Below are 128,355 nucleotides of genomic sequence, written 5' to 3' on the forward strand. Positions count from 1 at the left end.
TTAAAAGTAATCATAAATACAAAATATATAGAAATGCTAAGAAACAGCTAAGGGACCATTTAAATATTATGCCAGCATATTTTTTACCCCCCCCCCCCCCCCACATCAGCAAAATTTTGTAAGCTCTTTGCATCCTACTACATGTTGAGATTAGAGGTGTATTTAGGATGGCGAGGGGCAGAGAGTGCTCGTGTCCTTTCCAAAATTTATTTTCTATACAATTTTTTCAAAAATAAAAGTATTGAAAGAAAACACCTTTACATGTTATTATAATTAATTTCTGCTAATTTCAATGCTATTTGAAGTCTATCTTGAGTACGCCCCTGATTGGATTACCCTCCGAGAATATGCATAGTACAGGGGGCCACAAATAGGGGGAGCAGGCAAGTCAGGCACTGGACCAGAGGGGGGGGGGTGCCAATTTCATCCTTTAACCTCTTCTTCAACTTTACAAAGGGGAGTCAAAATGTGTGCTTGCCTTGGCCACCAAGCATCTATTTGCTATAGATTGCTGTTGCTGCAAAATACCAAGCATTGAGCTTGTCTTCCTCATCATGGTTTCTGAAATTTCCTGCGATGTTAATGAGATGGCAAGACAGTTGTAAAGTTTTTTTTCACAGTTCGTTTTGCGTGAAGTGAAGCCATTGCATCTTCTGTATACAAGTTACTGTGCTTTTGAGGAAATGCTCAAGAGAATCTAGAGTGATGAAGTCTTACTGATGCATCTTCACCACCATGGTGAATAGTGATCGGGAGGTGTCTCTTCCAGAACATTGGGAAACTCTTGCAGCCAAGGCCAATAAGAAGTTCCTGATGGAAGGACGAATCAATCTTTCACCACTCTAGATTCTCCTAACTCTAGATTTGACTTATCTATAGGAATGTCAGTTCAGATACATGCCCACACACTAGGGAAAGATTTTTCACATTCACTCATTCTGACATTCCTAATAAAGATGTCATTAGGAATATTTTATATTTTCATAAAGCGTAGTTGATGACAATAATCATTCAAACCCCTTCCCAATGCTGACGTAATACTTGAATGTCCCCCATAGAAAAACATTCTAAACAAAAAATTAAATTTTCAATGATTTCATTGTGCTGTTAGAATTGAGGCCCAGTAGAGCTATCCATTAACTTTTTAAACAGCAATTAGGAAATCACTTAATTCCCTCCATCAAAATGCCACATCTTTTTTAAAGAAGCAGGCTTTGTTTCGATTTTGAGCAGGTGCAAACTAAGGGGTAAAGGGGAAACGTTTTCCACTGAGAAATCAACATTACAAAACATCTGGGCTTGTCAATGCTGAAATAAGAGGCTTTTATGGAGGAGAGATACCTCATTATTGTTGCTGAAAGGGTCAAGAGACACAACTGCTTAAACAATGTGTCAAGACTGTATCATCAAGAATAAATTAAGATATTCTCACACAAGTCCTGAATGGAATGATGGTGTTCGAACATTGCTTGTGTTTTTTATTATGTGATTCGCCCGAGTGATGGCTGATGATCAGACATGGTGCAGTAATGCGTTCTCCACCTATAGCAAGTTCAGACATAGTTACAAATAAATCAGATAAAATACCCACATACGTTATATACATACACCACCACTTACTCCATATTACTCAAAGAACCACAGAATTTGTGGAGTTTCAATGTAGCATCAATATAAGCTTCGTAGTACATAATACTTTTGACAGAGGGTTCAGGAATGATAACGTTCCTCTTGACCGGTGAAAACAGAGACGATTTCCTATCACATTTCAGGTGGTATCCAAAAATGCAAGATATGTTTTTAAGTATTTCCAGTATCTCAAGAGTCTGAGCCGACTTTAACGGCAATGAGAACCGCTCACATATTTTATCTTCGCACACACCAGGATTGTTCATAATGTAACACATCACGATGTTCATGAACTTCACGAGTATGGTGGTGTTGAAAGCACCATCTGGTTTTCTCCAGGACTTCGGCACAAACCAAAAGTTCTTTGCAGGAGAATTTGGGACATTCTTAGACTTGACGACCACTTCTGGATCAGGATCTATTATTTGCACTTCCATGCAATCTGCATCCTGAACTTTGTGTTCTTTCTCTTCCTTGATCTGTAGGCTGACAAGACTGGATTCATTTGAACTCTTGTTTTCAGGAGGGTTACACGAAGCAGTTTCTTGTCTTCTCTGCACCGGAAAACAGGGAAGAATCCATGGCTTGCAATTGGTCACTGCAACATAACGAAATGACGAAACACCCACGTGCAAGATTAACTTTGAATTCAAGAGAATGTCCAGATGTTTCGAAATAGTCATTTTTGAATTCTGATTTTCAAACCTAAGCCACAATTCCTGGTGACTAATTCCCACCTCGCCTGTGGAACATATAGCCTCAAAAACTAATCTCCCTTCTTTGTACACATCATTACATAATTTCTTATATGATTCCACGAGATGACTTTCCAATGCTTCATGATCAAACAGCAGAAACTTTTCTGGAATATATGACGAAAATGTTTCAAATACTTTGCAAGCTTTCAAGTCTAACTCATCTTGGACACTTATAAAATCTTTTTTTGTATTCACTTCCAAGGCAGTCAAATCCTTGTTTGATTCTCCAAGGGTAAGTTCAGGAAACAGAACTATTTCCGCATCTGTTGCCTGTGAATCTCCATATCGCAATTTACACACAATGTTGCATGGATTGACTGCAATGTAGTCCTGCGAGAGAGTATTATCCTCATTCTTCAGTTCTGATGACTGTTGGCGAAGCATATGGAGTGCCAACCGCGAAACCGTTTTTACGAGTTCCATATCCTCAACTGGCTTAGTATTCAACTTATCAAGACCAGCACCGCTCAGTTCTGGATTGAGATCCCTAGTAGTATATGTCTCACCGGAAACTTTGAGCTTCTTCAGTCTTGGTGTATCATCGCCCTCTGTATATGCACCATCATCAGTTGGGTTCATGCAAGAGTCTAGCAGTTTTGTCAGTTCCTGAGTTTCTTGATCAGTTAAGGACGGTATCATAGTCTCCAGAATCGTAGATCGCTGCTTCTCAGTTAAGGATGTGCTGAACACCAGTACTTGCTCTGGGATGTCCACACGTATTTCCATCCTCCGTGTAGATGTCAAGGCGAGCAGCGTTGAAATATAACCCGGTGTTACACAGGCTTCAAACTGAGAGACCATCAGTCCTTCCATTTGGGAATCCTGCAATTTACTTGAAAGTTCCCCTGCTTCGGAAAACAATGTAGGAGGGTACCTCGAGATGAAAGCATTGTTGTACGTCACTGAAAGCCTATAAGGTAAAGAAGTGAAGCTCTTCAATCCTGCCCTTTCATTCACTTTTACTTTTGTGATGATTTTGTCTCGGTTCAATTTATCTACCACATTCTTCAACAAGTCATGAGGGAATCTGTCATATATTTTATACAATGTATAATTCCACTGCTGTCCATCTTCCCTTGCATTGATAGACGATAATATGATCTGGGAAACGGTGTGGCAATATATTTCTGTGTTCGTACTTGGGTCGACATGCTTGATCCCGGAATGGAGTACTCTAACGGGATGATTAACTTTATAGAGTGCATGTAACATACTCAAGTTATCTGGAAAAACGAATTCTTTCAGGAGGTCAGATCGTGAAGCAAACTTGTTCAGTAGCTTTTCCACTAGAGATGTGAAGAGCTGTCTCCACCTGTCTTCATTCGTTCGAGGGAATTTTACCCCACCAAACTCTTTCACCAATTCAGGATCCTCAAGCGCTTCGCCAAGGAATAAAGAAACATTATTTTGTGTTTCTTCCGATTTAACCAACATATGCCTTAGACGTCTCTGGCATGCTCTGGAAGTTTTATTCAGAGACAGGTGGGGAAATTTCTCATGCAACATGTCACGAACAACAAAAAAAGACACGACCAAAGTCCTGGATCTTGGGCTAAAGAACAGAGATGCTACTTCACACAGCAGAAGGAAGCTGTCTTCTTCGGGTGCCCAATCTGCGCGCAACTTGTCGAGTCTATGAAGTGCTTCAGCGTCTTTTTCATCTACGTTTGTCCGGCGCAGAGGCTTCACGTTCTGCGCTCTGATGGTTCTTATCTTGATTTTCTTCCTTTTTTCCGTCTTCAGTTTCTTTGCTGGAGGCTCCAGTGGTCCGCTGGGCAGTGGAATCGCTCTCCCTCGCTTGAGTGGAGGAGGCATCAGCACACGCTTATTCAGTCGTTGTAAACGCTCCCTGCTCTCAGGATGAAAATCTTTCTTCCTGCCCTTCAGCAGCAACTGCAGTAGGTTGTTATTTTTCTTGGTGCCATTCTCCATGCTTTGAGTACCCGGCATTTTGCTACCAAATCGTAGATGGACCCAGTTCCTTCTCAAGTGGGCGAACATAGACGAATCCATTCCACCCGCTCCTAATCCATCTCCAGGCATTACACCTTTCTCGTCAACATCATCAAATTCTTTATTCACTAGGGACACTTTCATGGAGGGTTTTTCCCTTGGGTCGTCAACGATAATCGTCTGGCCAGCAGCAATGCTATAAAGGTTCAGACTGGTAGACAGGCACATGTTCTCTAAATCAATCCAGTAGTTTTCAACATCTGTCAGGTTTCTAAACTCATACTCTTTCATCTCGTAATCAATGTTCTCGTTTATACGAAAATATGAAGGTGGAGAAATGGCTGTGTTCTTTATGGCTGCCTTTTTATGTAAGTAAATATACACCTGCTCTTTCTCAAAGTGTAAGCGTGGTCCAAAAGATACCAATCCCATGTGGCACAGCCTTACGATAATGTCGTAGATAGAAAAAGCGTATCTCCGTTTCTGGAACAAGGTGTTTCTTAGATCCAATGGTAAGTGTCTCAACAAGTAATTCTGCTTAACTGGGTCCTCAAAGATTTCGTTCAACTGAGGTATTTCATACTTCAACGTCACAATCCTGACAAAAATGGAAAGTGGCATGCAAGTGATCGCATCACTGAGAATGCACCACCCTTTTTTTTTCTTGTAGTCTGGCAATGGTGGTAGAAATCTCTTCCATGAGTCGGTATCATTGTAAACGAAAGGCTCGTCACCTTTCTCTTCTCCTCTGCCCTCATACTCATGTACTAAATAAAACAAATACAAGTGTAATGCCTTCGCTCGGATGAATTTAGGAATCAACGAGTATCTACTCTTGCTGAACAATGGATCATCAACTTTCAAGGAAGTAGCTTTAGTTTTGCTGGCTGCAAAAATACTCTTCCTCGGCTTCGGAGGTTTTTCGGTTTTGACAGTCTTGCTGAGACCTGATTTTTTAGATTTCTGTGTTTGCTCACCATTTTTATTGGTGGTAGCGCTCACATTCACAAACTTGAACTTTGCCTTTTCCACAACCGATCTAACAATTTCGTCGTTTGGATCAAGATTGAAATCGCAAGTGAAAATCAGTTCCTTCACCTGCTCATCAGATCTTAGAATGGTCCTAATCAACTTCACCTTCTGATCCTGGCACAGCCTATCAATGAGTCTCTTCACTGACTTCCGATCGATCTTGAAATTGTAACCTTCTTTCTTCTCCTCTTCTTCAATCATCTTTGTCAAGTCGAATATAGAGCTGATTCGTACTCTCTTCAAGAAATCCACTATCATGTTTGCCCTCTTCAATAACCGACTACTGATTTGACCTTGGCCTGCTGGTTTCTTCGTTTGGTCTTGCATGTCTGAGAATAACACAGGTAATATACCATGCTGATTCTGATTGTTTTTAGTTTTCAACAGCTTCTCATTCTCGCTGAATTCGACAGTTTCAGATCCAACTTTTGAAACATTGTTGTTTTCAAGATTATCGTTTGAGGGCTTTTTATCTGTCGCATGAGTTTCAGCCACCTCTCCAACCTGGTTATCAACATCCATTTGATGATTCGCCAATGGGATGGATGAATTTAATTCCTGTTTGCTATTCTCATTGGTACACTCTTTATTGCTGTTATCTCCGAAAAGCTTTTCAGCTTCATGTCTAACATTTTGATATGTTTTGTTATCATTGATAAATATCGAAGCAATATATTTTTCAGTTCTCTGTCTGCCACGATCATCAAGCACTGTGACTACATCTTTGTTTTTGACAAGATGACGACAAAGTGTACGTATGTCTAGTCTAGGCAATGTCAATATTCTCTGCGTATTAAGCAGTGTGATTCCATCCGGCCCGGCAGCCTCTATTATTTTGTAGACTTGCAGTGCAAGGTTTCTATCAAATGATACCTTAGAAAAATCTGTATGCATCACAAATCCACTCTCATCTTCATCCAATGATGCTTCTTCATCTGAACATTGCCCCATTTCCAAGACCCGAACGCTTACTTCTTGTCCATTCTTATGTTTCTTTATTTCCTGTCCTGGATAAAATTCACTGTAAGGTAATTCGTATGTTTTAAAGGATTTTGCACCATGTCTTCTCAGGAGCTTCTTGAACATTACGGCATTAAGACCCAATTCCTCTCTGAGCATTTCATATGGAGCTCTGTGCCCAGGTTTTTCCTGCAGTATGTTTCCCAGGCACTCTGTGAGAGTGTCATACTTAGTTTGTCTCTTAACGTAGAAGCGAGTAAGGTGAAGCAAACTGCCAGTCACTATTCGACCGGCTCTGTTTCTTACGTAATACCTCTGCTTGGTTATGAAGTTTTTAGCAAGTAGTTTTTTCACATGATAGTGAAGGTGATCTTTAAATCCCCCCTGCACTGTACCCAAACCTCTTTCGCCAACAGTCACTTCTCCGAAAAAACGTGATCGCCCGATTCGTTCCAAGAGACTGTACTGGTCTTTAGTGATGCCCATGAGTGGGTTTGCCTCGGTACCCACAAGAGCGAGGCGCCTTAGTTTAGGCGATGCTACAAGAACAAGTCTGTCACCCCATTTTTCCATAGCCTGATTTAAAGACATCAATAACACAGAACCATGACGTATCAATGTAGTCACATTAACCCTGGTGCTATAGGTTTCACACGATCCATAGATGTCTCCATCCTCAATGATCTTCACCGGGTATAAGTCTGCCTGTAACTCGTGAGTTGTCTCTGTGGGAATACCCATTTCTGGATCGACGAAATCATATCTGTCGTACAGCTGCACAACTGGTCGCGGATTTGGCAGTTCAAATCCTTCTATATCTTTACACACAGCAACACACTCCCAAAGAAACGCTTTTGAATCTTCATCGAGAGCTAATGGAAAATGGGGGCGATTCTGAAGCCTCGCCCACAAAGTAGGCAATGTTGTGCCGTCCAAGCCTTCTAGGCACACTTCATCCAAAAGGCTAGAGAGGAAATCTAATGATGTTTCCATGGTAATATCTTGGTGCCTGATGTGCTCCAAACTATATTTAGGACCTGCGAACAGAAGAAAAAAAAATTGAGTAAAACTGAAAGTAGGCAATCATAGAAGTTGATTCAGTTACAAAATCTCAATGAGTAATAGTATCAAATAACTTTTAATGTGGCGTAACCCCATGAATGCAAAACATAAAGGACTAACAAAATGATTTTGCATTAACCAAATTCAAGCAATCCAGAAAATCTTTTTTCTCATTTTTCTTATTCTGACGGCCTAAATATATGCCAAGAAATTTTTCTAACAACTTTTTTTTTAGGTATGTCAAACCTCATTGTAGGCATTTTGTCAAAGTAAAATTCTTTCTTTTTTTCACAAATCACAAAATTCCAAAATGTTGGTACCATACAATACTAAATTAGCATGTACAGTAAAGCCTATAAGGAACAAAAGTCACTTAGTTCCACTTGCAATAGGTTATTGATTCAAGGGCCTTTGTGCCTGTCTCGCCTAACCAGTTAGTACCGGCAGAATTAGCAGCATCCAGTTTACTAATTTTCTTGTATAATAAACCAAACTTTCGGTAATGTTGGCGAGAAAAAGATCAGAAAGCGTGACAAGAAGTCGCCAAGAGTGAAACAGGGTTGTGCTTTTGGATGTTTTCAGAAAAAAGAAAAATGTCACCAACACATCGCCAAAAAGAGATAGGATTATAGCTATGAACAATGACAAAAACAATAAACAAAAACCACATTCTTACACTAAATAAGGACACAGAATATGCCAAAATCTGCTACCTATGTCGTAGAACAATCAGTGTTACTGCAGAACAATCTGGGAGAATTTTAGGAAAAAACGTGTGTGGAAAATACTGTTATGGGAATTTGTACTACAGAAAATTTCCAGTCAGCCGAGGGCTCGTTGCAAAGCAAAGCATTCTGCTTTAGGGAATAAGGGATCAAGATTAAAAGTAAAACATTCTAGACCAAATAAGTGATCAAGATTTAAAATATAATTTTTAACCTAGATCCCTTATTTAGGATGTTATAAGGATGATGTAAAATATCCTTAGACTAGATACAAGATTGAAATAGTAAAAAATCAAGACTAGCTCATAAATAATAGAACGGTCACAGCAGAAAAAAAAAACACTCTAGGTTTGGTCCAAAATAGTCTCTGGGTTCAATAAAAAGATTAAAATTACCAGGTGTACAAGTATAAAATGTGGATTTTTTTTCAAAAAAAAAACACGTTAAATTCGGAAGAATGATAAAAAGTGCTTTATTCAAAGTATGCTCTATTGCTTGTTATACATTTCCCCCATCTTTCCTGAAATTTGTGAATACCATGCGAGTAAAAATGTTCCCCTTTTGCTGCGAACCATTCATCGAGCTATTTTTTCACATCTTCGTACGAACCAAAGCGTTGCTCAGAAAGTGTGTCACCCATCAATGCAAACAAGTGGTAATCGGAAGGAGCCAAGTCTGGTGAGTAAGCCGCATAGGGTAGAACTTCTAGCTGAGTGTTTCCAACGTGCTGCGAACCGCTTTTGCTGTATGTGATGGAGCACTGACCATTGAACATTGTCAAGGAGCATTTCACGTTGTCATGGGGCATTGTGATTGGAAACAGCTTGTTGACTAACGTCCAATTGCTCTGCGAGTTGTTTTTGTATCTGTGTAGTATCATCTTCGTCCAACAATGCTTCCAATTCCACATCATCTTTTTTTTTTGGCGGTTTTCCATGTTCCTTGTCTGCAACATCAAAGTCGCCACTTTTGAAAAACCGAAACCATCATTCACACGTATCTTGCGATGGAGCATGATACCATAAGCTTCTCGAAGTAATCGGTATGATTCAGCAGCAGTTTTCTTCAAATGAAAACAAAAAAAATTAATGATGTCCGCGAATGCTCTTTGTTCAGTATAACTTTCGACATATTGAACACAACAATACAACACTATGCACACACGTTTCCAATTTATCACTCGTGCGCATATGACACTTGTTGATGACACAACAAAATGGCGCAGTGTCAAATCTTTATAGCACAAACTGCATTGGTGCACCATCTGTTTTCTGAAATCCGCATTTCATACTTGTACACCTGGTATATTGGTTAGTGTGTAAAAAATTAATTAAAATGTACAATCTGAGAGAATCTAAATGTAATCCTGAGAACAAATTCCAAATAAAATATTCCAACAATAAAAAGTGAATGCAACATACTGGAAAAACAGCATGTATGATATAACGTCACTGTATAAGAAACAAAAAAAAGTCCAAGAAATGCTAACAGACTGGATGAATTAAATTATTACTAGCGACCTCTAGGGTAGTGATTGCTAACCTTCCTGATGTTGCAGTTATATAGGTGGATACGGGGGTAGAGCAGAGGGACAACACCCCCCCCCCCACCCCGCCTTTATTTTCAATCAATTTCTATTGATTGAAATTATTTTATTTACTCTATAGGCTTATTTTATTTTCAGTCTTCATCCCTCATTTAGTCTAAGAATGTTGTTTCGCTATTGTTTTTACCTTTCATTTTCTTAGTTTTAACCCCTTGCCTATTTTGCCTGTGTGCTGTATGGGCATTGTTTTCGAGCCTTTACCGATTTGCCCTCTATTGCTCTTATTGTTTTGTCCGTATCTCTCTATTTTTAATATCAAACTACAGGCGAGCCTCCACTTTCGCACAATTCACTATTTCACACATTATAAAAATTAAATTTTTCAAAGATTTTTGTACATAATGTTGTTTGCTTCCATGCAGTTGCTCCCGCGGAGTGTGGAAACTTGCGCTCACCCACACATTGCCTCCTAGAGTAGCAGGCATCTTGGAATCATAGTGACGTCACTAGGGTTCCGAGCCGCAGCGGCGGGACCAAATGTTTAACAGGTTTCAGTCTTGCGTTAGAGCGTGTCGATGCTTTGTGTGCTTTGCCAATATATTTGCTAATGTTTAAATATTTTGTCCATGTAAATTCATAAACATGAGTGAGAAATGGAGAAACTGCAGTGCTAACAGTACCCATAACAAAAGGAAATTAAGGGCTCATAAACTTCATGCGATCGAGACAAAGATAAGTTTTTCTTCAATCACCCATTCGCACGAAATAAACAGGTCTACGATATGTTAAAATTTAAAAACAATACAATTAAAGAATATGTTTGAAATTGGCGCATATGCTAAATAACTGATTCACTAAGTTAATTGAATGGTGCAATAAATATTTAAAAAAATACATGTACACAATTTTTTATTGTTTTTCACATCCTTCTATTTTTGAGCATTCAACATTCCCACACATTTTCAGGAACCCCCAGCTCCGACGACACTGCTCTTGGCACGATCTCATCCCGCTTTTCAATATTTTTCTCATCAAAGAAAAAAAATTTATAAAACAAAGGGATTATACTCTTGCTGCTCCAAAAGCATGACTGTTTTTCACTAGTGGTGACTTCTCGCAATGATTCTAGGTGTTTTGCTCACCAAAGAAAAAAAAAAATCGCCAGAAAAGGGATTACACTTTCGAAACAGGAGCAGTATAATCCAGACCACCGAATCAATATAATCCAGATCAACAAGGGCGCTATAAGTCACCAACGCGGCGCTCTCAGTTGTTCTGCCAGGTTGTCGTTGCTCCAGAATGTTCCTCGGTAGCTTCTTTCTAGAAGCTTCCATTACCCATCCATTATAGATGGCGCTTAAAGCGCGGGCGATTCAAACGGATAAAGGAGTTTTTCCCCTTTGTGCAGTGGAGTCATTTCGTTTCCACTTTCCAACGTGTTGTTGTCTTGGATTATTCTTCCCGATTACCTTTCACTAGTTGTTTTTATAGCGTCTTTTCAAACGTTTGAACAGCCATTTAGTCTTTTTCGTTCCAGCATTAGGATTACATATTCATCGACTGGTAAGGGTGTATCCTTTTTATTTATTTGGAACAGCTTTGGTATAAGGGACACGCCAAATTGGCAACTTTTTTTCCGGCGATAAGTTGGCGCGCTCTGGTTTGTTGTTGTTCTGCTGGGTTGTCGTTGTTCCAGAATGTTCGTAGAATTCTGCCAGTCGGTGGCGCTGACTGTTGTTTTTCCCGTGTTCTTAGTGTCCTAGCGCGTCTTTCAAACGGGTTTTACTGCCATTTTCAAACTGGTTTTCTCTTTTTCTCATTCTATCCTCTCTCTTTTTTTCTTCCAAATGACGTCACTTAATAGCCGCGGCGTTTTGAAAAACCGTTGGGATAGTTCATATTTTCTCTTCCTTCCATATATATGATGTAGTGTGTGTGTCGGATTAATTGGAATTATTTTGGACATCTTTTCCCTCAGGTTGTACCTTTAATATTTTCCAATATTTATTCTTTTCTACATGCAGGATGCCCCTGCATCCTTTTTATTTTATTTATTTATTTTATACTGTTGATTATTTATAAGAACCCGGATTCTCGGAAAGAGAGTCCGGGTTTTAATTTATAATAAATAGAATATTTTTATTTATACAACATGCAGGACCGTTGATTATTTATAAGAACCCGGATTCTCGGAAAGAGAGTCCGGGTTTTAATTTATAATACATAGAATATTTTTATTTATACAGCAGGACCGTTATTTATTCACAACGGTCCGGGTTTTATTTAAACCCTGATTTCATTTCTTTTTATCCAGTTTTATTTTTTAAATACTCCACAGCTTATTTTTGTTTATGCCATTTGTTTTTACTGTTTTCTATGCTGGCGACTTTTTTTTTCTGGCGCACGTAGTGTCTGGCGGCTTTTTCTCGGGCCGTCTGACATATTTGGCGCCGGGAAAAAAAAGTCGCCGAAAATCGCCAACCTGTCCCTTATACCAAAGCTGTTCCTAAAAAAGTGGATACCTTTTGTTTTGATAGCGATATTTTTATTATAATTATGCTTATTGGTTTTAGCATTCTTATGTTTGCTTGGGCGTCAATAGCGTCCTACAGCCTCATATTGTAGTAACCAAAATCATATTTATAATCTAGATCTTATGTCTATACTATTATATTTCTCATGTTTCATGATATTTTTCATATTTAAATGGGTTTTTATTTTGTTTCCTATGCTGGCGATTTTTTTTTTCTGCATCCGTAGTGTCTAACGGTCTCTGCGTACTTTCATTGTTTGGGAAACATGACTGTATTTCACTATCTGCGACTTCTCGTCATGCTTTTGGGCATTTGAAATACTGTTTCACTATTGGCGGCCTCTCGCCATGCTTCCAGGTGTTTCTCTAACCAAAGAAAAAAAAATCACCAAAAAGAGATTATACTTTCCCTTTTACTACGAAAGCACTATTGGCAACCTCTCGCCATGTTTCCGGGCGTCTTTCTTGCCAAAAGAAATAAACAATCGCCAAAAAAAAAGGGAATTGTACTTTGATTGGAAAGCAAGACTGTCTTTCACTATTTGCGACTTTTCATCATGCTCTTAGGTGTTTTTCTCCAAAAATTCGCCAAAAAGGGATTATGCTAAGCTTTTCCTCTCTAATTATTTGAAAATTATCAAGCGAATAGAAATTATCAAAGCAAATTATGTTCACAACACTGTACAATTAATTTCAATTACTATATAATTGTGAAATAAATACTTACACTTAAAAGTTACGGAACTCTCCGAATAAATATATTTTAGGCGATCATTAATGAATGAAAGTCTTTTTACGTTAGCCAAATGCCTCTACATAATGCTAATGAAATAAATGTTCTTGACAGAGGTTTTTGGGGGAAAAAAATGTAAACAATAGAATCCAGCGGTCACGGTTTCGCAAAGCGTATCGCAATACGCTCTTTAATACGCTTTGCGGTTTCGAGAATGCTGAAAAGTGCAGACGAGATCGGACAACACTGGGATGACTATACGTCCCGTATTTCCTGGGACAGTCCGTGACCTACGTGAGTGACACGCATTACTTTCGAAGGTCACGGACAGTCCCGGTATTTTCTGTTTTTTTGTCTGTCCCGACTTTTTGGCAAAAGTGTCCCGGGTTTTTCCATATTTTGCACGAAGCCTACTTGAATTTTTATTCTTTATTGAAGTCAAAGATTGAAATTATTTTCCAACTTATAAATTATATTATGATAATCACAACTATAAATGAGAATATTAATCTCCCACATTTGTCTTAGTGAACTTTTTTGTTTTTCGTGGAATTCATTTTAATCCACTGAAATTTGTAGTAATGTTTCATTTCCCAACTTTGTGATTTTTCCGTAATTTCAACAATATTTGGCAACTTTGTTCGGATTTGGCGTCATTTTTGGCAATGGTTAGCTAAAGTGCCGTATTTGGAATCCCAATTTACCGTATTTCTATCGAGGAAATATGGTCATTATATGAATAACTCATTCATAACTCACTGAGAAGGTGGCTCAGAGCCCCTCACAGGAACGAACCGTTTCGACACGACACTGCCGCTAGATGACGCTGCGGAGACACTCTCAAACCTGATGTTTTGTTTATATTGATTATAGATGTGAGAGGTTCGTGTTGCCAATGCTGTAGTAATTTGATATCGTTCGTTAAATTTAGAGTATCATTTGTTATAATTGTGTTGTTATAGATTGACTGTAAACAATGGAAGTGATATTGAAGAGCGTGAAGACGCATCCGCACTGCCCTCATGGACCAACCCTGATGTTCGAGAGGTACACGTCGGATGGACAGAAGTCCGGAAGGAGATTCTTCGCTTGTTCGGCTTGCCGTGACCGCAACGACTGCAGCTTCTTCCGGTGGGTAGATGACAACGTCGCGGCGCACAGGCGCGATTACTGGCGTTACCAGAACAGCAAGTCCAAGCCCCCGGTCACCCACGACGAGTACATCGAGCGTTTCAACGAGTTCAAAAAGATTCCACCCGAGGACAGGAAATTCTGTAAAAGCTGCTCGCTGCTGGTGCTGTCCACCGAAGAGAACTGCCACATCGGACACGAGCTGGTATCCAGCATCGACACCGAGCTCGAAACCCCTAGTGTGTTGTTAACGCCTCTCACGAACAACAAGTCCGAAGCGCAGTACTTCTTCAACAACACCACCATACATTTCCTAACTGACCTCATACAGAAACTGAAATATATGAGGGTGGTATGTATTGGGACGCCGAAGATTCATGAATATCTCTGTGGCGGGGATTCAGGCATTAGAAGTTTCTTGATGGACATTGACTATAGGTACATGCAGTTCTACAAGAAAGACCAGTTCTGTCATTACAACGTGTTCAACAACTGCTTCTTCGGCGGGCGTCCGGCTAAAGAAACGTTGAAGTCTTTCCTCTGTGAGGACGAAGGCAACAACGTGCTGATCATTTTGGATCCACCATTCGGGGGTTTAGTTGATGCAATAGCTTACACGCTTCGAAAGATAATGTTATGGTGGAGAAAGGGAAGCAAGAAACCCGAGGAAGAAATTGTTCCTCTCATGTGGTTCTTCCCGTATTTCAATGAACCGAGAATAACAGAGACCATGCCTTGTCTGAAGATGATGGATTACAAGGTTGGATATGCTAATCAAAAGAAATTTATGACTGGCAAACGCGGTTCTCCTGTCCGTATATTCACTAATATAAAAGCTTCGCTTTTTACTCTTCCTGAAGAAGAAGGGTACAAATATTGTAACATTTGTGAGAGGTATGTCTCGAAAGAGAACGAACATTGTGCGATATGCAAAGCTTGTACTACGAAGGATGGGAAAACTTATAAACACTGTAATAAGTGCAAGAAATGTGTGAAAAGCACTTACGAGCATTGTGAAGTTTGTAAAAGGTGTGCCCTTACTCAGCATGATTGCCAAGAAGCTTCGAAAGTTGTTACATGTAATACATGCTTAGGAGTTGGCCATAAACGTAGACATTGCCCAGAACGAAATAATGGAGTGAAGAAACGTAAATGAGATGCTCCATTTTGTGAAATTATATATGCATATATGTTATGGCAGATGTGTTCAAAGTCTGGCCGCTTCAAGAATGATCCGGTCAAGGCCTGTTGTGTAATGTAGCTTCTTGCATACTTTTGGGCTTTGGCCAATATGCAAGCTCGTCAGACTTTGGGTGTCAGCTGCAAAATATATATAGGCTAAAGGAGTATTTATATTATTTGGTTTCTCAAATTTATCTCGAATTCTGTAATGCGTTTCTTTAGTTCAGTGAAACTCCTTTATAGCGATACTCGGGGACTGGAGAAAAGTAGTTATAAAATTCTTATCATTAGAGATGAATCAAAATAGGCAGAGGATATATATATATGGAGCTCGATGTTTATTCTGTGTAGGGCAGATTTGATTAAGTCACATCATCAGCTTGTCGTATCTTTTGAAAATAATATAAAAAGAATTATCACATCTATATTATAATTAGTGCAATGTAATTTAGCTTTTATTTTGTCATGGTGGCTCATGGAAAAGCGTTGGGATGCTTCGCTCACTGATCCACCAGCAAGCACATCACGACCCTTCACCTCCGATTATAAGTAACTAAAACTAAATCAATTGCCATGGAAAATTGTGCCAAGACAACCTCCGAGGATGATTGGAAGTTTAATATTAGCCTTTGACAACTGGGCTAAGAGCCATCCTAACATTAGGATGCTAGCCAGAGTCCTAATTTAATTTATCAATTCTTGAACATCCACTTGTCATTAACCAGTCAAGTGGTTACGACGGCGTTTGCCCTCGCTGCCATACGTAATGTTGGTGGCTATGACAGCATTTGCCAACGCGCTGACTTTTTTCGATCTTTTTCACCAGTCCAGTGGTTAAGACGCCATTTGCCATCACTGATATACGTAGTGGTGTTGCCTACGACAGCTTTTGCCGACACGCTGGTTTTTCGGTCTTTTTCACATAGATATGACGAAATAATTTGTCATACATGTGCTGCCGTCTCTGTACAGCCATCCTTCTACTGTATATCTCATCACTAGATGGTGTTGACAATTATATTTCAAGGCCTGAGATTATTATTACTATTATCTTTGTCATGTTTGCAAAGCTGCATCCCCATCGCTTTTGTTTCAATTTCCAACTCCCTTGCGAAGATGTATCTGTTTTATTACTCATATATCTTTTAGCAAAGGTTCAACTACTATGGTTCCACATAAATCCATCAACACCATTTCTTTTAGTCACAGGACATTATGACTGCCTCTCCCGACTTTTGGGGTGTCATATTATGTCTCGACACATTCGAGCTTTAAAAAAACTTGCTATGAAAAAAGAATTTAATATTTCAAACTTCCAAGAAAAGGGAAAAAGTGAGCGCGCATCTTAAAAAAAAAGTGGGCACTGCGGGTAACGCTCGGGGAAATTAATTGGACAGTTGACTGGTTAATGCTCGTGTGCTCACATATGTCACTTCTTGTTCTGCCATACACAGAATAAACATCTGGCTCTGTAGACATAAGCACAAAAAAATTAACACTATGAAAAATGCTTTGGGACCAACTAGTAATATCGTCATAAAGGACTCGCTACACACTTACATACATTTTTTCAAATTTTTCATTAGAGCTGTTTCTCAAATTGGCATTGTACAGGGCTTCACAAATACCAAATTGTCATGGCAACTAAAATATTGGCACCTATAGTAGTTTCTAATGGGGGAAATAGAATTCTAGTCTAAGAACAACGTAAAATTTTCTAAATTTATTCTAGCATGTCTACTAATATGGAGAGACAGGCTTGTTAAGTCCCACGAAAAGTAAAACAAATGTTATTTTCAACTGTTTTTCTGGAAACCTAACATTTTACTCTGTTTCTAAAGAAAATTTGGACGGTACTTGGAAATTTTCTCACTGATTTGTTATGTATGCCCTGGCATTGTGTATTTGAATTTTATAAAAGAATAGGATTTTTTTGCACTTATTGAAAAAAAATTTCTCCCCTGCTGTAGGGGGATTTTGTTCACAATATTTTATCAGTGCCATAAAACTACACTCAGGGTGTTAAATAGGGACATGCGTTCACAATTTTCAATAGTCTTTTGATTCGATGCTCAGATCACTTAGAGAGCAGGGGTGCTGTGCATGCATGATGGATAGATTCACATGAAAAATATTCCCCAATTTAATATAAGCCAAATGTAACATGACCACCAGAACTCTGCCACGGGAGAGTTATTAGATCAGCAAAGACGCATTAACGAGTTGAGTAAGAGGTTTATTTTCACACACAACATCACATGTATTTTATTGTCCCATTTCTGATCTCAAATTCTTTTGACCTTTTACTTGCCGGGATTTTGAAGTTTTGAATGACTCTTATTTTGACTAATTCTGTTGTACGGCAATAATTTTTTATACTATTTGATGACAGTTTTCTTGACTGCAAGAGTCGAAGGACCTTTGTGAAACTTTTTGGTTCTGAAACATCCAAGTGTGCCCAATGACTTATGTTGAAACTCATGGGCAACAATTTAATGTAAATTCTGCAAATCGTTTAGCTGTTACATATCTATTTTTGTGAACATAAATATAACCTGTCATTGATTTTCATGCATAGCGCTCAACATGTTGAAATAGTTAATGATTGAGATTGATTGCAATTAATCTTCTTTTGTTATTGATGTTATAGATTGATAAATTCTTGAGAAGAGTTGATATAAAAAATAAAATAAAGATACATTGAATTTGTGATGTTGCTCATTGCATGCATTTTTTTTTTATTTTCAAAGGCAAATACAATAGCTATTATTAGCTTATCTTTGAATACGGAGACGTTCTCACTTTTCTTGTATCATTTTGAGTGTTCAAAATGTTCCTCATTCACTTTTTTCCTCATTTTCCAGGTTTTTGAAATTATTACTTTTTTACTTCATGGGGGAAAAAATCGCCCTGCAAAACAGATATCTCTTCATCAGATTACCTTGGTGCTATCACTTCTATTCAGAAACAAACAGAATGGTTGAAGCAACAATGTCAATACACAATACTTTGGGGCCGTTCAAGTATTACGTAAGCAAATTTTTAGCCATTTTTGACCCCCTTCCCCCTTGTCAGCAAAACGCTGACACCCCCCCCCCCCTCTTGTCAGCAAAATTTCGTCATCAGCTCTGCCCGTCTGAATCCTAACTAAAATTTTCATATAGTGTGGTTGCTGACGTAAACATTATCCAAACACCCCCCTCTTCCCTTGTCATCAAAAGTCAGCAAATCGGAAACCCCCCTCCCCCATCGATGATGACGTAATACTTGAACGTTTTGAACTCTTTGATAAATACCTTCTGTATAATGTGGATTGTTTTTTTAAATGGCTGTTTTGGTTATAGCCACTAGTTTCGGTTGGAAAACAATTGGTGTAATGGCGGCATCTGTTGTGTAACAGCATGTGAGGTTATCAAGAATGTGCGCATGCGACTTCGTTTTTGAGTTTCGAAATCTCGTAACATCCATGGAGGAAAGAATAACAGGAGGTGACATCAGGAACGAAAATTGAAGCCGTCGTGGCAACCCTATGGGCTGACGAGTAAGCCCAAACAAACCGCTCTTTTCCCTATACTTAACATGTGTTTTGCCGGATCGAATTCTTTTAAAATATTAATAACTAAATAAATTTAAGCACCATGACCATTTAATGCGTCTTCAGGTAATCTACATGATCCAATAAAGGGGGAAGATAAAACTTTATCCTTGTATAAGGGGTTTTTATATTTTTAATTTATTTTTGAAAGGGGAAGATCATTTTTCACTCTCAACTCGTCATAAGTTTTTAGTTCAGTGCTTCAATTTGTTTTAAAAATTCGATGTATCATATTAATGTCTATGGAAATATGATTAATTAAAATAATATGAAGCTGCAATAAAATGCAATTTCATAATTTTTTCTTTTAACTGTTTATCTTGCCTTTTTGTTTCGTTCATCATTATCATAGATCCGGGACATTTCGAAAGTGTTTGCGGCCCGTGGGCGCTCGTCTTAAGCTTTACATGAGAAATTTTGATTTCTGAATCAATCCTGAGGTGCTCGAGCACCTTCTGACAGGGCCGTAGCTAGGATTTTTGGCACCCGAGGCAAACAGCATTTTTCCGCCCCCGTGCCTCAAACATGGGCGCAGATGCGGGGGGGGGGGAAAGGTGGAGTCAACTGATCTAATGTATATATGAGCTGACATCATCATCATCATCGTGCCCCTCCAGCAATAATGACCTTGCCCCCCCAGACTTCGAATTCAATCTCCGCCTATGGCCTCAAAGTACTGGAAGTGCTCGAGCGTCCTCCGCCACTGTGTATTTATGGTTTTGCTGCCTGTAGGCTGTACAAATTTCGCCAACCTTCTTCCGTTCCCACTCTCATATTCTTGAATACGTATTACTGGAAATATATGCCGCCCATCCGAACTTTCCGCTATGTAGATGCATTGAGAAAAAAATATTAAAAAATAAAAAACTTTTTTTACGAGCCGCGATAAGTCATCTCTCTGGCCTATAGTATTTAGAAAAATAATCTGGGCTGTTTTTTTTCCTCTTCATTTTGTACCAATTACTTTGCTTTTAAAGTGGTATGTGCACGAAAATTTGACAAAAAAGTTTCGAATTGAATTCTAAATTGAAATCTAAAATTGTGTCTGTGTTCGTCGAGTTTTTGCCTGGAATGGAGAAATATTTTTACAATATTTTAATATAAACAGCTGAAAAGCGTTGCATATGCTAATGTTTTGCATATATAATGTTTTTCGCAAAAAAAGGCAGATTTTTTTTTCAAACACCGCTTGTTCAAGCGTCTTTAAACATTGTATTTCTCTCAGCACTGAGGTATTACATGTTTTGGCATAATATTTTTAAAATTAAAATGCCGAGAAGAAATTTTGTGGCACAAGATATGGGTAAATTTTGGTTATTTTTGCAAAAGGTTCCATGTTGTTGAAGTTAATATTCGAAAACAAATAACAACTAAAATTGTAAAAGCTCTCGTTCAATTGTATAAATATACCCAAACAATTTGAGAAAAAAAAATCGAGTTCCTGAAGTGAATAGTAAATTTTTAAATGATTTTTAAAAACGGGGATGTTTCTCATAGGAAAGCATGGGAAGCCACGGTTTGTTTGGGCTTACTTGGTCCCTTTAATAGAGCGATCACTGGCTTCATCTGGCAACCCAGATTCCCCATACTTTCTCAACGGAGGCGCTGGTCGCGTCACCTCCTGTTATTCTTTCCTCCATGCGTAACATCAGCGTTAACCCATTAGCTGCCACGATCCCTATTTGGGGATTTTGGAATTTTACGTGCTTTACGTTTACAACTTTTTGTGCATATATATAATATATCAGGCCAAAATTTTCAAAAAATAAAATTTGTCAGTTAATGGGTTAACTCAAGATTGATTAGGTAAAATTGATGCGAAATTTAGAGGCCGAGGGTGCTCGAGCACCCAAGGTATTTTTTGGCATGGGTCCCAGCGAGATTCAGAACTCAAAATTTCATACACAAAACTAAAGAAGAGCACCCACACGCTCGAAACACTTCCGACGACCCTGCCTTAAGGAGGCACCGATTAGCGATTCTCAGTGATTTTGAGTGCAAGAATTTGCAACTTGCTTTGAAATCCTCTTTGGCAATCAATGATTGTCAATTTTTCCCGTGTTTGGAAACTCGTTTTTCTGAGAGAATATGGTCAGTATGGTTCAAATACACTTTTCCAAGTGATATTCGCTTTTTTTTTTTAAATGTATAAAAAATCACAAAATTAATAACACAGAACTTTTTAAGATTTCTAATGTAATCATGTGCGAGAGTTTATTAAGATTTTCAATTTTCTTTTTTGAACTCTACTGCTCCTGCGAGAATATCCACGTGTAAGAAAACCAATCGAAAGTCACTTAAGATCGTTTTCTACAGATAAGAAATTAAAAACTGATTGATGATTGGCTGTCGTGTTCGATTTTGCTGTTTGGAGCAGGAGTTCGAAGTAAACTGATGTAACTGATTTGTCACCTGGAATATATTCATCCTGCTGTTAGGGTAAACATCTGCACAAGCATTAAAAAAAAAACAAAAAAACCCTCGCTAATCCGCGATTTTGAGTAACTGAAGTAAAAAAAAAAAACACTTCAATTCAGGTAAAGTTATTTTCGCAACATCTGAGTTATTTACCCTTTCAATTATCATTGTTAAAAGTTATTTTTGAAGATTTTTAAAATCTGTGAATCCGGTTTACCACATCAATTTTTTACTTTCCTTGGAGTAATTCAGCATTTACTATGTAACGTGTGTACCCTGGGCCAGTGTTTCTCAACCGCCGGGCCATGAATAGTTAACCGATTAATTTTTACCCATTTATGCCCCATTAGGTACGCGTATGACCGGGCCTTTCACTCACTAAAGAAATCAACCGGGCAGCGGGCTTCCAAAGGTTGAGAACCACTGCCCTGGGCCAGGGAAATGTCCTCCCCCCCCCCATATCATAGAGCAGGGGCCCTGGGCTGGGATCTTCCACACTTTTTCCCAGTCTTTGAATGCTGACATTTTGTATTTTGAGCGGGCAAAGCGATACAGACGAATACAGCTATAGCGGAAATCTAATTTTAATGAAAACTTCTACAATTTCCCCTGGATAAGTTTACGTAGGAACAATGCAGACATACCTGGAATTGCTTTATAACGATATTTCGTTACAATGAAGTAATTTCTCGGGTCTCTTGGAGTTTTTATAATAGGATCCGATTGTATAACAATAGGCTTGAACATGTTATTCTGCTTATATGTAATTTTCCTATGCTGTCTGGGCAACGGTCGGAGACATAATGTTCCCGCTATGGTGTTTGGATAGTTCTTACATAAACGAGGCTGACTAATATGTCGCATAGTGCCCCATAATTTATCTCGTTTTTTACAACCGTGAAAAATCTTGGTCCGATGACAAATGCATTGCACTATTTAATTATTCAATTCTTCACTAAATATTCCCAAGCATGCATTTTGCATTCTTGTGTAATACAGAAACAGTTTAGGGGTGAATTTAGCACCTCCTCTATTCCAGTGTAGGAACACCCTACTCGCTCATCCCCCTCCCGTCACAGCCCTGGATTCCTCGGAAATTATTGTTTGGCCGTAAAAGAGGGGTGACCATTAAAAGATAAAAAGAGTTTTACTGTATTTGTATTGCCAATCAATAAGATCTTCGATAAACCATGGTTGATATAAAAAAATAGGCAAATTTCTTTGGATGCAAGCATAGTTCCCCCCTAAACAAACTATTACAAATAATGTTTTTTAGACTTTTTCGAGACTTGATGACCCTTTTCATGTTAGAAATGTTTATCATAAAATCAATTTTTTATGCCGTTCTTGAAGTATAATTTAACAATCACGTGTAGAAAATGTTACTCATCAATAACGATTTTATAGTCGCCAAAACATGTCTGGAATTTGTCAAGCTGTGTTCTAATCAGGTAAGGGTCTCAAAAAAATCAATCTGCAGTCTGTGGAGATCAGAAAATCTTGATGTATGGCGGAAAGTTCATCGAGAGCTCTGTAATTCCAGGACCAGAGTTTCTCTATTCCGTTGTGCATTACATAGAGAAGTGGCATAGAATTCATTAATGAAACGTCAGTGAGAGAGCTATGCTATAGCTCTGAGAGGCTGACTCTCCGGGTAGAGCTAGAACATGACGAAGATGCAAGATGAAGTGAAGCGATTGAAACCATCAATTACTTGCAGACAACCAGACACTAATGATGTTTTCCTATTCTGTAATCATTGGATAGCAATGAAAACATCGACACCAGTTTGTTTCTAGCAGAGACAAATAACTAGGTGGGTGTCTCTTGATGATGATGCAACATTGCGTCTGATTTTGGGACAAGAATAGATGAATAAACAAGGTGTGAAATGAATTAATAAATATATATTTAATGAAACAACTCCTTAATGCACCATCCCTCATTATGAATGGATCGGCTCATCTTCACCCGTTTCATGTCCAATACAAACTATTATGCTATATGCGTCAACAAGCCATTTGAAGCTGTTTTCCTGTGTAGGGAAACTGTACAAGGACTGGTATACTACTGAAGATAATGAAGTTACCCCAACTGGCCGCATGAAACAGGCCAATGCTTCACAGTTTGCTATGTAAGTGTGAGTTGTGTGGAAGAGTATACCCCTACAATGCTGATATCAAAGTCATTCAAAGAATGCTTCATTTCAGCTGCAATGAAATGATTCGATGGCATGTAGCAAAGCTTTGGAAAAAGATATGGGCAGAGATAGACTTGGAAGTCTACGGGACACGGTCATTATTGCTGGGGGGGGGCACAATAATGATGACAATTCATATACACAGTAGATCAGTTGACTCCACCTTTGACACCCCCCCCCCCCATATCTCCGTCCATGAAGGAAGATGGTAGCATTAAAGAAACATGGTTATTCACTTTAATATGCGCATTTTATGTTATCTATAAATAAAGGAAATAAGGAGTTGTTAATGAAGCTAGTTTTCCTCATTTTGGTCTTTAAAATTCCATACCTCGTCGTATATGTGACTAAATACAGTATTTAAATTTGCTGTCTTGGTCACTCGTAGCTCTTCTGTAAATAAGCCTTTGCTTATATCTATCTCTTGAGAAAAGATCCGACCGTAAGAATGGACATTATTCAAACAGCCCTATCGTATACATATTTGTTTCTGGTGAGTGTATATAATGGACAATGTTACAACACTGGTGTGTTTCAAAGTCCTCAGCTTTGCTTGTTTACTGATAGGAAACAGGAGGGTGTAAAATATTCGACGGCACAGTGGTGTGCAAGACACATTATAAATGGAGTTGAATGAATGTTGATTTAGTATGGGTTTTCTGCTATGTTAATTGCGTCAATTAATCATTGGTGATCCTCATGTATGAATTCACATGTAAATTCTAATATATGAAAGAAATACAGTAGACTCAATAATCTGGCTGTGGAGTAGTCCAGCCCCAACATGTCAATGCAGATGTTTATATTATTTAAATGGGCTTGTTCAATTAATTTCCAGTAATCCGGCAATATCAGTAATCCAGCACACTCTGGTCTGATATGTGCCAGATTATCGAGGGTCTGCTGTATAATGCAATGCATGTAGATAAAAAAATAAATTGCTTTCTGTTTTTAGTTCACATCTCAATTTTATTTTTAGTTATTGAGTGTGTTTTCGTGAGAAATTACTTGTTTCAAAACTTTATACTATTATTTTAGTGCATATGTATGCATTGGGTATACATTAGAACCCCACTAATCTGAACCCTGCTAATCCAAAAACCCTTTGAAGACCCAAACACACCTTGCTTCCCATCTCGGAGAAATATCAAAGCATTAATCCAAAAACCAACTTAACGTAACATAATTTATACTTAATCCAAACATCTCTTAAGAAAAGACTGTGCAGAAGAAATTTAAAGAATCAACAATGCCAATAAGAAAAAAAAACCAACTAATAAATTCTGTATTGTAGCACATTTTATTGCGCAGACAGTGAATACATGATCATATTTCATAACGATGAAATATATAGTTGCCTGAAAAAAAAAATCTTTTGACACAGACCTAACCAGCTGACAATGCAGTTCATAGCAGAACATCTCAGAAACTTGGTATCTGCAAAAGTTGCATTATCATGCTGCTCTATCTATTGAAGGGCAGTTTCAAAAGTAACCACAGCTTCTCAATGAGTCTTTGATGGGGGAGGGCATCATAATGTAACCAGACGTGTTTCCGAAAGTGGGGGAGATAGTTTCCTGGAGGGTAATGAAATTTTCCACAGTGGGAGCAGCAGAAGCTTTGGGTTTAGCATAGGGTCAGCTTCAGTTGAAAGGGGGGGGGGGGGGTAATAAGAAGAAAAAAAGTTTTTAAGAATGGGGCAATGTGTGTGTGTGTGTGGTTCCCAAAGGTTTGGGAAACTGCCTCAGCCCAGGATTTCTCAAACTTTTTTACCCTCTACACCACTTTTGTTGATCAGTTTATCTGTTGCTCCCTAGTCCCTAGCATCTAACAAAGAATTGCTTCGAAGAACTTTTGTCATTTGCCCCCATTCTAAAGTGCACAGTTTAACCCCTGATCTAACTCATTGCTTGATAATCAGTCATTTTTTATCTTTCACAGAAATTTTCTTATGGATACTCACTATTGTTAGTTTTAAAAGGGCCATTTTTAAAAGAATCCCGGTAATCTGAACACGTCCTGTCCCAGTTAGTTCAGATTTATTCTAGTGTACTATTTTTAAATGCATTAATTTTATAACTTTTTTTTGATTTTGAATGAGATAATATGTGAAGTTTTTAATTTTTCCTTTTTTAGAGAAACAAAGGAATTATGGGGGTTCCGGCATTCTTCAGATGGCTTAGTAAAAAATATCCTTCAATCGTAGTGCACTGCTATGAAGAAAAGGCGAGCATTTTTCAATTTATTTTTTTTAGCCGCTTTTGAGCAGCCTCTTTCAAATGTGTTGCTACACTTTTTTTTTTTCAAGTCAAGCACAACTCAGGTCTATCGCCATGGGCAATTTACTACCTAGTGAGTTGTGCCGGAAGTGTAAGTGCGTGTACCTAACAGTCTGAGTGCATATCTAGTGCTGTGTATGATTTTTCAGTGCTGCCATCTATACCTCAGAAGTGAAGTGAGTGAAGTGTAATGACTGAATATTTGTATTGTTTGTAGGACTGTTGCTCTCTGTGGCGAGACTTTTTAACGGGGAGATCTGCTCGCATTTGCGCCTTGAAGTTGGGAACCACAGAAAACCAACTTCAGCCGACCACCACTGTGGTGACGGTGGGGCTTGAACCCGGGTCCCCGCGATGCGAGTCTGTCACTATGACCACTCGACCACCACAGCGGCTGTGTTGCAACACTATAAAACGGATTCGAAATTGCACTTCCAGTATCCCATAAAAAATTTACATGTGACTTGCATCTTAATGAATTTTACAAGAAATTTGGCTTTTATGCAACCGTCTAAGAAGTTATTCAGCTTTTATATGCTCTCATTTAAATCTCAGGTGCCAGGTCGCCATTTCAACTGGAAAATCATATTGATGCTAAAAAGTTTTTATGTATGCTTACTGAATTACAGTCTGAAAGCAACAGAAAATGCCAAAATCGATTAACAACATAACTCACAACACGAAAGGGAGTCGCTGTGTCCAGCAAAAGATGAAAGAAGTGTAATGATTGAATAATTGTAATGTTGTAGGTCTGTTGCTCTCTGTGGCGAGACTTTTTAATAGAGAAATTGGCCCGCATTTGTGCCTCAAAGTTGGGAACCACAGAAAATCAACTTCAGCCGAGAACATTGATGCCGCTAGATATTTTAGAATTGAATTACAGTGAAGTCTCAGTGCAATGATACTCTGTGGATCAAGAAAAATTATTGTATTGGGGGGGGGGCAGCAATTAATGTATAGGCATTTCCAAACAAGACTTGAAAAAATATTGTTGTAAAGGCATTTATCATTATATCGAGTATCATTAGTAGTTATATTGTAATAAGGTTTCACTGTATAATAAAATCTGATCAATGAGTATGGCTTATGAACAACAATCTTTATAATACAATCATTTTCAGTGTCTTATCAATGAGTTGAATTGAAGGTAGGTCTATTTATATATAATAAGTACGTAAAAACAACAGTCTTTCAACCTAAGTTCTAATTATAATAGGCTTTTAGCCTATGATGTGGCATGACTTGTAGTGTGTGTGAAGTTTTAATCCCTCCTTGCCGCTTAAATCCCAAGCATAAATAAAAAAAATGTCTTTCTTTACCATCCAAAACAGTTGTCCTGCTTTTCTGGCAAAATGTCCTACTTTGTGTCTACTTTACTTTATTTAGGTTTTGTCTTATTTTTCCAAATCCCATAGGGTCTCTAACGAGCGTCATTTTTAAAAACACTTGCATGTCTTCATAATTTGCTGTGCATTGTCAAAAAGAATTGACAAACTGGACTGTGGAAGACAAAAAAGAATGCAATATGTGTTGAGGAGAGACATGTATATGACATATTGCATAAGACATAGGAGGCTATATACACTATCTACCAATAAGTATTTGGACACCTGTGATAGAAAAGAAAAACTAATTTTATTCAAAATCAATAGTTGGTAGAGCCTCCACGAGAGGCAATTACAGCATGAACCCTCTGGGGCATACTTTCCACAAGTCCTTGTGTGACGGCTAGTGGTATTTTCTTCCACTCGGCTTGGAGAAGACATGTCAGTTCCTTCACTGATTTTGGACGGGTAGGGCACCCCTTAATTCGGCGATCCAACGCCGCCCAGAGGTTCTCGATAGGGTTCAGGTCTGGACTCTGGGCAGTCCATTCGATGAACCCCATTGGCACCATACCAAGCCTTAGTTAATCTCGCAGTATGACAGCTACTACTTCACCAAACACCAACTCTGGCCATATCGCTATAAGTATGACAGCTGGCATTGTCGTCCTGGAAGTAACAGGGGTCCACCCCGTAAAACTGCCACAACGTAGGAAGCACATTGTCATCCAAAATAGTGCAGTAGGCATCGGCGTTGAGCTTACCACGAATGGGGACCAAGGGTCCCAGGCCATACCAGGAGAAACACCCCCAGACCATAATTCCACCTCAGCCGAACTTGACTGTTGGCACAGTGCATTCTGGCAGGAGACGTTCTCCAGGCAGGCGCCAGACCCAGACCCTGCCATCCGAACGGTAGAGGGTGAACCTTGATTCGTCGCTCCAAAGAACCCGTTTCCACTGATCTACGGTCCAATTTCAATGTGCTTTGCACCACATTAACCGAGCAACGCGGTTGGACTTTGTGATCAAAGGCTTATGGGCAGCAGCGCGACCATGAAAACCAATCAGATGTGCTTCCTTACGGATGGTATTCATTGAAACAATACTCCCGGATGTCTGTTGAAACTCCTCGCGGATGAGGGCCATTGGTTGGGTGCGGTTCTTCCGAATTTCTCTGTACAGCACCTGTCGGTCTCTATCTCCCAGTTTCGTTGGTCTGCCGACTCGGGGCAAATTCCGACAATCACAGCTCACCTTCCACGTCTTAATCACATAGGCCACTGTCGATTTTGGGTACTTCAGCTCGCTAGATATGTCCCTTAAGGATGGGTCATTTTTGTGATACCCGATAATTATACCTTTCTCGAAATCGGAGAGCGCCGAACTGCGCGGCATCTTGCATGCGACTAATGCCGATGTTGTTTCCTACACGATATATACCAGCGGAGGGCGTGACGTATCTCAGGACTGCAGATATCGTCATTTGCATAGGTGTCCAAATACTTATTTATTGGTAGATAGTGTATTTGAGGAGAGACAGAAAAGAATTATTCGTGGTTGCTAGTATAATTGTTTTTGTTACCAAGTCATTTCTGTCATTTTGCTTTGGCTTGAGTCAATGTTATAGGATACTGAAATAGTGCTATGAATTTTTGTTTTTATAAAAAAAAAATTATTTTTCATTATGCTATGATTACTTTTTTAGTGGAAGCCTTGAAAACATTAAATCATTTCAGTTTGGAGAAGCTTGTCATTGATCATTCCTACTATCAACCAGTTCCCATGATTTTCATAAATGAACAATTAGGCTGTATCTTTCTTCCCATGAATACTTGAGTATTTTTCGTTTAAAATAGTGTGAATGAGTTATAACTTTGTTTTTCCCCTATTTTATAATGTATGCGACCATTTTCTAGATTTATATAGTTCATTCTGACAATTGATTACAGCAAGCTGTTAAATGTTTGATTGGTTTTATGTCAAGAGCTGTGATTTGAAGTTTTTGGCTGATTGTTTTTTCATATTTATTTAGCCGAAAGAAATTGATCAGGTTAAGATTCCTGTCGACACTTCAAAGCCAAATCCAAATAATGTCGAATTTGACAACTTGTATTTGGATATGAACGGAATCATTCATCCTTGTTGCCATCCAGAAAACAAGTTAGTGTTGGTTTTGGCTTTTAATTTGGTAATAGTTTATGTACTAAGAAATATATTATATTTTGCAGAAGTGGGAAGAGCATGCTGAAATTGTAGCACTATATTGTTGATTCATATTCATACATTCTTGATGATTTTTACTGCTTCAACTTGTAGCACATGCATATTCACTTTTGAAAAAGAAATCATTTGAACTTTTCCCTTAAATTTATCTTTAAATAATCTCAAAATTTCTGCTTTATCAGGGTTCACAGTCCTTGAAAAAAATAACCATTTTCAAGTGCTTGAAAAAAATTTTTCTTGTGTGAATTTCCATCAATTTTTTTCTTCCTCAACTAACCCCCTCAAACTTTGTTCCACTGAGGCAAAAAGTGCACGGATCAACAACGATGAGTTGCTAGACAATGTTCAAAATAGGACATATGGTCATGCATACCCGAGGTATTTCTGTGCTTTTTTACATAAAATCTGACTACTACTACTACTAAACCACACATGTACCTCGTCCATATTCCTTTGCGGAACTTCTAACGAATTGGTATATGTTGGAATGTGTGTGTCTGTGTTGTGAACCGAACATGAAGCTTGTTTCTGTGTAATGCTTGTAATAGTGCTGCCATGTACCACATATTTTTCTATCTATGAGTGAAGTGTAATGTTTGAAGATTTTACTGTTGTAGGCCTGTTGCTCTCTGCTGCGAGACTTTTTAATGGGATAAAATCTGGCTGCAAAACACTGCACTTAAGATATTGCTTCAAAATATTTTAAACTATTGAATTAATATATTAATGAATATCTGATGAATAAATATAGGCTAACCATATTTCATCAATAAAAATGCAGCAGTATCGCCAATGGTCACCAAAAATGATGCCAAAGGTAAGCAAAGTAACTAAAATTGTCAAAAAATCACCAAAGGCGGAAAATGAAACACCATTGGGTTGAAGCAGTATAAGGTTTAAATGAATTCTGTGGAAGGAAAAAAAGGCAAATATACGAAATGAAAATACATACTTAATGTCATTGTCATAATTTAATTTATAGAGATGGAAAAATTATTTTAATACTTAATTTCAGTAAAGAATAAAAATTTGAATGGTGCTGTTTAAGATTTGAGAAATGATACACATTTTTATGAAAAAGGCAGGATGGCCAAAATCTCTACATGAAAATACAGTAATGCCCTAGGAAATACGGGTCATTTGGTCACTCCTACATATATCACTACATGGGCTTTCTGATATTTTTATCAATTTTTTTTTAAAGCAAGGACTTTAGAAATTGATATTGTCGACAAGCTGAAATTAAGTAATTTTTAAAACAGTTTTATCTTTAATAAATTAGAATTTCAAACTTTAAATTAAAATGATTAAATGTGGAATATAAATAAATATACCAATTTCGTTTTTTGAAGAAAAAAAAATATCAATAATCTGAATGTCCTTGAATTTTTAAATTTTGCCCGAAAAGTGCTTGAATAGAAAGTGGTTTTTTTCACTTTCAAAGAGTATGAACCCATTCAGTTGGTCTGTTCAGTTTGTACTTTGCAATTGTAGACCACAGTAATCCATACTCTTGAGTCATTTCAAAATGTTATTAAGAACATGGTTTTCTAGGTACTATTTCATTTCTATCTTTATTGGAAGTCCCAAGAACATATGAAAAGCATAATTTATCAGAATACTGCTTGCATATTTGCCAATTTTTTCTATTCTTAGCCTCATTAAAATCTTACAGTGTGAAACCAGATTATTCTGAATTATTGGTATCTTTATAGAAAAATACCTTGAAAAACCACAATTTGTGCTTTGCACAAATGAAAAGTCCTTGAAAAAATTCCTGGAGTCCTTACAATCTGAAGCTGGCCCATGTTTCTTCATGACAGAGAAGCTGACTGGCAATTAGGATTCCAAATATGAGAAATCATAAATTTACGCTAAATTTGATTCTAAAAAGGGAGAAGTTGCCAACTATTTTGCTAGAATTGTAAATAACAGGAAATAAAGCTTTACTGCAAATCACATTGAGTTTAACCCTCTATGGTTTACCTCCATAGAAACAAATTTAAAATTTTTTTTTCAGAAAATAGGTACAGATGTAAATGGGTGCCATTAACATATTTTAAATTGAAACAATACATCACAAGAATTTAATTAGAGTGGATTTCTTAATTAGCTAAAATGGCTAATTATGAATGGTAAAATATACTTGTACATATATATATATGCCTTGATTTTAATCTTATTTATAAACATGAAATTTTGCTTAGCAAAGCTGAATAGTTTTTATTTTGAATTTTATTCAGAATCCTCTCAATTTTTTGTGAAATTTTATAAATCTTGTAATACATAAAATTTCAGCAGCTCTCAAAAAATGACACAAAATGACTGTATAGGATATACTTTCTAAAATACCAAAAAATAAGAAAAATAGTAAAATTTGTTTTTTGACCATGTAATTGCCATGTATATTCAAATATACACAGGACCATAGATAGTTAATAAATTCTATGAAAATAATAACATGACGAATATGTGAGATAAATATTCATAGTCAAGTTATAATCATACAAAATTTATAAGTTCGAAAAATAATTTTAATCCTTGATTTCTTGAATAAATGGGTCATGGTCATCCAATAGTCTCACTAAAAAATTTAGAAATTCCAGATTTCTCAAGTCGGAATTGGCAAATATGTGCTTGCCAATACATTAAATCGCCAAAATGATAGAAACATATAAAGCAACATAAGAAAACATTCCCATTTTTTGGTGTTTTAGAATCGGAATATAAATTAAAAACACTTCAAATCTAGCTAATACCGGGTAGTAAGTTACAAATGTTGAGGATGGGAAAATATCCCTGCTGGGGCAAGTAGGGACTGTACTGACCAATCAAAATTTCTATTTAAAAATGAAACCCCATAGAACTTTTACATTATGAAGTTGACAAAAATTACTGGGTACTATATTTTTCATTATGCTGTAAGTAAAATTGCTATTATCAGAAAGATGATTCAACTCGCCTTAGTTAAATAATAACAATATGATGTGCGGTAAAAAAATATTGTGATGAGATATCTGATCAAAAGATATATTATTTGATCTATATATAGAGAGGTATCTGAATTTTTATTTCAGGGTAGCGCCAAAAAATGAGGATGAGATGATGGTAGCTATATTTGAATACATTGACAGAATATTCAGCATCGTTCGACCACGTCGTCTCCTGTATATGGCCATTGATGGTGTTGTATGTATTTTTTTTTTCCACTGATATTATCCAGACTATTTTTTCTACATGGTTTTTCACTATTTATATTCTATCTGCATAAATATGCTTTGTAATGAAGCAATATATAGGCCTATATATAGTCATGAAATTATATTGTTATTTAAAACTAAGGTATGAGGAAAAATTAGTTTTCAACTAAGGAAATGTAAATAATATATAATATGTAAGTAATGTGTATAATTCATCTGAATAATTACTTAAATATGATTATATACATAGTTGTTATGATGCTTAGCAAACCTAAGCTGCTCATTGATGAGAATTCCCAAATTTGTAAGCCTAGCTCCATCCGCAACAGTTTTTTGGATTGTTTTTACCATTCAACTTTATGTAAAAGTCTTTTTAATGTAATTTACATTAACTTAAATTTTAATGTAAAACAGTCAATGCTCATTATAACAACCCCCATCTTTTTACTAAAAATGATAATTATACCAAAAGGAAAACATACAGGATAGTTATAATATGAAAACATTTGGGACTTATCATACCTGCTATTATGCATGGCCATTATTATGATCACTGACTGTATTCTTTTTAATTAAAATTGCTACATTATAATAGTTGGCTAAAGGATTTTTTTTATTCAGGGAAAATTAAATTTCAAAATTAAAAAAAAATTATAATGGAAAATTTTGGTGATCGCAGAGAACGACTGTTAAAGTTTTATATTCTACTGGTTTGCCACTTTATTGTTTATCTTATATTATTTATTTCCATATGACACAACTGTCAGTCGTGCCTCTGCAGCCATGCTGTAAGGATGTAGCAGCGTATCTCTCAATACAAACTTATATTAAGGGATTCCCTGCACCAGTCAATGTGTAGACTCTGAATTATTTTTATAATTCTCATCATGACTGGAAAACCTTCGATACTTGGGTGTCACTTCTGCATTCAATTCAATTCAATTTTATTCATCGCATCATAAAACTTACATTGGCAAACGAAGAAAAAATCCATCCAAGGGATCGTTGTTGATCCATACTGGTGGACACGATTATTATTAAGTTAATTTTCAAACAAGAATAGTAAATATTAATAATAAACTAATAATTTAAAAAAAACAATGAAAAAACGCAAGACAGAGAAATCATCTAATGAATATGACATACATACACACACATATACGCAGACACAAAATATTACATTGATTTGAATTAAGATTATTGATTTGTTTTATTAATATAAATAAAATAAATTATAAATGAAGCAAATAATTAGTATTAAGATAAATAATGGCAACAACGGAAGGTGCGATTCAGAAATTTTTTGAGTGATGGGGTAATGTTTTTTCCTTTTTTGCGAGAGCTCAATAGGGAAAAAATATATTGCATATTAAAAATAACTTTCAATATCATTTATAGAGAGCAAATATTGTTTGAGACGTTTTTTTAATACAAATATTGAAGTGCAGTCAAGAATGTCAGCTTGGCAGATTGTTGTAAAATTTCGGAACAAGAAACGTAAAGTGATTTCTCTTTACTGTTTTATGAATAAGTGGTATAGATAATGTATTGCTAAATCTACTCGATGTTCTTGAAGTATTGAAGGGTAAATCGAGTTGATTTTTATGTAGAAGAATTATCGATCTGTGAAAATATAGATAACGGAGGGGTAATATATTTAGGTTTAGAAAAAGTTTGTGTGAAGGAGTGGAATAATCGTTAGTAAGTGCTCTTATTATTTTTTTTTGCATTTGAATAATGGGATGTAAAGTGCTTATGTAATCGCTTCCCCATACAGTCAGGCCATATAATATATGTGAATGAATAACGGCATAATAAAATGACAGTAGAAAAGGTCGATTTACATATTGCTTAAGGTAATAGAATTTGTATAGGGTGTATCAAAGTTTTGATTGCATGTGTTTTATATGTGTTTTCCATTTTAGGTTGTTATCTATATGTACACCAAGATACTTTAATGAAGATACTTGTTCTAAAGATGAACATGCGCACGAAAAGTTACATGGGCAGTTTTGGCTATGAAAAATAATATTGTATCTAATTTCTGTATTGTTATGCAAAGAAAAGCTCATAAATTTTGTTTTCGATACATTAATTTCAAGATTATTTGCAGAAAATTAATTGCTAACTTTGTCATGATTTATGGTGTTCGTTAAAGATTGATGATCTATTGCTGATTAAAGTAATGCAGTATCATCAGCGAATGTTATAATTTTAGCAACTAAATCAAGGTTACAGAAATCGTTGATAAATATAGTAAAAAGTAGTGGCCCTAAAGTAGATCCTTGAGGAATTCCTTTCTTCATGGACATCGGAGTACCAATATATTTGCCACATTTAACTCTTTGGATCCTATTCTGAAAGTATGATTTAAATAGGCTATGTGCATTACCTCTAATTCCATACAGTTTAAGTTTATTAAGTAAAATGTTATGGTCAATGCTGTTGAAACATTTTTGTATATCCAGGAAGATAGCTATTGTTTTCTTTGATTTGTCTATATTATCAACAATATAGTTACTAAATTCAAGAAGTGCAGTTTCTGTATTTCTATTTGGAAGAAAACCATGTTGGTTGTTTGAAAAGAAATTATGCACATTTAAATATGAAAAAAGTCTGTCTCTCATAATTGTTTCGATAATTTTTGATGCTGTACAAAGAACTGAAACGGGTCTATAATTGTTCAAGTCATTTTTGTCACCTGTTTTGTAGATTGGGGTTGTGACGGCATGTTTTAATGAATACGGAAAAATTCCATTTTCCAAACACTCATAACATCATTACTATCATAACATCACATTCTGTGTGTCTGTTTATTCAAATACAATGAAGCTCTTATAAAATTACGCTAATTTCTATTATAGGCTCCAAGGGCTAAAATGAATCAGCAAAGGTCACGTCGGTTCAGAGCCGCTAAAGAAGGAATCGAAAAAGTGGTAGAACTGGCACGTTTACGAGATGAACTAACTACGAAAGGATGTGAATTGCCGCCAGAGAAAAAGAAAGAAGAACATTTTGACAGTAACTGCATCACTCCTGTAAGTAATATCTTGATTCTAGAATGATGCAAATAAAAGCTGAATATGCTGTCTGGCGTCTTGATATCTCTGAGACATGAAGCGAAATGCATCATGCCCCTCAATGTTCAGTGTCTTACAGCTGAGTAATTAGTACACTGATTGGAATCTTATTTACACAAATAGGACTTGTATCCTCTCATAGAATTTGTCAAAGAAAGGTGTGATTTTTGTCTTTTTTTTTTTTTTTTTAATTGAGAAATATTATTAGGCTACAAAATTTTGAAATAATCCCTTGAATTGGAATTGTAGTAGAGTTTTTGTTTACAAACTTTTGTAAGACCAAGTTTTTGATGAAACACTCAAGCTTTTGTTAATTTAAATGAAAAAAATATTTCTCATTTTTTATATTTGTAGTATTTGTACAATTTTTTGATGGAATGAGGCAATTGGTTATATGGAATCCAATTGTATTAAAAAAAATATCAGTTAATTCAAAACATAGGTTCTGTTTTCTACTCAGTTGCCAATTCTTCTAAAACTTTTCACTTTTTTTCCCCCCTAATGTCATACAAATATTTTTCGAAACAGTCAATTCATTCACATCTGCAGCAAAATTAACCATATTTGAGACTGCATTGTGAGGCTTTATCTTTTAATGAGAGCTTCACTGACAGCAGTACTTTTTTGCTACCCATATAATGCTGAGAATCTTTACAGCTTTGGTGCCGATTTTTCACAATCATTAAAATACCCAACTGTTCAGTAAACACTTTGTGAGCTAGAAACTATTTCCCATATTTTTAAAAAATCTTTTATTTTTGTAAATTTTTTTTAGGGCACACCTTTCATGGACCGCTTGGCAAAATGTCTTCACTACTACATTCACGATAGACTCAATAATGATCCAGGTTGGAAGGGTATTGAAGTGATACTTTCAGATGCCAATGTCCCTGGAGAAGGGGAGCATAAAATAATGGATTTCATTAGGCGTCAGAGATGTATGTATAGTATATATACAACTTTTATCAAAACAAAAATATTCTTCAGATTTAACATTTCTCTGTGTGCAATATCAAAATTTATTATATAATAAGGAACAAGATTTCCATTATAAGCTGTAAAGAGATCTTAAAAACTTAATTTAAGTCTTTGAGTGCATTATTTTTATTTGAAAGCTATTGATTTTCTTTAAAGAAAAATGAAATGTTTATAAAAATTGCAAAGCGTATGATGTTAAAAATGCCAATCAATTGCAGTTCTCATTTGTAAGAAACTAGAATTGTGAATTGAACAGTGTGTGTGAGAAAAAACTAACAAAAGATTTATTTAAACAGGCTAAAATTCCAGTGGAAAATCTTAACTATCATGATGAAACATTTTCACCATTACTTGTTTTTCTAAAAATCACTAATTTGGTAGAACAACTACTTTCTTTTTGAAATATCTGAAATTTTTAAATTTGAGGTGTTGTGTAGTATAGTTAACGTGTAATAAATATGTATTTATAACGAAAATGTTAAAATTACTTATAAAACAGCATATAAACATAAAATTTCAAATAATTGTTCATTTAAAGCATATATTTAACTAAAAGCTGAATGCTTTATGTATGGCATGTGTTTTTTCTTAAAGCCAATCCTGATCATGATGCTAATACAAGGCATTGTCTATGTGGAGCTGATGGTAAATATTGAAGATATATTTGTCATTTTTCTTTTTAAATAACTCAAACTTGAAACTTATTAGTGTAGGTTGGCATGGTCTTACTGAAATAGATTCTATACATAGCAGAGAGTCTCTCTATATAAACTGAAGAGCCAAAAAAACTGGTACAGGCATGCGTAGGCAAATAAAGAGATATGGAACCAATCAGAGTACGGCGCTGCGGTCAGCAACGCCTATATAACACAACAAGTGTCTGGCATAGTTGTTAGATCGGTTACTGCTGCTACAATGGCAGGTTATCGAGATTTAAGTGAGTTTGAACATGGTGTTATAGTAGGCGCACGAGAGATGGGACATAGCATCTCCGAGGTAGCGATGAAATTTGGATTTTCACGTACGACCATTTCACGAGTGTACCGTGAATATCGGGAATCTGGTAAAAAATTAAATCTACGACATCGCTACAGCCGGAGAAAGATCATGCAATAACGGGACCAACGACGACTGACGAGAATCATTAAACGTGACAGACGTGCAAACCTTCCGCAAATTGCTGCAGATTTCAATGCTGGGCCATCAACAAGTGTCAGCGTGCAAACCATTCAACGAAACATCATCGATATGGGGTTTCGGAGCCGAAGGCCCACTCGTGTACCCTTGATGACTGCACGACACAAAGCTTTACGCCTCGCCTGGGCCCGAAAACACCGACATTGGGCTGTTGAGGACTGGAAACACGTTGCCTGGTCTGACGAGTCTCGGTTCCAATTGCTTCGAGCTGATGTACGGGTATGGAGACAACCTCATGAATCCATGGACCCTACATGTCAACAGAGGACTGTTCAAGCTGGTGGAGGCTCTGTGATGGTATGGGGCGTGTGCAGTTGGCATGATATGGGACCCCTGATACGTCTAGATACGACTCTGACGGGTGACAGGTACGTAAACATCCTGTCTGATCACCTGCACGACGGACTTGGACAATTTCAGCAGGACAATGCGACACCCCACACGTCCAGAATTGCTACAAAGTGGCTCCAGGAACACTCTTCTGACTTTAGACACTTCCGCTGGCCACCTAAATCGCCAGACATGAACATTATTGAACGTATCTGGGATGCCGTGCAATGTGCTGTTCAGAAGAGATCTCCACCCCCTCTTACTCCTACGGATTTATGGACAGCCCTGCAGGATTCATGGTGTCAATTACCTCCAGCACTACTTCAGACATTAGTCGAGTCCACGCCACGTCGTGTTGCGGCACTCCTGCCGCACACGATCCCTCCTCCTACACGATATTAGGCAGGTGACCAGTTTTTTTGGCTCTTCAGTGTATATACAAGGTGCATAAGTGACAGGGCTTATGATATTTCACTGGCAAACTGTTGATCCTAAAGGTATACTTCCAATTAGAAAAAGTATCCAAATAATATGTAGTACTCAGATATACCATTCATATTGCAAGGGTTGTATAGTTATTAACATAAAAATGTTAACTTTTTATATAGACACCCTGTGCTCAAGAACCTAATTACAAAGTTGTTGCCCTGTCTCTCCCAATGCAAAAAAAATTCCACGTTTCTTTGTGCAATGTTTGCTGAAATATTCAAATTCAAAATAGGCAGTTGGAAAAAAACAGTGTTAAATGCCGGTAAAATGGTAAATACAAAGACCAAAACAGACGAAATGCCCAAGGTTGGTTGCTTGAAAAATGGTGGTGCCGAGTGCATATCTAAACTATATCAAAAATACACAACAAAATACAGCAACCCATATGTATTTAACACTTTTTTCCATCTTTTCAATTTCAATATCTAAGTGAATATTGCACTTAGATATTGGAATTGGAAACGTGGAATTTTTTGTTGTTGTTATCAGAAGAGATGGGGCAACAACTTTGTGTAGTTCTTGAATACGAAGTGTCCGTATAAGAAGTTAACATGTTTATTTTAATAACTATGCAACCCCTTGCGACATAAATGACATATAGTGTAGAATGTACATAAACAGAGGCCATGGCTCGTTTTCACGAAGTGTGCTACAAGATTTTTGCTGAATTTCACTTCGTGAAATAATTGTTAAAAACTGTCTTGGGTTTTTTTCCCTAATTTATTGATCTTATCCATTATAGAGAACTGCAGTGGCAAAGTCTCTGTTAAACTGAAATTACTCATTTAAGTCATATTCTGGAAGTAGGAGAAGGGCGAGGATATTGAAAATAAGAGGGCTTTGAGAAAGGAAAGCAATTAAAAAAATTTCAGTATCTCTCAAATTATCCTAACCTTGATGTTTTGAGATTACCTGTACATTGCATTTGTGATTCATAAATTTTTATTTTTTGAATATTCAATATACTTATATTCAATATACATAATTTTTGAATTTCTTTTTTCTTTCAGCTGACTTAATTATGTTGGGTATGTGTTTTTCCCATTTACTGAAAAATATTAAAATTTTATGTTCAGTAAAACCTCTTTAGCAAACGTCGACAGGACAAAAAGATTCTTCCATATAAAAAAGTGGGTTACTGTTAATCAGGGGTTTGAAATGCATTATTTTATTGTTCACGGGCAAATTATTGTTTGACAGTACGGGAGGAGATGACCGCATCTCAAAGTGTGTTCGCTAAGAGGGGTTTTACTATATTTTTACGATTCTTTATAAATAGTTTGTTCAATCTGTGATTCAAGTCAATGAAAATAAAATTAAATATTTTTGTATGTACACACATTTTGTAGATTATTTATATGACAAGCTTTTTTTTTCCAATTTATGTTTATACCAGGTCTAGCAACACATGAACCCAATTTCACCATAATTAGGGAAGAGTTCAAGCCAAATCAGCCAAAACCTTGTGAACTGTGTGGACAATATGGTAATGGAAATATTTTTTTTGTTAATCATGCTGTTATGAAAATGTTTTAAATTTCATATTGATCATTTCTGCTGTAGTAACATTCAATCTGTTATGATGGCGAACTCCATTAAAATCTTAATTTAATAATAAATTTCCAAATTAAATCTACAAAAATATTGAGTTTATTCCAAGGAATTCAATCATGCACTGTGGGAGTATTTTTTTATGGCATTGATTGAGAAAAAAATGTGTTGCTATGAAAAAAATGCAGCGCACATTGCTTAACCTCTTCGCTTACAAGCGAATTGGCAAGAAATTTGGATGCTCTATATTTGACGAATCAGCAATAAATATAGTAACCTTGTCCTAACTTAACCCCACGTTAGAAAAAGGGAAGAAAAAGAACACAAATAAAAGAGTAAGACAGTATAAAAAGATAGGTGATAAGAATGTAGGTACAAAGTTAGATTTCTTCTCATCTTCACCCTACCTGTTCTCTTTCAATCTTATAAGATACATCATATGTGGGAAGAAGAAATTGTCATCAGGGTATACAAAAGGAAAAATATTGTAAGGTTGCAACAAAGCTTCGGAATGATCAGGAGAGAGAGGAAGGAAAACAGTGGACTTGTTTGAATTCATTCTACTGGCATTTGAAAGCAATATTACGTCCTTTAATCGTATATTGGTTAATTATGATCACATCAGGACTCTGGGTTTCTGATAGCAATACCCAATTGATAACTATATCTGAAAAAAAAATCCTGTTAGTAAGCATGATGACCATATGTACCATTTTGTCGAACAGAATGAACTCTGTTTTTCTTTCCTACCTAACTAGTTTGAAAATATTTAATCTCCCTTTTTCTTCATACTGTTCTAAAACTTGATTTTTTTTGTTTACGATTTTTTTTTAAATTCAGATGTTATGAGTTAGCATTGAACTATCTGATGTGTATCACAGATTATGATAACTTTTATAATGTACAGTACGTTCAATAGATCCCTTGTGAAAGTCTTCCAGCTGAAGAACTGTGATCATGTACATATAAAAAGTTTATTTTTTTTCAAGTCCCTGTGTGTAAATTGTGCTTAAACTAGAAATTTAATGAATTTTAGTTTTGTGTGAGCAATTTAATGTTTTTCACCGGAAAAACATGTAGCAGTTTATTGTCATTTTACCATATTGGTGGTTTTATATATATCTTTTGATATTGCTATTAACAAAGAATTTTCTATTGTAGTTCTGCACTTCAAAAGTATTGAATCTCAAGCTGAATTTGGAGTATTTTCATGATATAAGCAAATTTCAGGGATGAATTGAACTTATTTGATTTACACTAGTGTATCCCCTATTGTTTAGTCTTTACATAAAATACAAATATCAGACAATACAACCTGATTTTGATGCATATTTTTATTTCAACACTTTAAAATGTGTTTCAATTTTGGGGGTTTTTATGTATGGTTTTTTTTTTGCTTTTTTTTCGCAGAATAATTTTTTCATAATTTTGTGGTGTTAAATTTCTAGTGTCATGTTTTCCCTATAGGCCATGAGCAAAAAGACTGTTGTGGTCTTCCAAAAGAAAAACAGGGAGAGGTAAATGCTTCATTTCTATTGATTGAAATATTTTTACTTGACAAGCACAAACGTAAAAAAATAATTCTTTACTCTGAAATTTTTTTCCTATTGGGGCTTTAAATTCAGGTATGGTCAAACGTCTTATGTGTGGAACAATAAAAATAATTTTTTAATCATTCATATTCGAGGGTACCTGACCTGCAGACTGAGAGAAGATTTATGCGAAGTGAATGACAATGCAATTATCTAGTTGTAACATGATGACCTGGGATCTCTTACAATCTCATGTTACGTAGTCTCTTGTCTCTCCTCTGACATTTCTCGAAAAAATAATTTGTGTGTTAATATTCTTAAATTTATGTATGATTGAATAGGTAAAACAAACAAATTTCTAGGATGTTTTTCCTTTCTGTGGTTTTTAGTCATGTTTCAAGATAGTGTAACCAAAGCTCTTTTTTTTGCTCAACATTGACACAGTTCCTCTCCCTCCTTGGGGACAGTGACAGAAATCGCCAATCCGCATAAGAGTCTGAAAAATGTTTTCTATTTATTTTGGGGATTAACATGTTGGGAGTTATTCATTCATGATTGGCTCAAAAAGTATTACCTTTACAGCTAGGACAGTGTTTTCGTGTAAGCTTTAAGATCAAGGATAGGTTTTTTGTCTACAACTATCAGTCACACATAGGAGCTTATAATTGGTCAATCACCTAAATAATAGCTGTAACTTTTACTAAAGATACAGCTTTTACTGTTTTTGTTTTATTTTTTTGTAAAAATATTTGGGTAAACGCAATCTCAAACCTATCTTTGCCTCTTATCACATTTTTATGTTGAAAATTCTGAATATATTTGAATTCAGTGTAATGTCATAATTTCAACCATGCAAAATAATAAAACAATACAGAATGAATTGGCGGCTATATCATATGAAGTGTGTGCAAAAGCATTTCATAAATAATTTGTGGAAAATGTTTATTTTTCAGCAACTTGTGAATGCATTGTACTAATTTAGAAAAATATGCATGAAAAATTATTAATACAGTTTGACAGTAAGAAACCTGATAACCTTCTGAGCTAAGGATTGCCAGAATTTCAAAAATTTCATCTGGGTGGTTGTATATGTTGTACATATTTAACAGAAAATTACTACCTGTACAATCTTTTTAGAAAGAAAATTAAGCAGTACATGAAAAGAAAAAATTTATAATTTTTGCCAACTAAACAAAATCCTATAGAATTTTAATTCAACTGAATAAAGAAAATTATTGCTTTCCAACATGGAAAATTTGAAAATGTGCTCTGAAATTTGTGCTGGAAATCTAAAGGAACCAGATTATCAATAGTCAGATTTTTTTTAAGATCAACCTGTACCTCATGAAGTAATAAATATTTTCGGTCTGAACAATTTATGATTAATTTATGCTTTCTCAATGTCTTTGATAGGCATGCAGCATAAAAAAGGATACATTTTTGATGTACATACTAGTAATTTTTACTACTAATGTATAAAATATATGGAATTACGAAATGAAAATTTTTATTTCTGGAGCAAATTAAAAAATAAATTTTTTTTTTAGTTTTTTGTTAATTAATATAAATACAGTTAACACTCATTATAATGACCCCAGGTTATAGCGATCATTCCATTACCAAATAGGATAAGTCCCAAACGTTGGAACTACTATCACATATGCTTCACTTTTGATATAACGACCCTCCCAATATAATGATAATTTTTGACGGGACAAAGGGGGGTCATTATATCAAGCGTCGACTGTATATTGCTTGTTTAAATGAATGTTTTTTCTATGCAGTTTGATGAATTACAAAAGCCTATAGAATCAGATGTGGAGTTTATCTTCATTAGACTTAATGTACTTCGAGAATATCTAGCCAAAGAGTTGGTTATGCCTTCCCTGCCATTCCCATATGACTTGGAGGTAATTTTTTTCAATTATTTCCTTAAAGATAAATAATGTATGTTCCTGAGATTGAAGAGATGAGGTGAAGCTGATGATATTAATAAAAATACAGATTACTAAATACTTAGATTATGCCATCCTAAAATTATCTGAAACTTTTGGGGAGAAAACAATTGAATCTCTCTCTCAACCGTGTAGTGTTTGCTCAGATGTGATGATGGATTTTATTATAGTTCTACATTAATATTTACTCATTTACATCTGTCAGTATAGGCAATGCATTCGCAATGCAAACTTCAAATGAATGCTCCAATACACTACAGGAAAGTTTTCAGATAATATATGATTTATAGGAACATACATTTTTGAAAATTTTTTGGAAAAAGTCATATGATATAATGTATCACAGATGTTTTGCCAAGGGGGTTTCCCATGGTTAAAACCCCCAAAGCAGAATGTGCAGAAAACTGTGATGTGTGATGCAATCAGTGCTGCTGCAGAACAATCTCGGGAAGAATTTTAAGAAAAGCACTCTTCTATGTAGAACACACTATTATGGGGAAATTTACCATAGAACATTTTCAGTCAGCTAATCGTTGGTTGCAGAACAGTGCAAAACATTCTGCTTTGAGGGAGTTAAAACAGTGAGGAGTAAATTAACTAAAAAACCAAATGGGAATTTAAAAAAATCTGAACTGCCAAAGAATATAAATAAACCTTGTTCAACTGTACTTCAATAATTTTTTTCTTATGAAATGTTTAATATCAGTTTTCTCTTTACAGAGAGCTATTGATGATTGGGTTTTCATGTGTTTTTTTGTTGGCAATGATTTCCTGCCTCATCTTCCTTCGCTCGAGATTAGGTTAGCTTGTCATTTTTATATAATATTTAAAAGAACTTGATTTTTATTGACTCTGCCAGAGAATCAAATATCACTCAATGATCTATATCAGCGGTCCCAATTGGGAATTCTTGGTATCCATGGGTCCATAACCTTTTTAGTGGGGGGGGGGGGGGGATTTGTAGAACAATAAGAAAAAATATATGTTAAATGGAAAAAGAAAAAATATATGTTAAATGGAAAAAGAAATAATACGAATAAATGACTTAAAAAGAAAAGCTTTAATTAAATTAATGTGCAAAAGTATTGCTACAATATTGGTAGAGTGCAGAAGTAATGCTGTTATGATTTGACAAAAATTCACCCTTAAGGATTTGTTTTTTGCTGATGTTTTAATTAACACCAATGCTGAATAAACTTTGGCAAAATTTGAATATATTTTTCCACATAAACAAGATTGACTGGGCAAAATGTGTAGCAGTTGGCAAAGATGTGTGGAACAACAAGTTTAAGGGCAAGAATCAGGGAAGTAGCACTTTCTGCCAAGTGGCGCCACAGTGCCATCCATCTGGAAGCATTGGTGACAAAGGCAAAAAGGATTCCAGTGGAATTGAAACAAACATTGAAGGACTGCGTCAAAATCATAAATTTTATCAAAAGTAGAGCTGAACTCATGACTCTTCCACCAACTAACTATGCAAAGAAATATAAAGTGACCACTGCGCACTCAAGTAAGGTGGCTCTCGAAAAGCAGTGACTCGATTTTGGAAGCTATGCAAGGAAGTGAGATTGTTCTTAATGAAAGAGCGCGCACAATCACACATACTGCTCTGAAAAATTATTTCCAGAAAATCGAGAGAACAATTTAAGGTTTCTTACAAAATTAATACCTATCCAACATCTTCAACCACCTCAATGATATGAATACAAAATTGCAAGGTGCTGATATAAATTGTTTCCATGTTGGGGACAAAATTGAAAGCAACTATTTCAAAATTAGAATTTTGGAAAAAATTACTCGCAAGTGAAAATGCAGAATCATTCCGAATCTCATCAAGGTTTTTAGAGATTTTGCACGAGAGACTACTAAAGGAAGAAGCTTGACTAATCATGCTTCATTTGCAAAATCTGAGGAAGACTCTCTTTCCAGATAAAATTAAATTATGGATTCTGTATCAATTCTCTGTAAAAGAAGGCAATCTTTGAAGGCAAGGAAAAAGGTTTAATTGACTTAACTACCAATGGAGGGGGCTTTGGATTGCATGCAAGGAAAGGATCCAGGCTGATTTCTGGACTTTGTTGCAAATGAACTGCTGAGGATCAAGAACAAGGCCTTGCAGACTTTTCCTATTCCAACTACCTACCTCTATGAGCAATAGTTTTCAACACTGTTCAGGTAAAAAATGAATCGAGAAAAAGACTGATTAATTTGGATAGCAAGCTACGTGTAAAATTGTCAAAAAATATAGAACCAAATTTGTTTGGGAGCTGATCTCCCCATCGAAAAGTCTCGCCACTGAGAGCAACAGGCCTACAATGTTACAAATATTTAATCATTACCCTTCACTCACAATTTGAAGTATAGATGGCACCACTGAAAAATCAGACACACTACTAGTTACACACTCGTTAGGCTAGTTACACTGTTAGATGCACACACTTCATTCCAGACTCTGCCATGAAGCTGGGCTGGAAGAGATCTCGACAACAGGATAAGTCCGGTGGCCGAGCCCCTGGTGTTCATTCATTCATTCAGAACCAAATTTTTAAAAACTTGTAACAGAAATACTAGTTCACCGTTCACACTTAATTCCTATAATATGTTTAATACTAGCTAATACTTGTATATTCTTTATTATAACACTCCTGCCTCTTTATTTAGTTGTCAAAATTTACAGGTGTTGCTTGGCTGAGACATAAAGGTCCAGTCCATGGCAGGCACCATGATTTCCAGGGGTCTACAACTAAAAGTATTTGGGAATCGCTGATCTATATTATTACTGGCAGAGAGTTTGACAAATTCCAGGTGTCAGGTTTCTGAAACACTGGCACTTGAAATTTTCTGTATGTGATGATGAAATTTAGGATATGATGACGATTAACATGATGAGTTTAGGATAGGAAATTTTAGAATTTATGTCATCTTATGTAAAAAAATTTAGATTTGGAAAGTAATAAAAGAATAAAGAGGTCAAAGTGAGTGTATGTCCCTAAAGAGTAAAAAAAAAAAAAATTTACTTTTTGTCTAGATTTAAAATTCTTGGCAGCTAAATTTATTTTCAATTTGTCAAATTCTGATTACTGGTCCTAATCAGTTAGGTATTACAAATTTCACCCACATTATAATTGGTACGCTTCTGCACTTCCAAAAAAAAACATTGAACGTCACTCACCGATTTTGGACATTTATCAGGAAATCTTCTATAGTGGCTGCTCTTATATCGTCCTCCTCATGCCAGAATCATGAATATGTAATGTGATTAGAAAGAAAAGAACATGGGAAATGACGTTTGAATGTTTACTCTATCCATGTTATTCTATGGAAGTTATTTTCCTGAAATGTTTCAATAGGGATGTACATTCATGTTTCAGGCAAAACTTAGATAGCAAAATAAGGTATCCAACCAGCTGATAAAAAAAAAAGGGGAAAATTTACACATGCTTGCTTTTGGTATGTAGGGGACAATATGTGATGCAGCATTTCTGATAAAATTCAGATATTATTGAGTAATTTTTTGAAAGTATGCTGCTCACAATAGTGCAGTATTTATTTCAGAAATTACAGTAATCAATAAAAACAAGTTCAGGCGAATACTCGCATATGCTCACATTTTACGCTCTAGTTTTATCTTCAATTACACTTATGCAAATTATTTGAATTTTAATCAGGGAGAACGCCATTGACAGATTGATTATGCTTTATAAAGATGCTGTCTATAGGACTGGGGTATGTATAAATAGTTTTTTTGTGAATTAAACATTTTTATGAAGATTTCTGGGGTGGGGGGGGGGGTGAGCTTTTTGATGAGTATGCAATTAACACATTTTTAATTTTTATACTTAACTGTTTTATAATACTCTGTGGCCTTCATGTTATTGTCAAAAAAATATGATATAAAAAATTACCACCCATTCTAATTATATTTTAACCACTTCATTTATAAGCCATTGGCAAGAAATTCACATGATATCTATTTGATGAAAGCAGCGATAAATATGATAACCTTGTTCTAATGTAATGGCCTGTGTTAGAAAAATGAAGGAAAAAAAAGGAAAGAAAAACAGTATTACTTTAATCTTTCTTATCTGTAATACTTACAGATAAGGGAGTAGGTATTTAGTGTTTCTCTTTTCATCCTCGCCTACTTGTTCTCTTTCCCTTTTTATGTTCCTGTATATATAGTAGAACCTATTTAACCTTAGAATATAGAAGCTATAGTAGAGGCTTTCTACCTCCTCATCACAGAGGTAAAAAAAGAACCTTTTCTCGTAGGGTTGCAACAAAGTTTCATGGTGATGAGGAGAGACGAAAGAAAACAAAGACTTGTTTGAATTTATTCCACTGGCGTTTGGATGCAATATTATGTCCTTGATCGTAAAGTGGTTAAATAAACTAATAGTTAAATATTTTTTGTGCACATAAAGATTTGAGGAGTTTGATATTCTTTTTCACTATCATGTAAGAAAAATTATTTGCAAGAAGCAGAAAAATACTAATAAGTAATTTGTTTTGGGGATATATTTTTAATTATCAAATATTTATATTTTTTTATTAAATAAAATATTTATATTTTTTTATTAAATAAAATATTTATATTTTTTTATTAAATAAAATATTTATATTTTTTTATTAAATAAAATATTTATATTTTTTTATTAAATAAAATATTTATATTTTTTTATTAAATAAAATATTTATATTTTTTTATTAAATAAAATATTTATATTTTTTTATTAAATAAAATATTTATATTTTTTTATTAAATAAAATATTTATATTTTTTTATTAAATAAAATATTTATATTTTTGTATTATATTCAAATATTAATATTTTCAATTATCAAAATAAAATTTCAATATTTTCATTATTTATGCGTCGAAAGGTGCAAAATGAAAATCACAAAATAATGCTTAAAGATGATGATTCTGAGAAGAGGAAGATGTGTGATTAATCATTCAATTTTACACATCATTAATCTCAATATATTTGAAACTTTTTGAAGTTATGTTTTAATTTTAATGTATTTTTCAGAGTTTTAATTTGGAAAAGTGAAAAATTCAAAAATCAATTGCAAAATGTATGATCAGTCATATAAATATTTATTTGGGATTGGTCCATTACTTTAATTTCAGCTGCTGATGAACGAAATTTATTTCAACAAATTAAAATTTTCCTTTCTCAACTTCAAAAACCATAATTCTCAATGTCACTATTTCATGCTCCGTTTTTAGGGTTTTGTTACAGACAGTGGAAAAGTGAATTTAGAAAGAGTTCAAGTCATATTATCAGGTTAGCCAATCTTATTTAATATTCAATTTAGACTTGCTTGTTTTTTTCATGAAGATTGAACTGCTAGCAGTATTTGATATTTTTTTAAATGTTGATTTTTATTATTCTATTAGCAAAATGTCATGTTAAAAAATGTAATTTTGAAATAATTGCATTACTTTTCATCCTTAGAGCTTGGTAATGTAGAAGATGACATATTCAAAAGAAGGCAAGACAATGAAGTAAGAATTGTGGTGTTAAATAATTTTTAAAAAATAAAGTAAAAATATATTTTACCTCCTATATATTTCTTCCAATAAAGTAGTTATTTTGTTGTTGTATAGTGATAATCCGATTTAAATATTATCACAAAATAAGATTTTATATGCAATACAGTTGAACCTGCATGAAATGAAACATCAGGAAATTAAAATAGTATTCCATTTTGAACTGATTTTCATTTTACAAAGTTGCTCATCAAAACACAAATCATCAATTTGACTATCTTTTGATTTCATTCAAGACAAGTTTCTATCTCATACAGAGTGTGTCTTAGGTTTCACTGTATATACTATTATCATGTTTTCATATATCTCTGAGGTGATTGATAGTATATCATCAACACAATATAAAGAAATAAATTTAGCATTGAAATTATAATATAAAATTTCAGAATTTGTTTTACTCGGGATATAAAAAATTCTCAAGTAATAGTTCTCAAAAATGAGAGAGCAAAACTGCATTATTTGCCTGAGAGTTTTTCCTGTTTTATATTAGGTGGCATGAAATTATAATCATTAACATTTCTAGTTGTAAAACTATATTTCTTTGAAATACATTTTATCTTATATGTTTTATGCATGTATACGCCTTATCAAAAAATAAAAGAGTATTTTCATTTTACAAAATTTAGTTAGCATTCAAGCGGAGGCAAAAGCAAAGAAGGAAGAGAATGAGAAGGGTAAGTAAACGCTTCTCATTTATTTTTCTAATGATCATAATTTTAAGATGCATTATTGCCATGAATAAGTTTTAATTCACAATTTATTATGCTTTTAAATTATTTTTATATAGTTCTACTCTAACCAGAATGTTGATGTTCTGGAAATTCTGAAAATTTTCTTTTTTCTTAGGAAATGTTTGATATATGTTTTGATATATGTTATTTAAGCTATATATTTATTTCTTATTGTAAAGGAAATGCAGAATGATAGACCTGCTTTTACGCCTGGTGGACAATTTAGTCCTCAAGTATGTTTTTTTTAATTTTTTCAAAATACACTAGTTAAAATGTTTTCTTTCCTGTTGGAAATCCATGTAATCATAAGGCTTGCATTCTACTAGGTAATTTCCAGTAATCCATCGCCTGTTCAAAATGCACGGCATGAAGCTTATCAGATGAGAATGAGCACTTCACCAAAAGATGCACTAGCTGCTATGATGACACCTGCAGTAAGTAACACTTTTTTAAACGATTTTTTTTTTCTGTAATCAGTTTAAAAATTAATACAATGGAACCTGTTTCAAAAGTCTTATTTTCCAGTCTTTATTTCTAGTATAGAAACACTTCTTATTTAAGAAATTTACTTGTCAACAGGCTATTTTTTATATGGTCCTGGCAATGGGGTCTTAAGCAATTTTTTTTGAGCTGATAATTTTTTTTTCACAGTTAATGTCATGAATTTTGAAAATCCAGAAAAACCGTATAAAAAATCTTTTTCAAATTTTAATGATTATACAGGACCTTAGAGGATGTGCAGAGCCTCAAAAATTGCACGCAAAATAAATGTATTGAAGTAATATTACTTTACAGATATTTAACTACTTTTTTTGTGATTTCGATTTCGGACTTCACAAGATAAAAAAAAATTCAAATAAAACATTTCATCAAATTACCCAAATTGTATCCGCACTTACTCTTCAAACAAATAGTTTTTACCATTAATTGGAACATGTACCAACAAATTGTAAATATTAAATGGAATGAATATGACCTCATTTTATATGCTAAGGCGATTCTGAATTCAAACTGGCTGCAGTGATGAAAGTTTAAAGAACCTTTCACATATATGCAAAGCTGCATGTTTAAGGGTTAAAGAAGGTGTAAAAATTGTTCTAAATTTTCATGCAGATTTTCTCGAAAGAAAATAAATAAATTGAATATTGAATTACTAATGTATGTTTCATTGAAAAATGAAATTAATGCTTAGTAGAATATTTCTTAACTCGCTGTTGAGTACATCTATGAGATGATGTGCAAACAATTTTTTTCTGTGATAGTTGTTCAGTTACGCTTTTTCCAGAAATTGGGCTTTGTTCCATTTATCATTTTCTATTAAGGTTATTAACCTTAACATGAAGTGGTCCCCCGAGAGAAGCCCCGGTCGAGTCACAGGACTTTTGCTTATATAGTGTTTGTTTTATATGGCGATATTTTCTCTGCATTGATATACAGGGTGATTATAAAGAAACTATCCCGACATGTGAGCCCCTAACTATCATACCATTCACAGAAACAATGAAATTTTGGCATAAGGTATTTTGAGGTATGCGCTCAAGAATGATATGGAAAACAGTTACCGTTACAGTGAGAAAATTTCGAAAATATCAAATGGCAACAACAAGTTTTTTGTATTGGAATGCGATCTCCATACTGAAAAACACTAAATAGCGTTGGAATGGCACCCGTAGCACGAAAATCCCCGGAGCTAGGCAAGGAAAAAGTAAAAAGGACTTTGCCGTGCACCAGAGCATTAATGTTCGTTTCATTCGTCACACCGTTTCTTCGGTTGAGATCCCAGCCTGATTAGTCTTCCACAAGGTCATGTGGAAAATTTGTGAAACACAATAAAATGTCAGTAATGTCAATAATAAATAAACAATAAATGTCACAATAAATGCCATGTAAACAGTAGGAGAAGCCTGATCAACTTCCTCCATCTTGTTGAGCCTGTTGCCACCCATGAAAAATAATAGTGTTTAATAATTGCAAGCCACGTCTCCATATGCAAATTCATTGAGTGGCGTCATCGAATTCTCATTGCGCCGAAGGCCAACAGTATGCTGATTGGTCTGATGAAAAGCCTGTTCTCCACCGCTATAAATACTCCTGGCTGAAGCTTCAGCATTGTAATCATTCTGCATTCATTCTTCTGTTCATCCAGCTTCGCTAGCGAGCAGTTCTGAGTGTAGAGCAGGAAGCTCTCACCTTAATCTACTAACATCATATGATGATGTGAGCGTTCTCTAACCATGTTCAACTAATATTTTTGAATGTAGTGTTTCATACTACTCTGGCTGGTCCGGGTAGTTGGTGATGAATTCTCACGTATAGTTAATAGATATCTACATTAAGTTCTCAAGGTGATAATGTGGTTGATGTTAGCGTGATACGTCTGGTCGTTATGTGATTACGGCTCCTTGCAACGAAAAGTGATGGCCAACTTCTTCACGTCATGAGATCACACTAGTTGTCTCTGGTGTGTCATCTTCCTGTCAACTAACGTCTGAGCAGCATTTGCAAGGTGGGCTTTCTCCAAAATTGAACAGGATTCCACCTGGGTCTGTAACATCTTGTGGACAGAGGAAGCTCATTTTTCTCTTCATGGTGACGTTAATACCCATAACTGTCGCATCTGGACTATGTCTAATCCACGTGAGTACATGCAGAAACCATTGCATTCCCCCAAAAGTGAGTGTGGTGTGGGTTCACAGGTTTGTTCATCATAGGACCCTTTGAAATACAGTGCCCAGTAAATTGGTGGAAAACAGCTACTGAGAATGCTCTCAGCATTATTTAACGCTTCTGTAACGTGTTGTCATGTTTGTGTGAAAGAGATGCGCTTAGTACCGTCATGCTTATGTAAGATGGAGCAACTAGTCACACTGCTACTCTGGTCAAGGCATTCCTGATACAGGTGTTCGGGGAAGACAAAATCATTAGCAGGCATTGCAGGTTCCCATCAGGGTTGTTTGGTTTAAACCACGTTGGTTTAAACCAACTGGTTTTTTTAAAAAAACCACTTTGGTTTTTTTCAAAAAATCAGATAAAAGTGGCCTAAATATAATTTTTTTCCCTGAAAAATATCATATTTGTTCATTATTAGCCAAAATGCTTCATTTTTACCTTATTTTATATCCTTGGGGTACATTCTGACGGTATATCTTTAAATGACATAAGATTTTATAAGTGGTTTTTTTCAAAAAGTCTAATAAAAGTGGCCAGAATATATATATATTTTTCATATGAAGTATCTTAGTCATTTAAAGTTATATATAAAAGCCAAAATTTCTCATTCTTACAACATTTTCTAACCTTTGGCTACATTCTGATGCTCTATCTTTAGCAAATTCATGAATAAGGATTGCATCACACATCTAAATGTAGTGGTGTATTATCTCACAGGGTTTCTTTTTCCGTTCACAAAGAAGCAGCTACAGTAGTGACACCATCATGCTAGGGGCAAGTGGTCCTATAATCCAATAAAGACACCAGCTGTCCTTGAAGGACAAAGACTAGTGTACTAGTTGTTACATTACCTCACATACATTTTCATTCCCATAAGAAGTAGCACATCTCCTACTGTATATCTCCCAGTCTTAATATATTCAATAGTTGTTTTTTTTATAATTTCACACACACACTGTTAAGCCCAGTTAATCAAGGTTCTACTGTATAGTAGTAACAGATTTATAAAAAATAATCAGCTATATACAGGGTGATTATAATTTAAGTTTTGATTCCAAAACTATACAATAAGTACTGATCGGAATGACCTGAAAATTTGCATGGATACTCCTGAAGCAATGGACGCTTCTTTCGCAAAAGAAAAAAGTGCAAAATGTGCAAGTAGACGATGCTGTACTTAGCCAGCAGTATAATCTATTTTGTGCAACCACATCATTTCGGCACTTCCACAGCATCAGTGTGTGGATAGAACTTCTATCAAGATGCACATTGCAATACCAGCAAAGCAGCTGCTGAAGACCCATTTTGACAGGATGCACCTTAACCCTTGCAACTTCTGGCTGTGGGGGTACCTCAAAATGTTATAAACAGTGGTCAGATTGCAAACTTTGGTGAATTGTAATCTCCAGCACATTCCCTATATGTTAGAAGTTCCTCATTCCTCAGGAATATGAACGGGGGAAAGGGGACGCGTTTGGTTTAATAAAGCTGAATTGCAAGCACATCCACATTATGACCATGGCATATTCCGATTCTGCTGTTGAACAAGAATATTTGTGCTTTCAGCCTCATAGCCAGAACACGCGGTGGACAACATATTTAAAATTTTTTGAGTAAGTTGTAGTTATTTGTTCAATTACTCCATTTTTTTTTGTGATGTTTCCGTGAATTATGGACTCGTGCAATGCTATAATTAAGTTATAATTTTCCCATGACTGGCTATCGTTTCCATTCTGCAAGCAAATTTCCCACGTGTTGGATGATGTCATTAATTTTACATTTTTAAGTATTTTTTCCCCTTTATCAAATAAAATTGAATTTTTTCAGGAATATTCATGTCAATTTTCAAGTCATTCTGACAATCACTCTTTTTTTACAGTATTTTGAAATCAGAACCTTAGTTATAATCACCCTGTATATCGTAAATCATCGTTAATTAATCTGCATTATTTATGCTTCATTAAATGCATTATATTCACCTAATTTATATTACTTTTTGCAAAATACCTTTGTAATTAAGTATACTGAAAGTAACTGGAGAAAAACCTTTATATATTATATGATTAATAATAACATTAAAAGAATTTTCAAACACACAGTAATCCATTGAGTTAAGCAAAAAATAATTAAATGGCAAAATGGTTTTTGTTAAAATGTAATAAATATTTATTGATTAATTAGCATGGGAATAGTGTTAATTGCATTAATAAACATTTTATTTTAGTTAATTATTACAAGTTTGAATGATTTTTCAGAAATTTCATTGTTTTTAATGTTAATACTATTTAAAACAAAAAAACCGGTTTAAACCAAAAAAACCCGGTTTTTTGGTTTTTTTAAAAAAAAAACGGTTTTTTTACCAACCCTGGTTCCCATGATCATCTTGGTCTCCAGATTTGACACTGGCAGACTTCTGGTTAAGGAGATATTTGAAATCCTGGGTGTATCGATCTGGTCCATCCAATCTGTCAGAACTGAAAGATGAAATCTGCTGAGAGGTGTCATGTACACATCCAGACCTTCTGCACTCTGCTGTCGCTGGATTTGTGACTCGCCTGCAATGTGTTATCCCCTGTGGTAGTGGTCATGTGGTACACATACTGCTGTAATAAATTCTTTCTGTTCGTTATCTTTTCTTTGACTTGTGTGCATCGGTGCCACCTATTGGGTGGTTTTTTTTTGTCTTGAATAATTCCAGTAACTTAGTGATACTAACCTTGCAAACCGTTTTTAATTTTGGTTATTTTCCCGGTTTTTATGAATTTTTAAAGTTTCTACTGACTTTTGCCCACCCTGTATATATATATATATATATATATATATATCACTTTCTAAAGAAAGGTTTTGCTGCAGTTATTAATTAACATTTGCATGAAATAATCATTTAATATTATGTCCATAAAAAAGTTATCATTTATATTCATCACTTTTAGCATCCTATTTAGTATTTGATTTGAATTTGTTCTCAAATTTTGTATCTTCAGGATGCGAATGGAGCCCCAAGAGGTGAAAAAAGAAAGCTTGACGATGACTCTGAAGAAGAACCGGAACCGGTTGATGATGTCAGGTATGTATAGACTAAGAAATTTTAAAATGGTTTTAGTGTCCTCTACCTTCACGCATTTCATTTAGATAAAAGAATTACATTATCATTTTTGTGATCACCAGTTATAGCATTTTCACATGTAATTAAAAAAGGATTTTAAATGTCAATATCACCTTCATTGATTTTTGTCAATGAGGAGTTTCCATCATGTCCCCCATATTCTGTAGTGGGGCCCTTTCTATAGTGAATTTATTGCTTGAAAAAAGCAAAAAATGAGGAATCATCTCGGGCCCCGTCAGCCCCTCTCTTGTGGGGCCATGTGCCCCCATAATCTTACCATCCATGAGGGTAGGGTAGTTTGGAATACGTTATGAGTATTATTATAACTTTCATTTCAATGTTGCATTGCACTTGCCTGCAACAATTGGTGAAAAATTTCTTTTTGAAATCTTAAATTTGCCAGAGAGAGTTTGGTGGAAAATGTTTTTTGATAGGGTATGAAAGTCTCTTGGCTTTTTTTATTTTACTTTAGAGTTACATTCAAACAGCAGAAGAAAAATTTTTTAACTAGTTAAAGTCATTTCGTATAACTTTTATTTCAAAAAAAAAATTGCGATGAAACTTGTGAGAAACCAAATGCCTATAAACTCTGCTTCTGCAGATGTGTGCAGGACATGTAAGCATCACAGCACTTTTTCAAAAACTATGGTGATTGAAATGAACTTTGATTTATGTTAGTAATTAAAACCAGATGCATTTATTTAACCGCTAGGTATTGGCTTGTATCTTTTGGCAGGAAAAGAATCTTGAAAATTTATTTCTGGTCGTTTATTTTACACATGAGTTGACTGTTATATTTATATTAGTTTGAATGTGAAGCAATTTCACTATTCATTTTAAAAATTATAATTGCCATGCAATAATCTTCATTAGAATTTTACAGAATAAGAGAATTGATTTAACTATGATTTAAAGTAGGTGTAGAATAGCTACAAGCATAAAAAAGTGTGATGAAGATTTTGGAATATAAAATACAAAAGTTGACTCTCATTTTTATGAACGTGTGCAGACTTGATAATTAGTTTGTAAATGGGAAAGACGTTTAAAGGAATGGTATATTGTGCTTGGGGCTATAAGACTGCTTCGTAAAAATGTGCAGTTCATAAATTGTAGGTTTGTGTTAAATCAAGTTTCAACTGTACATGGCTTTTTAATGAATTACAGACGAATGAAAATAGTAAAAGTTAATAATTATTTCAAATTTTTTAAAAATAATTATTAAATTATTTTATTTAACTATTAAAAATTAAATGCCACAAAAATCTCATTTGGTTATTGAGTTAATAAATAAATAAAGGAGTTTTTTATTGCATTTCATTTGTATTTTGTACTGTATTATTGCTATGTACTAAAAGAAACACTTTCATTAAAATTTTTCTCAGGTTATGGGAAGATGGATGGAAAGAACGCTATTATGAGGTCAAGTTCGATGTTTCGAGACATAATATTGCCTTTAGACACAAAGTGGTGAGAATAATTTCAGATTATTTTGATGAACCTTCTTTCCCCTATTCCTTTTGATTCTATGAATTGTCATGTAATTTACTGATGGAAAATCGCTATAATTTTTATTTCTTGCCTTTAAAACTTAAGTGAATTAATCTTTTTGATAGTCAGTTTTACTTTTTCAAAGAAGATGTCACTCTCTGCTATCCATACGAAGTTGTTTTGCAGCTGGCTGATGCGAAAATATATTTTGGAAAGAAAAAATTCAACTGCCCCTGCAGGGAATCAAACTTTACTTTTGTTGTACTTTTTCCATACTAATATAGTTCAGTCTTGTTAATATAAAGATGGGTCACACAACAAAACTGTGTTGTGTTAATAAAATTTCATGTTTTCAAAAATCGCTTCTGTGACTTTCAAATAGGATATATATACAGGGTGAATGTGTGACCTAATTTGCCAAACAAAAGCAGGGTGATAGATGAGCCCAAGTGGAACATATAACACCCTATCAACCCTGCCCTATATCTCAAACCATGTTCAAATTATGGTGGATAATGGATTATGGAAGAAGAGTTTGAAGTGAAAAACCCAAATCTGTGAAGTTTCTGAAAGACCTACACTCAAATTATGCACATATTTGGAAAGAGCAGAAAAAATCCTGTAAAGTGACAGCATTTCCATCAAAATATCTGAATTCATTCATTAAAGCGTTAAAATATGCCCTTCTCTTTATTTTGCAGGCTGCAGCTTATGTTGAAGGTTTATGTTGGGTCCTCCGATATTATTACCAGGTTAGTGATTTCTTATGTTTAACATTTTATTTAAAAACTTTTTTATGAATATTACAGAATTTAGATATAATGGAACCCTTATTATATGACTTTAATGAAAAACTGTGATTAAATTTTGAATTAATGTATAACTGAAATGTAGTTTAAAATAAGAAGCAACTTACATGTACAGTATACAGGATGACAATATTTATTAATGGTCGATAGCCAATTCTTGAACCAATTAGTCACTGCCGTAACTTCAATTTGCAAAGAAAAAAAAAATTCAGATGTTGTTGCACATCATCTTGAATATTCCTTGTGTTAGATATTACTTGTTCAAGCCAAAAAAATATGCATATTTTTCTAAAAAAGGTATGAAATCTAATTTTTTGTGCTATTCATAAGTATTATAAGTTATATATAAAAACAGCTTCATGTATTGACATGTTAAACATAAAACAATCCATACTATTTTAATCTAAACTGACTTATTTATTAATGTACTTATTTCAAATTAAATTTGAAAAGCTTTTTGTTTTGCTGGAAAATTTCAGTCATACGAAAACAAATATATTTCAGAATTGAGACTAATATTTATTCTAAAGCCCAGCACTTTATCTCCTTTTAAATTTGTACCATTTAATGATATCCACAGAAAATCATATTGGTAGTTATGTATAGCTTTTTTTATGGCATCAGAGCATGAAGATTTTTTTACAAAAGAAAAACCGCACTCATGAACTTATAAAATTTTTACTTTTGGAATAGAATTTTTTTTTTCAGAAATATTTTTGAAATGTACGTGTGCTGTTTGAAACATTTTTTTAATTGTAAGTTACCTCTAAGACTAACTTTTTAGAAAGTGACTAATAGACAATGATAAAAATGGATATTATGTATAATATAAATCTCGTGCCATTATTACAAAAATTCAATTTTTTTCATTGCAGTTCATTTAAGAAAATAATTATGAATAACTTTATACAAAATATTAATATTACTGGTAAAAAAAAAATTGAATTCTCTATGCAATTTACATGATTGAATTGCCTAAAATCTTTCATGAGTAAAAGCATTTTATTTTTCAATTTTCATGAGAGTTTGATTTTGCCCCCCTTTTCATGAGTATTTGATTTGATGTGCTTTGTCACAAAATCTATGTAATTACCTGGGTAAAAATATATCATCTTATAAATTTATTTCCTTTTTTTCCCTTTAACATAGCTATATTTACGAGTATGCACCACATTGGAAAAAAACAGTAAATTATTTCCAATGAATTCGTTTTAGACTCTTCTTTCAGAATAATTCATTTAACCCTTTATAAGTGGTTTTTAAAATTTGCCTCATCTGCACTGCCACAGAGGAAATCACTATAACTTCTAGAAATTGCCACCCATTTTAAAGAACTTTTTTTTTTCAATTTTGTGGGATATTGCTTTCCCCTTGAAACTGGGAATAATAAAAAAACAAGAAGATACTCTTATCTTTTTCTATTACTTATTCTGTATGCATATTCCTATATTACTATGAAAAGAAAGAAAACTGTCTCTATTTTGCTATCAAACGTTGAATAAAATTTCTGCATCCATTAGTAGTTGATCAACAAGTTGAGGGGGGAATGGAAAATATGTTTGTAAAACAACTTCAACACAGTAGCTGGACCGAAATTAGAGAGTTTTAAGGATCCAAGATATTTTGTGATTGTCAAAAAAAAGTGCATGAAGTTAGACGTAATATTTTGTCATTACTGCTGTAAGTGTGTATTTTTTTATCCCATCTATGCCAGAATTTAACAGTAATTTATTGGCTTTATTCTTTTTTTAACTTAGAGGGAGCTTTTAAGGGTTTAAGTATATTTAAAATTGGTGCTAATTAGTTATTACCCCTTTTAAAATCACAAAATAGTTTTATTGCATGGATTATGTAAATGATAATTTTTTGTTGTTTAGATAAATTTCATTTTACTGATTGTTTTTCTATTTTTACAGGGTTGTGCGACTTGGAAATGGTTCTTCCCTTATCATTACGCTCCTTTTGCTTCAGATTTTGTAAATGTTGGAGATATACAAATAAATTTTGAGCGAGCCACAGAACCGGTAAAGAGATTGTGCTTTATTATTTGTAATAACATGTTGTGCAATCTTATGAATGTGGTTTTTATGTTTTTTTTTTTAGATTTGTTGTATGAGTATTTAAAATTTTTATACTTGAATATGGTGCTCAATTGAAGGAAAAAATCAGTAGTTGCAAATAATTTTCAGCATCTGTTCTTAAATTTAATTGATTATTAAACTTTATCAGTCTTCCAGAAGTTATGTTCAAATGTTGAATCTAAATCTATTTCAAAGCATATGGTTCATTCTTTTATTCTTCAAGTTCAAACCATTGGAACAACTGATGGGCGTGTTTCCTGCAGCCAGCAGAGATCATGTCCCAGAACCATGGGGAAAACTCATGACAGATCCAGTAAGTGTTCTCAAACTGAAATAATATGAAGTCTGACAAATAAATGAAACAATGTTTTTCATTTCTTTCTGCAAATTCTAATTGTAAAATATTTGTTCAAAATTCATTTTTAAGCATGTTATATCCATAGCTGTTTCACTTTTTTGTTGTATAGCCAATTTGTTTTTTTCAGACTTTACTCTTTTATCAATCATTTTAATCAGATTTATTAACAAGGACATATTTTTCAACTCTACATTTCCTCGAAATCATATTTCTAGTTTCCCAATTATCTAACTTCTCACCTCTGTTTAGGAAAGCCCAATCATAGACTTCTATCCTACAGATTTCAAAGTGGATCTCAATGGAAAAAAATATGCTTGGCAAGGTTAGTGATTGATTTGTCTCAATTTCATATTGATTTTTTATAAACATTTATTCAGGGATTATAACTACAGAAAATCAGCTTCACGTCAATATACTGCCACTATTTAACTGTACATGCACCTCATAAAGATTTCTCTTAGGAACTTCTAATGAATCAGTGCATGCTGGAAAGTGCTGTTTATATATTATGTATCGATCACTAACACTATCACGATCTTTAACACTATTTTTTTTTTTTTGAGATGCACGTGTTCAAGAAAGAATTTTATATATCTTCCACATTTGAAGAATTTAAATAGACTGAAGATTGTCTGCAATATAAATATTAATCGTTAAGACTGTATGATAAACAGTGTTGGTTTTTTCTGTGATAACATTTTTTTCCCAGTTAGTTTAATGCCCTTAATAATTTTAACCCTTTCATGCACACAGGTTTCGTATGAGCACATATATACGGTATTCTCCATTGTAATAATTTTTCAGTCATAACTTACCATAATTTTTACTTCATTTGGGTATGGGGAAATAGATTTCAATAAATAATTTTGAGCAGTTTCAACAAGGTTGGAACTGTTTATCATGCTATAATATTTTTCTTTACATGAGAGGTTTGAGGTTGAAAATTTGAAAATTATTGTTCGATAGTTCTTGTTACAATGTGCGAATGAATAATTTAAATAAATTTATTTTTAGGAGTAGCTTTATTGCCATTTGTTGATGAAAAAAGGCTACTGAAGGCTCTTGGAAAAGTTTATCCTCTTTTGACAGAAGATGAGAGTGAGTATATTGTACTTACATAGGTAATGGGTTTTGGATGCATGTTGCATAATTTTGTATCGCTTTGTTTAGGTGCAAATGAAATCCAATTTTTTTCTTTTTAGTGTTTCTGCTAGGAATGCCACTGACTGCCAAGTGGCATTGGTATTTTGAAATTTCATTTAAAATACCAATTTGGGGTAAAAATATGAAAATATTCTTTCTTGTGAGGGTTTATTATCTTCCCCCCTACTTTTTTGTGGGGGGAGACTTGATAATCAAATATTACTGTATATTTTGGGATGTATAGTGTTTTTCACGAAAAATACTGAATGGATTGTCATTATGTAGGGCCACATATATGCACAATATTTTTTTCATCAATCCCTAATAATTCTGAGATATTATTTTTATTTTTCATTTTTCCTGGCTGGATTTTTTTTAATTGTACATGATTAAAAACGACAGATGAGTGGTGGCTGCTAAACATGGGGGGTGAACAAGTCTTAGGAGTGATGTACCGTTGATGATGATGATAAAAAAATAATACTAATAAGGAAAGGGTCCCAAGATGTCATCCTCAAAAAATTATAAAAAAATTCAATAGCATTCATCTCACTCAGAAAACACGAAAACAAAATTAGCAGCAGAGTACAATTATTAAAGCCGCAAAGAATTACTGATAATGACAACAGTCAGCTACTTATTACTTCCCTCAGTTCTTGGCGATATCTAGTAAAACTTCTTTTCCTTTTCTTTCCTTCCAGCTCCTCTTCTAAAAACTAATTATTTCTTCCTTTTTTTTTCTCTCCCTGTCTGGGCTGTACCTGATCTAAGGCACCTTAATGTACATTATTAAAGGGGCTCTAACTTAATCAACATTTATGAGCCTAATACTTCATTATTCCTGACATATTCAATATGCAATATATATGTAATTAATTTTGTACTGATTTCAATTTCTATAGTCTTACCAGATTTTTTTGAAACTAACTGGGCCTCTGTTCTAGTAAGGCCAGTAATGAAAACCTCTGTGTTGTTATTCATTTTTTAAATATTGCGCAAGGCAAAACGGTATTGAATATGTTCACAATCACAGAGTATTTTGCATTATTTACAGGAAGGCGAAATGTACGTGGCAGTGATAGGCTATATGTTCGAAAAGGTCACAATGGTTATGATTACCTTCTGGGGTTATATGAAAATACATGCAATGAATTGCTGGTGAGTGATTTTTTTATAATTTTAATTTATTTACTAGATGTCTATAATGTGCATTATATATGCTTGGGACACAGTATTCTTCCTCACTAACATATCAGTGCATATTTAAATATAGAAATGTTAGTGAATATTTAGCTGTTCCCCCCCCCCCCCCTCTATTTTTGATATTCTTAAATTTAGTGAGTAACAGCCTGGTCATGTTTGGTGAGTAAATGTAATGATACATAGCCATTAGTCGTATGATGATTGGAGGGTTTGAAGCTTGAAGGGGATTAGCTTCATTTTTTGAGTTTTAAGTTATGTCCACTTTCTTGTTAGAAGAAATCTTTCATTCATTTGATGAAGGTAACTCCAGAAGTTAGTTTCGTTTTTATAATCATTGTAGCATTCAAGAAAGAAAGGGGCCACTCCTCATAGGTTGTTTTAGTTTTCTAAAAGTTTCAAAAATAAAGTTAACCCCTTGCTTCAAGCCCTTAAATTATAGCATATATAGTAAAACCTGTACGAAACAGAACATCAAGAGACAAATAATATTCCAGTTTTAGACAGATTTCTGTTTTATAAAGGCACCCATCAAAGCACTAGTCATTGAAAAAACTCTCTTTTGAAACCGTACATTAATAACCATTTCCTTATAACATTCTATTATTCAATGTTTCATTCATATTTAATGTATTTTCTCTCAGTTTGGGGGTGGAGATTATCTAACTAATATTAAGCCTATTATTTCTCTCCAAAATAAAGCTATCAGATGCATCACTAATGATTATGTTACCCCTCTAATTGATCAATTTCATCGATTAAGAATTCTCCCAGTGCGTTACCTCTACTTTTATAAATCCTTATTAATAATAAAAAAACACCAATACTCCTTACCTCTTAACGTATCCCGTACTTCTGCTCATCTAAATGCCATCTACTCACTGCCATTAGTTCATAAAAATATTCTTAAACACTTTTGCTTTCTTATTCCAAAATTCTATAATAATTTACCCAGAGAAATCACTGACACTACTGCATTTACTTCCTTTAAAAAACGCCTCAAACTTTACCTACTCGAACTCATTAACATTGAGTCCCATTTCTGATTACATCCTCTAACATTATGCTTAATTAAATCATATCTTTAAATCACCTCCCATAATCCTGTACAAATTCATGTGTTGGCTCCATATTTATTATGTATATCGTTAACATGTTATTCAATTTTTTTTTCTTTTATGTATTTTGGGTAAATATTAAGTCTATATTAAGAACTCATGTTGATGTTATTCATATGTAATTTTTATAGCAACTCCGCCGTTGCATGAGAATATTCTTTATTGTTTATATTGCAATTTTTAACATATTCATTTTTTGTTAATTATACTATTTTTATCTGTAACTACTATCTTTTTAATATTTTTTTCCCATCATATATCTGAAAATAATATCACTGTACTATATTTTTTAAACCTATTCATTGTAACAACCAGTATGGGACATCTGTCTCCTTGGTTGCCAATAATATCATATAACATGTATTCACACAAATTTTAAAATAAATTTGAAATTGATTCCTTTCAAGACACGTTCCCATCTCATCAGTGTCTGTCTTGGTTTCACGGTATATGCATGTGATTATAAGCAATGCATCACAACTGCTACAGTTTACCCCATCCCTGTGTTGTATTTCTTTAAAATATATTTGGTTTACTTCATCAATTTGTATTTCTATTTGATAAATTAACAAAATTTTTATTTCTATAAGGAACCAAAATATGGTTTCTATTATTTAATTTTTGTTATTGCAATATTCACTCATGCTTCAGGGTCCTTTTTTAATTATAGGAAGTGGATTTGAACACACAGCTCTTCTTTGGAATGGCTGGCAAGGTAAAACTTGCTAGTGATGTGATCAAACCTGATGGGTGAGTGTGATTTTATGTTTATTTTCAACTTTGGGGGTTTAAATTGAAAGAATTTGGAAATTTGACAATTGAATGTGGGGATTTTTTAGGATGCTTCCTTCATAGTTTTAAATCAGGGCTCAGAATTGTATTCATATATTAACATCTGTTATCTGCGTTAAAAAGAAAGAAATGTATCTGAAATCTTTTCATATCAAACCTTGATTTAGAATTTTAACGCTCTAGCCATAGGCAATCTGAATATTGATTTTCACATATTTGGTAAAATTTTGCAGATAAAAATATCCTATGATTTTGTATAGAAAAATTCAAAAATCACCTTCGGCTGAAGGTTTAAACATGAAACTTGCTAAATAAAGTTACTGTTATCACACACAACTATATTCATTATTTAAAAAAAATTTCTAATATGTATGGTGTCTGTGGCACTTATCAGAATCACAGATAATTTTATCATTTAGAAATGGATTTACTTTTGTACTGGATAGGCGTATACTGCCACATGGAAAAAAAAATGCCTACAGTACTCATGATTTTGATTTGCTTTCTTTTGTTCATGGCATCCTAATTTGTGAGGACTGTTTTGTTAATTTTAAAGTTTAAGTTGTATCAAACTTATTTCTTGTGTAAATTATCCTTATCAGCTTCTGAAGTGTTGTCCTTCTCCTCACCATCTTATTAAAAATAATGTCTTTGGCCAGCTTTTTGTTTAAGGCTTACTCACTGTACCATAGCATTTGCTATGATACGTGTATGTCTTTTGAAAGGGCTAAAAGTTTGTGAAACACTTTCTTTTCTGAGTGAAAATCTTTTGTTTAGAGTGCCCAAATGATATTTTATTTCACTTTTTCCTGTATAAAATAGTAGCAAATAATTAGTGGAATACAAATATTTTCATCTTATTAGATAGAGTTAAAAGTAGTAAGATGGTCATCAAGAGTGGTAAGATGGCCTGTAGAAACAGGCTTCCTCTTCTTAATAGTGAATTTTTTCCCTCGCAGGATAAAAAAAAGTACAAAAATTTTACTCTCTGTTGATGGATTTGTGGAAGTTCATACCACCTATCACAAGCCCTTTCGCACGTTGAATGGGAAAAAAACTAGTACTGTGTATATGATTAAAAAAAACAATTTTTATATCACTTTTTGAATAATTTATTGTAGTGTTATATAAAAGAAATGTACTTTTTATAAGAGTCATTTTAATTTTTAATTTATTGGGTGTTTGTGGACAAATAAAAGTTTTTTCAATTATTTTCATTTCAGGACAATTTTTAGTCCGGTGATTGCACTTCCAGACATACCAAAGAACAATGCAATCTGGTAAGTGCAGAATCAAACTAGGACTTGCTTTTATGTTTTAATCTGCTTTTATAACCTGAATTTTTTTGAATGAATGCATGGAAGATTTATTTTAAAGTTAAATTTGCGGTACTGAGAGAAAAGTTTTTGCTTAAGGTGATAGAATTGCAATGGAATTCACATTTTCAATGATATATATATTTATTTATTCCTGTTGCTAATTCATACTTGTTGAATGTGTGCTCATTGTAAACTTGTACTGCATGCAGTTTGATATAGAATTGCAATAATATTGACTTAATTGTCTTCTGAATCCCTGTGAGCTATGTAAAAGTTAAGTGGAGCAATAACAAGCAGGACTCTTAATTCATGGTCATATCTGACATGGTCCAGGGCTATTTTTGACAGCCCTTAGAATTATTTTTAAAGCTTTTTTTGTCCTTTCTTTGTACACGTGACCTCCACTCTTCATATTTCTAACATATTGCTCATTAGCTGCAATTGCGACATAACTTAAAAATTGCTATTTTGAGTTATTGCACATTTCAATATATCCAAATAATCTTTGTAGAAACAGTGGCACATCAAAGAGTTCAGTATTTTACGGTCAGATGAAAGAAGTGTCACAGTTCCATTTCCTGATTTGTCATTTAATTAAAGGGAAACTTTAAACTCATATTTATCTCAATACTTGCTTTTTTTAGTTTTTCCATTATTGCAGCCCAAGAGAGTTATCATGTACAAAAAAAATAAAAAGTTATGACTTATAGGATCCAGTTTTATATTAATATATATGTACACGTGAGAAGACACCTTTTTTATAACTTTATAGTGTTCCTTCCAGCTATCATTGATAAAAGTGACTGGTGTTTCATATTTTCAGTAATTCTGCTTTTCATTTGTAAATTATGAAATTTCAAACCCAACTTTTTTTGGGGGGGGGGAAATATAGTTATGATTTATGATCCAATCCTTGTGTGTGCATATTAAGTTTTTTTCCTTGGGAGGAGTCATCATCTGTACAATTTTTTCCCTTAACATTTCCTCAACCCTAGTAGTTGGCATAATCAGGAGGTGTCTGATGCCCTGACAAACTCATTCAATTGACGATGACCTCAAAAAATTATCATTTACTTTTGTGTATATTTATCAAATTTCTTGAGCAATGCTATTTTTAATGTTTAATTTTTTAATGAATATATGAGTCCTATTGCATCATTGACTTTTTTTTACCTCTTCATAGTATAAATTTCATTGATCCTCAATACCCAGAGGACTTCATTTTTCCTGCCATCAGACTTCAAAAAGCAGTGTAAGTAACTTGAAAATATATTTTTCACTTGCAAAAATTTTGTGTATAATAGATATCAAAATTTCAGTAGATTGAGATTCAGTGGAACTTCAGTTTACAAGTGACTCAGTTAACGAGTGTTTCGATGTACGAGCAAAAATTTTCAGCAAATTTCAACTCGATAAACAAGCGATGATTCACATTATGAGTAAAAATTTTGCATTTTGTTTTACATAATCACAACTGAACCAATAGTTCTTTTTTTTCCGCCCACACATATATTGTGGGATTATTCAAAATCTTCAGCAAAAAGAACAAAGTTTACCCTCTGAGAGTTTTAGAAAAATTCCTTATGGAACCATTTTCCTCTTTGTGCACTGCCTCAATATCATTGTTAATGCCTGGGCTGGGGTCACCAGGGTAACCCCCAATTCTGTTCAGAGAAAACTGTGGGCTGATTGTATTAGTGAATGTGGCTTTGAGTGGTTAGCTCATGAACAAAAGCCACCATTTGTCAAAAAGATTGTGTCCTTAGGGAAGACCATGAGACTGGTTGGTGAAGGAGGATGACATTCAAGAAGTAATGGAGGAACATGCAGGGGTGCAAGAGCTGCGCCAAAACGGTTCTCTTGCTACATGGTGCGCCGAATCCTTGCGCATTTGTGCCAATTCTTGTTTCTGGTTCGCGGGGGTACCGCTAATGCACTGTAGTGCATCAAATACCGGGAATTTAGGAAAAAGAAGCATGGAAATTTTGTTCATGGGACGCGTTCTTTCCGAGACACGGAAAAAAATACGGAGGGAGAAACTTTAATTTTTTTTCACTTCCCACCATCTACCACAATCGCGTTATGTCGTGACCTTGAAAAGTAGTTCTACTACCTTGAAGTATAAAGTCCTATACTGTTATTGGTTAACCGGCGGGCTATCAAAGTCCCTGAATGAATATGCCGAATTTTCTGATTTCGGAGACCGTTTTTCACCTGCGGGTTAAATACTGAAAATTACGGTAGTTTCGCGGCTGCCAACCTGCGTTCAAAGACCGCATACATCGAAAAGAGGATTGGTTTACTCGTTTAAATTACCGGCATTTTTCGAAGATCATTGGAAAAAAATGGGATCTGTTAAAATTCCAGCTAAAATATTCATAGTTTTGTCATCTAGTCACTATGCGGTCGTGTGATTATCGTCGGCAGTTGCCGATCGTGGCAATTTCACATTGCGAAAATCCGGATTTGGTGAACACAGGGCGGCTCGAGGAAAACAATTTCTACCCATGCGGAATCTGTTTTTGGCACTACTGACGGCGTTTTTTTTTGGTAAACAAAGCTTTTTTCACCCTTTCAATTCCATTTGGCACCCCTCCTAGAGCGGCGCCCAATATGGCCGCACGGTCTGCCACTGCATTGGTGGGGGAGGGGCATGCTCTTAACAATAGTCAAAGGAAGGAGTTTGTACTAGGAGCATGTGCTCATTTTACATAACTTCTGTGAGATACCTTTTTTATATTAATGTCCTACCTTTCCAAAACATGTTGTTGGAGAGAATGAAATGTTTGCACTCCCTCTCGTGCATTGCTGGGATGGTACATTACTTCCTCACGTATTGCTGGGATGTTGCTCAACATTGTATCAACAACAGAACTATTAATTATGCGTGATGAATGGGTTGCACTACAATGCAAATAATTACAAGAAGTGAAATCAGTTCAGAGAATAGATAGATATTGGGCAGACATATTCAAACTTTATAACCTTGAAAGCAGCCCAAAGTTCAAAATTTTGCCAGTTTCGGTGAAGGCTTTTTTATCTTTAGCACATGGTAACGCAGACAGTGAGAGAGAGTTCATTGTTAACAAATAAATAAAAGTCTGTTCGAGCATTGAAAAATCTGTCCATCCAATGCTTTAATGGAATAAGACATATAAAATCTTATATTCAAGGGCATCAAATATTTGAAAAAAATTGTCATTGATATGCTGAACTTCTGAAAGTGACTCGTGATTCGTAATCTATTAACATGCTATTAGGTTGAGAAATTGTTTAAGTAAATAAGGTATTTATATTTTTCTCGTTTTTTGCATTTTGCTTTTAAATTTAATAATTCCTTTAAATTCTGTGAGAAGCTAATTTTTTTCACGGAAACCCTTATTATATTCTGCACATACTTTTTTTGCTATATCAGGATGAATAAGGTTTTGGTGTTCAAGCAGCAGAAATTCTTGTTGCCTAGGTTTTCAGTATACATGATGTTTAATTTGAAAAGAGTCTAATAATTTTTATTCGTCATTTCAGTAATGCATGTTTTAGTAGTGACAGAGATAAGATTTAAATGGATTTTAATTTGTGAAGGAAATTTATTTAGAATTATTTTTTTCAACCATTTTTGGCAAAACTTTCACAGAAAAATTACTCCTTATATTGCAGATATAGTTCGTTTTTAGTTCTGCTCCATTTTCAAAATTTCTGCTCCAAAAAATGAAATTTGCTGCTCCGAAATAGATGAGGGGCGCTTGCACCCCTGAACATGGCTAGAAGTTGACCATAGACAAACTGATGATCTCCATTTCATATGAGAACTTATGGAATGGGATCTCGTCTGAGAAGGAGGAAGATAGAAATGATTCCATCAATTTAAATGAGATTAGAGAGATGATTAAAATATGTTAATTGCTAAATGTAAAAAGGGCTCGTGTCATATTTTAAAAATTTTTATGTTTTGATGGCTTCGTGTAATAGAGACGCCAACGCATTGTTTTATGGTAAAATGGGCCAAGTCTCGCCTCTAGATGCTGAGAAAAAAAAGATGTTAAAAGCAAAAGGGTGTCAAGTCCAGGACATGAGTCCTTTTCACATTGAGTTCTCAAGACCGCTAACAGGTGGCAGCAGGGTTTTCCCATTGAGTTACCTTCATAAGAAGGTTTTCTTCGTTTACATTGTTTTTGTTTTGTTATTTGTTATTTTTCGTTTAAATTGTAGTAGTTATTATGTAATTATGTTTCAATTATTAGTACAGATAAGGAGCAAAAAATTTTATGATGCAATCATAGAAGCTAAAGAGCTTTGCCAAGAAAACAGCAATATTTTCTGTCTGTGTATTGACTATATGGCTACTGTATCTTTACCTCGAATTCCAGTGCAAGATATCTACTATTTTAGGCAGCTGAGTGTTAATACCTTCGGTATTTATAACCTAAGAGATGGTAAAATGAAATGTTTCGTTTATGACATGTGGAGGCAAAGGGCCTAATAAAGTTATGTTCTTTTTGAAAAAAATATATTGATGGAGCTGAAGATGGAAAGATCTTGTAACTTTTTATGGACAACTGTGAAGGGCAGAATAATAACATATTGATGAGGTTTTTGATGTTAGTAGAGTCTGAACGTTTTGAGGAAATTAAATTTCATTTCCCCATTGGAGGTCTTTCTTTTTTACCGCGATAGGGATTTCGCCCGGATAAAAACCGCGATAGGGATTTCGCCCGGATAAAAATACTTATCAAGAAGAATGTGAGATTGTACACAGTGGACCAATATGTGGATTTGATCAACCAAAATGCATCAAAGTTTACTGTACGCAATACATCAATGGTTTGGCTCATGAATCTTTCCACTAAGAAAACTTGGTGTACCACTAATAATACTCCAAAGCAAAGCATATTCATCGATGAAACTTCCAATAACCAAAATAAAAGGGACGACTTGAATAAAACAAAAAATACATCCCAATGGAGTATAACAATTTTTGGGACCAGATTTTTAGTGCACCAACCATTAACTCATTAGAGGCAACTGGGAAGAGGAGTACTTTTGATTCCCCGTCTAATAGAAAGTTTGCGCTTTTTTATCAATCATTTTTATGTGAATGAATAATTGTGAAAGAATCCTTCAAGTTTACATTATGTCCTATTGGGAAATTTGACTTCATTTATGGACACATTCACAGAATGAATTATGCTTGTTCCACTGTAAAATAAAAATGTATTTTCTTGAAATTGAAAAATCAATTCTGATTTGATTGAAGAAAGTTTTTTTTAATTGATTTAAAAAAATTAGATTTTCAGTTTTTCATTTTTATTTGAATGCATACCAAATACAGTAAATAAGGATTTTAAGTTAAATTTATGCATGTTGAATTTACTGTTTGGTATATATGCAAAATTTGGCCTATGCTAGTTGAAGTGTTCTTGAAAAATTTGAATGTTGTATGAAGGTTTATAAGAATGTGACATATTTAAGCTAATATTTCTGCATATATCAAGTGGGTACACTGTATTCATTAGTGTAAATTCTATATAGGGATCCTCTAAAAGTTTTGAAGCCCACGGATAATCCTGTTGTAGATTGGAGAGCTCAAGCAGGTATGGCTCCAGCTCGGCAAAGGGCATATCTTGACAATTCTGGTCATCGCATGCTCAAGTAAGTTTTATATTAAAATACTTTTTAATGACTTGTACTTTATTTTCTTTTGTTTATATCAAAATAGTGTTAATAATAGTATTTAATTATAGAAAAATAATGTTGCATTAATGAGATTTTTCAGTGAAATGTTGGTCGAAAAATGCTTCCATAGTATTTTTGAAAGAAATGAGAAAAATATTGTATCTTTATATTGATGCCATCATTATGATTATTCGCAAAGTAGCCCTTGTCTAATGGGGGTAAAGGTTCTTATACAGCTGGTGATCTTTAATCGAGTAAAGGAGACATTAAAAGATATTCAATAATTTTTACACTTCTGCCATGAATAAGCTGCTGGGAAGCATGCAACCATATATTCAGTTGTGTGCTCTTGACACAAGACCTGACTATTGCAGAAACCACCTTAACAAAAAACTTGATTTTTAATTATCAATTGTGTGTTACCATTATTTTTGATGCAGGAGTGGAAGATCTGCTACAAACTGCTACAATTTCTGATGCCTGCTACATTCTGTTACAATTTTGACAATTCCCCTCCTTTTCCCCTGCTACATTCTGCTACAAAAACACAAATTCTTCAATTCTGCATCATCTTACGCCAAAAACAAAATTTTCCTTTAAGAAACTTTGAAGTTGCATCACAATAGAAGTTTACTTTTCGATGACCTCATTTGTCCTCGCAATTTTATTTTTTGGGGGCCGCAAATGGAATTAGCTTGAGGCCCCCCTCCCTAGGATTCTGCGCTAGGCTTCTGACAATGTACAAAAGGGGGTCAAACTACGTGAATTGCTGCTCATTCATAGAAAAACAACAACAAAAAAAAAAACAACAAAAACCCTTCTATTGCTGTTACCAGCTTTTTTTCCCAAAAAAAGTCTACTCCTTTGATTTATTTTTACAAAAAATTCTATCCAAGTAACATCTGTTTTCACTCCCTATTTTTAACTGATTTGTGATTGCTCCATGTATTTTATTTTGCAGCTGTCATTCAGCAGCATGTGCCCCCCTAAATGACAGGCCTGCTATAGGATCCTATGTTATACCCGAAGCTTCTACTGCCCCTCTGGAACATTCTATCGCCCCCAGGGGGTGTTAACACCCACGTTGTGAATCACTGGTCTAGACCATGGTTGCGGGTGGTTTGAAAGGTATTTGATGTAAGATTCCAGCAAAGTTTATTTAGGCAGATAAGCAGAAAGAAGTCAATAAAAATTCACAAATCTTTTCTTTGGGTATGTGGCAGCCACTATGATAATGAAAATAATATGATAAAAAGCTGGCATCCCTCACATCTACGGTGACCATTTTTGTCATGTCATCATATTCTAGGCATACCAAGGCTAATTGTATTGGTATCTAAGTTTATAGCCGATTCCAAAACAGACACAGTTCCATAGGATAGTGATTGCCCCTTCCAAGATCTGAATACTATAAGAAATATTGGTCTGTATCATAAAATACGAGATGATCTAACAAAACCTATGAAATAAATCACCTTGGACCTGTCCTTTTTTTTAACGGTCATCCCACGCAGGCTACAGTGCTTTGAGATAGAGCAGTTATACCGACAGCTAACGGGCTTCCACATCTGGGAATGTGGTTTGCCCTGGTCAATATTTTATACGGACACCCGTGTTACAATTTTTTATGGGTCCCTTTATTAAAAAAAATATAATAGCCCTTGTGCACTCATGTGAAGGAGCAGGAAGGCTTGAGACAAAATTCTCACCTGTGCAAGACATAATTTTGGTGCCTGTCTGGCATATAAGCCACATGAGTAAAATTATCTGGGAGAAACTCGCAGATTTGTAGATGCCATGAGTAATATGGTGAGTGATAACATAAGCAGTTTAGTCATTAAAGCTCTTATCCTGAGCTTTATATTCTCTTACTGCATAAACTTACACATATTTATTATCTGAGTTCCAGCTAGATGAAATGAATCAGAAATTACAATGGTTTCTGTAAATTATTCCATCCAATAGTCATAGTTGGAAATTTGCAGAAAAACTTTTCATTCTTATTTTTGATTTGGAAGATAGATAGCAACACTTGAACACATTACAAGCGCAACACTTACACAAATGATCTTTTGGTCCCTTTGATACCAACTACTACCATGGTCTAGACCAGTGTTTCCCGAAGTGGGCAATATCCTAGCTGGCTTGGACCATCCTATTGCCCACCAGGTGGGGGGGAGGGGTGATAGGATGGTCCAACGGGGCGATAGAATCCTATGGATTTACTTGAGTTGGGGCCGATGAGAGAGGAGAAAATTTTCTGAAAAAGGGGGGCAATGGAACAGAAAGTTTGGGAAACTATGGTCTAGACAAAGTAATTTTAATTAATGCTCATCTGGAAACCATTTTCCATTGAACACTGAACATGCTGGGGAATGACGGAAAGGAATTGGCATATCAAGAGAATGAATAATGGAAAACTTAGAAATAAAACGAGACACTGAATCTGTTAAAGTTGTTGGAAAATAAAACACATGGATCAATCACAAATCAGTTAAAAATAGGAAGTGAAAACAGATGTACTCTAATTGAATTTTTTTGTGAAAATAGAATCATTCTATTTAAAATTCTAGCCACCTCATGCAAAATCCTTTCATCCTCCCAATCAGAAACTTTTGGCATTTTCTTCTTTTGTTCATCGAGCACTAAAACTTAGCAGTGATTCAGCCTCCCTCCAGAATGAACTCAATATCCTTCGTGACATCGCTTCTAATCGGGGGTTTTTCACCTTTTATCATAGACAAGATACTCAGAAAAATGACAAAGACATGCACCACGTATCTGCTCCCAGCTGACTCAAAACAGTTTTCTAATACCGTTGTTCTTCCATTCGATTCTTCAAGTTTCATGATCTCTTCTATATTCAAGAAATTTGACTTCCATACAATATTCCAGCCAACAAATATACTCACCTTTTCCCATCTGAAAGATCCTATCTCACCCTTCAAAGAATCTGGTATCTACTTCATCCCATGCAAGAATTGCGAAAATGGATATATTGGCCAAACTAGAAGAAATCTAAATATTCAAGTTCTTGAACACCGAAAGCATGTTGAGAAGGGATGGATGGATAATTCGGCTATTGCCCAACACTGTTGGCAATATTCACATTATTTTGATTTTGATAAAGCGTTTGTTTTTAAAAAAGTAACACACAATTCTGAATTGAATTTTCTCGAGGGATACTTCATCAGAACATGCCAGAATTTCCTCGTTAATGATGGAAGAAACACGCCACCCATTTCGTCAGCTTGGACAGGCTTTATTAACCTCAGTCGTGACAAAACTTTCAACACTTTGCAACAGGTGGCTCCCCAATTCACATCCAAAGACCACTCGGACGCAGCAAATACAAAGGTGAACTCTTCGGACCACCAGACGCGTAAACGTCACCCCTCCACGACTCATTCATGTGAATTCTTACCACGAGGTCCTGATGACGGCTCTCCATTGAAGAGCCGAAACGCATCGACCATTCGACCAATTGAATTTATTTGTCTTGAAAAACGTGGCAATTTTTGTATAAATTAAAACCAGGCAAAGTTTCTCATTTTTGTGATAATATTACACAATTGTCAGCAAAGAATTGGGTATTGCAGTTGAGGGTTTTTGGAAGATTGTTAATATAGATAAAGATAATTAAAAACAAGAGGACTGATCCCTGAGAAGTTCCTCAGTTTATATTCAGAGATGGGAAGTTGTGGTTTTTTAAAGTGAACAAACTATTTGTGATTTTTTTCTTAGGAAAGTCCAGGGTCGGGAACTTTCTTCCAGGGTGGTGATAAAAAATTCAATGCACTTACGGAGAAGGATTGTTGTGCCACCCCGAAATATAACTGAATGCAGAGTGGGCAAAGTACATGGTTGTGTCTACAACCATACTTTATGCAATATTTTACAAGAAAAGAGATTTAGGTTCTGCGAATCAATACCTGAACCTCACTCATATTGGCAGCATAAGCTGTCCCTGTTGCAATGGTATGAAAAAAAGTTATGCCAGCTAGGAAATGGATGACATGAAGATGATTCAATAGTCAAGAGACAGCTTGAAAACTGGAGATGGCTACAATAAATTTGTACAGAGGAGAACAGCTTTGCATTGATAAGAAAAACAACTAATGTTTGGTTTGTCATTCATTCAATGTTTAGGCATGCATCATAGCCCACAGATTAGGAAAACTTCATCGTGAAGAGTACTGTAAACTCACAAGTCCACATAAACATTATAGAAATATTTGTTATTCCTGGAGGGAATAAATGGTTCTGGGATTCAGCTAACTTTGCATTACAGGACAACAAAGCGTCTCAACAAAAACTTTGCCAGTCCTCTGATATTTTTTCCAAGGAAAGCTGACACATTTTGAACACAAGTGAACAATCCTGAAATTTCCTTTTGAGAAACTCTGCTTCCAACATGGAAATGATCAGCTTTTTCAGATCATCAGAGAGAGAGGTTCTGGGAGCTATCTCTTAGTGTTTCAGAAAAGTTATAATGATCAAAATCTTGTTCTATCCATTTTTTTATACATTGTCTAGTTACTGTGCGCCTGTGCAAACATTATTCACATATTTTGAACCAACATATTTTTTTAAACAGTGATTAAACACTTATTTCTCACAAAAATGTTGATGTTAATCAGATACTTCTTTCTTGGGTGTTGTTAGTTCATAATTTTTTTTTTCTTTTTAAGGTGAATAAATATACATTGGAATAAATTTTTGATTTTTTTTCCCATTTATTCTGTATTTAAAATGATTGATTTTACCAAGTTTTCACTGGGATAAAAAAATATTAATATTTTATTTTTGCGTTTTAAATGTATCATAGCTTGTGTGTTTGTATATGATTGAGCACTTTTTTGCCTACTTGAGATTCCATCTGAAGCAACATACCAGGGTTAAGTTTTTCAATAATTTAAATTTTTTTAATTCTTTGGATTAAAAACTGGACCAATAGGTTTGAGATGAAGTTCCAAACTTTTGTTGGGTTGGATTTGAGGTAGTTGGGTAATGAGTGGGAAAGGTATTTATTTTTTTGAATGGAAATAAGATTCTTTAGGTTCTGAGTAGAGGCAGAAACCTGGTGTTTTACGATGATTAGATTTATGAAATTTAAATTTGGAAGCAAAGTGCAAATTTTTCTCTCAAGTGTAATTATGTAATCCAAGGATATATCTGTTAATCCAAGGATTATGGGAATGAGACATTTTTCGTAGGATCTGTAGGTATTTGTTGATCATGAATTAGAACCTGGTTCACATTTTTCTGTTGTGGAGAAAATAACAGGTCGGCGGAATGGCAGTTTTTGCACGGAAAAATCTAGGTTATTCTCCGATTGGTATTCATTTCACAATGGCAGAATGTATCCTATTATTCAGTAGGAAATTTAATATTGCACTTTTATCTATCTATCGCTCTCACCAATTCACTATAGCTGACTTGATTTACCGTATTTTAACTTTTAGGAAAGAATTTTTTTTGTAAACTTTATATATTTTAGCTCCGAAATTATATAATTCATTACCACTAGAAATACAAAATATACCCACATACGCAGCATTTAAAAAAGAATCATTATTTAAATTATTAATTTTAATAGACCATGTAGACTCTTATTTTGACCTTTAGGAGGAATAAAATTTATATTAATATAAAGTTTTGTCACTTTATGTTTATTTTTCCATTTAAAAAAAATTGCTTTTGTTTGTGTTGTCTATGTTTGTGCGAGTTTAATTTTTTCCATATATTTTTCATTTAATGTTTTGCTTATTTTACATTTCTCGTCATGTATTAACAGACCTGCCATCTCTTGGGATTTAGGACGGAAACTCCAGATTTTAGCAGAATTTTTTTTAAAATTTCTTTTGGATCAAAATTTTTTAGATTAGCCTGAGCTTTCACAATGTCATGATATCAATGACTACAGTTGTCGTTGGGGAGGGCACCAATAGAGGGCAACCATAGTTTGTGGAACCTACCTACTTGGTTTAAGATGTCACTTTCGTGAAGTAGCCATCAAAAAATGTCTTGTGACATTATTGACATCAAACGACGTAAGTGTTTACTTAGCATTTATCAGCAATTATTTATTGTGGAAAATATACAACTGCTTTTTGAGAGTTTGTATACCCAAGATTATCCATCACGGATAGTGTCCACGATGACTATAATCTGCTTAGGGGGCAACCTAGGACCTGCTTGGGGGGGGGGGGGCACTTTCACTCAAGTGATAAAAAAAGGAAATTTAAAAAAAAAAAAAAATCAATTTTTTTAATTGGGTTCTGTGGGGTGGGGGGAGTCCCCTTCCGGATTTTTTTGGTCAGAGTAGTCCTTGAAGATGGAGGTGTCTAAGACTCAGATCTGATTGAAGGTGACAATCCAATTATTGAGCTGAAGTAATTGGTAATTTTTGTTGGTTGGGGGCCTAAATGGGAAATATTGGGAGTGCTGGGGAAAAGATAACTGTGAGGTTAGAAACAGAATGGGCTTGGAAAACAATGCTTATCTCAGCCTTTAGTCATTTTCTATTTTTTACAGTGGGTTTTAGTGAAAGTTACTTTGAACGTTGCTGTCAAATTTTTATTAGTTCCTACAATGAATTAAAAGATTTCCTGTAAGAACCAGTAGAAATTCTTGTTTTGACTAATGAAGATTTTAGCTAATGAATGTGATTCTGGAGTGAATAATCTTCATTAGCTGAGGTATTACTGTATATTGGTTATCGTTTTTTCATGTTGATAGCGGTGAAAGTGAATTTATGCAGATGTACTGTTGAAAGGTACATTGTTTGAATCTGTGTTATCCTTCAGCATTTTATATTCATTTGTGTATTGTGGTATTATTTTTATGTTTGGCTCAGTTGCATGCTAGAATTTTTCCTTTTCTTTTCAGTCATTATAATGCAAATCCCTATTCGGAAATTCCACCGCCATCTAATTATGGACGAGGAGGGAACAATCGAAACAATGACAACTATCGTTCTTCCCATAACTACCAAACAAGCACTTCATCAGGTAAATTTGAAAATTGTCTTCATTGAAACACATAACCTATGGGTGTTCAAGTATTTTATTACACTGCATGCTCACTAAATTATGGCCACGTCTACAGACTGCAGTGGCTGCAGTTGCATCTGCCTTGGTCATGTAGTCACTCATTTACAAGCAAACTCATGAGCAAAAACACTTCATGGCGGTTTAGTCCAACTAGCTTATGTGAAAATGCCTGTTGTTCGTTGTGAGATTTTTCTAACGAGGAGACGTGCTTGCATTTGGATCTCAAAGTTGGAATCACAGAAAACCAACTTCAGCTGACCGAAGGAGGGTTTGTATGGGTCAGGGAAAACCGAGAATTGTTAGGGCATAATATTCTACTAAAGTCAGGGGAAATAGCCCATTTTTGTTTTAAATCCTGGAAATTTCAGAAAACTACCTGGAAAATCATGATTGTCAATCGTTCATGATGTTCTAATCAAAAAAAAAAATCAATAAAAACATAGAGAAAAAATAAATTTCTCTCTGGAAGAAAAAAGGAAGTTGAGAATGTAAGTTACGGCCCAATTAACATAGTAAATAATGATAATCTGTAAAATATCAAAATGTATCACAAAAACTATATATACAGTCGGCCCCCCGTATTCGCGGTTTCCGTATTTGCGGGGTTTTTTTTCCTTCATGGAAATTTTTTTTGCAACACTCAGAAATCATCATTGATGTGTTTTGTTTGCAAAACTTGAGTTGTGCATGTTTAGAATGGCTCGCTAATGGCATTATTGCATTATTGTCATCACTAGAGCCGTGGCAACTCCCAAGAGAGAAATGGTCACCTCGGGTTGGATTAACCCCTTTGGCCACAATGTGCGCTAAAGGACACAACCAATTCTACAGAGACAACTGAAGAGACATTGTCACGTTAGCGAAACAAGTGGGTGGAGAATGGTTCAATGATATAGATATAGAAGTCGAAAAGCTGATTAATAGCAGTTTAGAGGTATTGATCGAAGAGCAATTAATGCAGTTGACTGCTCCTGAAACTGAAGCGGTACCAGATGAAGATGATCAAGTTGAAAAAGTAGAAGACAAGTTCACCATGAGTAACATAGCGGAAGGGCTTCGCACGCTCAAATCAGCAATAGATTGTTTTCATGGCATAGATCCCTCTATGGTACGCTCTTCGCATGTAGAAAAATTGGCAGAGGAAGCCTTGTCATCATATCCCAACATACTTGATGATATGAAGAAGAAACGGCCTATAGAAATCACAATGTTCTTTCAGAAAACATCGCCAACAATTTCTGCACCCTCTTTTACATTCCCTTATACCTCTGCGTTACCCTGCTCTTCTCATGCTGTTCAATAAACGAGATATACAAGAAAAAACTATGGTTTTGGTTATTCACGGATTTCCAGTATTCGCGGTCACCCCTGGAACGTAACCCCAGTGAATACGGGGGGCCGACTGTACTGCCTTTCTTACGGCTTCATTTACAGAAAACCATTGGCCTCAATGTCTTCTGTCCAGTAAGAGAGCTGTTTTAAAATTTGCGTTTCTGATCTATGGGGGCCTGCTCATAACGCATTTGCAATGTACCTGTCATTGAATTGATCCCTAGGTAGGCTCTATGCTGGTATGACTCTGCTTTCAATAACTTGTTAATATACATTGCATAGCAAACAGGCGGTATGGCATTTTACTGGAGATTCGAATAATCAAATTTAAAAAACAGAGGAAAGTAGGAGAGAAAACAGCTCTAAGGCCGGGATTACACTATAAAAGTTTGACAAAAGTTCTTTTATAAAACTTGAAAAATGCAACCAATAAAGTTATCGGTTACATTTGAGCAAATGCAATCGATAACCTCATTGGTTGTATTTTCCAAGTTTTATAACAGAACTTTTACAGTGTAATCGTGGCCTAAATGCGGAAAACCCATTTTACCCACATTTAATGCTGTTTTTTTCCAGATTTCCTCGTTTTGGAATTTGAATATCTCAATGAATATTGAAACCATATAAATATCTGTGGTGGCAATACGACAGCAGGGAAGATGCATGCATGTTGTTATACTCCGGAAATTTATTCAATTTCCCATTTATTCATTAATAATTTTTTAAAAATATTTAAGTTGTTTGCATGTGATAGAAAAGTATTTATTTATATGTATGTCGATGAAGTAAAATGAATCCATAGACATATGTGATCTCTTTGCAAATGACGTCTACAGAGTTCTTAATATTTATGTTAATATATCTGTTTTGATCAATCATAACAATGGTGGATACATGTTCAATTTGTGAAGGCGACGTACTGGAAGGGAAGGAGGTATTTTCATGTTCTGGTTGTGGATTACTTATTCATCCAAAATGTGTTGGGGCCACAGACTCAAATTTCAAAAAAATGTCTGCTGAAATGAAACAAAAATGGCTGTGTACTGACTGCATAATATCAGCAAAGATCGAAAAACGGGGAAAAAAATAAGAGCTTGAAAAATATATATAATATTATTCGTGAAGAATGTGTCAAATTATGACTAAACAGATCTAAACAAAAATCTCTGAAAGATACAGTGTGTTGAAATCTGAAATGATGGAATTGAGAAAATCAATCGAGTTCAATGATGAAACACTCAAGGACATGAAAGCTGAACTATCAGAGGTAAAAAAAGAATTACAGACAATGAAGAGTTCGAATGGAAAAGTTGAGAAGTGAAAATAATGTTTTGAAGGAAAAAATAGGGAACATTTATAATGAACTGGATAAAATTGAGTTACGATCGAAGTCAAGCAGTATAGAGATACAAGGAATGCAGGAGGAAAAGAAGGAGGATGTGATGAAAATAGTGACTGAAATTGGTAAAACTAACGTGTATAAACCAAATGATATAATGAAGCTTCATAGAGTAAATTCAGTAAACAAAAATAAGATTAGGCCAATTATTGTCAAATTTAGAGACTCTGGGGTGCGAGAAGAATGGATCGAAGCTAGCCGAAGCGATAAAGGACTAAATGCAAGTGAAATCGATGAACGTTATGGTGATTCAAAGCTGTTCATAAATGAACATCTTACTAAGACTCTCAATGACCTCGGAAGTTCAAGAAGGATAACAGTTTTGACGTGGTGTGGGTGAGATACAGAAAGGTCTTACTGAGGAAAAGGCAGGGTGTAAAACTTTATCATATTCGTAACATAAATGACTTGGATAAAATTAATCAACAGCAGAATTCCCAGGAATCAATAATGTAAGTATCAATTCACCTTGCCTTGAAACATTCGATGAATTAGTAAGTTTTTCAAACAGCCCTGAAACTTTTAATATATTGCACATAAATATTAGAAGTGCTCGTGAAATTTTTAACAATTTATTATTGCATTTAGAAAAATTAGTAGTTCCATTTGATGTATTACTGTCTGAAATTGGGATCAAAGATCATGAAACTGATATAAACAATATTTTTGGTTATAATAGCTTTTTTGAATGTCGAAATAGAAATAGATCAGGAGGCGTTATTGCATACATAAATAACAAATATTCATTTTTAAGTACTGCCTTGAATATGAGTACAGCTGAAGGCTTATATTTGTACAGTGAAATGTTAGATTTATGCATAATTTTAATTTACAGATCCCATGATTTTTCTTGAATGGATTATACCAATGAGTTCAGATCAATTATTAGCAATTTGAGGTATAAAAATATCTATGCTGGAGATATTAATATGGATATATTGAAATCGAGCACGGACAGTGATGAGTACATGAATCTCATGTCTGAATTTGGTTTTTTATCATACATGAATACACCAACAAGAAAGTCAGCATGTTTAGATCACGTTTTCATTTAAAATGCGAAGCTAAATTATCGATATGAAACAGCTGTATCAAAATTAGATATAACAGATCATTTACCTGGTTTTATCTGGGTTTACATCTGGTTATGAAATGTAATTTTGGAATTGATACACAACTTTTAAATAATAATCAAAATAATAGTAATCGATTTTGTCAAAATGTGGATTATGACAAGTTTGAAATATGTGTAAAAAAATATGAATTTGATGAAAACATTTTGAATGAGACTAATGTAAATGTATTATACTACAATTTTTTTTTGATATTGTGTTCAGGTATCATAATTTCTGGACAAAACGGTCTAAATGCAAAACAGGAAATGATTTGAAAAGTGAATGGATTACATATGAATTGAAATGTATGGTCAATACTAAAGAAAAACTTTATAAAGTTTTTAAATGAAATCCTTCAGATCGTGATAAGGAAAATAATTACAAAAGCTATAGCAAACAATCAAAAAAGAAACTAAAAGTTGCAAAGGATGTTTTTTTTTACCATAACAAATTTATACAATGTGGTGGTAACAAAAAAAAAAACAGTGGAAAGTTACTAATGATATCGTAAACCGAAAAATAAATAAAATTGTACTTCCAGTAAATACTGATTCTAAAACATTAGTGAAATGAATAAATTTTTTATTAATTCTGCTATAACTGAAGATTCTGAGCTAATAGATGAAATAGAGCTTTTAGTACCAACCAGTATAATTCTATAGTTATTACTGAGATAGAGGAAAGGAATGTAAAGAATTTATAGTAAACAAACTTGAAAATATGATGGAATCACACCAAAAATTTTAAAAATTGCCAGTATATAAATACCATTTAAAGTTCATAACCCACATTATAAACTCTTCAATTCTCTGTGGAGTTTTTATTGATAAATTAAAATGTGCTCTTGTCATACCCATTCATAAATCGGGTAATGTCAATTATTTCAAAAACTATTGTCCCATCTCTATTTTGCCTGTTTTTTCGAAAATTTTGGAAAAAATGAAACAGAATTTATATCTGTTTATATCTATTTTATTTATTTTTTTATCAATTAATTTTTTTTCTCGAGAAATCGGTTCAGTTTTCTTGAAAATAAGAATACAGAGATGCGATTTTGAAATTTTCAGGAAGAGTATATGAAAGTATTAATGACAGCAAATATAACCCTTGCTATGTTTTTTGACTTTAAAAAAATCCTTTGATAATGTCGATCATCCAATTCCTATGTATAAGTTATATTGTTCAGGTCTAAGAGAGAGAGAGAGAGAGAGAGAGGCAACACTTATCACTGGTTTAAAACTTATCTGTCAAATATAATGCAAGCAGTTAAAATAAATGATATAATAGGTACATACAGAATTATTAAAAATAGCATCCCACAGGGTTCTGTTCTTGTACCAATTTTATTTCAAATCTTTATTAATGGTATCAATAATCTGGATCTACATGGTGATTTGATTAGCTATGCCGATGACACACCTATTGTTTTGTCAGAACAAACGTATACCATACTGAAATCTGATACTGAAGGAGATTTAACAAAATTTAACACTTGGTTGAGGCATAATAAGTTAACATTGAATCTCAACAAAACTAAATACATAAATTTTCAATTATATAATAGAAATATTGAAACACTTATAATTTGATGCCATGAGTTGGGATGTTCTGATGACCAATGTTTTTGCTCGATTGTCGCGGAAACTGAAAAGTTTAAATATTTAGGAGTCACTATAAATAAAAATTTGAAATGGAACTTTCATGCAACTGCACTTAGTAACAAAATAAAATACATGAATGTTCATTTATATTGCTTAAAAATATTATATATCCTCAATTTATTCATACACTTTGTTTTGCTTGGTTCTATTCACTTATTCAGTATGTTATGTGTGTTTGGGGAGGTGATTATGAGTCCAACTTAAATGTTTTAATAAGTACTCTAAAAAACTATAAATATTATTTCCTCGTAACCTTACACAATCTGCCTGTAATTATAAATCAGACTGTAGATTTAATATTGAAAAACTATATATATTACGAAAGTCTAATGTTTATAAAAACCCTACTTGGTTTGAACTCAAGCAATGCCCACAATAAATACACATCTTCATCGAGGTTTTCAATATAATATTACACAACCTAAAAAAACATTAACCCAAAAGCAATTCATATATTTGGCTCCATTATATTTGAATAACCTGCCAAATGAAATAAAATATGAAAATGAATGAAGAGCTTTCAAAAAAACTAATTATCAATTATATTAATATTATACTACAATAGGAAGGTATTTCTCGGCCCCAGTATACAGTGTTGTCACACCAAGGTCTCTGCAATATTTGTCTATTTATAAACATATGAAAGTGTTTTCCACTACAGAAAAGTTTGTTTGTATACTCTGGACGGATCAAGCGATCCCTTGAGTGGAATACTGTATTTATATACATTGTTTTTTTTCTTTCTTAATAAACTGCAGTCTAATCCTTTTTTAATGAATATCGTTATAGCAAGAATCTCATTTTGTATATTTACATACAATATCATTCTAAGCTTGAGATGTAATTTATTTTAAGTATAAATTTAATAAACATATAGTCTATAACTAAATAAAACTATGCAGTATATTGATATTTTAATTAAAATTCAATACATTCATAGAGTACAAAAATGTAAATTAATCAGTAATTTAAAATGCAATTAATCAGTAGGAAATGCGGGTAGGGTTTATATCAGAAGCATCTTAAAAAACCATGCTAGGGCTTATTTTTAGATTAGGTATTATTTTTGGAGAAATAAGGTAGACACAATATCAAAGAAAATTTGTTTTTCCTGTTAAGGTCAAAGAATTGAAAAGTTGGATAAGAATCCAGCACAGCTGGAAGTTTTTCATTTGATGAAAGGACAATAGCATTCTATATTTTATGTAATTTTTAAATTACAATGAACTCTCAGTTCCAAATTCCAGATTAAACTGATGAAATTTTGGGGCTAGTTTTTCTTGGCTCTCTGCTATCAAATAAATTTCTAAATGTATGTTTCATTCAGCTTGCTACAGTTGGTATGCTTTTAGTTTTGATCAGCACCCCAAGATTATAAAATGCTGAAATTTTTTTTAATGTGCTTTAATTCTTATATTTACTCCTTTTAACTTTAATAGTGATCTATTCTCAAAAAGAACAGATCACTTGCTTCCTCCCTCCCACCAGACAATATTTGTTTTATACCCTTTGATGTTTCAGTGATGAGTATCACTTTTTCTCCTGTATTTAATGAATGACTTTTCTCCCTCCCTCTTTTGATGACTTTGGACTGGCCCTTACATTGCAGATGAGTGAACAGTACTCTCATTTTCTGTTTTCATGGCCAATGAGCTCTTCATAGTTTGCCTAGAACTCATTGTATTTGAGTTTGCCTGCCCTTATATCCCAACCCATTCTATACTCGGTTCATTTTCATTCTCCCCTTCAGCTGTTCTTCCCCCCTTTTTCTGTTTGACAAGTGTACTGAAGTACATGCAGAAGTGTACATCATCCTAAAGCTTAGTCTTTTTCTTTCCATTGCATGGACGACAGAACAGACAATAAATCTAGTGTGATAAGAAAAGCTTCTCAATCGGAATAGTTTATGAAATAATGTAGGAACAATAAAGGAAAAAATGAGAAAACAGTGGAAAATAAAAAAAATTTTTCACAGTTTATGCAATTTTCTTTTATACAACCATCTTTGTTTGCATTTAGAAAATTAAGATTTTCTGGCAGGCCTGACTATATATGCTCAGAGTTATTTCAAGTAAGGTTGAATCATTAAAATTTGTTTGCAGGCTAATTTGGGGGATTGATTTCCTCTATATTCAAGTCTTATTTTGAGCAATCATAGGCTTACCCGGTGGTCTTTTGGTTGTTGTTATTTTTTATGATGACTTTATGGTTTTGATGGTTCATTGCAGAAACATTTTTTGAAGAATTAAAAATTCCTTCATCCTTATAATCATTATAATCAGGATGCTCTTAAATATTTTTTTTAAAATTGAGTATATTTTATACTTATACATCACAGTTGATAGCCAGTATAAATGAATTCAAGAAGATAAATTGATAATTAATAAAACCCCTTGTTAACGGGCTTTTAGTGTTTAGAAATGCATATGATTTTTTTTAATTAAAAAAAAAACCAACTTTTTTTGAGCTGATGAATCTTTTACTGTCTTGTTTGATTTTTCACTTTTATTGCTATAGTTCTTTCAACATTCAGAAAATTATATATGCTAACAATACAGCATGCTTCAATTGTGTTTACACTTCAAGTTATTGAATGACCTATTTTTTGGGGAGAATAGTTTTATAATTTTGGGCCAGTAAATCTAAATGATACTCTGTCTATTCATAAATTCGATATTTTAATAACAGTATTTCCTTCTGTAAAGTTAAAAAAAAAATTGTAAAATTGGCATGGATTCCCCCCCCCCCCACACACACCCACCAATTTAGTTGTCGAAATTGAATGAAAATAATTATATATATATATACACACAAAGCTGCATTGAGGGAAAAAAAACGAATGCTTTTGGATGGATTGTTGAAATGTGCAGGGTGGCAGCGGCAGTGATTGATTCAGTAGAATTCGGCAGCAGCGGTGACACGTGGCGTGAATCCTCGACGATGCGATTTGCCTCCCGTAGCAGTACGTACGTGCGTGCATGTGTACCTGCCTAGATTTGATTTTTCATGCCTCGCGTAAGTTTCGCCACTGCTATCCGACTATTTCCTACGCGCATGTTGTTGCTAGAGATCAGCCCAAGAACGGTCTTTTCACTTTTGGCTAGCAACGGCATGATTCTGTGTGGAACTCATCTTCCGAACCACCCGACCTATCTTTCTGTTTGTCCGTGCAGAAAGAGATAGAAGTCGACCTTTTTTTTTTCGTAGGAAAACTTAAATCTTCCGGGACATTTTGAATGGAAAGAGGGTAGAAGAATAGCGGTGTATGTATGCGGACCTAAATTTCACTCCCGTGACAAATACTTGGACTCGCGCACACATACGCTTGCGGCCGGGACCTGGGTTCCTAGATTCCCCTCTTTTTTTTTTTCTGTGCTTGCAACCTCATCGCTCTCGGACTTGCTGATCGGCACGATCTTGTGTTTCTTGTCACCTCTTTTATAATCCCCCCCCCCCCTGTATTTTGGCCGTGGATTTTTTCCCTACCCATTCACACTATGGTTTATCTCTACCTTGGTGTATCATCCATCGCTTGTTTCCTTCTCCTTCCTGTGTTTTAGATAAAACACGACTGAGGGGAGGATGGTAGGTGAATTAGCTGAATGAAGATCCTTGTGTGCATGTGTGTGTGGGATTTCCACAGCTTGGTTGGAGGGGAGTTTCAGGATGATTTTTATCAGCGGCGGATGCGGGTTCCCTCCTTTATAGTACATTCCATTTCCCTTGGTTTCCCCTTTCTTTTGAATTGAAGAGAAATGCACTTAGCATGGATTTACTATATTTGTCATTCGATGTTTCAATACACTAGTCCTAAAACGGTGCCATGGTATCCTTCAGGCTTTTACTCGGCACCCGGAAATTACTATAAAAAAGTTGCTATTTAATAATGGTAATAATGATTATATTGCAGTGGATGAAGTATTTTGGTTTAATTACTGCTACGATAGCGCGATCGGTAGAGGCATGGCGCGAGATGCATAGGGACAATCCTCGAACGAACTGGGTTCGAATCCGACCTGCGCCAGAAAGTCATACTTTTTTCTCAGCCACCTCGTTGGGCATTTTGCCTATTGTGGCGTTGTATTTGTATAAAGAGGTACAATATTTGAAAGGTGTTTTCGTGATAGTACGTGTTGAGACGTTTTGAATCTCTTTGATTATTAACGAAAAATATGCTCCACTGGTTAAAAAATCTATTTCGACAGAAACCGTAAAATGCCGTGTTGATAATCAGTGCATATTCAAAATATTTTCAAATATTAAATTAAATCGATTATTAAATAAGTTTTCTATTGGGATCGCTACTTTTGGTGGTACGTCTAAGAAAGGATTTGTCTTGATATGAAGCTTCCACGTTTTATAAATGAGATAAATGTTGTACAGAACATGAGGGATATTAATCGAAAGTTGTCGATTTTTTATTGTATTAGTTTTGGAGAAACGAGCCAAACTTTATGATTATGTTAGGCATGTGGGATGTGTATCATTGCATGGCGTACCTTCATATACCACTAAATTCACAATTTTAAATCCCACAGACCCTGACCACGGACCTTAGGGTTGTTTTATCGTTAACCCTTTAAGCGGTCCTTAAAATTTTCCTGAACTGTGCATTATAACTGCCACCTTGGAAATTACTAAAGCTTCTGAAAATTGTCACCCAATTTTTCAAATGTTTTCCCCGATTGCGAGCTCATAAATCCCCCCCCCCCCCCAAATACGAAATAATAAAAAAAAACAAGGAAGAGAAAAAGAAGAAATCGTTTTCTGTTATTAATGCTTTACGAAATAATACTATACTACCTCTCTCGAAGAGTAAAGAATAACATAGTCTGTCTCCCCTTATGTTATCACACTTTGAACAAAAGCTGACTTCGCCCGCTGGCGGAAAAAAGAAACGGGATTGATTGAAGGGACGGGACGGGGGGAGAAAACATGTTATCAGGAGAAGAAAACTTTCAACGGTATGTGGCTCGGCCGTTTTGAGAGAGTTTTAAGAACAGCTGTTGTCTCAACCATATAGCGATTACACTCCCTTTAGACCTGCTGGAAGGACTTGCTAAGTCCTTTGCGGTCACAAAGTGTTTGTATTTATGTGTTTACTTATGTGTATGTTTGTATTTGTATACATGTCTGTGTTTTTCTGATTTGTTTATTTAAAAAAAAAACCCCAGATATTTTTCGTTGTTGCCGTTTTGAGGTTTTAAGAATGAATTGCCGTTTTTAGGGTTAATCCCTTTGATTTCAGATTTTTGCAACCAATTCCAACGAACGATGCATAGTTAGTTGAATTACCAGCAAAAAGAAAAAAAGCTCGCTATGTACACGTAACGAATGGGGGGGGGGGGATGTGAATTTGTTCTTTTGTTATCAACAGCAATTCCTCTTAGTCTCTTTTGTGTTCTGAATTTAGCATTTTTTTATTATTATTTTCAAGGTGAATAAAAAAAAAATTACACTGTACACTCACTTCTGAAATATAGATGGCAGCACTGATAAATCACGCTAGATACGCACTCAGACTGTTAGTAGGTACACACACACTTCCGGTAGTAAATTGCCCATATATGGCGATAGACCTGAGTTGTGCTCGGTTTGTAAGGAAAAAAAAGGGTATCCCGGCTCTGTATTAGCTGTAATAAACATGAAAGTTCCAAAGTGGCTAAATTTCTCTACTGACTATCTTTTGACGACAGCTGTTATACGCCATTCCTTTTTATTAGAGGGAACGCGACCTTTTCAAGATAAGCCCTATTCGTATTGTGGAGAAACTGTTGATATATCCAGATAATGCGAGAGGGAAGAGGCTTGACTACCTTTATTTCATTATCATACCAGTTGAAGTGAAAATTTTTTAATGCGAGCTCAAGGTAATTTGTGCTTTGCTCGCGATCATTACTCATAGCCCTTCGTCGCGCCAAGCATAGCTGCGGAAGTCTCGTCAATTTTCATAGATCGTTTAATGTAATCTCGTGCCTTGTTCATATCATTAGTACTGAGTGGATGTCAACGTCTGTCTCTCTCTCCTCCCGATAAATTGAGACCAATCTCCTGTAATTATTCTGGTAGTCATCAGCCGTCGTTTTCGTCATTGTCCACTCCGGATTCTCGATTCGACATCGCCTCAAAAATTTGTTGGTGCTCGCGTCCTGCTTCCGGGTTTTCGAGATCTCAAGTACCTCGATAGCGGAGACGTCAGTTTCTCCGCGGCATCCTCGTCCTCGTAGTTTCGCTTCACCGTGCCCGGTCGCTCATGATGATCCGGGGGGAAGGCCATCGATTTCTGGAAGTAATGGGGGGGGGGGGGCGCGTTCTTGTTAGACTGAGTGGGACTTGAAACGATTGCCTTTACGGTTGGTGGACCAGTTTCTTCTCCCTTCCTCTCTAAAGACAGTTTCTGGCGATACCGTAATTACTGTCATTAAAATAGGGTCGCTAATTATGGTCTAATATAGTTACATATGCCGCTGTATCTGAGTACTTCGATATGTTGTTTTCGTACCAGTCACTGTATCTGATATTCACACCATCACCCTTTCTTTTTCACCTGGAGCAAAAAATCAGCTTTTATTTTCAGTGAGAAATTCTGTATTCCGTTTAATGTTCTTTACTTTAGGGGGATTAAAATCAGAGTGGAGTAAACCACATTTTCAACAGTTCTGGCATAAATCCAGCGATGCAATCTAGAAAAGTTTAATTATTGAAAGAAAAAAATGAATTAAGTCTCGGTTTGCTTCAATAGTTTGCACCCCTACATTGTGAAATTACAGGAATGCTTGACTTGGATTCACACCACTCTGGCTTTAACACCCCCCCCCCCCCATGTGACGAGAAATCTTTAAAAAAATAGTCAGACTTTTTTAAGTGGGATTTTTAAATTTTTTTAAAATCAGATAACAAGCATATGAATATGAATTTCGTGTAGCGGAAACGGTTATGGGTATTGAATGATTAAATTTCTTTGAGGATGATCTTGATTCTTTATAGATCCGTTTAAATATAGTTCGCTGATGTGTTTTCCTACTCAAATATAATGTTCTCTCCATATTTGCTGATTATTATATTTTGCTGCTTACAAGCAAATGCTCACGGGGTCCTTAAAGTTGACGTGACGTCCGACGTTTTTGGAGGTAAAGCTCGGGCTATTTAACTGCCCTTACATACACATATAAAATAAAAAATTTGGCTTTTTCACCTCCCTCAAGCTCTCGTATGACGTGAAACGTGCTCTATCATTCTCAGATCATCGGGCAGCGCCCTACCCTTCTGGTCCTCTAGCATGGGCTTTTCAGTTGTCTTTGTTCGGGTTGATCGTGCTCAAACGAGGCTGAGTTTCCAAAGAAGATATGTTTGAACTACCTCAGTAGAAGCTATTCTTGTGATTAGGGACTACCTAGTTTTTGTTGGGAAAACCCGTGTTCCACCATGACTTCACTTGCTTGTGGGGGGGGGGGGGGTCGTTTTATACACAGTCTGATTGTATACTGTGGAAGAGCGTCTAGGCAGTTTTATATTAATAACGCAAAGGTATTTTTGATTCATCACCTTATTGATAGTTGTGTAGAGCAGTGTTTCTTAACCTTTTTCAGCTCATGCCCCCCCCCCCCCCCCCCCCATGGATCACTTTTTTTTCCGTGACCCCTCTGCCCTCATCCAAGAGTGAGATACTTTCTACTTATCGAATTTAGTCTAATCGAAACTAAATTTATTATGAATTAAATTTTAATAAATGAGATCAATCTCTGGAATCCTGGCTAGGCACAGATTATCATTTCTCCCAGGAGTCAAATTATATGGTAAAAACCGGTCTGTGTAAAATACGGGAAGATCCAACGAACCTGCACGATAAATCGACCCTCCCAATACATCAACCTTTGTTCTAGGGGCCCCTCTGCATACTTAGCTAGAAGTAACAGCTTACATGAAAATCTTAGTACCAGATCCCATATAGTGCGGTCCCCTCCCTCCATTATAGACATGAAGACCCGGGTTATGCCAACATAGACCTAAGGGTTAAGATGGCCCTGGTTCTGTGAACGGATCTGATTGATTCTGAAAGTAGTAATATTTTTCAACAATTTTTCACTTTTAAAGCTATTTTTCTCTTCACAGCTCTCTATGACTCCCTTCACCACCTGTCGTGGTTCACCTTTCTTCTGATATTCTCTCGTGGCCCCCCCTAGAATATTCCAGGACCGCAAGGGACCCATATGGCCCCAGGTTGAGAACCACTGGTGTAGAGCAACAGCAAGTTTTTTTTTCATCAATTCATGCTTGGGAAACACGTCGTCCTCGAATAATGAAATTTACCCATTATTCATAATCGGTTTGAAATTAAAATACGACGTTGAAAATGATTGTTTTAGATGTACTCGTATTTTCATTGATTTCCTTAGTTGTATTTACCTGTAAGTAAAATTGGAAATGTAGTTATTCTTTCCTTCTATGCTGCAAAGTTCTTGTAAAAATCTCCACCAGGGGATTTTTTCTCCTTTGAAATGATATGGATCACGAATATTTATAAAAACCATGGGTGAAGTCATCTACTGGTGGTGACAGATTTTGACGATACTGGAGTACCATTGTCAAGATCCGGGTTGATTTTAATGTACTTCATGAGGGCGCTCACGTTTGGTGACGACGTGGCATCTGATAAGAGATAGATGGGTTGCTGCTTGGAGGGTATTATTGGTACTATATTATGAGCGTTTTGAAAGGCTGGAAAGAAATAATACTTTTGAAGTGACGCACGCGGGTGCATTGTGTTCTGCTGTAAAATAATGATGGGGGGAAAAGTGACATTTTATCTTCAGTTTATGTATTTCTTAGGTGTAGAACTATTGTGGATCTCTCATTCGTTCTTTTCACTATCATACCACATCATAAAAGGATATGTGGAACATGATAGCACAGGTTTATGACTCTACTACGGTATCAGCTTCCTAGATTTCAGGTGGAGATTTGGATATGATCATTGAACTATGCTTTTGCAACGTCATTGCTTGACGTTTTGAGGTGTCTTCGTTATGCTAATTGTCCGAGAGTTAGGTCTGGGGCATTCACCAACACCCATTTTCTGTGTGAGCTGCATGGAAAGTTCGTAAGTGCAATTGCATGATCCAAGTGATGGAAAAACGGAAAATTGTGTAACACATATCGATAATAGCAGAAAATTCAAGGTAATAAGCAGCTCTGTATAACGAAGAGATGATTATTTTTGGAAGGAAAATTCACAGGCTTCTGGGGGGGTTGGAATTGCCTATACCTTTGGGACAATAGTGGAGAGTGACTTTCTATAGCGAATTGTTTCTTTAGGGCAGGGGTTCTTAAACTTGTCACCCACCGCTCCCTTACTCAATTCATGGCTCATTTGCTGCTCCCCAGAATAGTTTAGTAGATATTTTCACTTATAAAAGAACTACTTTAAAGCATAAATAGGTACACAAATATCTCCAGCTCGTCGTGACACCTTAGACAAAGGTTGGCGACGCACGCTTTGAGAAACATTGCTTTAGGGGATTATCTTCCTACATATGCACATTCACATATTTTCTGTGAATGACTTGAAAAAAATATGCGCTCAAAGTATTTACTCTCGTGCGTGCGATTCCTTCTTTTTTGATGTTCATATTTTGAACAATCTTTGTTTACTCGACTGCATAACGAGTTTTCCAACTTACGGAAGCATACTATTGCTTCTTATTTTCAAGCTGGGCTCGAGAGGAGTTGGAACGAATTTCCTCTCGTCCTAGTGATTTTCAAGATTCGGGGGTGGTGAAGCTCTCGGAGGCTGAAACTTTCAAAAATTAATAGAAAGGAGTGTTTTTAATAGAAACGTCAAAAATTTTTCTCTAATATCAAGGTGGTGTCTCACATGCTTCATTGGAAGTTCGTGTCTACATTTTTCACCCAACTTCCCCATTTTAATATAACGCGATCTTGCTTTGTATCTGATGGTGGCTGTGCGAAGTTAGCTAAAAGCCTGTTTTCTTTTCACGTTTTTGCTTGAATTGTCAATTTCTCTGGGTATTTTTTTCCCTCTTTTCGGTTTAGCTGTCTCTCGTCACCGTATTTATTATATTTTGCAGATTTCATTTTTTCCCCTGCTCCTTGTCTCATCTATTGGTATGTTATTTTTTTCCTCTCTCTCTCTCTTCCTGTCTTCTCCTATTCCCTGCATGCGCTCACCTTTGGATCCGGCAAAGGTTTAATAATATCCTACGGAGTTCATTACTATGGTTGAGTGCCACTTGAAGTGGCTCCCAACGGATCCAATATCTTGAGCCTTGCGCCGCTGCCGTTAGGTGGTGTGTATGTGATGTGTGCTCTCTGGCTATGCTTAGCGTACTTTCTCCTGCCGCTCGTATTTCTGCTGGAGAATTTTTTTTTTCTTTTTTGGATTCCTCAACGCAAAATGTTCGTACTTATAGAAGATTTTTCTCTCCCCCCCCCCCTCATTTTATATGCACCAGAAAAAAAAAGTGATTATATTATTAACTTTATCGATTTCTTTTTTGTTTCCAGCTCTGATCTTGTTTTTCAGAGGCTGTGGACGAAGCTTGAGTGTATTTCGCGTTCTTGCTGTACACTCAATACGTGTAGAACCACGCGGTTTAATTCAATCGTACAGATTTCTAATTTACTTTTGTTTGTAATCGTAATGCAACCACTTTCTTCATTGTTTTTTTTTTTGGATGCTGTCTCTATTTTAGGAGCTTTTGTGTGCAAAAGCTAGCAAAATCGAAATTTCATATCCGTCGGATTTTATTTCTTTAAACAAAAAATATGGCACAGTAGAATTTTTTTGGTCATGTATAATTTTTATACTGTATTCATTTTCAAAAAGCTGATCCTCGATGTTCCGTTGGTCAGTCAGAATTTTTAAATTTGTGAGGAAGGTAACTAAGGAACTTTTCTCAAAACACTGAATGATATTTATTAGATTTAGGGGTATTCCTTTTCTCTAAAATAAATCTTATTTCATTGATTAATGTTTATTAAAAACACGTATTTGTAAGAATTACATTCAGTTTTGTCTCGAACAAAAATAAATTTTTTAATTTATTCTCGAAGATCTTAACGTGTGAGTAGACTTTTTATGTTCGGAATAATTGTCTCACGCAGGCGGTGAGCAAATGTAAACATCTCTCCCTATATGAAATGTAAATTGAAGTGCTAGAGGTGGGGCACGGCTCTCCCTCATTTTCATGCCGCGAGAACGAACCTTCGCTCAATGTTAGGTGCGAACGAAGGAGCGTGTCTCCCTTGATGATCGGGGAATAGCTGTGAAGTTCGTTGCCACCCTTTCCTCTTCTTTCGACCGCAATTTGATTTGCATTATTTGTCACTTCACGGTGGTGCGGTCAATTTACTCGAGATGTCGACCCAGGGCAGCAAACTTCAGTATGGGGGAGAAATAAAAGGGTCGATTAGTTTGACGCTTTTTCCCAGCGTTTAGCGCGCGATACGATGAACTACTTTGTGGTTGTGTGATGATAGGTCACTTTTCCCATCTATTTCTTTGAGTTACTCGGGTGGGATGAAAAAAAGAATAAAACATGAATGAATTCCTTTTTTGGTCTGTCAGCCGATGTCAGTAGTTGATGAAATTTTAATAAGATGTTTTTATTGATTCCCTTGGTTTCAATTTGTTTATCGTTTTTCAATGACTATTTGCTTTATCCATTAAAATGAAAAAAGTTTGTGATGCATGCACGCTCATTTTTTGATGTAAAATTGCTGTAAAACTATTGTAGTTGTTTCGAACCATCTCAACTTGATTTGTAAAAGTTGAATTTTACATTCGATACAAGTCACTAAGAAAGCTCTAATTTTTACTGAAAGAGGCCATGCAAACGTACGCACACATCGTGTGATCATATTCAACATCTCTCCTGCTAATCACGTGTGGCAGGATACCAACTTCGTGTGAAATTCCAGGAAAAATGCGTTTCACTCTAATCCGGTTTCTTACTATATAGAGATCGTCATGAAAAGTGATCGCAGCAGATTTTTGCAAGATCTTTGTGAACATTATTTTTTATATTTAATTCATTCGATGTGTTGCCGAAGGGTGATTCTGAACCATGCTACAAATTTTAAGGGGGTGTTAAGAGTACGGAATTTCTTAAAACTTCCAACTTTGACAGAGTATTCACCGTGAAAACCTGGGGTGACGATTTGTAAGAGTACGGTTTTGCTCATGGTGGACGCATTAATATATAATAATCGATGGTAAAATGAAAGAAACTGGCTGTTTAGAGCCACTGTTTGTTATCATTAGTGTCGGAAATAATTCCTTGATTTTTATTATACTAGGATTTCGTTTTCTAGGTTTTTCATAATCCTCATTATATTCTAATCTTACGTTCGAGAGGGGGAGGGAAGTTGGTGATTCACAGATGAAATAACCATTTATTTTCTTAGCGTTTGTATACAATGCGAATGACAGGATCGGGTTATTGATGTGGGTACCTTGTAAATTATGTATATGATATTTTCGTTTTCCCCTTTTCTATTTTTTTTTAGCGTCTTTCAATGTGGTCATTTTATTGTGTTCAATTTCAAGGGGAAAAAAACAAGAGTAGAGGTCTCGCTCTCTTAAGAGTGCACGGATGTCCGTGTCACAGATGGATCGTTGGGAGTGTTCAATGAGCAATAATAGTATTTTTGGAACGGACAGCGAAAGGATTGATGTTATTTTTCCACGCCATCAATTAACATGACATTCGAGGACTGGATTTCTCGCTATCGTTTATTGATTAAAATGAAAGGCATCACGTGGAATAATAATCCATGATGTGGGAAACCTTATGTTGGAGAATAGTTATGTTCTATTATGATTGATATTTCATTTTTTTGGCGTGGAAGAAGAAATGACGGAAACATACAATAAACTTCAAAAAAGGTACATGATTCGTTTATTACAGATTTTCTTCTTGGCACCAGATTTGATATTGTACAGACCAAGATCTCATTTTTTTAGTCTCGAATACTTATGACAGTCATGGAAGCACAGCTATTCGGAATTAGCTCTTGTAAGTCTCAGTGAAGAAAATGACAATGCTTCACTGAAATGATCAGAATTTGGTTTTCATTTTTTATGCGAATAATTCGATATTTTATAACGAAAAGAATTTCGGGATTTTATTATTACGTGATTTCCACGTATTCCAAAGAGATGCGTATGATCTGTCCAGGGAATTTAGTGTTATCAGACATCCGAATCGGTATTCGAACTCTGATCTGCGCAGTCAAAGGCTAGCCACTGGACTGTCGGGCGGCAATTTTTTTCCCCGATTTCGATAAGTTCAACCTCAAGTAGTTACAAGGAACAGATTTAAATCGAGGGTATACTTAAACTTTTATAACTCGTCAAAAATGTTTGTCGCAGGAATAGCTCTTGAATTGAATATTTGCATGCATTTTTGTCATTGTGGATTGTAAGTTGATCCGTTTTCATTGGAGTATTTGATTGAAATTTTGATCATATGTTGCGACTTGGTCTAATTTACAACCTCTGCTTTCATCATAAAAACAAATCGTGTTGAGTTTTTCACTGTTGTCATCCTCGTCATATTCAACACCCAACATCATGTGGATAAAATCTGTGGTCAGATGGCAAAATGTCACGAGTCACTTTTCTCAAAAATAATTGAATTATTCGCATTCTCGGTCGTCAAAATTTTGGAAGGTGACAAAATTTCGTCCATCTCTTTCGGTTTATGAGAAACCAACTAAGGCAAATTGCAATTAGTCAAAAAGCCACAGTATCGTATTTTTGCAAAATATTGTTTACGAATTTGTCCGTGAAATTTTGAAAAAGTAACTTATTACATTTTGCCGTCTGAGTACAGAAATATTATCTGTAAAGAGTGTTGCGACGAAAAAAATGCTTACGCGGCTGGGTTCTCAATCATAAATGCGTACGTATATTAGTTCGTCGTTATTCCTTATGCGACAGAGTTGCGTTAAATTCTTATAATACTGTGTCATGCATAATTTGTTTCCGAAAGAGCGTAAAATGGCTTAAAAATGCTGATTGTTTTCTCCCCCCCCCCCCTCATACTTGGGGGAGGGCAAGTCGTTTATTTATTGGGTCATTGATGACGTACACGGTATTTATGCTGCTTTGCTGACACTGTGATATCTCAATTTTGTTTGTTCCTCTATTTCTCCCATAGAAAAGCTTCCCTTGTCATTTGTATGTTAGACTGTAGTAGTATATTCTTCCCTATCTTTCGTTCCCTTACGTTATTGTGTGAGGAGAACGCCCCTTCGCATATCTCAGACCATTAGATAAACCCAACACCTACATAATGGTTGTCAGTCATGCGGTTAAAAGATCCTGACGGGAGCACTGGGAGGAAGACTGTATGTATATCTTTTTATGGGGGACTTCGCGTCGGAGGCCCGTTTTATTCTTGGTTTTCCTGTGAAGAGTCGCACTATTCACCTCAGATTAACTTGTTCCTATGGGCCCCCATTCAAAAAACGACACATATATACATACACAAACTCTTTGAGCGACTTCGGAATCGCCTCTAGTAAAAGTATGCGGGTATCTGGGGCTGTTCGTGTGAATGATTCTTTGCAGGACGGTGCTGTTATTTTGCACGTGCTTCGGTCAGGGTACACCAGGAACTTTCTCGGACCTTATTGCAGGTGTTTCTTTCTGGGCCCAAGGTGCGAGAGAATTTTTTTTATCGTTTCAGGCCCGTCTTTTGTGAGGTGTCAATGTTGCTTCGTGTTCGAATCGGAGCATTTTATTGGTGATTTGAAAACCAACCACTCACTCACGCCTCTTTCATAACAATATCTATATCAACATCCATGCGGCCCGTTGTGTGCGGTCTTTCTCACTGGTTGAGATATTCAGAACGGGTGTATAACTGTTGCTTGTGTATGCGTTGGTGGAATTCGTCCTGTCAAATAGTTTGACGTTCCGTTGACTCATCTGTCAACGTGCTGAGTGACGTTCATGAATCAAGGCATTATGCGTACTCTTTTCCCCATCTCCTCCCTTCCCAGAAAATCGGCTTATGGCGATTATCCATAAAGTCGAGGATAACATTCGTAGTTCTTAGGTCGCTGTGTAAATGGTTAAAGAAAACTAGACTCAGTTGAATATGTCCCTAAGAAAAAAAATTTGTTTGGGGGTGAAAATTTTCATCATTTTTGCTGAAAACATCAGTGAATGCCAAGAAATACTATATATTTTTTCGTGGTAAAATATGTGCACTGATAAATGAATAGGAGCATAAGAATTTTTTTTTTTGTAACGAAGGAAAGATGTGTTTTCATCAAGATTGTTTTTTTACGATAATCAAAGCAACTTTGAAAAAGGGTGGCTTAAATGAAAACGGCACTGGTTATAGTTTGGTTTATTTTTTTGTATGAGCGTGGTGACATTTTTGTGTGAAGGTCGAGCGAAGGTAAGAAAGTCTACCCCAACTGAGGAATGGAATCGCCCTGTGTAGTCGCTTAGAAGCACTTGATATGTAATGGTGGGCTTGGCCAACAGTAGCGTCCGTCAGGCAATGTTTTTTTTCACCCGTGGTTGCGAAATGTTTGTGAGTAAAGAAGTGCAACGTAGAGGTATTCTTTTTTAAGTGGCAGAAGGAGTTGGAATTCGCGAAGTGCGAGCGAAAGCAGTGTCATGAGAACGTGCTCTGTCATTGACTCGTATGCAGGACTGGCTCAAGCGTTTCCGCGAGGTACGAGAATCTGTGGAGGATTTATGCAACCTGGTCAAGGTCATCTCGTCATCATGGATGCTTTGGTGAAAGAAGTCGACCAGACAATCTGCTCAAACAGACGACGCACCATAAGGGACATCAGCATAAAAGGTGAGAAAAGTTTGCCCCGGGGCACCAAGAAGAGACACTACTGCCCTGATTCACCGTGTAGCTAGAGTTTCACTTTGAACTTTTAGTTTTTCTCATTCATTCCTCAATTTCATATGACATATTTCATTGTCGGTATAGCGCAAAATTAACCCAAGTGCATTGGTGGGGGTCCTTAAGCCAAGATTATGGTTATTTTGCAGAAAAAAGAACTTGAAACCCCCAAACCCAGAAAAAACTTTGTTTACGCCAACGCCAAGTGAATAAGGGCCCTTTCACGCGGAGCGGATGCGGGTCCGGAAAGAAGTTTTAACTATTGGTACATAAACGAGCCTTTCAGACCATGCGGAATGCGCCCGCAACTTGGAAGTGTTAGTAACGTTTGAAAAAATGTACCTTAATATCTAACAAAAAACTTAGTTTTGAGGAAAAAGCATTTTAGTGAAAAACATTAGCAAATGCCTGCCAGCAATTTATATTAAAATATTTTAAGAATATTTTTAGTACAGGTCGAACCTTCCTTTTGTCCATACTTCACAATTTTATTCTTAAATAATAAAATAGAACTTAAAAAAAAAAAAAAAAAAAATTAAATACTATGTAAAAACAAAGCGCTATCCACGTACAGCGTTCGCTGGATGAAAAAAAAAGAAGTAAATCCGTGTGTAAGGAGCTTAAGAATTTGACTAGAGATATTAGGGCGCACAATTTTCTCTCGTTCGATACCCGATTTGTGCCTACTTCTTTCTCGGAGTAAACAGAAAGGGGCGGAAAACTCCTTATATAATAAATATTGCCTAGATGGCGCTTCCATAACGAACCGTACTTAAGTGTTACGGGTACCAGTAACACTTAGGTACGGTTATCAGACGCCCTTGTTATCCAGGACATGTCCTCTTTTCGATATCATTTTGAGCGTCCTCATACATTTTTGAAATTTCTCCATTTTGTCCTCGTTTTCAGGTTTACGGAATTTTTATTTTTCTTTCTAAAAAAATAATTGCTCCGTGAATCAACGTATTTCTTCATCTGTGTGTTTGCTTTTTTCTCCATACACTTTGACTAATCGCCGTCCGAATTCGTAGGGAATGGTAACCCAAGTTACCTTCGAACATGGCAGAATTTTGAGAAAGACGTTCTGGATATATTGATGCTGGAGCGAATAACATTGGAAAAATAAAGTGTCTCTATCTTTGTGTTTTGGCTGAAAATAATTATCAAATAACAGTTCTGTTTTTCCTGGAAAGCTGTTATTGTTTTTAGTAGAGTGGCGCCATCTCTTGTTAAATGAGGTAAATGAGCAGTTGCCTACAGGGATCCTCGTTTTGGAGGTCCTAAATTTGGTAACTCTACACTTAATTTTCGTTTCCTAGAAGTATTTTCTTTAGACGTTTCCAACGTTTCAATCTCGTGAATCCTTGATGGTCGTCTCTTCTCAATGAAATACTCATTAATGCTTCTCCAATATAGATATATTTCTGTTGGTAAACGTTTGTGTCTATCATCAAAGGAGCACCCATGTGGCAAATCTATCATATGCTCTAATAAAAATCAGATATTCCTAGTTCTTGAATGCACTTTGGATACAGTAGTTTGTGTTTTCTCGTAATTTTTTCTCCTCACTAGTTTCTTCAAGCCGGTCTGGTTTCACACATGTTCGCATTTCTTTTAAACATTCGATGTAACCTTGTGCAAATGTATTGGGAATTTACCTGTAAAAAAAGAAAGAAAACTGAACTTTTTATAAAAGCACTACAATAAATGCTTCGACAAGCATGTCTGTGGTTTCACGTCTTTCTCGCACTCTCGGAAAGATTCGTATGAGATTGGCGGGAGGAAGGTGTGAATGTGTAAGAACAGAACTTGTCTTCCCTGCAAAACCGCTTACGAATGGGATGCTTCCTCTTCCCTCCTCCTGTTTCACAATGGGATTACTGAGGATTAAGTCAGAGGATTTGGGCGCCTCGTCGAGTGGTTTTCGAGCCGATTACCCGTGAATACCGCGTATTATAAGCTGGTGAGTTTTGCTTCTGAGCTGGTATATACTGTCATATTCCCGGACGGAATGGTGGGGGGGGGGGAAGATAATATATATAAAAAAATCTAGTTGCTCCGGAAAAAATCATAAATGTGAAGGTGGACACACAGATGGAGAAAGAGAGGCAGCATAAGAAGATTTTGTTGGTCGTGTCTATTGGATACATCTTTCTTCGGCTAGACGTCGCTCCCTTGTCAAAATAGACGCCTTACTCAAATATTTCTTTTTTTACCCCATAGTTGTCTGTCACCAAAAGGTAAAGGATTGACGCCTGGGTAAAGGAAAACTCTGTCGCAGATGTTGTTCGGAATGTAAACAGAGTTCGAGTGCCTCCCGTTTGCTGAGATAGTCGGATAACGTTGAATGAAAAAAAAAACCTTCTCCCGAAAATCCATTCCACGTTTGACGACGAAATCTTCTCTGGGTTATGATTTGCTGACCTCTGAGAAATGCCGTGTATATTGGACGGGGATTTACGGAAAAGAAATTTCGGTGTCTACTACGTTAAGAAATACTTATGTGTATATATATCTATTTTTTTTCACATTGTAATCAGTTTCCCCATCTTTCCGCTCTACATATTCATTGGTTCATTATGTGAGAAAACCACACACCTATGTTGCCATTTTTGTGAGCTTTTCAACGTCAAGCGGCGTAGTGACTACGTCGGGCGCGGACTTCATATACAGTAAAATCTCCCAACAACAGCCACTAACGGGACCGTGAAAATGTGGCCGCTATTGGGAGTAGTTTTTACTGGGAAAAAACACTAAAATTTGCGATCCACGTACATAGCATGTGAAATGACAATCCATTCTGTAACTGATTTAAGATAGTTATATAACTGATTGTATTAAAATACTAGGGGGACTCTGCCCCCCTGCCGCCTTTGGCGGCCAACCCCCCCCCCCAACTTCTCTCCAGGACATATCTTGTTTATTTCGTCCCACTTCATCAGCGTGCTATGGAAAAGGGGAAAGGGACGTGTGAAAGCAACGGCCTACTGAAGAAGCGAATTTTAATGAAAATAATAATAAAGCAACAAAAAACAAATGAGATTCATCAAGTATCCCCAGAAAACTTCCCCATGGGGGTCCCCAGATTCAATTCGCTGAACTTCAGTGGGGCCCCACACTGGATATATCTTGGGCTACCGATGTGTTGCAAATTTTACAATGTCAATTTTACAATTTTACAAATTTTACAATTTTACCACAAAAATCAATGAGATACATTTAGGGGCACCGAATTACAACCTGCCAACATTTCCATGAAGCCCTGACCTGCAAGCTTGTCGGACACCCCCCCTGTGAGAATTTTTCATTTTTATCAATTTTACAACGAATAAAATCCAGGGCCCCACATACAGTAGCGGGGACACAATACGCAGATTTTTAGTGGGGCCCCAGACTGGCTATATCTTGGGTTTCGGCTGTGGCAAATTCTACAACAGAAAAGAATGAGATTCATCCAGGGCCCCCAAAATCAAACCTGTAAACATGGGGCCCCCCGACTTGGAAGCTTGTCGGTCATCCCCCGGTGCGAGTGCCATGAAAAATTTTCATTTGTATTCGTTTTACGAACGAATAAAATCCAGGGCCCCCAAAATGAAACCTGTAAACATGGGTCCCCCGACTTGGAAGCTTGTCGGTCATCCCCCGGAGCGAGTGCCATGAAAAATTTCCATTTGTATTCGTTTTACCAACGAATAAAATCCAGGGCCCCCAACCAATTACCCGGGACACCAATTCGCATACTTTTGGTGGGGCCCCAGACTGGCTTTATCTCGGTCTTCCGCTGTTGCGAATTCTACTACAGAAAAGAATGAGATTCGTCCAGGGCCCCAAAATGAAACCTGTAAACATAGGGCCCCCGACTTGGAAGCTTGTCGGTCATCCCCCGGAGCGAGTGCCATGAAAAATTTTCATTTGTATTCGTTTTACCAACGAATAAAATCCAGGGCCCCCAAAATGAAACCTGTAAACATGGGGCCCCCGACTTGGAAGCTTGTCGGTCATCCCCCGGAGCGAGTGCCATGAAAAATTTCCATTTGTATTCGTTTTACGAACGAATAAAATCCAGGGCCCCCAAAACGAAACCTGTAAACATAGGGCCCCCGACTTGGAAGCTTGTCGGTCATCCCCCGGAGCGAGTGCCATGAAAAATTTTCATTTGTATTCGTTTTACCAACGAATAAAATCCAGGGCCCCCAAAATGAAACCTGTAAACATGGGTCCCCCGACTTGGAAGCTTGTCGGTCATCCCCCGGAGCGAGTGCCATGAAAAATTTCCATTTGTATTCGTTTTACCAACGAATAAAATCCAGGGCCCCCAACCAATTACCCGGGACACCAATTCGCATACTTTTGGTGGGGCCCCAGACTGGCTTTATCTCGGTCTTCCGCTGTTGCGAATTCTACTACAGAAAAGAATGAGATTCGTCCAGGGCCCCAAAATGAAACCTGTAAACATAGGGCCCCCGACTTGGAAGCTTGTCGGTCATCCCCCGGAGCGAGTGCCATGAAAAATTTTCATTTGTATTTGTTTTACCAACGAATAAAATCCAGGGCCCCCAACCAATTACCCGGGACACCAATTCGCATACTTTTGGTGGGGCCCCAGACTGGCTTTACCTCGGGCTTCGGCTGTTGCAAATTCTACAACAGAAAAGAATGAGATTCATCCAGGGCCCCCAAAACGAAACCTGTAAACATAGGGACGACTTGGAAGCTTGTCGGTCATCCCCCGGAGCGAGTGCCATGAAAAATTTTCATTTGTATTCGTTTTACCAACGAATAAAATCCAGGGCCCCCAAAATGAAACCTGTAAACATAGGGCCCCCGACTTGGAAGCTTGTCGGTCATCCCCCGGAGCGAGTGCCATGAAAAATTTTCATTTGTATTCGTTTTACCAACGAATAAAATCCAGGGCCCCCAAAATGAAACCTGTAAACATGGGTCCCCCGACTTGGAAGCTTGTCGGTCATCCCCCGGAGCGAGTGCCATGAAAAATTTCCATTTGTATTCGTTTTACCAACGAATAAAATCCAGGGCCCCCAACCAATTACCCGGGACACCAATTCGCATACTTTTGGTGGGGCCCCAGACTGGCTTTATCTCGGTCTTCCGCTGTTGCGAATTCTACTACAGAAAAGAATGAGATTCGTCCAGGGCCCCAAAATGAAACCTGTAAACATAGGGCCCCCGACTTGGAAGCTTGTCGGTCATCCCCCGGAGCGAGTGCCATGAAAAATTTTCATTTGTATTCGTTTTACCAACGAATAAAATCCAGGGCCCCCAAAATGAAACCTGTAAACATGGGGCCCCCGACTTGGAAGCTTGTCGGTCATCCCCCGGAGCGAGTGCCATGAAAAATTTCCATTTGTATTCGTTTTACGAACGAATAAAATCCAGGGCCCCCAAAACGAAACCTGTAAACATAGGGCCCCCGACTTGGAAGCTTGTCGGTCATCCCCCGGAGCGAGTGCCATGAAAAATTTTCATTTGTATTCGTTTTACCAACGAATAAAATCCAGGGCCCCCAAAATGAAACCTGTAAACATAGGGCCCCCGACTTGGAAGCTTGTCGGTCATCCCCCGGAGCGAGTGCCATGAAAAATTTTCATTTGTATTCGTTTTACCAACGAATAAAATCCAGGGCCCCCAACCAATTACCCGGGACACCAATTCGCATACTTTTGGTGGGGCCCCAGACTGGCTTTATCTCGGTCTTCCGCTGTTGCGAATTCTACTACAGAAAAGAATGAGATTCGTCCAGGGCCCCAAAATGAAACCTGTAAACATAGGGCCCCCGACTTGGAAGCTTGTCGGTCATCCCCCGGAGCGAGTGCCATGAAAAATTTTCATTTGTATTTGTTTTACCAACGAATAAAATCCAGGGCCCCCAACCAATTACCCGGGACACCAATTCGCATACTTTTGGTGGGGCCCCAGACTGGCTTTACCTCGGGCTTCGGCTGTTGCAAATTCTACAACAGAAAAGAATGAGATTCATCCAGGGCCCCCAAAACGAAACCTGTAAACATAGGGCCCCCGACTTGGAAGCTTGTCGGTCATCCCCCGGAGCGAGTGCCATGAAAAATTTTCATTTGTATTCGTTTTACCAACGAATAAAATCCAGGGCCCCCAAAATGAAACCTGTAAACATAGGGCCCCCGACTTGGAAGCTTGTCGGTCATCCCCCGGAGCGAGTGCCATGAAAAATTTTCATTTGTATTCGTTTTACCAACGAATAAAATCCAGGGCCCCCAAAATGAAACCTGTAAACATGGGTCCCCCGACTTGGAAGCTTGTCGGTCATCCCCCGGAGCGAGTGCCATGAAAAATGTCCATTTGTATTCGTTTTACCAACGAATAAAATCCAGGGCCCCCAACCAATTACCCGGGACACCAATTCGCATACTTTTGGTGGGGCCCCAGACTGGCTTTATCTCGGGCTTCCGCTGTTGCGAATTCTACAACAGAAAAGAATGAGATTCGTCCAGGGCCCCAAAATGAAACCTGTAAACATGGGGCCCCCGACTTGGAAGCTTGTCGGTCATCCCCCGGTGCGAGTGCTATGAAAAATTTTCATTTGTATTCGTTTTACCAACAAATAAAATCCAGGGCACCCAAAATGAAACCTGTAAACATGGGCCCCGACTTGGAAGCTTGTCGGCCATCCCACGGAGCGAGTACCATGAAAAATTTTCATTTGTATTCGTTTTACCAACGAATAAAATCCAGGACCCCCCCAACCAATTACCCGGGACACCAATTCGCATACTTTTGGTGGGGCCCCAGACTGGATATATCTTTTGCTTCCGCTATCGAAATTTTTCAACGTTAAAGCAGCAAGAAAACAATGAGATCCATCAAGGGCCCCTGGAAATGAAAACTTTTTACTTATACGTGAAATCTTCCCCGGGTACCCCGACCCTGTGTTGGGAGCACTGCTGTTGTGTGTGTATATTACACATATATATATACCTCTCGGCATGGACCTCCCCCCCCCCCCCCACAAAGGAAGGGCTGACAGGGGCCACAACGGTTCTTTTCACTTTTTGATTTTTCACACTATAAATTAATCACAGGGGGGCCCCTGAAAAGCTGGTTTGGGGGCTCGAAATCTAAATTCCAGCCTAAGGGCTCTGCTGTAGGATGTAGGAGCCTCTTGGTACATGCACATAACATGGTCCCGATGGGTCAAATGGGTCCCGATATGTGAATATCGACCCAATATCGATATATGATATATGATATCATATCGATATATGATATATGATATCATATCGATATATGAATGTGAATATCGATATATCAATCGAACCCACTTCCGTAACAGAGTTTCCGTCACTCGGTTGCTTAGCAACAGGCCCTTTTCGAGTTTGTTTGTGATTTTATATTATAGAATAGATATGATTATATTTTGATAATATTATAACTGATTAATCTACAGCACTATTATGATATTCTAAAATTCAGGCTTGCAGTGCTCAGGTAGAACACAACAAGCGGGAAAAACTGATATTGACTAAGACGGTGTACCAGCAACCCCAAATAGTTCTTTGCTCACACTGGGGCCTTCAACTAGACCAGTGTTTCCCAAAGTAAGCAATATCGACCCCTGGGGCAGATGGAATGATCTAAGGGGCGGTAGAAGCTATAGGATCGTATGGGTTGGGGACGATGAGAACAAAAAAAAAGTTTGGGAAACTAACGAACTCTCTAGACAGGCGCTGACATACATTCTTGTTTAAAAAAAATTGATACATCCCTCAAAAAAATTAATACTCAGGACATTTCTATTCCTATTTGCGAGCACCATTTCTTTTGGATGGATCCCTTGGACTATATATATAGGGAGTGCCGCGTGAACTTGCATATCCTTCTAGTCATTAGAGTACCGGCAACAGATCTTTTTCGTTGTCCTCTATATTATTTCAAGATTTTTTCTCTCCACTGCCTTCAATATAGCCTAGCTTTTGTACCCAAGAAAAGAAAGTATACATAATCTTTTCCCCCATAAAGTTCGGGGAAAGTCCCTTAAAAATCAGCTTGAAAATTATTTTTCTCAGCGATATGCGTATTTTTTTCCCTGCCCAAGAAAGTTTGATTAGAATAGCACTGATTGAGATAGTAGCGGCTTCGCAAAAATCGTTTCCCTAATGAGAAAAATACGCTTACTGCTAAATTTTGGAATCTTCAAGAATTGATTTCACTTTTGTATACAAAATATGTACAGTAAAACCTCTCTTTTGCGGACACCGCGGGGCTAAAGAATTCGTTCGTAAAACAGGGATGACCGTTAATTAGGGGTTTGAAATGCATACTTTTATTATACAAGAAGAAATTATTATTTGGCCGTAAAACAAAAGTGACTGCATCTGAGGAGTGTCCGTTGAGAGGAGTTTTACTGTATATCGTAACCTTATAATGAAAACCTCGCGCATCAATTCTTTTCGAAAATGACTGAGTTTTAGATTGAGAATATTATCTAACCCATATCTCAGCTATTACAGCTTTTGAAAAAAAAAAATATATATATATCAACGATTTGCTGCTCTCTCTCTATAGAGAAAAAAGTTAACCTCTTTTGTGTGTTATTCAATGGGACGTTCCATCCGTTTTTTCCTCTTCCTGTAAAGTTGGAAATTTTGGATGTACGAGGTGTCCATAATAAGGTGCTAATTTTTTTTTTTCGGAATTTCAAAAACGTGCTAATGATGGTGGATCGGAAACTCCACAGATTTGTCACAAGTTTCAATTGCAATTCTTTAAAACCAAGATGGTTGGTATTAGTTGTGACAAGTAGTGTTTTAGACCTGTTGGAATGAATTTTCTGGGATTGCTTGTTACCAAGCTACACATACTGTGGATGCTGAGAACCCCCGCCTCTCACGTCATCGATGGATATCATAGCAGTGGAACTTACTACTACTAAACCGCACATGCACCTCGTCCATATTCCTCTGCGAAATTTCTAACGAATGTTGGGATGTGCGTGTATGTGTTGTAAACCTGACGTGAAATTTGTTTCTGAGGCATGCTTGTCATATGTGCTTGTCAAATACTGTTATCTGTCTTCCGAACACGGAAGTAAATTGGTTGGTTATACTTTGCTTGTATCTGCGGGAATTTTTTAAATGCTGAATGGGACCCACTGAAAATTATTTATCGTATTTGTTTCTGTGCTTCAAACGTTCATTTATGAAGACTTTCTATTCTCATAGTCACTGTCATGTGTTTAATGTATCAATCACTTCCAAGGATACTGTGGGATTGCTCCTTTCCTCTCGTGCGAAGATTTTGCGAATAATTTTTGAGAGTTCGCACATTTTGTTTTTTCTTTTTGCAGCCTCCGTAAGGCAACGAGAGCGGTTGAAACCAAATCGACTTCCGCGGCTGTCCTTTCACTGCATATTATGTGCTTCAATTTTTTGAATAAGTCTCGTAAATTTTTACGATAACATTTTGATAGATAGATTCAAGTATATTTTATTTCTTTTCGATTCTATTTTATGTGGTTCTTGAAAATTTTTTTGTGCCCACATCATTATTATTTCAACCGCAAACACGTTTTCAGTGTGGAGAAACCTCTTCTGCGATTAAAGTGCGCTTCAAAATCATGGATTGTTACGATGGAACATTCGCTGTTGCTCTCACAAACGTGCGCCCAGACTCCTTTTGCATTCGACACTGTCAAATCAGAAATTTTGAACAGATTTTTTTCATTCTTCTATGTTCCTGTGTGAAGGGAAGTGTTTTTTATTTCTATTCTTCTTTCATCGTCCTCATGGTTTTTGTGTGCGTGTCTGAAGAGTGTTTAAAATTATGCATCGGACTGTACTGTGCTTAGACGCTAAACAATAATTCTATGGGGTAAAGGGAAAAGATATGGAGTGGTTTTTCGGCTGTTGGGCACCATTGTGTGTGTGTCTCAATATAGTTTGAAAGCAAAGAGAATGGAAAGGATGGAGAGGAATATGTGTGTATTAAAAAAAAAGTGAAAAATACGAACTCTACGTACTATACTGTATAGTATATAAAAAAAAAAAATCACAAGTGGAAATTTCACAAAGGAACCGTCCGCGGCAGAAAATTTCTTCGTTTATGAAATCAGACTATGCAGTTTGTGGCCCAATAGGCTGTCGGGGAAATGAACGGGAGGTTTGTGGGGGGGATGGAGTCTTCCCTGCGTGGTAATATCCACTTGAGAATTTCTGTCTGAATCATGCTTTTTCTGGGTTCTCCCCGACGAAATACTGAATGAGGTTCGAGGGACGCCCCGGTTCTTCAAGGGCCCTCGAACTTCCAGTGAAGGGGGCCTCCCGTGCCTGGGCCAACTGTTCTCAACCTTAAAGGTCCATTTTTGGTGATGTCTTTGGGTTTGTCTCGTATATATATATATAGTACAGTGAATATATAGTCACGGACTTTCATGTGGGAAGGGTGGGCGAGATTTACTGCCTAGCGAATTCTTCGTTATTATATCTTTTTTTTTTATTGTCCTCTATGCTCTCCCGATTTTGCTCCCGGTCTTCCTGTGGCTCTCAAGTGGATCTTATGGAAACCCCCGTTGGCCCCAAACTCGGTGCCGTCGTGCAAAACGATTCGCGCAAACATCTGTTCGTCTCGGGTGGCTGGGGGTGTTGCTGCAAAAACCGATGATCCAGTGTTGATCCTGGATTCTAGGAGAGAAAAATCCGGCGTATTGAGCTCTTCATTGTCAAGGGGCTACCGTCGAGTTTTGAAGTCCATGAAAAGATATGTATATAGAGTTGAAGCACTTTACGGACACGTGATGGTAAAAAATAACAATAACAATCTTTGTGCACAAAAATACGACTGTTGAATTCTCACGCCTCATTCTTTTTCAGATGTTCCCGAATGAGCTTGATGAAGCGTCCTCTTGGATGCCGGACTTTTTCGAAATTGGATCCCTTAGAAATGGAGGATCACCTTTGGATCCCTTAAAAATAGAGGTTTTGTTTTCTTCCCCACTAGACTTTACTCATTTAAAATCTCGAATTTATGATTAGGTTGATCTATTTCATTAGAGCATGCTCTCATGGTCTGGCCTGATTTTCTTTCGGGCAAATTTCTCTTCTATTATCGGTAACATTAATTTATCTTGAATATTCGGTTGTGCACGTAACATCTATGCAGTTGCGCGTGGAGTTCATGGTTTCCCCCTATTTCTCGATTGAAAAATTAACACTCATCGTGTAGATGTCTGAATATTCATTGCATTAGTAAACGGTGAAAGTTATCTCTAGATGCTGTTTCGTCAAGGTTATTTTTTTCTCCCTCTCTTTGTTTGAAGCAAGAAACGGACCTACAATAGTTGTTTTTTTTTTGCAAATGTCTCTAGATTTATTTATTTTTCCATGATATTCTTTATTGTATCTTCTACCGTAATTTTTTAAATTATGCATTGACAAAGGACGGACTAATCAAGCTGAATGTTCCTGAAGCTAAGGCAATATCATGTGAATAAACTAGAGCATAGTTTCCCAACGTTTTTTGTCCCATCTCGCCCCCTTCAGAAAATTTTTCTCCCAGCTCCCCCCAACTCAATGAAACTCATAGAATCCTATGCTACACCCGTAGCTTCTGCCGCCGCCCTGGAACATTCCATCGCCCACGTTGGGAATCACTGAACTAGAGTATTGGAAGGGGGTATATTCTCTCATGGTACGTTCTTCCTTCCTTCTGTAAAGGAATCAACAGAAAACTACAGTCGATTCCCATTTTCACTGATAGTGAAAATCTCGTTTTAATGAAAAATTTTGTAATTCCAGATAAGTTTACATAGGAATAATATAAGAATCTCTGGAATTTATTTATAACAAAATTTCGTTATAACGAAGTGATTTCTCTGGTCTCTTGGAGTTCGTTATAACGGGATCCGACTATTTTTAAAAATGAACTAATGGAAACGGCCAACGGGGAATAATTTAATAAGTCTTTGTATGTTCAGACATCACCGCAAATAGCAGTCAACCTTTAGACTTTTCTTTTGTCACTCTCCCACTCATTATTTATGTTATGCATATGAGATATCCTGCTCTTCTCAGTATTTTAAATTAATGGTCTTACCTTACATGTGTCTACAGAATTTTAATACAGCGTTTGATCTTCTTAGAGGATATTCGCGAATATCAAAGGTCCACTGCGATATGAGATTTCCATTACTTTGTTATGACGAGTTTCGTGGGGAATCGACACGACGCGGTTCACATAATGCCGAATCAATTCATTATTCGAATATTTGTTAATGTTTTGAAGCCTGACCAACAGACTCTCTCTCGGATCTGTCTCTCAAAACTGATTGAAGAAATTGAAATTTATGTATGGGAAAAAGTAAGAGAACTCCGAACAGGAAATGTTAAAATATTTAATTTTCCAATAGAAATTTAGAATCTATTCAATTAAGAGAGCTGGAATTCCCGGATTCCTATTGTTTCGTCCGGGTACTTCACGACCCAACTATACCATCCATCCTTTATTATTATCATCTCTTAAAAGGACGGGAGCGGGAGGCAACGGTTAGTGGGAGTGGAACGGAAAAGAGTCCCGGAAGAGGAACAAATTGCTGTTCGCCCGGACACAATGGCGTATCGATCGCCAAAAACTCCTCCCAAAAAGATGAACAAATGCCCTTTGTTGCGGAAGAGAATATGTAACAGCGCTCGGAGAATGTGTGCTGCTATCTTTTCCTTCCATTTCCTGGAGTTTTCAGTCCCGGAAAACAGGAACAGAGCTGCGATTCAGGAAATGAGAGGTACGTTTTACCACGGGCAAGGAAAAAGGAGTAAGGAGCGGCAGCAGCCGAAACAAGGCCTGGCTCCGCAGCATTTAAATCAAACAGCCGTGAAAAGCGAAATTTTCTCCAGCTCCCAATCCTACCATTCATCCACTTCTCTGGAATTCTCTTTCTTCGTGTTTTATTCTGTTGCACAGTCTGGGTACATAACTGGGATGGAAACAATGAAGCCATTTATTTCCAAAAAGCTCGCGCCGGGATATATTTTTCGGGAGAAATTTCCATGGGGAGGAATATATATGCTGCTCTCGTTCCACCGAGTAACTGCTAGCTTGTAGGCACTACCTTCAGGGCGCAGGTTGCTGTTTAAAGTTAAAACTCTATGCTGGGAAGAGCATTCAGGAAGAGTTGGGAAGGAGGGGGGGGGGTAACTCTTATTGAAGAGTCCAGAACAATGTAGCAAAAATTTCAGCAGGAAACGTCGTGATTACTTCGACTTAATAGTCTGCATTTGTATCCAACTAAATAGCTGAGTTACAGACATGAAATAAAACTGATTCAGTGTATAAAATATTTATTTCTAAAGGCACGATGTCTGCGAGGGGGAAACTTTCTGTTTGATTGAATGTGAATAAATAAGTAAATAAATGAATGGATGCCGTAAATATGTGATCATTCGGTAATGCAACGATGAAAAATCTCCGGAAATATATCTTACTCTGATTTCGAAATTTATTTATCGTGAATGGCTTTTGTATCAGAAGGAATATGTTTCTAAAGATTTCATGCCCTCCCCCAGTATAATAAAGTTTTATCCCCCCCCCCCTCCCTCCATTTAGAAAAAGATCCCTTTCTCTCTCTTTATGTGTGTTTGCGGAAATATTGCACTAAAATAATCGCTACACTTTCATCCCGAAAACAATTGTACTCGTATTTGTTGAGAGCATTATTCGATGCGTAAAAATATTCACTGAGTCATGAATGTGGTGGTTCAAAACAACCTAATACATTAATTAACTCACATGTGATGATTTTTACTTTATACGTTATGTATGTTTATGTGAAAACTTTGATTTCTATTTCTCCTTTAGACTATTCTCAAAGGGGAATAGAAATCAAAGACTTCACACAAATACGTAGAATGAAATTTTCATTCTTGGTTTCGGTGCAGCGGAATTAAAAACATTCACGATTTCTATTGGATGTTCCACTCTGATATTTATCGTACATTTAATACAGTAAACTCGGGTGTAGCGATCTCGGATAACTTAATTAGGCGGTGGTCCCGGTCGATTCCCCATGGAGTCTTCGTTTCCTTGGAAGTTTCTCATGGAACTTCCGTCTTTTATTTGGAAGAATATTCTGAATTCACTTCAGAGCCTATTTCAAGGAATAGATCAGGATCACAGATAGCTATATATTTGTCGTTTTCATCGTCAATTTGAATTTTCAAGTTGTGTTTTGTGTATATGTCTATAAGGACTTCAGTGTAGAGTTTTGCAAGTTCTTTAATAGTAGAGGGAAATTTCGAGTTCATGATAGTATCAGCTTACACAATATTTCACACTTGTATCGGGGGGGGGGGGGAAACACCCCGCAATTTAACCGGTTATAACGGTTACAACGACTAAAATTTATCGGTTTCCTCGATGTTGCTATAACCGTCCTAGTGTGACTGCATATGCAAAGTTGTTAGAATTTCGCTGGGTTATTCTCCTGAATTTGGGCATAAATGGTAGTTTTAACAAGTACTGACTGGCGTTAGGTTTACTCTCGCAAAGCACCAAGGCCTAAAACTTGGTGACAAAAACTCATCCCATTAAACGCGTTGAAATATAAAATTTTGAGCAACAAAGAAACCTAGAAAAACGTATTCGGTGCTAATGACATTTCAGGGACTGCGAAATAGTGTCCAAACCGATGTTGAGTTTTCAAAATTCTTTTATGAAATATTTCTTTCAATTATATCAGGAAATAGTCAATTTCACCGTAATATAAATAAAGATGAAATAAGCTAAACTTGCACCTGTAGTGTGGACTTCATTTACAAAGATGTAGAACACATCATTGAATTGATTATTAAAACGTCTAATAAGCGTTTTTTAACATTGACATGTTCCTTCAAGTGTAATCTGAATTGAATTCAAGTAGTCCCTGTGCAAGCAAAAGCGTAAAGAAATCCTGAATACACGCATTAAACTTAAAATTATGAAACTTAAAATACAATGACCCCCCCCCCCCCCCGATTCCTGTTTGCTATGGATACTAAAAAGGAAAAATAATAAGCTTATCAGTGGGCATCCATGATTTCTAGTTACTCTGTAAATGCAGTAGCAGCCTAATATAGATGCGATCCCAAAGTTGAACAAGGTGCAACTTTGGGTCCTGCACTTAGGTGGCTCTCGTAGATGTTGGAGATGTCCTTTGCGAATTTTCGTCAAGTTTCATTTTAGGGTAGGGGGGGGGGGATTTCATGAAAAACATTGTAAAGTTGCTTGAAGGTCTTGCAAAACTCAGTTATTACTATGTCAATGCTTCCATGGATGGAAGCCAAATAACCAAATAATGATCGACAGTCATTGCAAGGAATCAGGTTTTTTATGGTGATAATTATTTACAGAAAAAGCGGACAACATTTCATCAGTATGTTGAATGCAAACGTTGAGAATTCTCTGCGACGAGAAACACGATAAAAGCGAAAACGAAAGTGCTTAAAAAAAAACTATTGTTATATCCGAAGTCATTGCATTTTGGTGAGGTTGTTTTAACCGAGCTCCACCGTTTGAGTCAAATATTCGAGTACTGTATATGCATCTAAATAAATATCTTCTACGGTTTAAAAAAAAAGTAGCTATTTCACTGTGAAGTTTTCTGAATTTCTCAGCGGTATCTTTTATGTACATTGCTATAATTCCAATGCGATAATTCCAAAACCTTCCAAGCTGTTATTCCTTTTTCAAATTTTCCCTCCCGTTTTCAAGTTGTGCATACATATGTAGAAGACTGCCTCTCAAACAGTATTTGTCTTTTGAATTAGTCCCTGTCAAATAGCATTCAACCAGTAAGTAATTCACGCAAGGAATTCGAAATGCTCAACTGGTTGTCACCTGACGAGGTCTTAAATTTCATGGGCAAGTGAACCTGTACGTTAGGCAATACAGTTTCCCCATATAGAGAAATATATGTTTTATTATTATCATATAGATTTTTTTTATTGTTTGTTTGCATACATGTCGTGGAGGAGATTGCGAGAGAGAGAGAGAGAGAGAGGAGCCGAGGGATGCAGTGGGAGGAGACGCTGGTTGTGTGTGTACATATGCGGAAGGCTACCGCACACCGGACGCGACTCGTCCTCCGCAGCTGTTTGCGCAGCACTTCTAGTTGGAGCTTCGGAGTTTTTACTCTGTTCCTTGGTTTTCTGGGAGGGAATATCGAGTTAGGGCAGCCTTTTCGATATACTGTATATGTATAATGTACACGACGTTCCCGTTGACTTTCTTTTATCCAGTTTTTTTTTCTTCCTATCCAGTATTTCGTTCCTTCAGCCTTTTTTCCTGTTTTCTGTATACGGTTGGAATATTTTCTATGTTTTTTTCCCGTGTCGCTTTCTTTCCAGTTGTTGAAAGCAGAGGCAGCTACTGAAACGGGCGAAATCAGTTGGCTTTACCGATCGTACACAAGCCCAGTTTATCGCCATAAAAAGTGATTTTTACTATTTGAACATTTCCGTTTGAATGTCGCACGAATCTTTAGTTCGAAGTTACGGATAATCCGAGTTCCTGGAGCCACCTCTCCAAAAAACCTAAATTTTTCTGTTTTTTCGTCGAGAACGCTCATTTTGTTTCTATATCTCTATGAATATGACTAATTTTAGTTTGAAGAGGACTTGCCAAGGACTGAAGGGGGTCTTGATCTCTAGGCTGGAGGCTCCTATGTAGTAAATTTTTAGTGTGAAAAAAAAAAAATCTCAAAGCTTATCTTCAAGGGCTGGAGCCCCTTTTAGCCTTTCACATGAAGATGCCATGGGTCTTGTCAGCCCTAATCTGTTATGAATTAAGCCTTTATTCAAGAAGAAAAAAGGTAAGAGTAAGTATGAATACGTAAGTCCCAAGGAAAAAAAATTAGAACAATTTTTTGCTTCAAACGAGAATTCTATTTTCAAGTTTAGCTTCAATTAAATGTCCATGTCAGTAAAGGGCACAACACAAGTAGGCACATGAGCCAAGGGACAGACCCTGTATTTTCTTAATTTTTCACTTTTTTTCTCACTTCTGGAAGACAGATGGCAACACACAAACTTCTAAATGCTTATAAATGCTCGAGATTCTATAAAAGACTCTCTGGGTGTCCTTTTTTTTTTAAAGCTTTCAATTTATGCGTTGGAAAGTTCTAGAAAGTGTATATATAAAGAAGCCAAAATAATTTGATTCCCCGGTATTATAATGTGGAAGAAGGTGACCATAATGTTGAAACGACTAATAAAAAATCGCATTTGTATCCTAAGCTTGTATGGATTGGAAGATGCTTTTTAACATCATATTCTTATTTAGTTACCCGATTCGATTCGTATCAAATTGTTTTTTAGCTAAAAGAAAAGTGTTATGAACACGTGATGTGGACATCTGCCGAACGTTATAGATCCCTTGTTGTACTCGGGAGAACAGCAAAATAATAGCCTACCATTTTTTTCCCCATCACAAACTCTTTATATAATTTCTATTTATGAACACTATGTATGTTATACGCAGCTTCTGCAAACATCTGTTGTGGGGTCTTCTCCCCCCCCCCCCCCCCCCCCCCGATATCAACTGGTTAATTTGTTTAGGATAAAAGAGTTATGCTGCTGGTCATGTTTTTTACGATTCCACCACCGACAGTGTATCGGGTTCCTTTAATATCAAAAATGATGTCCGTTATTTAGAGCTGATTCGCAATAAATATCTCTCTCTCTCTGTTAGTATTTCTCTACGGTAATATAATTTTTTCTCACGTATACCAGTTTTTTAAAATTGAAAATACTTATATTTTTTTTATTAGTTCACGATAAACTAAAACTTCTACTTTTCGCGATCGGTCATCATTGTCTCGTGACAAAGTTCACAGTAGCACTGGAGAATTTGTATTGGTGCCCGAAATTTTGTACCGGTAATCAACGTTCCCAGTTTTTTTTATATATATATGCGTGCTTGGACATGTTTTTTCTGTGAACGGCAAGGCAATTTGTCATATGATTTTGCATGTATGGCCGCATACGCGTGCAGCTAAGAAGGGAAATCGCCTTTTCATTACTGAAATGGAGTTTATGAGCGCAGAATTCCTTTTTTTTGAAATATTTATGCCAGCGAGTATGGAAAGGCGCCACTGAGTACGTAAATCTCGGAAGGAAATCTTTGTTTTACCCTTTTTTTCTCAAAATTCTTTTATATATTCTTGGAGAAATTTGGTTGGTTCCAAAATTTATTTTATTGATTTGTGAAGCACTGGGGATAGCTATAAATACTGTTTCATGATCGTTATTTTTGACAAACTAAATAATCAATTTCTGTTTTTTTAGGTTATTCCAGAGGGCAATCTCAGCAGTGGAGTAATTCCTCATATCAACAAAACTACAATCAATCAAGGTGTGTATTCGAATGTCTATCATTTTCTCACATTCCGCTTGAATTTGGTAATCAACAGTAAATTTTTTGTAATTTATATCACATGCTTTTTATTAATTTTTTTAAACCTTCTGTTCTAGATCATCACTCTTTTTCAGTTCCGTAGCATGCTTAGTATAAAAGCGATTTCTTTCCGTTTAAAAATTGATTTTTAATTCTGTAGTGTTTATTTCGATCTTCTGATTCATGTATTCATGTAACACGTTTGAGTATTACTAGTGAAAGTTTTTCCGAAATACAGTCAAAACTCGTTAGTGGGTCTCACGGATAACGCTTCACTCCGGTTTATCCAATCATAATGTACAAAGGGTGAATTACGTTGTCAACTCATCTTCACTTCATGGTAAACTATTGAATGTGGATTTCCATATTTGTGATGGCAAATTGACCTCCCCAGGATTAAAATAACAGGGAAAAATAGCGGAATAAAAACGAGTTCCTAAAATAGAGTGGATTTTAGTATTATCTCTATGGCATGCTGTTCGGGTCAGAGGATAAATTCTTAAAAAAGAGAGCGTGTTCGTAAATTAGAGGTTTGTAAAATCGAGCGTCGACTGTATCTTGAATCAATAAATTTCAGGGATTAAACACGTTTGATTAACGAACAGTTTGTTTTATGTGTATGAGTTCACCTGTGTGAAGAAAGTAGTGAGGCCATGGCGTACTTTGTATATCGGGTCATTCCACTTACAGGTTCATATTTTCCCAAGAGCGGCCCTTTCACTAGATTTGTCTATAATTCAGTTTTTACAAACATATGAATGTAAACTTGGCCTTTAACATACTTTTTTCCCCATACATAGGGGTGGCCAAACTTCCTCATACGGCAGGAGCTACAGGAACGATCAAGATCCTCCGAATTACGAGTCCTACAGACCTGGCCGCAGCTTCGGTATGAGCGATGGTAATAGCTACAGAGGTGACGGTCGCAGCAATTACGACAGAAGAGATGACCGCAGCGGCGGTGGATGGAATGACCGTAGAAGAGGCGACTTCCATCACCGAGGTGGTAGTAGTCGCGGTGGCTACGGTGGGTCCGGTCAAATGAGTAATTGGGCTGCGCCAGCATACAATCCTCCCCAAACTGGAATGGACGATGGTTGGTCGACACACAGTTATAGAGGCTCTGACAACAGGCGGAGGCAGGGTGACGACAGATACAGACAGACTGGAAAGGTATCTCTCTTTTCACTTTGCGTTCTGGAAGTCTGTTAGTTATATTTTATAACTTTTTTTTTTCATCGCGCATCTAAGATTTAATATAGCATGAGCGCACAACCTTCGGCCCGCGAAAGGTGTTCTGGTAAAAAAGTATGAATGCGCGCAACACAGTAAATACCTTGGCTGACCATATTAACTTCACAAAGTGTGAGAAATTTGAAAAAAAAAATTTTTCAAGAACAATTGTCGAAGGCAAGAAAAGTCACCTATTACAGCCGAAAAAAAATTGTCAACAAGTGAAGTTGGCAACTATCGCTAAAATTACTGAAAAATCGCAAATAGTGAGAATTAGAGGGCTATTGCTAGTCGCAATAGAGTAAAATGCAATTCACCAAAAAAAAGTGCACTGTATATTTGAAAAATATATAAAATTAATATATTTACATGATTAATTATGATGGAGTCATAATCATCATATGATTTATAAGTCATAAAAATAATCTTAATCCTTATCAAAAAATTCAAATGAGCCTCATTGAAAATAAGAAGGAAAAAAAAAGCATTTTTTACAAAAATTAAAAAACGTTTGGACGGCGCCAAAATTACAGGAATGTTTCGCAAAATACGGTCATGTGGTCACCCTATACATAAATGGGCCTGTCCTTCGAGTGACAGAAATACCGTATATGTGGTGCCAGGGGCGTACGCAGGGTCGACTTTTTGAGAGGGCACAAAAAATTCCCGTGAAATTTCGAGTTACCACTGTCCAAAAAAGCATTCAAATTAACAAAGTGAAAGGGTATTTTCTTTCGATATTTGAATTTCTTTCGACAATTTGTTTCACCAAATATCAAAAGAAAATTGGGGGGGGGGGGGCACGGGACTCCTGAGCACCCTCTCTGTGACTGCGGACTAAAAAGGTTGTGCAATCCGTGCCATATAGCATGTTGCTAGATCATATGGATTCATGACATTGTATGTTTATGTAGATGTATTTGGATTTTTTTTTCCAGAATCCTGTACCTGGTTATTCTTCATACTCATCATCTGGTTGTTATTGACATCGTGGATGCTCATCGCCATTCATCGTGTTGCGAAATCAGTCCCATGTCTTCATATTTATCACTCTACAACTTGTGCCGCGTGCACCTTAAATTTTTTGATTGTTTGATTATGAAATCGTTCACGTAATATAAGAATCTCTTGTGCAAGAGGTTTTTTTTATTTAGAGGGAAAAAAATTGAAATCACATGAGTATCGATCACATTCCTGAACTGAATGAAATCACAGTTTTTATGTGAAAAATCTTGTGCATGTATTTTAACATGCTAGAGACATACAATACTTGAAATGAATGCTTTGAAATTAAAAAAAATTGAATGAAGAATATTTACTGGTATCTTGACTGTTTTGTACATTGCATTGTTATACATGTATATGAATAATAATAATAGGGAATTAATTATGGCGAGAAAAGACATTCGCCAAACAGCAAGCATCGGTTCGAAAAATCGATTTCCTCTGACCCTATGTCCTGTGATAAATGAACGTGTGCCGTATTTGGCTCTATGACGGTTTTTTTGTTGTCGTGATTTTTATTTGAATGCAGTAACGTCAGGTAATTTTTCGAAAATTGGAGATGGCCAGCAAGATACCCCCCCCCCCTCATTTTTTTCCCCAAAGGGGAAGAAATCCCTTCAGTTTCATTTGCCTCTCCTTTGATCAAAAAAATGCTTTTCAAACATCCCTTTTATATTTTTCTGTATACTGTTTTTTCCCTAATCTAATTTCTCCAAAGTTAGCAGCTATGCCTTTGTTCGGAAAACAAATATACGTAAGTTGGAGGGGGTGCAGTTATGTAAGGCTATCATATATCATGTTCCTGATGCCAAAACGGATGATTTTTAGGGTTTGAACTACACCTGAAATAATTTGCAAACAAAGAGAGCTACAGTTATGCCTGGAGCGTACCCTTTAAAAATTAAAAAAATTAATTAGGGTCGATATCTTTACTAGGATCATTTGAATTAAGTTCCTCGGGTCTTGAAAAAAGAATCATTAAAACCATTTAAACCGTTAAAAATGAGGTCTACATATGTGTACCTATGGAGAGTGAAGTGACTATGGAGAGTCAGTTAGTTCCTCCACATCGTGCAACAGGGCCACCAGACCGAATTATCTCATTGGCTATAGTGAAACTATAGCCGCCTGTGGGGGAAAAAAGAAATTGCTCCTGTTTGGACTCCTGTCAACCCTACCCTTGGGGCGGGGAGCACGCCACATTTGGCGTTTATGATTTTTATCAATACTGTTAACTTCGGGATAATTCTTTTACTGCTTTTTTAAAGAATTGCTAACTTGTTTTGAAATGATGGCGTCAGTCAGCTTATTTCGGGGTTGATTATCCCTTCGGAATGGAGGCAGAAACAAAATAATTGTTTCCTTTTTCGCAATTCACTGTATTTATATGATTTACATAAATTTGAAACAGTATAAAAATGCCATTTATTGTTTGCCAACTTAGTTTTCTATCATTGATCCAAAATGCACAGCATATACTTCCTCCGCACATGGTATTTCTCCCCATAATGAGAGGGTCAAAACTTGTTCTTGCTTGACTTGTCAAGAAATAGGAGAACGTGCACTTTTGAGCTATTCTGCTGGTATTATAGAAACATCAAGCAGCTCACAAGTAAAAATCGAATGTTTAGGAGTTGCTTTTAGAAAAGCATCAATGCCGAAACGAACTCAAAATATAAAATGCTTTTACTTGAAAAATATTAGAAACTCGTGTTTCTCTTGAGAGCAACATTGCCAAATAAAGGGTTGTTATTATAATTTAATTTCTATCATAAGTTCTTGTAATTGATGATCAATAATTACTTCAATCATAAGGTTATGATTCATTTCAAAAATACCAATCCTAATTATATATATTTTTTCCATAATTCTGATAATAATCTCTTTCACTATTGTTATCACTCGCTGTGCACTGCGAGAATAATGTGCACGGAGGTGAATATAATCTGACCCATCCTCAAAACAGCTTACATATTAGCGTGAGAATTGAAACCGGGCTCAGAGGGGTTCATATTATCAACGGGTGGGATCTTCTAGTAGTGGCTCGTAAGTGGTTGCACAAGGCCAGGAAAAAGATTCCAATCTGAAAGGCCACCAAAAACCAGGAAAAAATTCCAATCATTTTTTTTTTTCCTTTCCTGCTCTGCTTTCATTTTATTCTCCTTTTACAGAACCTTTTTCTGCTCTGCCACTGCACCTCCTATTCCCTCCAAAGGTTATTAGGATCGGGAGACGAACCGCTGAGCGCCGGTTAAAGAGCCCAGTGGGGCAGCAAACGCTTGCTAAACACGAGTGAGGAGGAGGAGGCAATAGGAAGCAAGCAAGCAATGCTTTAATTTCATCTAGTTTCGTCTTATTAAAGATCCGTGCGCTTTCGTTCGGGTGGGAGTGAAAACTTGAGGGTGGGTTGGAATGTGTTCCGAGTCGGCCGACCGACCGAACCTTTGTGTTCGAGATTCTCTCTCTCTTCTCCTGGTGCATGAACCTTATTTGGGAGCTCAAATCTCCATGTATGTATGTCTTGTGTTGTTGGAATAAAGTGAAACACAATAGCGGTCGGTGGGTATGATGAAAGGATCGATCGAATGGATCCGTGTTTCCTGGAATTTCTAACAGTATTTTTATCCTGAACTGCTGGTATGATTCCTGTCCGCTCGAACAGGAAAGTATGCTGTTAGACCTCGGTATAACGTCGATAACTTTCAACGTCAGTTTTTAAGTCTCCTTGCCAGCGTAATTAGCAAATTATGTTCATTCGTTTCCGCTTATAAAGTAATTTTTGTTCTTCCCCGGGGGGTCGGGATGAATATTTGTCACCAATTCGTTATACGTGGTGGACACAAATTAGTTGGCTAATTTTATGTCTGAATAATTGGCGGAATGGTAATTGTAAGATACTAGTTGGTTTTAATACAGTCGAATCCCGTTATAACGAACTCCAAGAGACCGGGGAAATTACTTCGCTATAACGAAATTTCTTTATAAAGGAATTCCGGCTATTTGCATTGTTTTTCCTATGTAATATCATCTGTGGGAATAGAAAAGTGTTCGTTAAAACGAGATTTTTTCGCTATAACAGTATTTGTTAAAGCGGGATTCGACTGTATATCCTAAGTTTTTGCGGATAAATGGTGATTTTCATTTAGACTGGCAACTTTTGAGTGGCAAAGGGGTGGATCTTGACATTATGCCTATTCACTATGAAAATCACCATGATATGATGGCTATTATGCAGAGGTGAACTTGGTAAAGAAAAGTTGGTTGTCGTCTTTGGGAATCCAACCTTGGACCTCTTGCGATTTTTCGGGCGAGCACATTAACCAAAATACCAGATATACCCAATCACGCGTCGTTATATGAGAATTCCAAGTGGAGACATTTTAGTCTCTCAGTTTCAGCAATCGGCCTCTACGGGGCGACAGTAGAGAAAGATTTTTTTTTTGCCTCCACTGAACCAATTACGCTACTTTGCGTGATATAAGGCAGAGCCGGAACTAGGGGGGTGGCAACTGTCCCAGGCGGAAAAATTTAAGAGGGTGGCAGTTTCAGGTGGGAACGAGGCATAGCGTTATAAAAGTATCGAATTTTAAAGTTGTGGGGGTGGCAAAAATACTAGTTACGGCCCTGTTTAAAGGGGAAGCAAAGTCTATTTGTGGGACAAGGTCGACCGCGCACTGGAAGCGATAAGAGGCGTTTGACGTCGTCCACAGAGAGACTCGCGGTACTAAATTCATGACGCAGACGAGTGTGTTCGTTGATAATCTTGAGGACATTAAAAAATTGAAGTTTTTGAGAAATGGATCCCGAAGACCTGTATTTATCAAGTCCGTACTTAATGAGAAATCTGACACAAACTTTTGCAGGAGGCGTTCGTGTTGCGAATAAATATTTAATCGATTACTACTTGCCGTCACAACCCATCAACGGCAATCGGCCAATTTTCAGCTTCCACGTTTGTGGGGGAAAAGAGAGGGAGGGACCGCCTGAAGAGAAAAAAAAAACAGTGAGTGGCACATAAAAGTAAACAACCGTACGCCTGCGTAGATGAATAATATAGGCAAGACGCGTATAATCCGATTTAATTCGGACTTCAGCCGGTCGTCTGTTGCTGTCCCCGGAATAGATGGCTTCTAGTGGACGACGATATGTGTGTTTTCTCCCCCCTACAATGGAATGTACGTCTTGCGAATACAGACAACTGTGCGCGAGTTGTGTTAATCGCTTCCAGCGGACGACCGGCTTGATGGCGAGTGCGCTTGCCTGAATGCTAAGAGGTCTAGGGTTCGGTGGAGACAACAAACTTTTCTTTCCCAAGTTCACTTCTGCATAATAGCCAGAAAATCTTTAGATGTGTCGTGTGCCAGAAAAAGAAAAATATACATCTGTCTCCACTTAGGGTACATTTCTACTCATCGGATATTGAACTGGTATTTTACAATTGATATTTCTCAAAATATTCAGTTACGGAATTGGCCAGCTAATTTAGGCCCACCCTGTATATTGTAGCACAAATTACAGTGTAAATATCCATAAATATTTCCACAGTTTAAGCAATGCCACTTAGAATTACTTTACCAAAAAGTTTGTACATTTTTCTGACTTCTATCATACATGATTATGCAAGCTTCTCAAAAAGAAGGGACCTACAGCACGAAAGGTGGTTCTAGACAGGTGCGTTCACACCAGGCTCCACGCTTTGAGGGTCCGCCCCGCCCTTACTAAATTACTGGAGTCTTCCACCAATTCTGAAATTACACTCATGTCCATAAATTAAGGATAATGCCAGCTCCGGCAAATAAAGGTTCAGAAACAAAACAAAACAAACGTTACTTATTCATAAAGCCCATTTATTAAACAAAAAATAAAGAACAAAAACGATGACGTATGTATGATACCATTCATAAAAACTACGATTTTTGCTCCCTGGAGCAATTGTAAAAAATATCTCCTTTACAAAAATTTACTATTACATGGTTGGTATGATAGTTAATACATTGTATGTCTCCCATGCGATGAAATACAGTCCGTACAACGCCTAGGCATGCTGAGTATCAAATTATCGATCTGATCTTGGGGAAGATCACTCCACTCAGCAAGCAATGCTCTCCGAAGTTCCGGTACACATGTAGGAGGTGGTTGACGGGCTGCAACTCGTCGGCCAAGCATGTCCCACACATGCTCTGTCGGATTCAAGTCAGGTGAGAATGCTGGCCATTCCATACGGGTTATATCCTCAGATTCAAGGCATTCGTTTACGATGTTTGCTCGGTGAGGACGGGCGTTGTCATCCATAAACACAAATTCTACGCCCATGGCACCCCTAAACAAACGTACATGTTGTTCCAGAATGATGTCCCGATAAATTTGGGCTTTCATGGTTCCGGTTTGAACATGCAGATCTGTTCTGGAACCCAGTATAATTCCACCCCAAACGAGCAATGCTGCACCACCGTAACGGTGTCGTTCAATGATGTTGTCTTGGTGGTAACGGGTACCTGGCGTTCTCCATATGAAAGTCCGACGTGAATCAGACTGCAAGCTAAACCTGGACTCGTCGGAAAACATCACACAAGCCCACTGTGACGATGTCCACATTGCATGTTCTCTACTCCAGGCTAATCGCTGCCGACAGTGAGTTGCCGTGAGTGGAACACATCTGACAGGCCTGCGAGCATATAGACCAATATCTCCCAAACGTCCGTACACGGTTTGCCTTGAAACTGTGGTACCCGTGGCTGCAGATAGCTAACGAGACAGGTCGGATGCTGTGCTCCGTCTGCTTCTTTTGGCAGTTACTGACAAATACCGGTCTTCATTCGGGGTTGTAACTCGGGGGCGACCTGTACTGTAACGTCTATTGACATTTCCGTTATCTTGGAATCGTTGCCAAAGCCTAGAGATGACACTTTGGGCAATTCCAAGTTCCTCGGATACTTCCATCTGAGTACGCCCACATTCCAGGCGGCCGATAATTAACCGCGTAAAAAAAATTATCCACATGCGTCCTCTGTGTCATAACTATTCGCTTCTGGCACTGAGCGCCTTACAGAACTCTTGTGAACAATTTCACTTCTTCGCCACCATTCCTTATATACCCCCCTCTTACACTCTCGTCATTGTGACGTACTATCGGCATTACCTGGTGGCTTCCTGCAATTTGCATATCATTCTTGCAGATGTGTGTGATAATTCTACAGGTGAAATTTTTACTTTAGATTTCGATTTCCGTGTGATTCTGAATTCTCCTTAATTTATGGACATGAGTGTACTTCTTGCATCAATTCACAATTTTAATCAATTCTGGAATTATTTCTCCCGTAAATTCCGAGTTTTCCATCCGTTCTTGAATTACATTCTGCATTTTCATTGATTCCGTGATTGTTTTTCGTTTCGTAAATTCTGAATTTTAATTTTGGTGCTGGAATTCATTTGTTCCAATTATTTTTAATTCGTCATCTAAAATTCTCATTAGTTTTAAAGTATTTTGTCCCTCTCATTAGTTTAAAGTATTCCTTTCAGTGTTGAATTTTCATCAATTTTTCTGTTAACTTACTTTTAATTTTGAATGTTTAAAATTATCTGTATGGGTATTTTTCAGCATTTCTGTATGTATACTGGGTGTCCTGTAATTGCTAATGCAGCCTTTATCTCACCAACCTTCAGTCGTAGAAGTATGATTCCAATTTAAAAAATGCTCAAAAGGCATTCAAAAATTACCCTGTAGCAGTTTTGAGAGTGAAAATACAGTGTGTGGCAAAATAAAAAAAATTAAAATTTTAACGGTCCCCCCCCAATAACTTAAATTACAAAGTAGTTGCCCTGTATCTCTTGAGGCCAACAGAAAGGTTCCATGTTTCCAAGTGCAAACAATATTCGCTGAGATATTCGAATTCAAAAACCGCAGGAAAGTTAAAAAAGAACAGCAAAAACTAACGGACAACGCTCCTTTCCCTCCCTCATTTATGCTGTCCTTTCTCAACTTTTCTCCGATTTTCGAATTTGAATATCTCCGTGATTATTGCACTTAGAAACTTGGAATTTTTTTTTGGTTGGCCTCGTGATTAACAGGGCAACAACTTTCTAATTGGAAGTTAGATAAGAGAGGGTTCTGTATAAAAATTCAGATTTTTTATTTTGTTGCACGCTGCATTTTCACTCTCAAAAATGGTACAGGGTAATTAAGGAACGCCTTTTGAGGATTTTTTAAATTGAAACTATACCTTTACGACGGACATTTGGTGAGATAAAGGCCGCGTTGGCACTTACGGGACACGCTGTATTCTGAAATAATAGGTACCGATTTGCCTCCTCCATAAAATAAATCGGGGCAAAGGAAGGCCCTAAACATTTCTAATGCCCGAAATTGTTAAATTGTTGAGACGCACTGAGTGCTCGCGATTTTTCACCGGGCCCCGCATCTGGTAAGGGCGGCCCTGATTCTGGATCCAAACAATGCTTTTCAGACTTCCGGATGTATTTTTATGCAAAGAAACGCTTCATTAAATTTCATTTTTATGGATGACATGACATTTTGTATCAAATGATGGTAATAATTTATTTTTGTTAATTTGGAGGTCAAAACGTGATTTTTGTTTTTTC

The 128,355-nt window shown here is 36.1% G+C and overlaps 3 protein-coding genes across 3 annotated transcripts in view; 2 read left to right on the forward strand and 1 right to left on the reverse strand.

Annotated features, from left to right (window-relative positions):
- Positions 1–13,081, reverse strand: part of LOC149088634 (general transcription factor 3C polypeptide 1) — a 14,357-nt gene extending 1,276 nt beyond the window's left edge. Inside the window, exons 1-2 of the mRNA XM_089248316.1 lie at positions 12,926–13,081; positions 1–7,369 (exon numbers count right to left, since the gene is read on the reverse strand). The exon at positions 1–7,369 is cut by the window's left edge and continues 1,276 nt beyond it. Of these exons, the coding sequence (XP_089104442.1) occupies positions 1,617–7,325 (5,709 nt within the window). The 5' untranslated portion in view covers positions 7,326–7,369; positions 12,926–13,081 and the 3' untranslated portion in view covers positions 1–1,616. The remainder of the gene's footprint in view (positions 7,370–12,925) is intronic.
- Positions 13,082–13,756: 675 nt separating this feature from the next.
- On the forward strand, positions 13,757–17,933 carry LOC149088635 (rRNA N(6)-adenosine-methyltransferase ZCCHC4). Its single transcript, XM_089248329.1, has one exon. The coding sequence runs from the start codon at positions 13,908–13,910 to the stop codon at positions 15,216–15,218; it is 1,311 nt and encodes a 436-aa protein (XP_089104455.1). The 5' UTR covers positions 13,757–13,907; the 3' UTR covers positions 15,219–17,933.
- Positions 17,934–21,246: 3,313 nt separating this feature from the next.
- Rat1 (5'-3' exoribonuclease 2 Rat1) lies at positions 21,247–121,065 on the forward strand. The gene is made up of 34 exons (XM_089248342.1): positions 21,247–21,376; positions 25,594–25,683; positions 29,097–29,224; positions 32,365–32,476; positions 35,352–35,525; positions 36,343–36,505; positions 37,140–37,190; positions 39,572–39,589; positions 39,958–40,047; positions 41,580–41,629; positions 43,429–43,554; positions 44,320–44,399; positions 47,268–47,325; positions 48,832–48,889; positions 49,061–49,110; positions 49,782–49,829; positions 50,066–50,119; positions 50,213–50,320; positions 55,541–55,623; positions 57,045–57,129; positions 57,852–57,902; positions 59,876–59,983; positions 60,264–60,353; positions 60,648–60,720; positions 61,413–61,496; positions 62,596–62,699; positions 64,530–64,609; positions 65,875–65,931; positions 67,154–67,222; positions 71,500–71,619; positions 78,535–78,656; positions 118,410–118,476; positions 119,319–119,691; positions 120,690–121,065. Exons 2-34 carry the CDS (start codon positions 25,609–25,611, stop codon positions 120,735–120,737), a joined length of 3,057 nt encoding a protein of 1,018 aa, XP_089104468.1. The 5' UTR covers positions 21,247–21,376; positions 25,594–25,608; the 3' UTR covers positions 120,738–121,065.
- The last annotated feature ends 7,290 nt before the right edge of the window (positions 121,066–128,355 follow it).

This window comes from Pholcus phalangioides, unplaced genomic scaffold (genome assembly GCF_987345545.1).
Source record: "Pholcus phalangioides strain wild (caught in Gottingen) unplaced genomic scaffold, Ppha-v1.0 ptg000003l_1, whole genome shotgun sequence".
NCBI lineage: Eukaryota > Metazoa > Arthropoda > Arachnida > Araneae > Pholcidae > Pholcus > Pholcus phalangioides.

Bases quoted from the DNA above. Each gene is read 5' to 3' on its own strand.
- LOC149088635 (XM_089248329.1), top strand. From the start codon at position 13,908: ATGGAAGTGATATTGAAGAGCGTGAAGACGCATCCGCACTGCCCTCAT.
- Rat1 (XM_089248342.1), top strand. From the start codon at position 25,609: ATGGGGGTTCCGGCATTCTTCAGATGGCTTAGTAAAAAATATCCTTCA. The intron at 43,555-44,319 runs GTAATTTTTTTC...TTCTCTTTACAG, and splicing joins CATTCCCATATGACTTGGAG to AGAGCTATTGATGATTGGGT. The intron at 119,692-120,689 runs GTATCTCTCTTT...TTTTTTTTCCAG, and splicing joins GATACAGACAGACTGGAAAG to AATCCTGTACCTGGTTATTC.